Genomic DNA, 137,863 nt, shown 5'->3' with positions numbered 1-137,863 from the left:
AGTTCATGGGTGGATTTTGATTGATCAAAACTCTTCCAATATCATATTTTTCCCGCATCATAGATTTTCTCTTATATTTTATATATTATTTTTAATAATTTTTTTATATACAAAAATAACAATAATTAATTTCAGCTAGGGTTCTTTATCAAATTGATGAAACCAACCAACCGGACCAACTTGAACTGAGTTAGTTGGTTGTCTAGTGTTTCTAGTCAGCTTTGATTTAACAATTTCCCAACCCAACTAGGTTGGATCAATTTCGCTTTGGCCATTTGTAAACCAACCAAAATCAAGCGACCTTGTGTGTGTGTGTGTGTGTGTGTGGATGCAATGTGACATTTTTTTGGACTAAAATTATCCTCTGTTTCTTTGTTTGATAAAGGGTATACAAGTCATTTTATTATAGCTTTAATGGCTACTATGATGGTCTTATTTGTTTTTGTGTGTGTGTAAGGGTTGAAAATGTAAATTCAATTATTACTTTCCACCTCATTTAATCCCCTCCCATTAAGTCATATACTTAAAGTATTAAATCCCATTTTCTCTTATTAAATCCTATATTTTAAAGTTATTTTTTACTAATAAATGCTACTAATTAGATCTATGTCAATATTTTTAACAATATAAACCCATATATTTTAAAATTAATTTAAAAACAAAACCTTTCTTTATCCAAGTGGTGGATGTAGTGTGAAACTTTTTTTGGATTAAAATTATCCTCTACTTCTTTGTTTGAGGAAGGGTATAAAAGTCATTTTATTATAGTTTTAATGCCAGATTTAATGGATAGTATAATGACCATATTTGTGTATTTAATCCATCTCTAATTGTAATGGTTGAAAACGTAACTTCAATTATTACTTTCCATCTCATTTAATCCTTTCTCATTAAGTCTTATACATAAGGTATTAAATCTCATTTTCTCTTATTAAATCCTATATTTTTAAGTTATTTTTCACTAATAAATGCTACTAACTAGATCTATGTCAATATTTTTAACAATATAAAACCATATATTTTAAAACTGATTAAAAAATAAAATCATTCTTTATCCAAGTGGTGGCTAAGCAATTTAACCATCTGAATCAAATTGATCAACTTATAAAGTTATAGTTAGGTAATAAAATTTTTAAAATAAAATAAATGTAAAAAATTACAAAAAAATGTAAAAAAAAAATTAAACACATTTATGACAATTTTATTAATCAAATTAAAAAATAAGTGTAATAAAAAAGATTTATTTTTACTAGTAATGAAAATGAAATACATAATTTAGAATTGGCCAAAAATGAATATAAAAATTAGTAATAAATAGTTCAACTTTTGAGTTAAATGTGTTAAACTTTAAATTTATAAATAAATAATAAAAGTTAGGGTAATTTCCTTAAATTACACCTATTGTTTAGCTAATTGACTAACATCACCCTTACTGTTTAGCTATTGTCTTAAAGTACCCTTAAGTTTTTGACAATTATCTAAAACCTCCATTGCCGTCAATTTTCAATCACACTTTGTTCACATGTGACATCATGCGAGTGGTAATTATTTTAAAATTCCTAAAATACCCTTATTCTGTCACACATCACCCTTACTATTTAGCTATTGTCTTAAAGTACCCTTAAGTTTTTTGACAATTATCTAAAACCTCCATTGCCGTCAATTTTCAATCACACTTTGTTCACATGTGACATCATGCGAGTGGTAATTATTTTAAAATTCCTAAAATACCCTTATTCTATCACACATCACCCTTACGTTTAGCTATTGTCTTAAAGTACCCTTAAGTTTTTTGACAATTATCTAAAACCTCCATTGCTGTCAATTTTCCATCACACTTTGTTCACATGTGACATCATGTGAGTGGTAATTATTTTAAAATTCCTAAAATACTCTTATTCTGTCACACTTTGTCTAAAACCCTTATCCATTTTCCCTTTTCCCTTTCTTCCTTTCTCCCTCAATTGACCTTAAATAAAGAAAAGAAAAACCAAAAAAAAAAAGATAAGAATGAAAGGGGCATTCATAGACAAAGGGAGGGGAACGTTGTTTAGCTTGAAATCTCATCGTCTTCTATCATTGGTAAACAGAGTTGCAGCCACTGCTGCTACTAGGAGTTGGGAGAACATTGTTCAACTCAAAATCTCATTGTCTTCTAGCATTCGAGGTTGTTAGCCCATTACTATGGTTTCTAATCCAAGGTTGTTGGCCTATTGTAACCTCCTACTCTTCCCCATACTATACCTTTGGAGTTCAAATCTACGCCCCACGGCCAAGCACCCCACACCATGGAAGTCCACCACCTGTCCTTTTGCACAAATTCCCCCCTCAATGCATGCGTAGCTAACGAGGTGGTTGTTAGCTTCGAAAATTCACCCAAAACCCCAATTTTCATGTTCCCACCCTCAACTCGAAATCTGTGTAAGAATCCTTGGAATCTTCGACAGTTCTTCACTGAAACCGATCCAAAACAGTAGGGCACTAACATTGGTGTTAGCCCCACACTTCCACACCGGCTTACCCATTACTATCTTTGACATAGCACAACCAAGAACACATATGTCGGCTAGCACTTGGGATGATCATGGGCCGAGCCGGGCCGGGCTGCACTTATGATAAGGGCTATAGCTTAGGCCCGGGCCCAGGCCAGCCCAGGGTTCCAGGCCTGAAACATAAGCCCTAGTGCCTGATTTTGGGCCAATGTCTTTCATATATAAAATATTACATATCTATAATATTTTTATATTAAATGACATAACATGCATATAAACTTATTTTATACATTATATAATATAAAATATTACATATAATATAAATTATACATGTCATGTTATAATATTTATATAGAATATTAATCTAATATAAAATAACATGTATAAATATGTATACATTATACACAAAATGTGTAAGTTTAAATATACGTGGTCCAGGTTGGGCCTAGGTCAGGCCTGAAGTATTAAGCCCAATCCTAGCCCAAAAATTTGGGGGCTTGATGTGGGCCTAGGCCCGAGCCGGGCCTGAACACGAAACCCAGGCCCAAGCCTGAAATTTTCGAGCCAGGCTGAAATGATCACCCCTAGCTGGCGCCTCGTGTTCATTACAGGCAATGGATTATGGCAACATGTAAAGTAGAGTACCTCTTAATCCAAATGGCCCACCTTTTGTTCTCTTGCTCTTTTGTCCTAGTCTTGTCTTCTTTGCCGGCCCAAAATTAGCAACCTTAATCTCGTTGCTTCCATCCAGAGAAGAACATAGGAGGAAATGAAGACCTCAAAGAATTGATCTTGTGTAACGTCAAACATCAAATTCCAATTTCCCATTCTCAACAGTAAGATGGGCCAAATCTCTTTCTCCACTTTAGTGAGGAAGACTTGGAAAGCACAAGGATTTCACTACCATCAATCGAGTAACCTAAACCAACAGACTGTTATCACTTCTAGGTATTACCAAATCTAGGTTCAGCATGATGTCAATGCCAATCGTTGTTGATATGGTGTTTGAGGGCCGGAACATAGAGGTGTGTACATGGCATAACACTATTTCATGGATGATCCCTGCTAGGGGCAAAGGATGATTGTCAATCAGTTGGGCTTTATTTTGAAATTTGAGAAATAGTGGAGGGCAAATTCTACATTTTGTTTATTTCCATTATGTAAGCAATAAGGGTACAGTTAGCCAATTTCGCAAACAATAGGGGTAGTTTAAGGAAATTGCCCTAAAAGTTAATATAAAAGGGTTTGACTATGATATGGAAAAAGATACGATATCTGAAAAACAACTGACCAATAAATTGGAACCATAAACGTGGTGAGGAATCATGTGTTATTTATCAAAATTCATGGGTGGGTTTTGATTGGTCAAAACTCTTTCCATATCATATCTTTTCCACATCATAGATTTTCCCAATATAAAAATACAAAAAAAAACATAAATTTTGCCAAAAAAAAACATCCAAGCACATGTATTTGTCATATTAAACAGAACGCAAGTGTGACATATCAGAACTATTTTTACACACAAAAATACAAAAAGATTTATAGAAAAAAATTGAACACATGTATAATTCTATATTTACATTTACACTACTATTAAAAATATGAATAAGATTATTGAACTTTCTTTCTTTTGACTAAATATAAAGGTTTTAAAAAATGGTCTAGAAATGGACCTGTTTTGAATTCCAGTTTTTGACTCAACAGTTCAACCATCCAGTTTAAGCAGGTCAAACTGATAAGATGTAATATAATGTAACTTTTTATTTTGATTGTTAGATTAAGATTAGGTTAAAGTCCACCGTATATATACATTATTATGAGAGGGGAGTGTGAAACTTTGAAAAGGAGGTGATTGGTTAAAGCTGAGAAGTGAGAATAAGAAGAAGATGATGATGATGAAAATGAAGCATTGTCGGAGGTGCTTGTCACCATGTTCATCAATCATTGTTGTAGAATTGTTTGCATTGAGAATAAGAAGAAGGATGAGGAGGAGGAAATACCGCTGACAACTATCTCTATGTTCATCATCACTGCCATTACAACACCGTTTGCCCTCTTGTTACACCTCGCTCATCTTTCTAGATCTCTCTCAAATCGCAAATTTTTTGCTTCATTGGTGTGTCTCATATTTGAATATAAGATCGGTGTTTAATTCTCATCTCTTGCACCAACTTTTCGATTTCTTCATTGGAGTTGCAATTTTTTTTTTTTTTTTGTTACAACTTCAAAAGAATCACAAAAATGAGAAAACTAAAATCAAAATGGAAAACTATAAACCCTAACTAATTTTGGCCATTGGGAATAATCAAACAAGATTATGAGATGTGAAAGTTTCTTTTGTCAATTTTTCATTTTCTAAGTTTTATTTTAAAATAAATTAAAAAAATAGGATTAGTTTAAAAGCAACATGATAACCATTAACTGGGTCAAACATTATAACAATTAAATTGATTGGGTCAGCGGTTCTCTGACCATTTCAACATTTTTTTTTTGTAAAATAGCGGTTTAGGGTCAAAACGAAACTAATGACTTGATCGGTTCTTGGGCCAAACGATTCGATTGTTCGATCTAGTCCAGTCTTTAAAACAAAGACTAAAATACTCATTTTTGAATTTAGTCCATATTTAATTGTAAGGTTTTAAATTGTAAATTGAACTACTACTTTTCACCTCATTCAATTCTCTCTATTTAAATCTTACATTTTTTTTTATAAATGAACAAAAGAAAAAAGATACACCAAAAAGATAAAACACTACAAAAAAAGAGTCTAGTCAAGCAGGTAGGCCATGTGCAAAGCACGTGCACACTTACTATTAAATATTTAAATAATATATAAAATAGTTATAATTTTTTGTTATTTGAATTTTATTTCTATTAAAGTTATTACATAATATTAAATATTTTTGTTATATAATAATTTAGCTATTTTTAGTAATTTGTTATTTAAGATATTTAATTCTTGAAATATTTAAATAATATCTTATTTTTTAGTGTTAAAATTTTATTATTTGAATAACATTTAAATTGAATAATCCAAAAAACCATAATTTATATTGCCAGTATAAAATTTTGTGATGAATTTTGTAAAAATATAAAATTATTAATAATATGAATATTATTATATCAATTATAATTATTTTTTGTGTTTTTAATAAATATTTTAAAAGTTATTATATAATTTTGTTAGAATATTTAAATAAATTTTGAAATTTTAGAGTCAAACATTGTTTAGATAGTTATAGATAAAAAGTGGGGAAGAGGATAAATAAGAATTAGAAATAATTTAGGAGAAAGTGGGGGATAATGGGGGAGGTAGTTTAAGAGAAATTTTAGGAGATGATATTATTTAGGATTTTGGTAACGTATGGGGAGAGAGAGAGAGAAAAGAAATTATTGGTAATTTTTTATGGGGAATGAGAGTATCTTGTTAGTTTAAAAAATGACATGGAATAAAAAAATAAAAAAAAATCAGAAAAAGGAGAAAATTTCTAGTCTACAACCTGGTTTGGTACAGGCCCGTTTGGGCTTGTGCCAAGCTTACTTTCAAGGGGTTCCAGCCTTCCAGGCCAGGCAGGCATAGTATGAGATCTCAGGCAGCCCGCAAAAGTAGGCCCTACATTGCACCTCTAGGAATACCTCTCTAAGTGGTCATTTTTAATTGGGTAAATTGCTAAAACCTCTCTTGAAGTTTTGGACTGTTGCTAAAACCTCTCTTAAAGTTTGGTAATTGCAATTGCCTCCCCTAAATCGTATTACACAATTGCAATTGAACTCCCATTATTAGAATCCTCTAAAAAGAGGTATCAAAATGTCCAAAATACACATGCAGTTACTATCGAGGTTGGTTTATATAGAAAAAAATACAAATTTTATGAAAGCAAAAAAAAAAAAGAGAATTTAAAGTTGCAGTTTTACCTTTGAGCACTTGATATGAAAGGCAAGTTTGGAAAATAAAAATCAATTTCAGAAAAGAGATTGGAAGGGTTTGGGATAATGATTCATGTGTAGGGAACTTGGAAAATAAACATTTTGGCCAAAGTAACTGTACATGCATTTTGGATATTTTATCTCTTTTTAGAGGATTCTAACAAAGGGTCTACTTGCAACTATGTCTAAAAGCTTAGGGGGGGGGGGTAATTGCAATTACTAAAAGAGGTTTCAACAACAACCACAAACTTCATGGGAGGTTTCCATAATTTACCCTTTTTAAATTTTAATTTTTTACTTTGCATTCAACTTTCAATGGGAGTTCAGATTTACGAAGTTAACATCTCCGCCTCACAGCACATCCCCGCCATGTATTGTAAACATCTCCTGATGATACTACCAGTCTCAATGATGCCATCATCGGGAGATGTTCCCAATACATGGCAGGGATGTGTTGTAGGGCATTGTGGGGCGGCTCCTTATGAGACAGAGATGTAATCTCCAGATTTACACCCCACACGTGCCCTGCAGCAAATCCCAACAATGTATCAGGAACATCTCCCGTTGACAAATGACAAATATGTATGAGAGATGTTCCCCATGGATGAGATGTGAACATGGGGTGCGATTTTGGAATGCAAATCTGAACTTTTTCAACAGTGGTATACTACTGGGGGTTTAGGGGATGAACCCCGGAACAGAGCAGCAATTTTTGTGCTCAAATAATCAATTTTGTTGAAATCAATTCGCCATGGAATACATCTGTAGGCCATTTTTTAATGTCCTTTTTTAATTGTTTTCCACTTTCAACAGTTTCAGTCACACATCGGGAACATCTTGCATAATTGCATGTTACCATAGCACAATGTCTACAAATTTACAGATTTGACCCGGTGCGTTCACTGTGGGAGAGATGTCTTGCAAGCTTCGACCAATTACAGAGTCATTTGACACTTCGCGTTGGCTCCTCAGAAGGGCGCCCCACATCACATCCCAACCGTGTGCTTCACATTGGTTTTCCGAATGCATGGTTTGGGATGTGGAGTGGGGTGCGTTCGATGGGAGATAATCTGATTGAGCATGCCAAATACAAAGACTTCGGTGGTGGCTTTTTATGTTTAAACATTAAAACCTCCTATTACAAATGGATCGGATCAAATCAGATATAAGCAGATTCAAATTTATTTTTTTTTTATCAAATTCGAATTGAATTATATCCATTAAATATCTAATAGATTTGAATCAAATTTGGAATACAATCGGATACATGGTTTTTAAAACCGGACCGGATTGTACAGTCGAACCAGAAAAATCAGGAACCGATCAGGTAATTGGTTCCATTTTTCCCTAAATCCGGATTTCCCTCAAAACCGTTGATTTTGGTCAATGAACCGTTGAACCGGGCGGTTAAACGTTTGAACGGTTTTGATCGTTTTTTATTTTTTGATTTTTTTTTGTTTTTCTGTCAAAATGGACCGAACATTCGATTCGAATGATCAGACCGTTCGACCCAGTAACCGGACCCCTGACCAATTCTGTCATCAAGTCAGTTTTAAAAACCATGATCAAATATTAAATAGTATAAATAAATTAGACTAAAAAATATCAAATATTATACACGATTAATAAAATAGCTAAACCTGACTTTAATATTATATTGTATGAACAAAGTGAATTGAAAATTATTTGTATAAAACTTGAGCATATAGCAATTTAGGTTTCACTCATTAAATGATAAGTAGCAATGTAAATGCATTTATTCGGTCACATACTTGATAAGTGCACTATGTTTTCTACATAAACTTATACAATGATTGTTTGATCAATAAAATTGTCATTATTGAAGAGACGTCATGTCAGAATTGTTATTAACACTGAATGTGGGCCATTTTGTTTCCATCGGACTAAGATAAGATATATGATCAAATTATAAGCAGATCAAATTCGAATTCAAATTCAGATAACGGGATACCGTTTTGCAGCCCTACTTGTGATAACTGAGAAGCATGCTCAGATAGACAGATAGGAAAAGAAAAAATAAGAATTTTAGCCCTAAAAATATGTGCTCATAAATGTCAATATCTTAAACCATGCCTCAGATATCATAAATTGAAACCCTACCTCTGCCAGAAAAAAAGGAAAAGAAACTGAACCTCTACTATTCCTTTTCCTCCTCTGATTTGAATGACCCAACAATCTTCCATGGGAGAATCTACTTAAGAATCCCAATGGTCCTACGTGTTCATGTTCTTTTCCCCTCTCACTGGGTGAAGTTTTGAGACCCCCCCCTCAAAATAAAAAAAAAAATTAAGTACGTGTAAAACCAGAGGAATTGGATATACCTACCTCACCCTACCAAATTAGACATAGGTCCCACCTAGTCCATAAGGGTTGCATAGACAGGCTTTAAAGAAAAAAAAAAGGTCGTTGAGAGCAATTGGTGGCTGTGTTAGGGCTGTTTAACCAGTGGTAATAACAGTCACTAAGTATATATGCCCTACAATCACTCCAATCTCTCATTTTGCCTCTATGGGTAAATAGCCCCCAATATGATGTGATGTATGATTTTAGGCTTCTTTTGGAATCAATGTAAAATGTCATTGTAAGAATACATTGATAAAGTTTTACACCAAACCATGAAAGTGACTGTTGCTTTTTGAATATAACAACATGTGGAAGAGTGTAAAGTTTTACATCAATGTAATTTTTTCAATATAAAACTTTAAAGATGATGAGGTTTTACATTGATTATCGATGTAAAACTCCACTCCATTTAAACACATATAAAACTGAATCGAAGTAAAATTTTACGTTGATAATAATTACACCCTCTTTCCAAACGCCTATAAACCAAACCGATATAAATTTTACATCGCATCTAAATGCAGCCTTAATGATTACTTTAGGCTATATTTGTTTGCAATGTAAATAATACCGGTCTGGTTTTATAGCCATTTAGATGAAGTATAAATAGCTATAAAAAATGTAGATCGAGTTTTGTATTGATAATCGAAAGGGAAATGCACAATGATTAAAACAAGACAAAACTCTCCCCTCCTTGCCATCGATGCTTCCAAACTGATTACCGTTAAGTTTTATAATCAAACAAATTAGAATTTGAGTTTATGCAACTCTTGTCTACATCACCGTAGAGAGGGGCCCTACCCAGTCAATGGTCCAACTCTAATCAATGGGATGGTCAATTAATTCAAAGTAAATCAAACTGTATTATTGTACGAACTATGAATATATTATTATTATTATTAATTCTGGAACAAAACAACAACATCCTTCCGTATGAGGGTAACATCACTAAATGGTCCATCACATGAGAATTAAGAAACCAACGTTATTCATTCATTTTTTACTCTTTCCATCCAATAACTCTTACATTTACAAAGTTCAAAGCAACTGAATTAGAACCAGTAATTCCAATTTCTTTGTTTGTAGCAGTAAGAATTATGAGGTAGTTGATTCACCAATTCCACTTTCTCATTTTGTCATATTAGCTAATTGACAACCATGAAATCGCGTTAAGTAAGGTTGCGTTTGGAATTAATGTAAAATATCATTGTTGTAAACATAAAAGTTGTTGTTGCTTTTTAAAAAAATGTGATGGGTAAAGAGTGTAAAATTTTATATTTGATAAGTTTTACATCGATTGTCAAACTTCAATCCATCCAAACATACACAAAATTTAATCGAAATAGAGTTTCATATTAATTATAATTCCATTCTCTTTTCAAAATACAGAAAAAATCAAACCGGTGTAAACATTTACACGATTTACACCAATTCCCAACGCATCCCAAGTCTTATGATTTTTAAAATGGCAATTATGCATGTGTCCGTACTGACTTACCAAAAATTTTCCAACTGATCTAAGTCTAATACCAAATGTAGATTGATGAGGGTCGAACAACAGAATTCTGAAACGTGGCAGCACTCAAAGGACATCTTATGGAGCTGAACTCACAGTGGAGGAAACACATGTAATTGAGGAGTGATCCATGTATAACACACAAAGACCTTGGCAATGTGAATGTGATTATCCAACTTGCCAAATCTGGCGAGGAGTGGGGTTTGGGCTCTCCCCACTACACAATACATGGAAAACACTAGGGCAACATTGTTTCTGTCAAACAGGTTAGGTTGTTTGAAGAAATTGGAGGATGTTTGGGGAACCGTTTCCAGTTTCCCCTCATCATCTATTCATCCACCCACTCACCAATAAACAAACACCTCCAACAAAAAAACGAAACGGCAACACTGGCAAACGCACTCCACAAAATTGATCAAAGGAACTAAGGAAGTCCTACAGCCGCAGACCCCCTAGCCTTCAGGCTTCAGTAATAAAGTACAGAACAAAACCCTGGAAATGATGGTAAAAACTGTCCGACCATTTCGCCAGCGCCCAGCGGACCATGTGGCACAGGCCATGCTCCCTCCGCAACCAATCACCCTCCACGGTACTTGGTATCCCGTATCCCCAGTCCACCAAAAGCCCAAAAGGACAACAAGTAAAGAAGCAGAAAAGTTACCCAGAGAAGCAATAAAAATGACTTTCTATTAAATTGCTTAATTTCCTTTTAGTTTAATCTCGATCGATCATAGAAGAAACTGAAGGTTCTTCTTCTTTGGGTTTGGGCGTTTGGGCAATTCATCGAAACCGAGAAGTGTCGTCGTTATCCATGTCGACAATGACTCTCTGCAGTCGGGAAGCCTGTTGTGTTGTGGTTGCACCAACGCATCGAACCCAGGTTACGAGGTCCACCACCACCATATACCGATGACAACGGTACAAAAAAAAAAAAAAAAGCAAAAACTGCACTCCTCAAAGTAAAAAAGCCAAGATATGGCACTTGTCTTCCTTCAACTTCAATCCTTTCTAGCTTTTCTCTTTTCTTATTAGCAGCAGCAAAGGGTGAACAGTGAAAGAGTAAAAGCCTTTTCCCAGTCCATCCCACATGCATCCTCGCAATCCCAAAACGAAAAGCTCGGTTTCTACTTTCCACTTTCTACCATCACAATGCTGAATGCTCTTCCTTCCAACTACATCCAAACAAGTAAATAAATAAAAACAGAAAAGAAGAAAATCTGCGACAAACAGAGAGAGGGAGGAGGGATGGATAGAAGAAACAAAGGGAGGTTAGGCGTGGCTTGGTTTCACGAGCTCTGGGTCACGCGCAACCTTGGCTCTTGGCTTCTTCTCTTTTTCTGCTTCTCTCCATCTCTCTCATTACAATATTGATACAGGAGGAAGATTGGCTGAAATAAATAAATCAAACAAAAACGAGAAAAAAAGTATGCACAAGGAACAAAAATCCAAGTTGGCTCATCTGCTCGTCTCGTGCTTGGAGCACTACTAGTAATCACCATGAAGGAGACGTGCAAGGAGACCCCGAGGACGATGACGATGGACCATTGTTAGTGTCTGAACCGCTTCCTGAAGTTCCGAGAGACCGCACGTCCCTCAGTGAGACAGAACATGCCTCCGCCGGAAGCTTCTTCATCGGAGTCAGTGGAGGGGTCATTGGCAGTGGCGAGGGACTAGATGGGGACGGTTCGGCCTTGTCGTCCTCGCCAGACGAGCCATCGGTTTCTAGACGGGAAGGTGATGTATCGGGCGTTTCGAACGGGGTGCCGACTCCGTCGGGCCTGCAAGCATCGTTGTCGTAAATGGGATTCGAGATGTAAACAAAATGCTCACCGCCACTACCGCCGCAGAAGCCTCCACCTTCACCAACACCAACACCACCACTGCTGCCTTCGAGCTCCACTTCCGCTATTGGCCGAGGTGAACCGATTGATGTAAATGAGATAGAAGGAGATGGCGCGGAGAGAAGGCTGACGCAATGCTGGTTGCTGTCTGTTTCTTGGGCTCGTGTGTCGGAGACTTGCTTTGACGTCGCTGGGAACTGCTTGTTTACTGCTACTTCTACGTTGTCATCTCCTTTTCCGGAAATGGCAGGGAAGAGAAAGCTTCTGGGAGCACGAAGAACGCCATGAGTGTAGAAACTATTGAGGGGAGGGGCTGATGGGTCTTGTCGTTCGAGGCACAGAGAAGGAGAGGAGGCAATATCGGCGGTAGCATCCATAGCCATTCGGAGACGACGCTTGCGTAGCAGAAGAGAGCAGTAGAGCTCCGCCAGCAAAAGCAGGACCAAGGCTAACACTACGGCCAGGCTCACCACCATTACCAGTGTCGCCCCCATAACCAACTTGGATGTGGCCTCCTTCATCTCTCTCGCTCTTGCTCTCTCTCTCTCTGGTCAGTGTGCGTGCGTGTATGGAGTATGGACTGTGGCGGGGACAGTAAAACTAGTGGAGACTGGAGAGACAGACAGTAAAAAAAGGGCGAGCAGGAGGTTTTTTGGCGGGAAGGAGTCAAAGGAAAGGAGATGAGATGAAGAAGAGAATCTTTGCTGTGGCCTGTGGGAGGGTTATCGATGAAAAGGGGTTTTTGTTCTGACGTTTGGGAAGATCTCTGACCTTCTGGGTTATTGTTGTAAATTCGTCATTTTCATTAATTAATTAATTAATATATTTAATGAAAATCCGGCACCCAAACAAGTAATCAGCTTAGCTTTGAAGCAGACAAAGGCATTTAATCAGTCTCTCTCGGATTCTTTCTTAATTCTCTACGTTTATAGTATTCCAATTTCCAAATGACAAATTAACAATTGGACAAAAAGGAAGTGATTTGGTGAAAATCGTAAACGTATTTTGTCTTCTTCTCTTCTCAGAAAGAACTTAGGAAAGAATACATGTGTTTGGTCGCGCTAACCCAGTACCCGTCGTATTTGTCATTCTCTGAGCACTTCTCCATGTAGGATGTAATGTGAGCACCGTAGAATGTCCTGTGCGGGGGCGACTGTTGAAACCAGTGTTTCGATTCAACCCACCGTCACCCACACGGTCGGCCGTTCCAACCATCAGCCGGTTACAATTTCGATGCTGTTTGCTACATGGCTTCCGTTTATTTGGTAAGACTCTTTGTCAAATAAACGTTTCTTTAGGGAATCTTCACTTTAATATTTTTTCTAATACCAAGGTGTTTACAGCAGTAAAAAAAACGTTTATCAACCATTTTTCTCTTGATTTTAAAGATAAATCACTTTAATATTTCATTTTAGTTTTTATGCAAAACCAAAATATATATTTAAATCGATTAGTTTTTTTATGCAAAACTGATTTTTCTATCAATATATATTTAAATTTATACAAAACTGAATTAAATATTGTACCATTATATTATATTTGTATTGGTTTTACATTTTTATTTTTTATCATAAATAACCAAATTTTTTCAAAGTTCAAACAAAACACAAATAAAATATATCAACATTTAACATATAAGGTAGGACTAATTAATAATTACTTAAACATATAGGATCGGTTCAGTTCGGTTTGGCTTAGTTTTCATACATGAAAACCAAAATCAAATCGAATTATCGATTTATTTTCTCATACAAACCCAAACTGGCTAATAATTTTGAAAAACCAACTAACTCGAATTGGGTTGGGCCAGTTTGATTGGTTTGACATTTAATGTGAACACCCCTAGGAGCCATGGCCCCCCTATGGTCCTGAAATCTCCATTTGTAATAGTCTTTCTTAAACAATTTTTCCCTCCCCTACTCTCCACCCAATGGTTGCCCCCCTACTTGTTTACTTATCCATCTTCTCCCCATGTTTCTTGTAATCGTCCATGATGATTTTAATTTTCCATGGAGTCTTGATCTTCATTTGGAGGCATTAAATGACAATAAGATAATCTCTCTTGATGCAAATGGAATGATCATGTTTATCAAATAAATGGAAGCCATACTAAATATTACCTTAAGGTGTGACTTTCATAAAATTAATAAATTTTTCAAAATTCATCTAATTAGGGCATTTTAACTGTTGACCCATTCATGGGTTAGCCAGTAATTGAAACTTTTAGAGGTTGTACCATGCATTCATAACAAGTAAAAGACGGTAAATGAAAAAGGGAACCTTCCTCTCTCTGTCTTGCATTGATTGATAATTTATACGTGAATTTCGATTACAACAGAAATTTGAAAATACAGATTTAGATAAACAAGAGAGAGAGTTTAAATAAAGCAAAACTCCTACAGGTGGTTATCTCCACCGTAGTCGACGCATGCAAACTGTAACTAGTTCTCTCTTTGGCATACAATTCGGTTATCCATTTTTTTTTGGTAAAATACAAAAATATCTTCAAAAGTTTTTTTTGACAATTATAAAAATCTCTCCTATTGTTTTATTTTAACAAAAACGTTTCCGCTACTTTTAAAAAAATTTGACAAAAATCTCCCTTCCGTCAATGATCATGACGGAAAACGTTAAAATCGTGATCGAATCTTTTCAAATACCTATTTTACCCTTTCACATGTTAATAATTTTTATGATTCTACTGAGATTGACCTATTTTACCCTTCCTGCAGCGGAAGGCACCCTCTCCCGACACCGAAACCTTGGATGGTTCACGCCGATCCCCCGTTTGAGCCCATCGCCGGTCACCATTTCTTCGATGGTAACGGCATGGTTCACGCTGTTAGCATCCAGGAATGATTCCCTGTTCGAGCCCGTAGCAGCTAGCTACGCTTGCCGCTTCACTGAGACGCGGCTGAACTTCCTCTGCGGCGGAGAACAATGGATCCTTCTTCCACTGGTCGAAACTCGAAGCCATGTTCTATTAGTCGAATTCTGGCCGTTTTTCAGTCAAATCGACCTCATAAACCGAGGTTCCGTCCGGATTCAGCAATCCCCAGTGCCGTTCAGTTCCCGGTCCACCCTTCTGGTTCTTGTTGTACAACGCTGAAACGAATGTCGGTATTACTACACTTGGACGGGCCGGAGTTCCGATTGCTAGTTTGGACGTCATTCTCCGGATTAGATTTCAGTTATATGTAGCTGCGTTGAAGATGTTCGCTCTGATCTGGTCAACGTCTCCGGCATTGGGGCCACCCTGTTTCGGCGATTACCAGCCGAACATTCGGGAACCCAAGCTTGGTCATGGCGAAGATAACCGAATCGAGCATTTAGTCAAGGAGGTTGGTGTAGGTTAAGCCCCTTCGCGGGTCGGTGTAGGTTTGGTTCCCTTTGAAAAGCGCATAGTCGAGATTAATGTTCGTGGGATCGCCGAACCAGGGGAAGTCAGGGTAGGCGTTGAGGAAGAAATAGGATTTGGTTCGGTTCAAGAACTGTAACAGAGGCATCATCGCCAGTATGGAGATATCGGACCGAAACATTCCGTTTGACGGTGGGAAGGACGATTGAAGGACACCCATGGCAGTTGTAGTCCCAACTTTGTTTCTGATGTGTGGATTTTGAGGGAATACTTGGGTTGGCGCATTGCTTGGATGAGATCGTACCATGTTTGCCAATCTTGATCGGAGGAGAAGCTGAAGATTTTATTGCCAACAAGGAGGTAATGAATCAAGGTTTTGGGGTAGAAAGGAAGGACATTAGTTCGAACCCATTCGTTTGCGAGGGACTGGCTTGAAGAAATGTTGGAGATTAATTGATTGGGAACCATGATTGATACTTGGATGTTGGTCCCTTCGAGGGTCTTCAGAATATCTGGGTTTGCATGTTTGACGCGACCTGCTTTCAGGGATTTGATGAGCTCAATGGATCGAGACGGTGAAGGGAGGTTGTTGCCTAGCTGACCATAGTCGATGCCCGTCTTCCTCGAAATCTCTGCATCTGTTAAAAGAAAAACGAAGAGGGGTTAGAGAGGAAGCATAAAGAAACAAAACCTGTGTTCTAGTTTCATCAGAAACTTACTAGTGTCTATCGACCAAAGTTTGTAGTTCATTGGAATTCCGTCTGACGGGAGTGAGAACCATACATCGATGAAGACTTGTGACTGAGGCTGAGGTTGAGCCTGCGGGTGCAACAGATTTACCTCTGTGGAAGAAGGGCAACACCCAGCAAACAGTTGAAGATGATGAATAGTGATCAAGTCGTAAAAAGGGTAAAGTAGGTATTTTGAAAAAAACTATCATTTGTTTAACGTTTTCCGTCAAGATTATTGACGGAAGGGAGGTTTCTGTCAATTTTTTAAAAATAATGGGAGGTTTTTATGAACATCAGAAATTTCAGGGGAAGATTTTATATTTTACCCTTTTTTTTGCTTAGAAATCGGCTATCCATTTGAGATAATCTTTTATATCAATTTGAGTATAAGTATTTTGAGATCTATGAATTCTAACCCTGATGTTTTTTTGCTTTATAAAAACAACTTTTTTTGGCCTTCAAATCCAATTTTTAACATTTTTATAAATAAAAAATATTAAAATTGTAATAAAATTATAAATTAAACATAAAATAATACATATATTATATAAAAAATGTAATTTTATATACCATACGTACATATATATATATATATATATATATATATATATATATATAAAATGATTTGACCTCCGGGTTTGATTTTTAAAACACTAGTTTAATTTTTTTTTTTTTTTTTTTTGCTAACTCACTAGCTTAAAAGTTAAAATGGTGTTTGCGAATACAAAAGGCATCTTCGACTTTTCATGTCCTTGTGTCTCAATTAGTATAGCTCTGGTATCATGTGTAAATGTTGGGCATCGTTCCCGGTTCTTCGCTGAAAAGAATCATACCCTATAACTAATGATAACCAATCAACCATTAATCAATTGGTGTTAAGTAACGTAGTTTTTCTGTGTTATAGGAAATTAGGAATTACCAAAACTATGTTTAATGTAACCATAGAAAAAGGATTGACCTGTTCATCAACAAAAGAAAATGTGACATAAGGCCATAAGCAGTTGGCCTTTTCTTTTGGTAAATAATAAGAGTTGGCCTTAACCTAACTAATAAAAGTCTGCAAAATTAAGCCCTTGCCCCTTTGGTTGAACCAAAAGAGAATCAACAACCAAGTAATTATAAGTAGGGCTGTCAATGGATCAATGATTGATCCAACCCTATCCGGTCCATGATGAATCCATTACAGATGGGCCAGGTCTAATCCAATCCGATTAATACTTTGGACCATTCTGGACTGATCCAATTCAATGTCTGGACCATCCAATATGTTAAAATTGGTTTTAATTTAGATTGGGTCCGACACAAACCTGGTCCATGGGCACCCTTATCTTTTGTTAATGGACAGGATATTAGTTCAATCCGACCCAGTCCAATATAAATCAATTACAGATGGACCAGGTCCAATTCAGTCCACTAAATACTTTGGACGGTTCAAATTTATTTTGATTTGGATGGGGTTCAACCCAAACCCAGTCAATTGACATCCCTACTTATAAGTGGAATATACACTTTGATCATATGGTTAATCTCAATCTCACTTTTCCATCTATGAACATTGGAGAATCATTTACAGTTTGCTCAGTAGCCTAAAACAGTGGAAGCAACAGCGTTATATTGGAAATGAAAGAAACGTATGTTTACTATAGGATATTATTACAAAGATCAACCCAGAAGGTTAAAAAATTTGGTACAAGAACTCTGGACATAGTCGTATAGACTACAGAAAATACGAGGTTTCATTTGCTATATCCTGCTTCACCTCCCTCTACGGGCAGCAAATCGGGCTGCCAAATCATCATAGTCTGGTAGTTTAGGATGGACATGCCCAGCTTTAGCAGACTCAAAGGAAGCCGCACGAGCAGGTACTCTTTCGATTTCAGTCAGGGATGGTGGCTCTGGAGGAAGCGACACTGCTCTAGCTGGAGGATGATTCAACTCCAAGTTCAAGCAAGCCCCGTTTCCGCTTCTATGATGTGGGGGTTCACCAACATTGGCATCAAGTTGATGTGCAGGACATTTTGGCTCTCTTAGTCTGCCCAGTTCGTACTCTTCGTAGGTTGGCTGTTGTTTCTTACTGTAGTGTATCAACAGCCTATCCATCTTTTCCTCTTCATCTATCTGACCTTGATCATAACCAAATAAGGTTTGGTGCCTTAATCTTGCATCATCTCCTTTTCCACCACTTGGAATTCTACCTGTAACTTCACGGACTTCGAAATTGCCATCATTTTCTTGGACTGGTGGAGGTTTAGTGCGTCTCCTCCTGACTGACCGCGGTTTTGGCTTTGTCTCATCTCCATGGCCATTCATCCTTTCAGACTCAGCCTCAGCTTTGGTTGGTGAATTTTCTAGTTTATTGCTGCTTAAGTCTTTATTGCGGGATTGAAAATCCAGAGAGTCAGAACTAGCTATATGAACATCTGTCTTGATTCCATACTTACCATCTTTTGGTTTGACATAAGGAGGGGGGATTATATTATTGGAAAAAGGTCTAATGTTTTCTGCTTCTTCCTTGAAGGCTTTTCCTACTGACTTTGAATGGTTTTGTAGATCATTGTGGCTATTACTTGCAGTAGTATAATCTTTTTTAACCACCTTCAACTCCTCTTCCCCTATCCATTGACCAAAAGCATTGTCCCGCCTTCCTCGAGATGGTCCATCTTGGTCATCTTCTTTGGACAGACCATCTTCTCTAGCATTGTGTGATTTGTATCCATTTGGCAGTTTATATCCATCGCCACAAAGTTCCTGTCTTCCATGAGAAAGATATTCTGGCTTGTCACTTTTCAAGACAGTTTCCTCCCTTTTGTTGTGTGATTTATACCCATCATAGGTGACTTCCTGTCTTCCTCTAGATGAAACATCTTGAGTGTCTCTTTTTTGGACAGAATCCTCCCTATCATTGCACAATCTGTGCCCATCTTGTTTGCCATTGCAGAAAGATCCATGTTTCTTCAGTTGATCCTGTAAAGGTTTCACAAATGTCATAATAGATATTAGTTATGCTAAGGGATCATGAACAAACAAGGATGTCGTAAGCTAGTACGATTTCTTCTATTTGTGGTTTGCATTCAGTTCCCTTCTAAAATCTAATACAAAACTTATGGCAAAATGGTAAGATGGATGTAAGAACACTTGTTCAATATACATGAAATAAGCATTCAAAGTCTATTGTTTTTGTTAGAGAATAAAAACCTATCCAAGGACCTCACCTAACAGCTTAAGCTTTTACGTTGAATGTTTCCTTGTGATGGTATAAGAGCCTGTATCGACCAAGTGGTTTAGTGTTCAATCCTTGTTGCCCCCGTTATAATTAATTAAATTTCAGCACAAGGCATGGGTGGGCCTGTGCTTGTCCACACTTCAAGGCCAAGAGACTTTTGCATGAGGGAGCATGTTAGAGAATAAAAACCTATTCAGGTAACTCATAACAGCTTAAGCTTTTAGGTTGAAAGGAACTGTTCTTGTTTTTTTTTTTTTCAATAACAGAACGGTTCCTTGAGACTTCTGTTTTATGTTTCCTTCTCCATCGAGTATAAGTCATGTATTCACCCCCCACCCCACCCACACACACACGGCAGTCCCTCACATTGGAAGAAAAGGAAAAGAAAGGAAGGAAAAAGAGGAAGAAAATTAGAATGGCTTACTTGTGTAGAGGAAGGCACATCGGACATTTTCTGCCCAAAAGTTTTGGAGTCCCAATTTATAGAAAACTCTTTTGCAATATCTTGCATTAACTGGAGCTTCTTATCCTTTGTAAGAGTCTTTGATGCCAATTTGTCAACAAACTACCCACAATCAACAAAGCTAGTTAGTTTTATAAACAGCTGAAACAAGAATATTCTTTTCAGAGAGGATGCATGCATTATTACCTCTTGATTTATGAAAGCCTCCAAGGAATTCCCATATTTCTCTGTAAATATTCCCCTGAGGTCACGTAGCTCTGGCAAATCAGCAAATCTGGCAGCAGCAAACATTAGAGATGGTACAGCTTCCCTGCACTCCTCGGGGCAAGCACTGTGAAAGAAATGTACAAGAATATATATCAATACCATTTAAGCCAAAAAGAATAAAAGAACCAAAATGTGGAAATCTATACTTAAGCAATTAAGAGAATAAGAACTTGTATAAATTTGGGTTTCATGCAGAGAAGTATACAAAAACCATAACAGACAAACTATGAAAAGCTGAATAATGTCTATTGGTATCTCTTAAAACCCTCAAACATAGTAACCCCAGAAGCATATGCTGATGTTTTCCCAATCCTGTCCATCTTTCCATTCGTTCACCTTATATGACTACACAATTTGATAGAGGTACATCATTTCATTCTTCAAAATTCTGTACTACTTTTATCTTGATGATGAAAGCTTATATTCTATTCTTTGCCAAGAAAGTAATAAATATAAAATAATTAAAATTTGTTAGTTTTTTTGGAGTTTCAACAACTTATTTCACCTGCAATTTTGGAAATAATATTAAAACAAAAATGTTCAATAACATAAATATAAATATACTACAAATATTAATAAAATAATTAAATATTGTCATTTTTTGTTCAAAATTCTACAATTCAAAAAGGAAATTCCTCACCGACCAAGAGTCTGAAATGAATAGACTTTCTGAAATTTAAAACTTTGACCACTCTGCAAAACTAATATCTTTTAAGTCTAAGCAACAAACCCATACAATGCAGATATTTACTGAATGTACAGATGTAAGTTTGTCTGTATTGCATCTTAAATGAAAGAGACTGACAATAAGCTGAGGATATAAAATTATTCTATATCTTGACGTTTAATTTGAAGTTTAAAAATACTGGCATAGTATATAGATTCTAACAACATGGCTTATAAAAGATGAGACAAGTGGTTCATACATTAATGCTGGAGTCAAAATACAACATATAACTTGCAATGCCGAAGTGCTGTAGACAAAGCATACCTCTGCTTTTGCATGGTTGGAAGCTGCTTCAAAACACACGCACAAAATTGTTCTATGAAATCATAACAGGAAGAAAGGCACAACTCAACTAGAAGTCCTTCAGCCTGTTCCATAATCAAGCCAAACCACAAGACCTTTCAGGAACATATTAATATATGGAGAAAATATATTTCATGGAAGAGAGATTAGGTTGGAGAATCTGAGCAAACAAAACTAAAAAACAGATGCAGTATAATGAAGTGAATATCTGTTTATTGATTATCTTATTAATGTGGTTAGTAATGGCATTACTGGTGGTTGTTTAAAGCATATCACCCTGAAATTGTAGAATGCACACCCAAAATAGTGTATTAACTGTTCAACCTCCTTGACATTTGGAATTATCTTATTCTCTACCTCTAAAGGCCATACGTACTTTCTCTAGAACAGTGCTAGCCATATTGGTCTACAGTTATATGTTTATTGAATTAACTGTATGACCATAAACACATATAATTAAAAGTGCTGTTTTTTCCCATGTTCTCTTTAAAGAATCTCACCTTTTCATTGACATCAAGACATACATTCATAGACATGGATATACAAGTTGCCATCAGAGTTAAAGTTCAGTTCAGTGGTACCAATGTTCATTTATGAAATGAATTGGCGCAGTTACATATTAAAGAATCACGGAAGTTCCTAAAATATACCGTTTACATAAACAAGAATAAGTAGCACATAATTGATAATAGTAAACTAACATTAATTGCCCCATAATATAAATTGACAGATTAAGAGGATAATTTTCTCAGTACTTTCCAAACAAAGGAAACCATCCACAACATATAAGGTTGTGCTAGTAGTTTCCAACATCAAACACCCATATTTTTTGCAAAGTTCACAGCATTGAAGGGACCAAAATTATTTGATAGATCATTATTTTATCATAAAGAAGGCATGTTACACAAACAACATGTATTCATATACATAACAATCAACATATTAAGTGAACATGTGCATAGACCTTCCAGGACAAGTGCAAAATATTAAAATTTGAGCTGCTAGTTCAACATCTTCGTGGTCTAAACACATCTATAAAACAAACATAAGAGCATCATGAAAACTGAAACCACAGATAAAGACTGGCTTAGTGGGCTTATAAAACTCGGAGAAAAAAAAAAAAGAAAAAGCTTCAATAATACGAGAAATTAGATTGCAAAACGCAAAGAAGCCAACAATTGAACAGGTCTGGGATACACGAACTCTATAGCTTAAAGCATACAAAAAAAAAAAAAAAAAAAAAAAAAGATCCAGCTTATTAGAAAAGAATATAGACCCGAATCGAAAGCTCTTACAGCTTATTAAGTTGAACCACATGACACAAGGAACTCTGGAAATTCTTAAACAGAGAGAGATGGAACTAAGAAAAAAACAGGGAGGAGGGAAACACAAGGCTCTAAATTCCTTTGCTTTTAGTAGATTCAATCTACAGGCTAATCACTCATTGGAACCAAGAAAAAAAAAACAGGGGAGAGGGAAACGCAAAGTTCGATACCCTTATGCTTTGGTGGATTCAATTCGCCGGCTGCATTTACGCGAAGAAGATAAACTTTAAAAACGATAACTAACAATCAACGAAAAGCATATTTAGAGAAAGGCCAAAGGTGATAAATTTCTTGCTTGTCATGAAAAATTTCCATTCCAGCTATTTTCTTCTTCTCTCTTGTTTCTTCTTGTTTAATGCACATATCTGTACCTCCACACATCAAGAAAAGACGAGAAACACTCGAAAGAAAGTACGAGAGAATGAACTTTACCCGGCCGTACGCATTGATATCGAGGCCATTGGAGAGAAGATCAGCAATATCTTTCTTCAAGAACTTCTGCATTGCGTTCTTCCTCCTCCTTATCAATTCGATTCGAGCTTGGATGGCCTTGATCGACGATTTACTACACCAAGAACACACACAAAATCAGAGAAAACAAAGACAAATAAATATAAACCAAAAAACACAAGAAAGATCCTTTCTTCGACGTTTCTTCACATTCAACAACGAAAAAGAAAGCAAGATTAAATACTGTTGATTTGTGTTAATGTCCTAACCATTTCCCCGAGAAACTTCGGCCTAAAAGTCCGTCCAGCATCTTCGCTCCAATATTCTTTCCTCGACACAGGTATACCGGTTTTAGAAAACGTTAACGAGAACTCGACTTAGGATCTCAGATGCAAGCTAGAATGCAAATCAGAGGTAATCTCCTGATTCGTCAATAAAGAAGCTCAAAACTCAGAAGGGAAGAAACAGAGAGAACTTTCAGAGAGAGAAGAGAGAGAGAGGGAAACGAGGAATTCATCTGTCCATACAAAGTTACGAACACATAAGAAGAGCACTTGAAGACTGAAGCAAGCACGAGGTTCCTTTCGCCAGCTGGACTCACCGAGTCCGAGTCTCGCGACTCAAAAACGAGTTGTAGTCGCGTCAGACTCCTTTCAGACTCGGTAAGTCTCAATCGATCTTGGGTTATTTGAAGGATGGTCAGGGGTTTTTTAACTTGCGGAAAAGCTGGAAGGTTTGGATGAGAAGAAGATGGAAGATCCGAACCGAACACTCGGCGACCAGGCCGACTAAGTCGTCTTATGTGGTTTCATGTACATCCATCATTAGCTGGACTGTGGTTGTCCATGATCCATGTGTACGTAGATGATTGGCTGTAAAATAGCTGGCCTAAGCTTCCATGAAAGACAGTCTTCCTCTTACGATGCTTCACCCTGACCGGGTTCGTGTACTCGTAGACCTCACAAACCCGACCCATCAACCTGTTCGTGAGTAGAAGAATATTTGGACGCGCTTGATGATTGGGCAATGAATAAGCGCATTGGAATGGATTGTTCTAACTTTCGAAGCCAGCCAGTTGCTTGAATGGCAAGAAATGGGTTTCGGGTAACATGGTTCGGATTCTTGTCATTAAAAAGTGGTTTTTGATTTGGATTGGATGGGAAGTAATGTAGTCACGCTGCTTTGCTTGCTTTTGACTAAACAATGGTATCATGTTTCCCGATTTGTGATTTTGTCTTCTCCTCCTTGCTTCTTCATTCATGATTCATGGAAGATAGGCTTAAACATCGGATTCGGTTGGGTACGAAAATGTTATTCGTTAACCATATGAATGATGCTAAATTGCTAATAGAGTAGTAGACAACAACCAGTGATTCGGTGCGGGTCACGACCAACGGACCAAGTCTCTCGACTCGCGAGTTGCGACCGCTACAAGTGGTACAACACAGGACACAGCCTCCCGATTCATGGAAAGCTAACAAAAAGTAGTTTCTGTTGTTTTTCTGGTTTTCGGGTAATAATTTCTGTTGGTGGTCGTTACAACAAGGCCAACGCATTTTCATTTGTTCTGCTTCACAGCTTCAGCAGGCCAAACTAATAAAGAAAAGCCAACCCACCGCAACAAAGTTCATGTGCTGTACAAGCATGCGACCCGTGATTGGTGGACATAGCCAGGTGTCGCACGAGCTTATGATGCCACGCGGCAAATCTAAAACTGTAACCAAGAACGAAGAATCATTCAAGGCATGCGGGGGCATCGGATCATTCCACTGGAAAAAATAACGGTGGATTGGTAGTGTGAACGCTTTGAAGAGTAGATGAGCATCAACAAGGCAGGGCGGGGCCCAGTAAAGCCATCTGGATATTCTCGTCTCGCCTTGTAATTTTGTAAAGGTGACTTGGCCAGTTGGCCTTCGTTTCCATCATCAAAAGGAGACTGGGTCTCTTAAGTTGTGGTTGAGTTGGATCAGTCCTGAGCAGGAACTACGTGGGCCCCCAAACATCACAATCACAAAAAGAAAGGATTCGCTCGCAGTGGACGGGTGATGGGTGATGGGTGATGGGTCCCGCCCAATATGGAGTTGGGATAAAAAAAAGAAAAGAAAAGTAGCTTGCCTTTCACGATTTCACGATGGGTGAAAGCAAATTGAGTTCTTATCTGATATCCCGACGCTGCTGCAACTTGACGGGGCCTTACTTGTTTCAACCCAAGCATGGATTGATGTGACTCGAAACCCAATAGCGTGGATTTTGATAGACGTTTATATCCGTTTGGTTTGTAGAAAGATTTGGGTGGGAATGTGATGAAAAAGGATGGGATGAGAAAATATGAAAATTTTAATTTCTATTGTTTGGTTATTATGTAGGGGAAAATAATGTGAATATTCTTCTTCTTGTGAGAAAATAATTGAGTTGCAGATATAATAACGTTTATTGAGAAAATGGTGTATTTTTTTTTTATTTGGAAATGTTGCTGTCAGATAGGATGTTTTCTGGAGCAATAACACCTTCTGTTTGATACTTGTGCTCCATATCTGTTTTCAATACTGACACTCGTTATAAAAAGTCCACGTCACTACCACATCATCTCCTCCTTAGTAGCAACGAGCACCAATATGAGAAAACATCGAATTCGGCGTTGCTCCAAACCATGCCTTCTCAATTCCAAGGTATGGCTTGGAGCACCATTTTTTTATGGAAAATGGTTTCAAACATATTGACGTTTCCAGGATCACCGATTTTTTCAATATGGCGCTGATATATCACCGTTTTCTAGAACAACAACATCGATACCAAACACCGCCTATGAGAAAAATGCTTGGTTTACTTTTTTTGTCAACCAAACCCAAAAATAAAATATTATATTATATTCAAAAGATTTGTCCATCAACGCCCAATGAAGGGAATTCCAATTGGGTTCCCTTCTTACATATTTTATAAACTATCTCATTTTTCTGCAAATAGCTCTATTACTTCATTCCTATATATTTTATCACACCAGTTACAATCTAATTTACGATGTTTAAATACATAACTATATACATTGCATTAGAAAAAAATATTTATACGCTAGATTTTGCTTTACAACATTAAAAAAAAAAAAAATTGTCTGTCATTTAGATTTCAAAAGATTCAGATCGTGAGATGTACAACCTACCACTGCTATCACTGCAATTTTGCTTGATTAGCACACAAGCTATAGCAGTGCTATTAAGATAAGGTATGCAAGAACCATATGTATATTTTCCATAACTACAGAGTTTGATTAAAGAACTCTATATTGTTGTATCCCATCAGTGGTAGAAATGCGCGTAGTGAAGTTTCTTACAGCCATAACCAAGGTTCAAAATGCGTTATGTATCGGTTCATATTAGCCGATACATATCATATCGGGACCTTTTCATTATGCCCCTATAGGGGTGTATCGTGTCAGGCCATGGTTTAAAGGGTAATCGGGACTTAAACCGATCCCTCTGAATCAGTTTTCAAAAAAATAAATAAAACATAAAAAAAGACATTGACATTGGCCGATACACCCTACTATAGCCATGGGATCATGATTTATGTTTCCATGCAATCTTTTGATTACAACATCTTGTATGAACCAAAATACAATAGCAACATTCTCCAATGGTTGTCTCTATTCAGATTTGGGCAATGTTTTTAATGAGTTTAATTTGTTTCCATCTATGATGATTCCATGGAACATCTTAAGTCCTGTTCACTTTTTGGTAAGTTATTTATCCAGGTAAATGCAATTATTTGGGTAAGTTTTTCTTGGGAATGTATTACCCATGTCCTTTTATTTCCCAAAAAAAAAAGGAAATGACCATTTTAACCATAAAAATCCATTATTCCCATTTAAATGATGAAATCTTTTCCCTAGATGGAAAATTTATTTACCCACTTAGGAGATGGGTATCACTTACTCAATAAAATATTGAATCTAAATGGAATTTTCAGCTACCATATATATTTCCATTGTATCACTTGATGAAAATATCCGGGACAGGACTGTATAAAGAATTTATATGCAGATTTTATTGTGTAAATGTAAGAATTTGAATGTTTCCATAGCAATTTATTAAATATTAATCCCATTAACCATTTGGTGGGGAAAATTTAAACAAGAGTTTATTAATCCCATTAACCATTTGGTGGGGATGAAAATTCAGTACATCTTCATGGATTAAAAGAAAACGAAAAGAAAAAAAACTTCTTGTTTAATACTCAAAATAAACTATGACCACAAAGAAAAACAAACAAAAAACCACATTTATTAAATATTTAGTGAATGTTCATAGTTAGTTATGAATCAATGAGCAACGAAGAGTACTAAGCCTAGTTTTGAAACTAGGAATGGAGGTTTGGTGAAGGTGATAAACTAGACTAATTAAGTTGAAACAAAGCATAACACCAAAAATGAAGCAGGGCAAAACAAATGCAGAGGAATCTTGTATAATACAGACCCACCATCTTAAGGAATCCAGTACAAAATCAGCCTATGCATCAATGGAAGCGGTTGGAATTGTTTTGAGACGTTGTAAAAAATAGAAATAAGACAAAACCCTTCCATAATATTTGGAATTCCTGTCCCATATTTATGTATTCGAAAAAATAAAATCTTTAAAAAATATTTCTATTTTCTCATCCCTTTCTCACAAACCAAATACAGCCTAGGATGCTGAATTGTGAATATCATATGATTGAAGGTCTCCCGGTCTGACCGAACCGAGTAGAGCCCAACCTACTTTTCTTTCTTTCTTTTTTTTTTTTTGGTCCTGGTCAAAATCGGGTCCAACCTTGATGATTATTAGTGGGCTTTGGCATCAGCAAAAAGATAGAGCACTTTCTTTCGAGCCTTTGGAAAAAGAAAAAGTGATGCTCAAATTGAGAAAATGCTACTGCCACCATAAAGCTAGACGATTGAGCTGAGCAGAGGGAGAATCCGAATTGATACGTCAATTCATTAAATAATAGAAGAGTGGTTTATAAAACAATGAAAAGTAGATTAAGATGGTTTTGTCCTATTCAGAAAATAAATTATTGCCAATATAAAAAGACGTGCATTGACAATAGATAATGTTGAACAGGATGAATTGTTAAAACGGGATTAATTTATGTAGTTAATTAATATAGTTGGTATCAGGGTTCAAAGTATCGATATGCATTGGCTTGTATTGGCTGATATATATTATGTTGATAACTTTTTAATATATCCTTTTAGAGATTATATCGGGTCAGATATTGGTTCAGAGGGTAACCGGGCCTTAAACAAATCCCACCGAATCAGTTTCAAAAATAAATAAATAAAACTTAAAAAAAGTATCAATATCTTCTAACGTATTAATCTGTATCGATACTTTAAATCTTGATTGGCACAAGTAATGATGATGATGACAATAATCTATATACTTGCATCAATTTCTATCTAAAACAACTCTGATAGTCCATCATGATTTTTCACACATGTCATTTCTGTTTAACCATTCATCTAGGTTTAGTTTGGATTTTACATAGTTAAGTTATTTTTCTTTTTTTTTTCTTTTTATATTTGATGCCATGCACCATCAATAATTTCCTCGTTGATCCTTTTTTTCTCAAAATACTGATTGCAGGATTTTAAAATAAATCCACGAACACACCAACAAGCCAGCCCTCAATTGGTGTCAAGCTAAATTCAGGTTGGATTAGTTAGACAGTGGTTCATAAATATCGGCCAACTTTAAAATGAGGTGGGCGTTGAGACATTGGATCAAGGTTGAATATCGCTCATGTAGTTAGGAACTTAGGGTTAGAATTAGGGTCCAGTTTTTAACTTTAATAACCCGTCTAACGTAATCCAGTCCAAATTGCTCCCCCTGAGATAGAGACTGGTGTACATGGCTGAGGTGAAATCAACTTTGCTTAAAAGCTGTAATGTGGGTTGTGCCAACTCACAGGTAGCACAGCCCAACAACTGTAACAATCAGCTTGTGTCATGGCCTAGCCCATACACCTGGGGCCATGTAGTTTGGGTTCTGAGGCTCGTGGACTGGTATGCATTGTACGATAAAGTGGGCCTGTCACGAATTCACGATCCATATATATTATCAATTTTGCTAATTTATTTTAAAATTTTAATATTTTTTTCATTTTTCTTAAAAAATCATGCCACTCATGACCCGGCCCAGGTTTGCTTAGGTTCGTGCCAGACAGGCACAACCTGCCTAGGCCCATAGCCCAGCCCAGCCAACACAAGTGGCCCAACATGGCCCATATTACACCTCTAGCTAAGAATTAGCATTTTATGCAGTTTTGGGCCAGGCCACTTAATTTTGACAAAACGCCAGCCGAGCCTGCCCAAGTTGCACTCCTAACTCCATCCAATTCAAGATGGGGTCACAACAATATATTAAGGCTGCAACTTGGGTCGGGTTGGCCTGAACCCAACCTGAAAAAGTTGGGTTGGGTTGGGTCGAGTTAATGTTCGAATTAAGGTTAGGGTTAAAATTCATGAACTTGACTTTACTTTGGGTTGGGTTAGGGTTGACCCCTTAACCAACCTGACCTAACCCGAACCTCACTCTATAGTACATGTCTATATATTATATAACATACATTGATTTGTTTAGATGCATGATATTTTTATATCCCCCACCACATAGTATCATGCATTTCTTTTAAGATAATCACTTCACTTAATCCTAATCAAAAAGACCAAAACCTTAATAATATTATTTTATATATATTTTTTGAAAATTTTATTCTTTATCTCCTCTACGTTATTTGCCGCCCAAGAAAGATCTATCTTAAGCCATAACTCATAATAAACTATAGTCATTTCTCACACTTGTTTTTCTGAATTTTGTACGAAAAGAACAATAAAAGTCAACAAACAAATACTAATGAAGCATATAATTAATATATATAGTGAAAATTGAATTAAGATTTAAAATCGAGAAATTCTATAAAATTTTAAAGAATGGGAAGAAGATTGGATTGGGCCCAACCTGAGCCCAACCCAACCCTAAATTGACTTTGAATTGAATTAGGGTTGAAGAAATTTAATTAAAGTTAAAATTAGGGTTAGATTAATCGAGTTGAAAGCCGGCCTCAACCTGACCTAATCCGTCCCGACCTGCAGCCCTACACACTATATTGACCGTTATTTATGATTGTAGGCCAAGGTTATGTCGCTGATTTTTCTTCTGTGAGGCGGATGTATGATGTAAGAGAATCCTACTCGGTTTTAACTTGAGTTGCTGATGTGTTTGTTTTGGTATAAGTCAAACATCGTTTGAACCAGTCAGTCTGAGACTAACAATGACATTGACAGAATTAGGAGAAAGAATCAATGAATGGAAATTAATTAAATTCGTCAAACAGAACACCTAATTTATGAGAGAAATCAATTATTAGATATAATAGCAGCGTCTGCATAATTAGTATATTATCACTTTTTCCCATGCAATATTAATATTTATTAGGCTTTGGTGGGAAAGTTACAAAAGTCTACTTCCCTGACAGGTTTTGGCGTTATAATACTTAGAGCCCGTTCAACACGATTTCTGCTTTGATTGAGTCACTTTGGAAAGGTTACCCGAGATAACTTTCATGGAAAATCGATTTTATAATTCATCTAACTCCCTTTTTGGTTTTATGGATTTTTACCAAAAAGGCTTCATAAATTCCAGGTATAATTGGAATTTGGGAGGGCTTCAGTTCAGCGCTTCAGCATTGATTGAGCTGCATCGATTAAACCGCTTCAGAAAAGTCATCAAAAACAGATTCACCGAAACGAAAAACTTTAGCTGTTGGTCTGTTGGGGCCCAACAACATAGGCACTTGAGACAGTTCCTGGGCTGATTAAATATCAAAGCATGGGCTTGAATAGGTGAATTACCCACAACATGCCCAGCCCAGAAACTGTCTCAACAGCCTATGCTATGCTGATGGTCCCAACAGCCAAAGTTAATCCGCTTATTCAAATCTAGAGGATGGCCTCACCCCTAAATTGGCAGCTTATCCCAAGGTTGGCAGTTTATTACTTTATTACACCTCCCTAGGTTGGCAGTCTATCCCAAGGTTCAAAATATTGATACTCCCGATATGTGGGTAGAGGCTTATCAGGTGATATTGATATATATTTTTTATTATTTTTTAATTCTTTTCAAAACTGGTTCAGGGGGGCTGGTTTAAGACTCCTCCACCCCCTAAACTGGTCAGAACCCTGATACACCCTCTATAGGGGCGTATCGAAGAGCTCCCAAACAATATGTATTGGCCAATATGGGCCGATATATGTTGATACTTCGAACCTTGGTCTATCCTCCCTAATTCAATGATCAAGTCCCTTAATTACAATTTATTACTTTATTACACCCCCTAGGTTGACAGTCGTGAACATGGTTTTCAAAACCGGATCGGACCAGACTATCAGTTTGGAAAAACTGATAACCAGTCAGCCCCTCGGGTCCGGTTTTACTAAAAACCGTTGGAAAAGTTAGAAACTCACTGACTCGGGCGGTCGGACCGCTAAACTGTTCGACTCAGGCAACGGTTCGTGGGTTATTCTTTTTATTTTCAATGTTTTAAATAAAAAAAAAACAAAAAATAAAATACCTTCTCCCCAACCCAGTAACCCAGTTCGAATGTTTAGTCCCTTTAGCTTTAGGGCTTCTTGAGTTCCCTCCTCTCAACCCTCACACCCAACCGACCACCTGCGGCGGCCAGCACCTCCGGTGTTTGACGGTGAACTTGCAGGCAACGGACAACACTTGCAGGTAGTAGTAAGAGTTGCGGGCCTTGCGGCGGCTGGTGAGTTTGTAGCGGCAGGTATATGGAAGAGTTTGACAACACCATGCTCACCAATGTGCGAGGGGTGGCGTCAACAATTAAGCACGCATTGGTGGGGCTGGTGCGGTCGGCCTACAGTGAGTTGGGGGCTCAAGGCATCAGGGTCAACTGCATCTCCCCTTTCGGAGTTGCTACCCCATTGGCTTGCAATGCCTACAATCTGGACCAAGATAGCATGGAAGTTGGTGTGCCCGGAAGCGCATTGTTAAACACCTCAGATTACCAGTTTAAACATTTATAATTTTATTTTGATTCTCAAACAACTACTAACACAGTAAAGTGAAGAGAACAGGTCGTATCCATAAGGAAGCATGGAAAAAATAATTACGTACTTAGATCCAGACAATAGAACACAAAGGGGAGTTGTAGAAATATAAAATTAATTAATTAAAAAATGGAATTTATTAAAACCAAATTCGAACAATACTGAGAATAACAAGTGCATAAAAATAAATAACAGAAATAAATAAATAAAAGGAACAAAATAAAAATGTATGAGAATCCAATCAGAGGTAGCAATCTCCAGATCTCTCCTTCGACCCTCAAACTTCTCGAGCTAGGCCTTCCGTCTTACCTGGCCGAATTTCAGATATGTAAAAAAGAAATAAATTACAAATTAAATCTAATAAAAGTAAAATTTGTAGGAAGGAAAAATGAACTAGAAATTAAAGAACATAAGGTAATTCTAAAATTGAAGAAAAAATGGTTGGGATTCAAATCCAGAGGTGGCAGTAATGGTGTTGACGAACTGCAAGTAGGAACCCCTCATCTTGCCTGGGCGTCCTCCTCTTCTTCTACCCTTGAATTTCTCAAGATCAGCCTTCCTTCTTACCTGGGTGAATTGACCAACCGCTTCTATAGGGCCCCTGGGACCCTTTTTATAGATAAGGGTGGACAAAACTGGAAATAGAGAGAAAGATGGGGACAACAGCTGAGATTTAGCAAAGTTAGGGATGCCCTAGGGTTTCTAAGGATGGCTAAGATGGTTTTGGGGTGATCCTATAGCTGAAAATGGAAGGAAAGGGCACCCAATATTATGTAGGGCTGAGATTTGGGCGCCCAGAAATGGAGGGTGTAGACTAGAACATGTAGGGTTGAAGGGTCAAGATTAAAAGAATATATGGTGCCCTAGATTGAATGTTTGGGATATATGATGGAGGGAGTGGCTGAGATTTAATGGTGAGAAGCTGAATGGTGAGGATTAGTAGAATAGGTGGCACCCTAGGGTTTAGAAGCTACAAAGGAGATCCCTAAAATGGATGGTGGAGATTAGAAAGAGTGGATGATAGGGATTTCACATCTGGGGTGGCTAAGGTTAGCTAAGGAGGAAGAGATTAGGTTAAAAAGGCTCCCTAGGATTTGCTAATGAGGGGGGAGCAAGGTAATACAGTAGGATGGGCGCCAAATAGGTTTAGCAGATAGGAGGCACCTTCTTGTTCTCAATTCTTTACAAAAAACCCCATCTCTCAGCTGGACTTCACACCAGCTTCCGAAAAACTATACTTCAGCCATGAAAACTTCCCAATTTTCTACATAATTTGCACAGAGACCCTTAGATGTCACATAATTAATTTTAACTGGGAAAATGGTACACTTTAACTACTCTAAGGTCGAAAATACCCCTAAATTGATGCCCTTAAGGCATCAAAATGTAGGGTTATCAGAAGCTGTCACTTGTGTGCAACCAACTTAAAGGGCATTGTGTTAAAACCTACCCATATAGTAGAGGCTACTCTGTTTCTTGCTTCAGACGAAGTAGATGGAGGATTCACAGTGGGTAGTCATAGCTACTCCACCATCCAATGTGTGTGTGTTTGTGTGTGTGTGTGTGTGTGTGTGTGTGTGTGTGGAGAGAGAGAGAGAGAGAGAGAGAGAGAGAGAGAGAGAGAGAGAGAGAGAGAGATTTACTGATGAAGTTTTATGATTTTATTTTTGTTTTTTCTGTATTTTTTGAATTCTTTTTGTGTTTTTTCTGTATTTTTTAAAACTTTTCTATATTTTATTTTTATATTTTTATGTATTTTGTACTATATTATTTTTTACTTAGATAGTTTTATTTTTTGTATTTTATTGTATATTTTCTGTTTTTTATTTAATTTTATACTATTTTTTATTATTTATAAATATATTTTTTATTTTTAATTTACTTATGATGTCACGGGTCGAACTGTTCAACCCGAACGGTTGAATCGCTTAATCGGAAATCGGTCCCCTGATCGGTTCTATTTTCGGTTTGTTTTTAAATACCTTAGTCGTGAATGACCCATGAAAAAGTTTGTATCCAAAAGCTACTACTCTTAACAACTTACCTTTTTTTTGGCTTCAAATCATTCTCCTCTTTAGCTTCAAGCCTCTGTACCAAATCAAGGAGGCTCCAAACTCTTCAGATTTGACTCTACGTGGTGTATGGATCTAAAAATTTCAGAGGTTATTAGCAAGGCATGGGATATTAATGTCAATGGTTCCAGAACTATCCGTTTTGTTAAAAAAAAATGAATAACCTTGCTCAAGAATTGAAGGTGTGGAATAAAAGCCATTTTGGTGTCATATTCAAGAAAAAGAAAGATCTATTATATAGATTAAAACAAAATCAAAAGGATATTATCGAATATTATCCTTATTAATCTAGACAATGTTCTTCAAAAGCAGCTAGATAAAATTTTAGAATGGGAAGAGGCTTATTGGGCTCAAAGATCAGGAGTAAGCTGGATCAAATTAGGCAATAAAAACAACTAATTTTTTTTCACACTATGGTCACCATTAGGAGATATCAAACTAAAATTGTGGGAGTTAAAAATGAGACTGAAGTATGGCTGAATGAAGCCATGGACATTAAAAATCACTTCACTGAAACTTATGAACAGAGGTTCAAGTCTAAGGGCACTAGTGGAGTTGATGAGTTTATAAATGATTTAAGTGAAACTATTACTAATGACTAGAATGCCCTCCTTGTTAGAGATGTTTCTAATACTGAAATTAGAGATGCACTTGAGTCAATCAAGGATCTCAAGGCGCTAGGCCTTGATATGTTGAACACCTTATTCTTCAAAAAATTCTGGCCCATAATTGGGGACTTTGTATGCAACGTAGTTAAATCTTTCTTCCATAATGGGGAGTTTTGTGGGATTTTAAATCAAATTTTCATCACCTTGATCCCCAAGAAGAAAAATCTGGAAACTATAAATGACTATAGGCCAATCAGCCTTTGTAATGTCATATACAAAGTTATTTCAAAAATCCTTGCAAACAGGATTAAAAAATTATTAAACAATATGAATTCTCCCTTTCAAAGTGCTTTCGTGCCCAATCAACATGGAGAAATCTTATGCTTAATTGGAATGGGATTTTATAGAAAATGTCATCAAAAAATTTGGTTTTCATGAAAAATGGATATCTTGGGCCATGGAATATATCAAAACAATGTCTTATCAAATTTTAATAAATGGGAGCCCAACAAATGAGTTCAAGCCGAGTAGAGGATTAGGCAAAGACATCCCTTCTCCCCTTAAATTTTTGTTCTTTGTGATGAAGCACTATCAAAGAAGCTAGAAAAGGAAGCCATTGCAAGTACAAACCAAATTGGTTGTAAGCTTTCTAGAGGGGGGCTGAACATTCCTATATTGTAATTTACATATGATTGCATTATTTTTTGCAAATATCAGAATTCATACTTGTTTGAAAATTAAAGAAATATTGACCAATTATGCAAAAGCCTCTGGTTAGTGCCCAAAATTTTTGAAGTTTTCAATTTTATTCTCAAAAAAAAAAAAAAAAGTCCCCTTCAAATTCAAAAAGCTTCTTTCTAAAATGCTTAGGATTCCTTTGGATGTCAACCCAAAAAGTTATTTGGGCACTCCCATAATTGTAACAATAGTCACTCAGGATACATTTGCCAATGTAAAGGAGAAAATGGATTAGAGACTTGCAAATTGGAAAAAGAATACTTTATCTCTAATTGGAAGGCTAGCTTTGATTAATTCTACTTCAAATGTGATGCCTAACTATATCACGAGATCCTTTAGAATTCCAAGAAATACTATAGATGATCTTAACAAACTCTAGAGAGGCTTTTTATGGTCAAATTCAAGTGAGAAAAGACCTTTCCATCTTCCATCTCTTGAAATGGGAAAAAGGCACCCCAAAAAGATTGGAGGGGGGGTGTTCTGGGTTTAATAAATCTCCTTTGGGTTAATGAGGCAAATCTTGTCAAACTTGGATGGAAAATTTTAAATGAGGAGGAAACCTATGGGTTAAGATTATTAAAGATAAATACTTGAAGAGGGAGTTTTTGGAATGTCAAGATTAGGAATAATGTTTCTTGGGCTTGAAGAGGAATTCTCCTTGCCAAGGAGGGCCGAGACCTTATTAAAAAAGGAACACATTGGTTAGTAGGGAATGGAAGATCAAGTAAGTTTTGGCAAGATAATTGGTGTTTGGGAAACCTCTAGCTGAAGAAATAAGAAATGTTAATAATGATAATGATGATGATGATGATGATGATGAATTAATTTGGAGTTGCAACCCTAAAGGTGAATTCACCATTAAATTGACATATATTTTGAAATGCTCTTGTTTGGTTGGGCAAAATGAATCAAAGAATTGGCCATCTAATGTTTGGAAAATCAAATTCCCCCCAAAAATAAAATTATTTTTGTACCTTCTCCTACAAAACAAACTTCCTACAAAATGTTTTCTTAGGAAGAGAGGTTTTGACATAGATGAATCCCGTTGTTTTTATGGGGAATTTGAGGACACCAACCATATTTTTAATCATTGTGATTTCTCTAAATAGACTTGGGCTATAATTAACCCTTCTCTTGAGGGTCCTAAATAGAATGATCAATCAGTTATGGAGTGGTGGTTTTATATTGGAAAGAATAAGGGGGATGGGATTACTCATATAGGTTGTATTTGGATGCGATGTAAATCAACAACTGATGTAAACTTTACATTGGTTCGCTTTTGTACGCATTTGGTAAACAAGTGTAATCATTATCGACGTAAAACTACACTCCAATTCAGTTTCGCATGTGTTTGGATGGAGTGTGGTTTTACGTCGATGATAGATGTAAAACCTCATCACATTTAAAGTTTAACATCGATAATTGATGTAAAAACTACATCGGTTTTATTGATGTAAAACTTAAACAATTTTTTACATCGATTTCAAAATACAATGGTCATATATATTTAAGGTCCAGTGTAAAACGTCATCAGTGTATTTTTACACTGACACCTCTTCCAAACGCAGCCATAAGAGAAAAACTAGCTTTTATCCTATGGGCATCGATTTCAAAATACAATGGTCATATATATTTAAGGTCTAGTGTAAAACGTCATCTGTGTATTTTTACATTGACACCTCTTCCAAATGCAGCCATAAGAAAAAAACTACCTTTTATCCTATGGGCAATACCAGGGTTGTCAACGGGTTGGGTCTAGGCCAAGACAAGCTAGAACTAGAACCAACCCGATAGGAAATGTTGAGGACCCAAAATTGAACCGAACTCGATAGGATCTATAATTTTCAGAACCATAACTGAATCGATCGGTTCTCGGGATAATCGGGTTTGACTCGATGGAGTCGATTATAAGAAATAAATAAATATATTCAATATATATTAAATATTAAATATTATATGTATATTATATGTATTATATGAATATATATTAGGTCGGGTCTGAATTGGTTTAGGACTGGGTGGAACCAATTCTGAACTGATAATAATCGAGACACTATATCAAGATCTAGAAACGACCCATCAATTCTAGTTCCTAAAACCAGAACCGGTCCAATTGGTTTGGGTCCATCAGGTTCGTCAGGTCGGACCTGGCCCATTGACAACCCTAGGCAATATGGGAAAATAAGAATCAAAGAGTTTTTAATAACAAGTTTGGTCTCCCTCCTATAGTTCTTGAAAGGGTGCCAGATCTTTACTCAAAAAACTTAGAGGGCTCAAAAGAACCCACTAGCAATAGCGCGAACAAGCACTAGAAGCCTATCGTCTAGAAATCCTCAAATATCAGTTATATCAAGATCAATTTTGTTGCTTCTCGCAATAGTGATGGGAACTGCTCAATAGCAAATATTGCTTGAGACCATCTTGCACAAGTCTTAGACTTAAAAGCACTTAAGTTGGGGGATTCCACCATCAACCAAGTTGAAGCTTGAGTGGCATGAGAAGTCAACAATATTACTTTGGATTTTAGAGATTATCCGGTCATTATTGAAGGTGACTCCAAGCTTGCTATTTGGTGTCTCAATTAGAAGATTAGCCCCCTTGGAGCATAAGTCATATTATCAAGGAATACGTTCAAATGAAGAGCATGTTCAATAGAGGCATAAGAGCTCTTTCGCTTGTGGTAGTTCTCCTTTCTCCTCAGTAAAACATTGGCAAATGACGACCCTTTCTTACCATCTTGGGTGTCATCTAGGGGTTGCGTACCCTTCTCCTTACCCTTGCTTATCCAAAGTCAAGACCCTCAGCATCCCATCTCTCGCCCTACCTTACTGCATCCCATCTTGAACACCTCTTAAATCACCATCTGTCCTAAACACACACCTCCTGTGACATCCCTTAACATCTCTCCTCACCTTAGTTCTTTACCACACCACTTGCTCTAAAACCATCATTGAACCTCTCGTCCCGTGCCCTTGCACCCCATTTTATACTTACTCCTCCAATAACCTGAACCTCTATGCCCCCTATTTCATCATCAGTTAACACTCAAAACCACACGTCTTATCCGACAATCCCAACTGTTAACTCCCAACATGAATCACATCATCGAGGAAGAGGACTCACAGGAGGCTATAGAACTTCTAGACTGGAAAAAGACCTTGGTCTGCCAAATCCTCACTCAACGATCCATTAACCGTAAAGGAGTTCAAAATATGCTCACCTAGTTGAGGGAAAATAAAGTCGGAGTTCAAGTTAGTGATCCCATAGATGAAAAGTTTTTCATCACTTTCAACAAAACCTCAGCAATGAAGGAATTCATAAATCGCAGACTGTGGTCTTTTATGAACCAGATGATTTTGTTCGAAAAATATATGAGGACAAAGCATCCAAGAGGTTAAAATTAACCATGCAGAATTTTGGGTCCAACTTCATGGACTACCTCTCAACCAATTAACAAAATCAATGGCAAAGAAGTTCGACCAACTAATAGGTGAAGTTCTTAAAGTCCACAAGCCTCCATGAGAAAAATGGCAAAGTTTCCTTCGGTTGCGGATCAAAATGGACATTAGGAAACCAGTCCTACTAGGCCATGAACTCTTCCATAAAGGTAAGAAATCCCTATGGATTGATTTCAGATATAAAAAACTACCAAATGTGTGTTACAAATGTGGTGAATTCAAACATAACTTCCAATACTGCCCCTCTAAGCAAGACACAAGCAGTGAGGATCATGAAGAAGAGGACCATGAGGAAGATCTGAAGAATAGGAGTTATGCACCAGGTATCCTAGGACCATGGCTCAAAGTTGAGTATCACTCTTGATAGGAAAATAGAGAGAAAATATCTCGTGATCTGAAAGCTTATTAATTCAAGCAAGAATCTCTGGAAAACAAGAACCACCAAGCCGATGTCAGAGAAGAAAGCATCAATCTGGCAGCCGACAAAGCCAACCTTTCTAGTAGCAAAGAAAAGCAACATGTCCCCTGGAGGCCAAATGGAAACCTAGGATGAGATCAAAATATTTCCAGGCCAGAAAAGGAGATAATTATCAATCCCCACCCAACAATCTCTATACACCATGATTGCCACCTGATACCCACCCAAATTATGCATTCCGTAACCAACACAGAATATCCTTTTCGTAACCAACACACACTGCCACCCCAGATGACACCAGTCGTGGAAGCCCTCACAGCCTTATTCCACCAGTCCTTGATAACAGCTGTCACAAAAAGTTTGCCACCCATAATCAACAATCCCTCAAGGAAAATACCAGAACTCCCAAGGTGGGCCATCATAACTCCCATCAAGTAGCTCAGGGACCAAAAAACCAAGGGATGAAGAACCTTAAACAACCCAACAAACCCAAACCTAGCAAAAATGGGCCAAAACTAGTCACTCCACATCCCAACAAGCCCATCGGGGATCTCCTAAAAAATCAGAGACAGGCAGCCCCAGCTTTGCAAATACACCACACCCATCCCTGCATCAGCACAAGCTCCACTACTAGAAAGATCGGCGACCCTAGAGCTCCCCTAGGGTTGTTAGGAAAAATGATTTTCATTGTTTGGAACTGTTAGGGCATGGGGCAAGCTCGAACTGTTCACTCACTGGGGAATATCCTCAAACAACACCACCCTAAAGTAATCTTTCTCATGGAGGTGAAAATCGCTACACACAGAGTTAAGCAATACCTTAGGAGACAGTGTTACATTGACTTCCTTGTAGTCGAATCACAAGGAAATTCAAGGGGACTTCTATTAACTTGGCAATCTAACATCTCCATTACTCCAATCTATCTGTCAAATAGATTAATTGATACCAAATTACAATCAACAAACAATCAAAGCACTTGGAAATGCATGTTTGCCTACGGTGAGCCCAGAAGAAATCATAGAATAGAATTTTGTGATTCCATTAGATCTCTCAGCAACACAATTCAAGAACCTTGGCTTCTCATGGGGGCTTCAATGAAATTACAAGTATACATGAAAAAAGTGGAAGAAGACTAAAAATTATCATCAGAACTAATGAAATCTCTTATTTGTTTTACTGATTTCTAAGGACATATTACCCCGTCTTGTGTAGTATGTCCCTTATCTATTTGATATTAAATCATTAATATAATATTGCTTTGAGCCATGTGTCAAATTTTGACCCAATCCACTTAATCTATCCACCCACCCATTCATTCTCAGCGTTGTATAAGGGTTAAAACTCATTTGCGTTGAATTTAGATGGATTAGGTTTGATGATGGTTAACCACTTATTGTTATACATGTTTTCATCCACTTTAATTTGTGGGACATCTCTATCACCGGAATGGGTTGTGGAGGTAATAAATGGGGATACCATTTCTCAAGAACAAAAAAATAAGAAAGATAAGCTGTAATTTGATTCACACCATTGTCAGTGAGCTTTGCAATTGAATTGACCCGCTTGCTTCCTAGTTCCCACCATTTCCTTTTGTCTTGTTCTCGTCCCACCCTTCCTCACTTTCAATGGGTTCCGGGTGCGTCAGGTTGGGTACTTGGGTTAGAAATAGAATAACCTACCTATATTCTATTCGAATGGGTCATGAACAGGGATTTAGGTTGGGTTGCCCGATTTCAAGACTTTCAAACTGCCCCGGGCTCGGGTTAGGATTGGGGTTCATTGAAAACTCAACAAATTCTCAACCTAAACCAATCCATGTGCACCCCTACTCATGAATGTTACTAAAGCCCCGTTTGGTTTTGCAGGAATATGAGTCTGGAATTAGAATTGAAAAAGGTTATTCTGATTTCAAATGTTTGGTTGGACGGAATCATCCCCCCTTTTGGGAATGAAATTTTATTCCTATTAATTTTACTTTTCATGTCCATTTTTATCTGAATCAAATAGACTATAGAAATAGACCATTTTAATTCCGATTCCAACTACAAACCAAACGGACCCTAAATAGATGTTGGTGACTAAGCGGTTTGTTGGGTTAGCGCCCATTGGCAGAATGTAGAGTAAGGGCTGCAACTTGTGCAAGCCCAACACGAGAACTTATTGACTCAGCCCCTAATTTTATAACTTGGATTTTTGGTCCTTAGGCTGGGCCTGAATTCAAAAGTTTGGATTATTATTATTATTATTATTTTGTATATTGGGCTGAATCTGGGCCTAATCCTTAGGTAGCCCAAACCCACTTCGAGCCTGGCCCAACTACATACATACCTATATATATATATACATTTATATCAAATTTTAGTATGAATTGATTGACCTATCTGAACCTGACCTAAGGGCAAGCCCAACTAAAAGAATCAAATTTCACTGTGGGGTGGACCTGGATTGAATAGATTGAACTTGATATCGGGCTCGGTCCAGATTTAGACGTTAATCCCAATTCCTAGAATTGGACCTAGCTTGTTGCACCATTCCCTTGCAACCCTCCAATGTAACACGGATATGTCAATAATGAAAATAAAATCCAAAAGAGCACATGAACTGCTTTTAAAATTTTCAATTTAAAAAAAAAATGAATTAATGGCCCCGTAATTAATACGGGGTCATTCATAGTAAACAAAACAACTCAACCATGAACCATCTATTAGTTTGAAGGCTCCATTCAATTATTAAAATACATACAGCAATAGCCCATCAAAGAGAACGATACACTTACAAGCTCATTCTTTTAAACCCATGGGCCTATTAGAGGCCTAACTCTTTATTAGTATACATTCTAGCTGCATTACAACCCAACATTGGCCATTTGCCTCAACTCAACAGATTGGAATTTGGAACCACTCCCAAATGGTTTGCTCTAACCAAAAAATCTATTTGACTCTTATAATAGTACACTGAATCAGTTCCCTTCTATTTTCAAAAAAAAAAATCAATTCCCTTTTGAAAAGTTCATGGTAATTGATAGTCCAACAAGACTAGTCGTCCAGTTGAACCGGAGACCACTTTTTGGCTGCACCATCCACTGCCTGCCACGTACACAAACTGCCATTAAATACAGATTTTGTGCTTTCTATGTAATACACAAAAAAGAAAGTGTTTTTTTTATTTTTATTTTCTATATAGATTATGCTGATTGGAGATGTCAGCGGGTCCGGTTAAGTGGTAAAGCTGCAATTAATTGAGTTTAAGTCGGGTTTGGGTTGAGATGGACCCGTATCAAAAACAATTCATTGACGTTGTGGCATTGAAGCAATTGCATAAATAGCCTTGATTGATCATATAAGGCTGTATTTGGTATTCCTTATTTTAAGGATTTATTTATTTATTTAATTATAATACCTTTATCAACAATGAGTTTTTAACAGCAAAAAAGGGAGATAAATCTTCAAAATAGGAAATGTCAATGCAGCCTAAATTGGGTCAGATTATGGCAAAGTTGCTTTCTGGTTAATTATGATTGAATAAACCCGTAACAAACCCGACCTGTTGACATTCCTATAGATCTAGCTACTCTGACCCGCACCAAACCATGCCCATTGCCAGGGTGAAAAAAAAAAAAAAAAACCAAGTATGATAAGAATTTAGCCAGAGCCCAGAGGTAGATCAATCCTGGGTGGTTAGGCTTATTCGTCTCGAACCCCATTGGTTGAAGTTTTTAATGTAACCAAACAGTCCTTCCAAGAAGAAAAACGGGTTCAATTTGGACCACAAAGAGAAAGAGAGACCGATTCATCCTCCAACCAGGCTGATTTTGATCCATTGGATCAACTCCTTGTATGGAGAAAACCTTAAGAAACAAAGAATGGTAGGTAGCTCAGTAGAGCAATAAGCACAGATCTTGAGATAATCTGCTCGGAATTAATTATTCCTCCATTGAAATTTGCAATTGCATGTAATCCCACAAACATTGGTTAGAAGATATTCAGATCAAAGATGGAGCACTCACCAAGAAATCAACCGCTACGTTTGCATGAAAAAGAGCCGGGCCCACCCCACTCACTCTGTTAACGAAAATCAAAACCAACCATCTCAAAATTACAAGGAAACAAAGTTGCTGTAGAGAAGAAAGAGCCTAATTAGTGAGGGGAGGTTGGAAACGTGGGTGGGTGTCTACCAGAAACATCTCAAGAGGTTGATGAGAAAATGAAGGAGATAGTTCTCTCGATCAAGCATATCTGGTCGGACCAATCGCTCCAGGTTGGTGTTGCGGGGGAGGAGGTCGCTGTAGTACAGTATGGTGGTGACGGACGTCGCTGGCCGACCCACCAGCAATGAAACCAACCTCACCAGTGACCGAAACAACAGGGGCATTAGAGACTGCAACAAAGAATAGAGCAATCAAAACTCGCAAATACACCCATCAACACACTCACATTAGTTGGCACTAAATAGCAAGAATTACCCACAAAATTGAGCAGAGAGATAGAGAAATGAAACGTACCATGACTTTGTTGAGAGAGTAGGAGAGAGTTAGTATAAGGAAGAAATCATGTTGAAGTTGGAGATGGAGTGAGTCTTGGCATCATTCATGGTCTGAGAGAGAGAGAGAGAGAGAGAGAGAGAGAGAGAGAGGGTTGTTATGTTATTGGCCTTATGGGTTTCAAATTCCAATAGGTTTTCTCTAACTGTCAAAACACACCTGATGTTCAGACCTACCCGTCTTATCTGTGTACGTGAGTTTACAAATCCATCTACGACGAGAGAGGTCATAAAAGAGAAAGTGCCCTTAAGAGTAGGGAAGTAATAAAAAAAGGGAATTGAGCCTTGAAATAAGTGAGCAAGGCATTGTTGGGTTCAAAATTAGGCGGTTGGGTTGGAGTGTTGGATCCATCACAATGTAAGGGGCTACACTGCTACAACCTACCGGCAGCTGAAGGTCAATACCCACTGTTTGCCATGACTCATTTCCAGCTTTTATGAATGAGAGGGGCACACCCTTTTCCTGCTACAAATACAATATTAAATAACAGGAATACCCCTAACTACTAGCTGTTATGTCAGTCACAGCCTCACAGAGATGCAGATACCACTTGATTATCTCTATACGTCGTGCCCCATTTCATCTAAGGTGATACTGTCTCTATACATGTGATAGGATTCGATGAAGATTAATGAGCCATGGATGCTTTATGGCCCATAAGATGGTTAGTTGGTTAACTTATGAGACCAGATTTTCTATGTGTTTTTTTCCTTTATTTTTAGACTATTAGGCCTAATTTAATACAGTCGCCTGCAATTTTGATCTGACGCTGATCAGGAATAATGAATGGCTGTGGTGGGAATTCTGCAATCCAAATCCCTAAGGCTATGTTTGGTTGTACCCTAATACTTGTGGGAGAGATTGGGATTACAGTTTGCTGCATGTGCACATTGTTTTGGGAATTATAAGTGTGGGGGATGATTTGCTGTTGGGTGTGGTGTCACGTACTTAGCCCTTGGCACCTTCCTGAGCCTTGATCGAGCCAGTGGTTTTGGTTTTGGTGGCTTTCGGGCCACTGATTTCACCTTAAATCAGCTCACGGACTGAGTTCTGAGAGTCCGGTATTTACTAGCTTATTAACAGAAAAATGTCCGGCCCAACTAGATTATCAGGCCTATTCTTGAGCCTGAACCTGATCCTGATATAAAGTCTGAAGACCATACATCATGCAATATGGTTCTATCTTCTAAAAGAAATCACACAACTTCTAAAAGACAAAATATTCATACAAGTCATTACCTAATATTTATTACTAATGTATATTTTTTATTTTTATAATGTCATCAGGCCAGGTTCAGGTTCAGACAGACAGTGATAAAAAGTCCAAGCCTGGCTAAAAATATAATCGGGCTTACTACTTACAATTTAAACCTCAACCGACGAGCCTCAAAATAGGTCTGTCCAGGCAAGCCTGTTGGATTACCTGGTCCCTGAATAGGTCTAGTTTCACTCAACTTATTAGTACAATTTTTATCCTACTCCATGGCTGCCCACCCCTATTCACACCAAAGAAGGGGGAATTTTGCCTGAAGAACAGGTTTTGGGATTCTACAACCTGTACATGTACAGGTAGGGTACAGTATTAGGCTAAATTTGACCCTCTCCAACCAGCATATTGTTGGAAAGCATACAAACTTTATGTATACATAGGTGTTGAATTTAATAATATTTTGAATTTTATGTGAAGGACAATAGATAGTTTTTTGTATTATTTTACATATTTTAATCAAATAATTGGAAATTTTGTTATTTGTTTTTGTTATTTCACTCATTTATTGCTTATATATGACAAGGAATAATAAGAAATTAGATGCAAGTTCTACACCCAACCAGCTCTATCCTTGAACGCCGGGAGGGTAGGGTTAGGGAGGGTTTTGCATCTTTATGTGTAAGGAGATTTTGGATTCTCAAAATCCAACCCATTATGGGTTTTAAGGTGGATATGAGTTGAGAGGTTTAGGGAAGCGGGTAAGGTTTAGAATGTACAAAATCCTCCCCAAACCCGCCCCATTTCCATCCCTATTCAGTAGGGTAAGGTGTTGAGCTATTGTAGCTCTCTTAATGTAGATTCTCCAAGAGATTTATTGAAGCCCCATAACCTAGAGGTGAGCTTTATAAAACCTAACCTAAAATTTCAGTTTCAATTTAATTTTCCAATTTTTGGCATTTTGGTTATCGGTTTCAGTTTTTAGACTTGAAAATTCAATTAATCGAATATATCAATATATAATATTTATATAAGCACTAAACTTGTTCAAATAGAAAAATGCAAAACATGTTTGATTTTGTATTTATAAATGCATAATTAGGGTTATTAAGGCTCCGTTTGAATGAGTACAAATACAAACATGTACACTACAAATATATACAAATTAGAAGGAGTTGCACCAATATATATATATATATATATATATATATATATATATATATATATATATATATATTTGTACTTGTACTCCTTCCAAACTGAGCCTAATGGACTTAAAAAGTTTGATACCTAATTTGTCTCCAAATCTAATTATCCTGAATTTAGATGTTAGAACTTGCATTTGATTAATAGTCAAATCAAATGCGAATTTAATTCCACTCAATCCAATTAAAATCCAGGTTTGATAAAGAAAAGTATTATATATATGTACTATAATTATTAATATGTAGATTTTTATGAAATCATATAAAGTTTATATCTGATAAGTTTAATATAATTAGTTTTTATTTTTTATTTTTTATCATTTTAAACGCAATAAGATGGATGGGGATTTAGGGATTAAATCCAAATATGATAATAATATGAAACCCTATATGTTTGGTTCAAATCAAATTTGTGATCCAAACATTTGATAATTGGATTGGATGTGGATGTAGATGGATCCAATCCAATTAGGGGTGTCAATGGACCAGTTTTGGATTGGATCCCGTGCAAACGAAAATCAATTTGGACAGATTGGATGGACCAACAAAACATATTGAATTGGACTAGTTCAGACTTAATGGTCTAAGTATTTATTGGATTGGATTTGACCCGGTCCATCCATAATGAATTTATATTGGATTGGGTTAGATTGAACCAATATTTGGTCCATTGATAGAAAATAAGAATATTGGGTTAGAATTAATCTAAATTCAAACAAATTTAAACAGATTGGATGGTCTAAACATTGAATTAGACCGGTCCAAAATGATCCAAAATATTCATTAGATTGGATTGGACCTGGTTCATTTGTAATGGACTCACATTGGACTGGATTGGATTGGACCAAATCCAATCTAATTGACACCCTTAAATCCAATTATAACCCTATTTACAATTTCTTGTTAGATTGTGATGGGTGCAAACATGAATATCAAAGCTGGAAACAACCTATTTTACATTGACCAACTTTTTAAATGTACAGTTTGATTTAAACTAGTAAACATGTACGCGCATTTGCACATGACAGTATCTCAAAGACAAAACTATTTACAATTCATAGACAGTTTTTTGAACATTTATAAGGGGGCATTTTCCTAATTGTTATAAGTGGACAGTTTTTGAACAATTATAAGTGGGCAGTTTTTGGAGTGAGAGTAAAGGACACATATACCCTTTTTTATGCCCATTATATGTTGCTTAGATAAACAATAAAAATGTCTAATGAAAAATCCAGAAAATGAGACTATTTGCTCTTTTATTAATAGTATAGATTTTTTGAAGAAAACTTCCCTCTCATTTTTAGTGAAAAAACAATTAAAATAAGAAATTTACTTTCACTTTTAATACAAAATGTGTTCTTTCCAAATGCCTGAAAACTAAATTGAAGTGCAAATTTGTTTTAATTTTGCATGTCCTCTTATCAAGGCCGGCAACTAGTGAGGAGAAAAGTAGAAAAGTTGAAGAATTTGCATTCAAGTGAAACTCCTATTTTTCCTACTTGTCAAAAGAATGTGAAATAAATGGATATTTATTTAGGGGTAAATTACAGACTACCCCCCTATACTTTGGGGGTTGTAACACTTATCCCCCCTGAACTTAACGGTTAAAGTAAAATTACTAAAATTCCATTTTAAAAGTTGATGGGCTGAATCTGAGTGAAGAAAATAACTATGGCCATAGCAGTTTTTTGTCTTCTTTATTATTCCGTTGTTTTTTTTTCAATTTACCTCTTTTTCCTTTTTTTCCTGATTTTTTTTTTGTATTTTTGTTGCATTCTCTCAATATCCTTTGTACTTTTCTCTTTTTTGTAACTTTCAGTGTACTTTTCTATACATTTTTAAGATTTCATTTATTTTCTATTTTCTTGTAGTAAAAAAAAGCTCGGGGGGCTAAGTGCCACTGTTCCTGAAGTAAAGTGGCAATTCGTAATTTACATTTTATTTTGTGATTAATAGCAAAATAATGGTCCAAAATGAACAGCAGAACGAACGAGAAATGGAGAAAAACTGTCAAAACAAGTTTTTGCCAGCTCCCTACCACCAGGTATCGGCGGAAGAGTGAAGACTCGGTGGTACAATGGCCATTATTATCAATGGAAGAAGGAGAAGCAGCAGCACTGGCATCGCCAAAGCACTCCTCGTCTTCCTCGCTTTCGCTTCTTTGTATGCAGCAGCAACAGCAGCATCAGACACCCTGAGACAAGGCCAAGTCCTCAGGGACGACCTGGTTTCTCGCAGTGGGATGTTCAAATTAGGGACCTTCAACCCCGGTGCTTCCAAGAATCGTTACTTGGGGATTTGGATGGAGGATGCAGAAGATAGAAAAGTGGTGTGGGTTGCCAATCGTGATAAACCCATCGTTGATTCCTCCGATGCTCTTATGCTCGACGACCGTGGCAATCTCAACCTTACAATCGGCGGAGGGCGGTTTATTGTTTTAAATTCCAGCCAAACAACGACGGCTGCGAATACTAGTAATTTGACTGCTACGCTTCTCGATTCCGGGAATTTTGTTTTGACAGGGGATGTGAGCTTCAATGCCAATGGGAGTGCTGGTGTGAAACGGGTAGTCTTGTGGCAGAGCTTCGATTATCCAATCGACACACTTCTGGCCGGGATGAAGCTAGGCTTCAACTTTAAGACAGGACGTAACTGGTCTCTGACTTCTTGGATAAACGACCAAATCCCTGCTCCTGAGCCTTCACTCTGGGATTGAACCCCAGCGCTACAACCCAATTGTTAATATGGCGTCGAGGGGAAGTTTATTGGAACAGTGGGGACTGGAATTTCAGTGGGAGAAGGTTTGACATCGTGCCTTGGTTTTCAACCGCGGTGTCCAATTTAAGGTACGTTTCGAATGAGGATGAGAAGTACTTCATTTTCTCTCTCTATCAGGAGGAGAGTGATTCTCGTCATGTCGTTAATGGTTGGGTCATGGATTCAGGGGGGTTGATCTTGAATTATGGGTTGGCGAAACACCTAAATTCCATGGAGTTGGCAAGAACCTCTTTAGTGCTTGAATGTCTAAATCCTTCAAACGAGCCCTATTTGAGTCCAGGGTGCGTGGAACAGAAGAAGCTGCCTGAGTGCAGGAGAGGGGACGAGGAATTCCTAGACAGAAGGGGCCGAATTTTTGGCCAGCCATTGCAGATCGACTCCGACCCAAGTCTGGGCATCACGGATTGTGATGCTAAGTGTTGGAGCATTTGTGACTGTGTAGCTTATGCCACGGCCAACGACAATGAGACTGGATGCCAGCTTTGGAACCAAGACTTTGAATTTTTCAGTGATGATTATGGGAAAGAGTATGTGATCCTTTCACGCAGTGGTTAGTCTGTCTGTCTGTCCAAAACCCTTAATTCTACAATCTAGTACTCATCTGAAGTCCAATTTAATCAGTCATTATTTTTCAATTAGGTTGAATTTGCCAATTAGAGCTCAAGGCTGAAACTCTGGTCACAGACACAGAGTTCCTGGCGAGCAAATGGCAAACACTTACTCAGTTCAAATTTCAAACCCAATTACTGTTTAGGCTGGGTAGCAAGCAGCTTGGATGAGGTCCTTCCGAACATACCCTACCTTAAGAAAAACTAATGATTTGTTATTTCATCATCATTCCTGGATGCAGGAAAGAAGTGGTGGAGATGGCTCATCATCTCAACAGTATCTGGTATAATAGTGTTGCTTCTCTTGATCTTCTTATGCCACTTAGTGAGGAAAAATAGAAGAGGAAAAGGTTAGTTGATAGGAAATGCTAAATGGGGATTAGTTTCTTATGAATTGGGCGACTGAAAAGTCTCATTTGTCTATGCTTATGGCAACAGGGGAAATGGAAATAGGTGAGGAGAAGTCATTGCTTGAGTTGGGAAGAAAAGCTTTGGATGAATTTATCGGCACTCATGAGTATGAAAATGATGGAAACAAGGATCATGAATTGAAATTATACAGTTTTTCCAGCATCATGGAAGCGACAAATAACTTTTCACCAGCAAACAAACTTGGGGAGGGTGGGTTTGGACCTGTCTACAAGGTGAGATTCAAAACTTGTGAGAAAACAAAAATGGTTTAGTATAGGTAAAAAATTAAAATCATCATAGTTTCTTTTCAAGGCAGTGCTAAACGTGGCTATTGGGGATGACCATGTGATGCAGATTTCATCTTCACTCTAAAACTCAAGACCTACCTGAACAATCTTATATGGCAGCCCTATTCAGTGGAAACTTAATAGTAGTTGTGCTCTTTTTTTTTTTTATGGATAGATAGTAATTATGCTTTAAGCATGAGAAGTTACTGGAGGAAAATTGTTTCAGGGTCAGCTAATGGGAGGACAAGAAATAGCAGTGAAAAGGCTTTCAAGAAGTTCAGGACAAGGACTAATAGAGTTCAAGAATGAGATCATACTCATTGCCAAGCTACAACATGTCAATCTTGTTAGGCTTTTAGGTTGCTGCCTACAAGGGGAGGAGAAGATATTAATATATGAGTACTTGCCCAATAAAAGCTTGGATTATTTCCTCTTTGGTTTGTGATCTTTTTTTTTTCCAACTCATTCAACCTCTTTTATTTGCTTACTCTATTAAATTAACTGGAATATCTACATGTCTGAATTTCTCCTTGAAACAGATTCTACAAAAAGGGAACAATTAGATTGGAAAAGGCGTATCAACATCATTAAGGGGATTGTTCAAGGACTTGTTTATCTCTATGAATATTCAAGATTGAGAATAATACATAGAGACTTAAAAGCCAGTAACATTTTACTAGATGATGAAATGAATCCCAAGATATCAGATTTTGGCATGGCCAGAATTTTTGGGCGGAATGAATCTGAAGCTAATACAAATAGGGTTGTCGGGACATAGTAAGTAGACATTCTACAATCAAGTGCATGCAGAGGAGAAACATTTTCCACCTCGTGAACAAGCATATTTGAATGTATAAGGACGCGAGTGGTTCACTTTTAAATACTAAAATTTGATTAATGTTGGATGCAGTGGTTATATGGCTCCTGAGTATGCCATGGAGGGTGTTTTCTCAGTGAGATCTGATGTCTACAGTTTTGGAGTCTTGTTACTAGAGATCATTAGTGGGAGGAAGAATACCAGCTTTTATCACTTTGACCGCCATATCAACCTTGTTGGATATGTAAGTAAATTTCAAATCTTCAATACTTTGAGTTGAGAAAAACTTATTAAAGTTGGCTTATAAATTAAACTGCATTGGTTTCAGGCATGGGACTTGTGGAAACAGGGTGCTAGTTTGGAGCTAATGGACTCGATATTGGGTGGTTCATGTTCTAAACAAGAGTTCTTGAGATGCATTCATGTGGGTCTCCTCTGCGTACAGGAAAATGCAATAGAAAGGCTCACCATATCAGATGTTGCTTTTATGTTAGATCATGAAACTATGCCTCTGCCTGCTCCAAAACAACCTGCGTTTTCTTTTGGAAGAGGTCTGACTGAGTTAGACTTACCCAATGCCAAGCCCAAAAACTGTTCCTTAAATGGTCTCTCGGTTTCTATTATGGATGCATGATAGAGGTGTCCACCAATCTCTCTCTCTCTCTCTCTCTCCTCTCTCTCTTCTTTATCAATTTAGTTCTTCTGTTCTTGAGATATGCTTATAACAATGTTCTGTAAAAGTCGATGTACTAACATCAGGGATTTGGAATTGCTCTTTTTATACTTACAATTTTCAGGTCCTTCTTAAGAGTTGAAATCCCTCTGAGTTTGTCGTATTTGAAGAGTCGAAATCCTATCCAGTCTTAAATCGGAGAGAAATTCGTCTATTCCAACTGTTGGAGGGAAATTGGTTTCGGTAGATACAAGTGGTCATCCGCCAAACAAAAATTTAGCAGTCCACGTACCCTTTGATTGACAGATTTCTCTCCAGTCCAAATGGATCGAGAGGATTAGTTCAACTCTTCATGTTTCTTTTGCTATTGTAAATTTGTAAGATGCGAGACGACACTTGAAATACAACTTTTCATTCTACCTACGACTCAAGTTACAAATGTTTGAACAAAAAATAATTAAGGGTAAATTACAGACATCTATCATGTAATTAGGTGGCTATTTTGCAAGAATGACCACCTTAGGGATGGCAATTTTCCTCGTCAAACCAGAGTCCACCCAGCATGGGGTGGGTTTTCCCTGATCTTAAACGGGATGGGTGGGGATGAGAAAAATATTTTTGTACTGAACTGGGGATGGGATTTGCATATAATTTCCCGAACCCAATGGTAAATTAATAAAACATACCATGATTCAATATTGATTTTTAAAATATCTTTAAGGGACTTTTTTTTTGTTATTAGTTTCAAAAATAAATCATAACCATTTCGTTTGAAAATAGATTGTTTTTTAAAATGAAAACATAAAAAAAAAAACATGTTCTTGGTTGAGTGTGTGTTTTGTTTTGAAAATTGAAACCAAAAACATGCTTTTATTTGATTATTTAACACTATGTTCCACAAATCATATAATTTTTATATTGGAAATTTTGTTTTTGTTTTAAAAACCAATATTTTGTTGGTTTCAAAAACATTTATTGTTTTTTAAAACAAAACCAGCTTGATTTTTCCTTTAAAAACAAAAACATAATTCGAAATGTTTTTTTGATGATGTGGTAATTCCAGAAACAAATGGAAAAAAAAACCTCTATTGTAGAACGCTTCCCCTAAGTTTTTCTCAAATTCTTAAAAATCCTAGGATCCCATAATTCCATTTCTAAATTACCTCCAAATTGTCATAATTCAATTCCTAAAATGCCCCTAAATTTGCATAATCATATTTCTAAAATATTCACAAATTGGATTATTTTTGGGTGGTTGCTTTGGGACAAGGAAAATTCAGGGATTCCTCGTCATTTCTGACAGGGAGCGGGTGCCCAACATCAAACCCGTTGCGTTGCCATTCCTACCCAAACTTTCTGATTGCCTCTTTAGAGGGTGTTTGGTTCCGTTTACGTTTATTCAGTAAACGTTTTATACTGGTGTGACTACAAAACCGAGAAACACATTTAATGAGGGCATTTATGTCACATAGGCACAACTAGGCACCACATCAACAAAATGCCAATAAACGCCGACCCGTTTTAGGAAGGTCCAAAATGAAGCTTCTTGAAACAGGAGAGGCGCATAAAAATCGAAGTTTGCTTTTGCAAACTTTGATACACACTAATGCAATTAATGAGGCATGATGCAGGGTGATTTGACCCGACCTCATCATAAGAGGACACGTGGACGTGACTCAACATTAGCGACAACTCAGCACGACCAGTCCGCCAAGATCCAGCATGGCAACTCGCTACGAGATGACACTTCGATTACCCCGAGCTAAGGTTCTTCCAAGTCAAGAATATCCCGAGCTAGAGGCACTTCGAGTTAAGCTCGGGAGCCTCCTAAGTTAGAATATATTTACTCCTACCCAAACCTAAGTTGGCCACCTCGGGTAGAAGCACCTCGATATGGCACCTGTAGCTCGCGAAAGAGAAACTCGGCGTATCATAGGAAGATCTCATGTCTGACAACTGTACTTGCTAAACCTAGAGACCTGCACCCACGTCTCTCGTCAGGCGGCGTTGTGCTTGCCAGCCCTGAGAGGTATCCCTTGTTTGGTAGGGCCGTACTCTGCAACGGTTACCTATGCCCACCAGCTCACCCGTGGCAAGTAACGACTGCGGCAGAGAATCAGAGGCGGTTATGCCAGATCTGTCAGGACACCACTATATAAGAGCTCTGATCCCCAATGAGCAAAGGGATTGCAACTTGCGTGATCTACACTCTAGCCCTTTTCTTTTTCTCTGCAACTCTCTCTTTCAACTCTTAGCTTTCTCTCCGAGTTACTAACTTAAGCATCGGAGTATTCCCACCGGGTGAACTCCCCGGAATCCCTTTATCTTCTTCTTCACAGGTGCTTCGTTCGCTGCCAGCTAGGAGCGCAACCACTTCCAGCTAGGAGTGGTTAGGTCGCGCATCATCAAGGCATTTGCTAGCAGGGTGCCTATGTGGTACCGTCAATAAGCGTTTACTCAATAAACGTAAACAAAACCAAACATATACTTTGTTAGCATTCCATCTATTAACCTAATGGAACATTATTTTTAAAAGTCGAAACTATCCTTACAATTTTACCCTTTTACTTAGGCCTTGTTTGGCAATACTTCGTGCTCTTGTCAAACAAGTCCTTAATTATTTTTTAAAATCAAGAGACAAAGTGCTGGAATCTAGAACTTGAGGGAGGAATTTGTCTAAAAACAAAGTTCGGAGGCTGAATTTTTCAATTTATTTAGTACACGATGGCTATCTCTAATATATTCAAAATTGAACGATCACAAGGCTATATTTGGTTTGAAGGAAAAGGTAGGGAAAGGAATGGAAAGGAAGGGAAACATATACAAACCTTGTGGAGGTTTTCCTGCCTTTTCCTACCTTTTCCTTCAAACCAAACACAAGCTCTAATTGTGATTGCATGCATGGTTAATAAAGATAACGCCACCCATGCATGTCTGAAAGAAATATTGACCATCAATGGCGGGATGAATGAATTTTCAGAGGATAGAGAGGAAGAAAAGAACGTAAACGACAAAGGAGTGGAGTTAACAACCAAAAGTGCAGGCCAGCCGCCTCTATTGACATGTAGATATATATCAAGCTATCTAGTGATTATTACCAGCTGGCTCGACCTCCACAGTGCACCATCTCTAATCTTAATGGATGTCATCAAAGCTGGCCGAAGTTCTAGCAGCACTGGCTCACCTCTCCTCTTTTTAAGAGTAGTTTTCTTGTGCTTATGTGTATTGGGACCTTGTTGTTTCTGTTCTCATGCAGCAGCAGACACCCTTACACAAGGCGAGCAGCTCAGGGGCAACCTGGTTTCTCCTAACGGTGAGTTCAAATTGGGGTTCTTCAACCCTGAAGTCTCGAAGAATCGCTACTTGGGAATTTGGATGGAGGACGGAAAAAACAGAATAGTGGTGTGGGTTGCCAATCGAGATCAACCCATCGTTGATTCCTCCGGTACTCTTGTTCTCGACGGCCGTGGCAATCTTAATCTTATAATCGGCGGAGAGCGGTCTACTGTTTTAAATTACAACCAAACAACGATGACTGCGAATACTACCAACTTGACTGCTACGCTTCTCGATTCCGGGAATTTTGTTTTGACAGGGGATGCGAGCTTCAATTCCAATGGGAGTGCCGGTGTGAAGCGGGTGGTCTTGTGGCAGAGCTTCGATTATCCAACCGACACACTTCTGGGCGGGATGAAACTAGGCTCAACTTTAAGATAGGACGTAACTGGTCTTTGACTTCTTGGATAAACGACCAAATTCCTGCTCCTGGAGCCTTCACATTAGATTTTTGTAGGAGTCGCAACTTCAATCTTTTAGTTATGGAACCTGTGGAAGGAGGTTCCATGGACCCAATCTTTTGGTTTACAATTTGATTTAGTAGAAATAAAGAAAATCTTAAACATGGCTGAAAATTTTAAGTTAAAAATGAACTTGTTTCAGGCATGGAACCTGTGGAAGGAGGACAATGGTTTGGAGCTAATGGACCCAATGTAGGGTGATTCCTGTCCTAAACAAGAAATATCCAGATGCATTCGAGTTCAAGAAAGCCCAATAGTCAGTAGATAGACCCACCATGTTAGATGTTACTTCCATGTTAACAAGTGAAAATACACCTTTGCTTCCTCCAAAACAACCAGCATTTTCTTTTGGTAGAAGTGCAGTAGAAGCACACTTACCTGAAAATTATTCCCAAAATGGTTTGTCAGTTTCTTTATTTGAAGCCCGATAAAGGTATTATTTTTTTGATAATGTTGTTATAAAGATAAGTAATTTCTATGTTTGAAAATTTCCCTTCTATTCTGCAATGTTATAATTATTCAATTGTTTAAATCATGGTTTTTGAACCGCCATTGACGGACCATTCCGACCAAGACTCATCCAGGCAATCAGTTCTGTTTTACCCCAAATCTGGTCTTTGGCAAAAAACAGTTGAATCGGTTAATAATTTGTTGACTTGATCGGTCGAACTGTCAATCCGTCCAATAGTTTTGTTCACTTTTTATTTTAATTAATTTTTTTATTTTTTTTAGAATGGGTTGTCCATTCGAACCAAATGATCGAACCATCAACCCGAAAACTAGTGGCCAGAACGGTTCTGATTCTAGGTCATTTTTTTAAAACATTGGCTTTCGAACCGTTGTTGACCCAGATAGTCAAACCGTTCGACTTGGGAACTGTCCGGGCAAATCAGTTCTGTTTTACCCTAAACCTAGTCCCTGGCCAAAATCGTCGAATCGATCAATAACCCATTAACCTAGACAATTGAACCGTTGACCCATTTAACCCATTCAGCAGTTTTGGCCATTTTTTTTATTTTAATTAATTTTTAATTTTTTGTTAGAACAGATGGCCATTCGTACCATTGATCCAGAAACCAGTGACTAAAACGGTTTTGATTCTGAGTAGTTTTTTAAAACATTGGTTTAAAATATACTCCAGATTCGAGAAGATGGATTATGGGCATGAACTATTGATCGAGTCCTGCTCATACCAACTGATGGTATGGATGCACAGAACATTTTAAGTAGATAAAATGAAAGAATGACTCAGATCTGAACTCGTGCAGCTGTGTCAAGGGCTGTGAGGTAAGGTAAGCGTGAGTACCAATTCTGTGTGAGGAGAAAATCTGAATTCAGAAAAGATTGATTTTGTGAAAAAAAATAGAACACAACTAATTGTCTCTTGGATGTATATTGCACCAAAAACTGACAAATAATTTGTTATTTAGCCTTACCGGCCGGCGATAAATAATTGGCCATTTGTTGTGGTGGTGGATTTTTTTTTAATGGCTATTAGGGTTAATTTGAATACTCTTTTTATTTGGGTAGGCCAACTGCCACTTTATTTGAATACTCTAATTGCTAAATACCTGTAGCATTGTAAAAAATGTTTATGCCGAACCCACAAATAAAGAAACCTTTTTTTTTTTTTTTAGAAAATATATGGAATTTGATTCTCTCTCTCCCTCTCTCAACGATGTCAAGGAGAAGTATCATGATTTTCTCCATTAGGTCAACAAGAAGGAAAATATGAAGAAAGGGAAGCACCAAGGCACCTTCTCTCTTTCCCTTTTTTAATCTCTCTCTCCCTGTAATGAAAAATTGGTCATGTTTCATTTTATCAAGGATATTATAAAAAAATGTAAGCACAAATTTCTTTTGGTAGAAAACCACAAACTCAAAACTGTAACCCTACAACACCCACAAAAAGGAGTTTTGATATGTTTATTTTCGGTAGGTAGGAATTTTGATATGCTGTGGGCAAGATTCAAAATATTGATACATATCAGCCTGTATCATCCCATACATATTGTAATGGTAAGTGGTTCAGGGGTAAACCGGTCTTAAACCAATTATTTTGAACCAGATTCGAAAAAATAAAAAATAAAAAAAGAGTACCGATACAGGCTGACTCAGTTTGGAGTTTGCTACGTGTACCTAATAATCTTCTGCCACGTAATAAGAACTTTTAACATTTGCAACGTGGCAGAATATGGCTTCAATTACCAACAAGATGCACCGAGTCTAGATAGCTTACACATTACCTACGTAGTACGTGTATCTGCATCAATTTTTAGGTCCTGAGTCTAAGGAGTGGGGGCCACACTTAACTAGAAGGGGAAACTAAAACTGATCACAGTCTTCCGCGTGGTCTTTGGCAGTTTAGCCCCATCGAAACTAGACGCGTCTGAAACGAAGAGAGACACTCCGATCATCAATCGTAAAAAAGTCAATAATCAACCCAACTCATTCACGTTCAGATGATGATCCAACAGTATTTCTTACTTCCTACAAACAACTCGTATCGTAGCTACCCTGCCTACCCTACCCAGTTTCCATTCTCCCTTGGAAGAGACTAAATCTGGAATTTGGGTTGATCGATCGCTCTTCTGTCAACGTTGACGGGGAAAATCGACAGACTGGGTGGCATCACATCTCATCAGTCGGCTAATTGCCCACTAACACACGCCATTTATGAGAAAATCGTTCTTCGCTTCCCCGTTGTTGTTCTTTGTTAATGGCCGTTCTCAGGAAAACCACCACCAGCAGCCACACCGCCACCACCACCGACGTCGCCAATGTACCACTTTTCCTTGTCATTTTCTCCTGCTTCTGTGCTGCCGCTGCTCTAGCGTCAGATACCCTCATACAGAACCAGCTGCTCAGGGACTGGGAGCAATTGGTGTCCGCAAATGGAGTTTTCAGGTTGGGCTTCTTCACCCCCGGCAACTCCAAGAATCGTTACTTGGGTATTTCCTACGCCAAAGCAACTAATTTCACCGTCGTCTGGGTTGCTAACCGAGACACTCCCATCACCGATTCCTCCGGAGCTCTTACCATTGACAACAATGGCACCTTGAAAATCTTGTACAGTGGAGTGAGTCCCATCGTGTTAAGTTCCAACCAATCGACGACCAGGGGTAGTAATCTCACAGCTACGTTACTGGACTCCGGCAACCTTGTGCTCAGAGAAGTTGATTCTGATGGAACTGCGGAGCGTGTTTTGTGGCAGAGTTTTGATTACCCAACAGACACGCTCTTGCCCGGGATGAAGCTGGGTTTCAACTCCAAGACCGGCCATAACTGGTCTCTTACTTCTTGGTTGAGCACAGACGACCCGTCTGGAGGGGCTTACTCTCTGGGGGGGGACCCCACCGGTACGACCCAGTTGATGGGCTGGCGTCGAGGGGATATTTACTGGAAAACTGGGATCTGGAGTAACCAAAGTTTCGAGAGCGTCCCTGAGTTGACATCAGACCATGTCAGATACAATTTCAGCTACATTTCGAATGGGAACGAGACATACTTCACGTATTCTCTTGTGAACAGCTCTTCTCCTCCTTCATTGTGGGTTCTGAATTGGCTAGGAGGTTTCAATCAATTTAAGTTTTATGAATTAGAAGACAAGTATCTCAGTTTAAGCATTCAGTGTCCACCCCATTTCTCCTCCGCCTCCCCTGCGTCCTCCTCCGATGAGGATAGACTGATGGGGTGTGTGAACCAGACGGTGGTGGAGTGCAGGAGCGGCGACCAGTTCGACCGGAGGAGGGGGTTTGTGAGTGGTTCTCCCTACAGGGCCGTGGAAAATACGAGTCTGGGACTCGTTGACTGCGATCAAATGTGCTGGAGCAATTGTTCCTGTATCGCCTATAACACATTGTATGACAACGCGACGGGATGCCGGTTTTGGAACAGAGACTCCGGTTTCCGGGAAGATAACAATTACCCCGGCGATGTCTACATCCTTCGTTCCTTCTTCAATCAAATTACGGCAACAACCAATGGAAATGGTGAGTACTTTTTTTTTTTTATGATTTGTTTATCTGTTTATCCTTTATCATTTTCTGTATTTGATTGATAGTTGGTGCTATAAGTTCGGTACAGTCTGTCCAATCACAGAGAGCATCATCTATGTTTGACTTGAATATTCAAACCAAACACTAGACTTGATCATTTGCTCATAGAATAAAGTTTCTAAAGCACATGCCCAATAAAATAAAAATAAAAGGTCGAACATGGATCATTGATAGGGACCAATTGGTTCTTGGTAATGTGTTGCGTAGGGATAACAAATGAGATAAATAAATGATTCAAGATTTCTGTTGCAGGGAAGAAGAAATGGTGGATATGGATCACCATTGGAGTAGTAGCTGGCTCTGTAATTCCTTTCTTAGTCCTCTTGTGGTGTTGTTTTAAGAGGAGAATTTTCAAGTCAGACGGTAATCTCTCATAGTTAATATAAAACACTGAAAGCAATTTTCTCTCATAAGGTTTCATCATTTGAATGAATGAAATTTCTCTGTCTGTCCAGCAGAAGAAAAAGAAAAAAGCCAAGAGATGTTACTACTTGAGTTAGGAACTAATTTATCACCTTCCCAAAAATTGCGAAACTCAAGTTATCTGGAAAATGATGGGACAAAGGATCATGAGTTGAACCTGTTCAGTCTGGCTAGTATTAGAGTTGCCACAGATTATTTCTCTTTAGAAAATAAGCTTGGGCAGGGTGGATTTGGACCTGTTTACAAGGTAAACATACAATTGGGTATTTAGGTTTTCTTTTTCTTCATATTTACTACATGAAACTTCTTTCTTTATGTGCTTTAGACATGACAATTAAGGACTCTTAACTGCTTCAGGGAAAATTACCAGAGGGAGAAGAGATTGCAGTGAAGAGGCTTTCAAGAAAGTCAGGACAAGGAGCAGAGGAATTCAAAAATGAGCTCTTACTTATTGCCAAACTCCAGCATATGAACCTTGTTAGGCTTCTGGGTTGCTGCATTGAAGGGGAAGAAAAGATGTTAATCTATGAGTACATGCCCAACAAAAGCTTGGACTCCTTTGTCTTTGGTACTTTCTGCTTCATCTGTTTTTACTTGGTATCCAATGCTTCTGGGTTTTATTTATTCATTCATCAGTCTTTTCTTTGATTGTTTATATATCCAAATTTTCACTTTGAGACAGATCCTACTAAAAGGCAACTCTTAGATTGGAAGAAACGTTTCAACATCATTGAAGGGATTGCTCAGGGGCTCCTTTACCTTCACAAATATTCTAGACTCAGAGTAATACACAGAGATCTAAAAGCAAGTAACATTTTATTGGATGATGAGTTGAACCCTAAAATATCAGATTTTGGAATGGCTAGAATCTTTGGGCAAAATGAATCTGAAGCAAACACCAACAGAGTTGTTGGGACATAGTAAGTGAAGAACCCTGCAACTTAATTTGCATCTAAGCCATTCCTCTTCCCTCTGAATATTATAAACTTAACTCTAACGTTTGATTGCAGTGGATACATGTCACCAGAGTACGCCATGGAGGGAATTTTCTCAGTTAAATCTGATGTCTATAGCTTTGGGGTCTTACTATTGGAGATTGTGAGTGGTAGGAAGAACAGTGTTTGCTATGAGTTCGACCCCCCACTCACTCTTCTTGGATATGTAAGTTTTCAAGATAAAACTGATGAACTTTTAATTGTAAACCAAATCGAAGCTTTTAAAACTTTCACCCAAATTAAGCTGATGAGTCTGTCTAACATGACAAATGAAATTTTGGAATTGTTTCAGGCCTGGCAGCTGTGGAAAGAAGGTGAGGGCCAAAAGATAATAGATCCAGTGTTGGGTTGCTCATATCCCAAAGATGAAGCACTCAGATGCATTCATGCGGGTCTGTTGTGTGTACAAGAAAGTGCAATTGATAGACCCACAATGGCAGATGTTGTTAGCATGCTTAGCAATGAAATCATACAGCCACCTGATCCTAAGCAACCCGCACGTTTAAGTGGTAGATCAAGTATAATAGATAGAGATTCAGAAAGAGGCAGATCGGATTGTTGTTCTGCTAATGAACTTTCTATTTCTGTGATGGAAGGCCGATAGAGATATTTGCTCATTGAAGAAGCTTGACACCATGATCTCATTTTTTATGACTAGAATGTATTTTTACAGTTATACATATACAGAGCATGTATATTTGTACAGAAGCGAATTGATGACTCTAGCCTGTGCTTATTTTGGTATATATATATATATAGGTTCTGTTTGGTATCATTCCTGCAATGTTTTGAGTTGAAACAGCGTTAATACTTGATCCTATTTGGTGAGAAACTTCAGTTTTTCATCCATATGAGCACCACATTGATCAGGGTGTTGGTAGCAAAAGTAAATAAATAAAAATTCTTGTTTTAAAATCCCACTCTCAGATTTCCATATCCCCTGTTTCGTTACATTCTCTGTTCTCCCCTCGAGCTCCTCTCTCTCTCTCTCTCTCACTCTCTCTCTCTCTCTCTCTCACTCTCTCTCTCTCTCTTCAACAACCACCCCTGTCTCAACTCTCAATTACGAGAGTGCCGCTGCAACTATGAATTGTCGCCGGTTTTGCTACTTGCAAAGCTGTTCTTCCTCCACGTTGACCATGCGAGATTTCTCTTTGAGACTACAACTGCTGTGGAGACGTTTTTCCCATTCCTGGACATGTCCTCTCCCAACAAGAGCTAGAAAACCTTTCCTTCATCATTTCGACTTCTAGAAGCAGAATCCCACCAGTTAAAAGACCATGCTCAGAATTCATGAGGAAGAATTTTACCACAAAATGCACAAGTTAGTATACAGAATTACAAATGAATCACCACTCAAAGTAGAGAAGCCGGTGGTTTCTGTGATTGATCTATCTTATTGACCCCCCAAGGAGAGAAGGGGATGATAGCCTGGTTCATAAAGATCACCAGTGCTCCAGAAGCTGTCTATCTCAAACGTTAAAGCTTCTTTTATCCAAACCCTTAGGCTATGCTTAGTTTGAAGGAAAAGGTAGGGAAAGGAAGGGAAAGGTAGGAAAATCTATACAAGGAAAAGGTCATCGGTGATAGAAATTGAGGAGACCTTTACAAACCTTGTATAAATTTCCTTACCTTTCCCTGCCTTTTCCTTCAAACCAAACATGGTAGTAGCTTGGGAGAGAGAGGAGACCTTCCCTCTGAAAATCAATTTGGAGGGCAAAATGGATATTTGACTTTTTTCGTCCATGTTTAATGGTTCTTGGAAGATTTAGACAATTGTCTGAAACAATAGTACACTTAATCAATTAGTTAAATTATAGGAGTAATTTAAGAAATTTACCCATATATTTATAATGACAATTGTATGTCAACTTAAAAATAGTCAACTTTTTCAAATTTTAATATATATATATTCTATCAAACTAAATAGGAGATAGGATTAATGGCTGTTCAGCAGGTTGTGAAACCATTAATAAGGCTCCAAACCAGTCATAAAATACATAAAACCCACAATCATTCAACCTCTCACTGTGTATAATATGTGTTCATATTCTTATTATATAAAACAGAAAGCAAGAAATAAAAAATCCAGGCCACGCACACACACCAGAGATGATCATTTGAAGACGAAAACAGAAAGCTTGACATGATCATTTGAAGGCGAGACATGCCCTGCATTAGTCAACCAATCTGCAGAAAAATTTGTTTCACTGAAAACATGCGAGCATTGGACTTTAAGACACCTGCTGCTGCATATGTTGTAGTTTTCTTAGGTTACACTAGATTTGAATCTCCCTCAATGACAATGTTCTGTACTTAGAAACCTGAAGCTAAAGAATGAGCTTCCACCGCTGATAAATCCACACCCCTAATCAGAAGCAAATCCCACATTGTAGATTCTAAAAACAAACAAAAAATATATATCAATTGAGAGAGATCTAGAGAGAGAGAGAGTTCAAAGAAACCTATCCAGCAATATAATTAATTCCTACAGGATTTACCTATAAGTTTTCAGAAGACCATCCAAAACCAGCTTTCCAGTAGTGATTGATTTTGGAAATGTGTTGAACTTTTGTACGATCTGGGCTAGCTTCACCACGCAGCCGTTCTACAAGTTCCGTGGATACATCCTCCAAGGTTAGTTCCTTCAATTTGGTAAGGTGTTGAATACCATGAGGGATCATCTTTAACCTCTTAGAACCACTCAGCCATAGATCTTCAACATTTGGCAATCCTCCTTGCTCAATATCTACTTGATTTAGTAGTGGCAAATTCCATAGTCTCAGTATCTTCAGGTTAGGGAACCACCCTTGTGTGAACCGCAACCTTGATCCATCATATGCATTGAAGAGAGTAAGGTGCTGAAGTTTGGACAGTGCTTGAATGGATGGAATAGGATCGTCTCTCAGCCGGGACCATTTCAAAAACAAGAAGGTCAAAGATTGAAGCGAAGGAAACCATTTAGGAATCCTGCCTAGTTTGCCAACCAAAGTGACTCTGGAGAGATGAAGAGGAGGTTGCTCTAGGGTGTCCATCTTAAGTGATACATTCTCATCAGTAGCCATCACAAATAGGCGATGGAGTTGTTTCATCTTCTGAATTGAGTTACACAGCTCTATCCCTGCATTTGCTCTGATCTTAGTTACCTCAAACCTTTTGAGTTGGGTCAATTCGCCAAGTTTTCTTATCATGTCAACTTCTGCTGCTTCAATGGATGCTAAGACCTGAAGGCTCTTTAACCTGACTATGTCCGGTGGAGCCCATGTGCCACTTAAATGATCAAAAGTAGCATAGCTTTTAAGATTGTAATGATACATGATTAGCTGGCGCAAATTCTTCAAATTCACAATGTCACCTGGAAGAACCTTCACCTCTGTATCGCTAATGTCTAGAGTCAGCAGGTTTATAAGATGTCCAAAGGGGTATGGAAGCTCTGTAATAAGAGTCTTTCTTAAATTCAAGTATTGCAAATTGAATAGGCTAGTTACTTCATTTGGAACTGTCTTGATGGGAACCCCCTGAAGATCTAAAACTCTTAGCAGCCGAAATTTAGGCAAAAGGGTGTTCAGTAGAGACTGATGAGAAATGGCTCCATCATCAGCAGTAGCAGAAAATACAAGCAAGGAGCGAAGCTGAGACATCTGGGAGCCTGATTGGATATGATCATTGAATTTGTGCACTGCTAACCGTCTTGGTCTGCCATCATTGTTATTGTCTAGAACAAAAAAGTTATGCTCTTTCGAAATGGAGAGACCTACCTCACGCATAACATCGTGCATTCTACATTCTTTTGGCCTGCCATTGTTGTTCTTCCTTACAACTTGAAGCATGTTTCGATTAATTAGATCTGTAAGGTAACTATCTGCAACCTTCTCCAAAGTTCTGTTTTCCCTCTTTTCTACAAACCCTTCTGCTATCCATAGCCTAATGAGTCTCTTCCGTCGAATCACATAGTCTTCAGGAAACAAACAGCAATACAGGAAACAATGCTTGAGGTAGTAAGGCAAATCACTGAAACTTAGAGACAAGATGCTTTTCACGGGCTCTAGCAAAGGATTGTTTCCGAGCTCGCTGTTGAGGCTCTCAATGACTTCACTCCACTCCTGCTCCATCACGCCTTTAGAATGCATAAGACTGCCCATAGCTATGATAGCCAGTGGCAGTCCATTACATTTTTCAGCCAGAGCTCGAGCTGTTTGTTCCAGTTGTTCTGGGCAACCCTTATCTGCTGAGAATGCTTTTCTGCAGAAGAGGTCCCAAGCTGCTTCTTTTGGGAGGCGTTTAAGGTAGTAAATATGTTTTCTACGTTCAAAAGAAAAGTTAGCGATATTCTCTTTTCGAGTTGTAAGCAAGACCCTACTTCCATGTTTATTACGTGGTAGTGCACTGCTTATTTTCAGCCATAGATTATCATCGATATCCCACATATCATCTAAAACAATCACATACCTCTGTTTCTCCAAGTGGTTGCGAAGTGTCTTCACCAGATGAGAGTAATCCATTGATTTTGTTGTCTCAACTAGCTGACAATAATTCGTTGTGATCAAATCATCTGGACCCATTTTCTTATTCACCATGAACTCTTTTATCATGCTTCTGAGTAGATTCTCGACATTAGAAGCTGCTTGCGATACAGTGACCCAAGCGTAGCATGAGAAAGATTTCTTCTCAATTTCAGCGTTGTAGACTTTCGTAACGAGGGTAGTCTTTCCTGAACCACCCATTCCCACCACCGGAATTACAGTGCATTCTGGTTCCTTATCCAACAACCATCCCGTTAGAATCTCTTCATGCTCCTCAAATCCTAGCACACTGTCACCCTCAATAAAAGGAAATGGCCCTAGCTGGTGTTGCGACCTCCTGGAAGAACTAGTATGACTCCCTTCTGTGCTGTTGGAATCATAACGTTTTCTTCTTTCTGGAATTTCTTTGATCTTCTTGTTGATTTCTTGTAACCTTTTAGCCATTTCATGCTTCACCCAGGTATTCTTTGGGAGTTTAGCAGTTTGAACAATGGCGTTCTTGAATTTGCTGCGTTTGCGTTGGCTGTTCATTAGATACCTGAACTCATCAATGATGTCTTCCACATCGTAAACCATATCTCTCACTTGCTTCACCTGAGTCTTTACCACTTCATGAGTCAACTTCATTCTTTCTGCATCCTTCAGGAAAGATATCATGCTCTCTAACTCACGCTTAATTTCATTGAACTCGGAGCGCACTCCTATTATGGATGATCCCTCCTTCTCAACCAAGGATAGTATGTTTCCTACCAAAGCTTGCACAAGACCATCGGCCATGGCTTCTCGCTCTCACTATCTTGGATCTGCAGGTAAAACGTAACCTCTTTGCTCCTTTCATTTCAATTACCCTTTCTGATAATTTCTCATTGGTCCCACTATCAGCAGCCGCAGCCAGCTCTTAAACTAAAATCTTTGAAGATTCGTCTGCATTAATGCTTGTAGGGAATACAAATGTTAATGCACTCTCAAAGGGGCAAAGGAGGGCATTTAATTTTTGTCTTCCACAGCCGAATATGCTAAAAAGTAAAAACTCGATGCAATGGAGGTAGCAGAATTAATTTTTGGCATGTAAATTTCACATCCCTGCCGTGTATTCAGAATATCGGGAGGTCGTTATCGGGAGATGTTCCCAATACACGAAGGGGATGTGCGGTGGGACATTGTGGGGGCTGATTCGGTCTCGTTTTCATGATGGGTCCCATTTTAGAAGAGAAAAGAAGGTTGCTCAGGCTGTATTTCGTTTGGGAGAGAAGGTAGGGAATAGTGGGAAAACCTATTCAAGAACTGTGAAGATTTTCCTATCTTTCCCTTCCCTAGTCCTTACCCTATATTTTCTTTCAACCAAACACAACCTTCATTAAATTAAATGAGTCAACATAAAAAACAAAGCATCTCTTTCTAATTGCCGGCATCTCTAGAGGCGTTTAATGTGATAATACAAACTCATGAAGCTTGACATATATATTGGACCCATTTGCATTGGACATTTGGACCTTGACTTTGTTTAACATTATTGGCCTACAGTTTCTGTCAAGGGAAATAAATGAAATTAATATTCTGACCAAATTCCAACAAACGAGTGTAACGGTTGTTGTTTCTCTTAAGAATTTCGTTATCTAAGCCATATTCTGACCAAATTACAAATGATCATCACTCACTAGTCGCTATATAGATGGAAAATTCATAACAAATGAATCAAATTTTGAACCAGAGGTTGAGAAGGAATGAACAATCCAAAACAAATGAATCAAGAGGGGCTCAATTTGTTAAAAAAACACGAATGAAATAAAATTTGTGCCGGTCTTAGGGCTGGTTCATAGGTTCAGAAGGAATGAACAGAGAAAATAGGCCATTATAAAAGATTAAATGTCACTCTCCGACGAGAGGAGGTATATTGGGTTCAAATATATCCAGAATGAATTGATTGAATAGTGGAGATAAATACGATTTTTTTTTTTCAATCTACCACCAAGATATAGAAATAAAATTTTTAAAATTAGAGACCAAAATAATAATCGGGTCACAAACCCAACTAAATGGGTGATCATGGGTCAGCCCGATCTTAGCACCTATGTCATCTAATTATAAAAGTTTAGTTATTTAGAAAAGTTTAATCAAACTAATGTTAATATATGAAAACAAAAACATTACACAAGCCTATTTTAGACTGGGTTTGGTTAGGCTTTGAGCTTATAGCAGAAAAAATAGGGCATAGGCCTCATTTAACTCCTTTACTTGAATTAGCTTGGCTTGACCATCTTTGATCAGTTCGCATCACCGCCCCACCGCGTGCGACGCTAAATGGATGGACGTTAAAAGGGTTTTAGTCTGCGAGTTTTTCCTCCATTTCCACTGGACACCCACTGAGACTCTCCATCGCCTGGACATCCACTCTCCTCCCTTAAATCGTTAAAATCAAAAACCGGATTCTCAATGACAAGGCTAGCGCTGTAAAGCGTCCCTCTACAGAGAGGGTGTTAAAGAAGCAATCGGTGGGCCGGTAAGTGGCCCACCGAACTGAGCCCACCAAATATTAATCGGTGGCACACCTATCAAGACCACCGTTTGGGTTTTCTTAACAATGAAGGCTCTTTCTTCATAATATCCATTATACCGCTCAGCTCAAATATAATTAGGGGTGCTCCTCGTCTGTTATTTCTCATCCCATTTTCATTTAATTTCTTTACGGTGTGTTGAGAGGAGTGAAGTGTTGGCTGTATTGGGTATTGGATACGGTTGTGATTTTAGTGAAGTCATTTTTGTATTTTCTCTTGTTTATAATGAGAAAGAAATCTCCGAGTTGCTGCCTGTGGATATAGCAATTTGGTCAAATCACGTTAAATCCGGTGTTCTCTTCTTTCTTTCTTTATTGTTATCTGCTTTTGTTTCTTTCTGTGCACATACAAATTACGCTATTCGTTGTGCCACTCCAACAATTGGTATTAGAGCTTCACGGTTCTGTTTCGGGATTCTACCAAACTCTATATTTGCTACTTCTGTATTGCACGTGTTGAATATGGCAACTTCGAGCTCCACCTGGTTCGATATACTGGAATTCAACGGATCCAACTATGCAATCTAGAAGTTGAAGATGCATGTTGTGTTGGTGAAAGAAGATTATGCAATTGCCTTAGAAGAAAAATAAAAGAAGCATGCTAATATGAAAGATGAAGATTTTAAGAAGAAAAATCAGATAGTCACAGTTGATATTCTTCTTGCTTTCAAAGATTCAGTTCTATTCAACGTTTCTGAGAAAACCACTGCCAAAGATTTATGGGACAAGTTGCAGAATCTCTACGAGGGGAAATCGATGTCCAACAAAACCTTTCTTCGACGACAACTTTATAACCTAAGGATGAAGGGCAGTGCCTCTCTACAAGAACACTTGAATGAATTTAAACTCTAGTAAGCAAATTAGTAGTTGTTGAGGTGCGTACTGATGACAAAGAAAATGTTACTCTTTTTGCTTTTCTCTATGTCATACTCTTAGGATAATTTGATATTGAATTTAAGTAATACTAAAGATCTATCATTAGAATCTACTATTTCTATGTTGCTTACGGAAAAATCTCGTACAAAGTTGGTGAGAATTCTTCAGGTGATGCAATGATGGTACGAGGTAGATCGAATGAAAAAAATCACTCTAACAGAAATCAAATGATATCCAAGTCAAGAGGCAACAAGAAAAGACTTAAGTGTTGGAATTGCATTAAGAATGGTCACCTTCGAAAAGATTATCGGCAACCCAGAGTATATCAAAATCGGCGCAACTCTGACAAAGATTCAACTTTAAATAATTCCCAATGATACACCACAGAAGGAAGTGATTCATCAAAAGATGGTGAGGTATTGTCAATTGACTCATGTGAAAACTTAAAACATAACTGGATATTAGATTCGGGTGCTTCTTTCCATATGACACTATGCAGAAATTGGTTCTACACATATCAATTGTACGATGGTGAGACTGTTTACATGAGCGATAATAGCACATACAAAATAGTGGGAGTTGGAGACGTCAGAATTACTATGTTTGACGGTATCACTCGTACAATCTCTGGTGTACAGTATGTTCTTGGACTACAAAAAAGTCTCCTGTCACTAGGAAAGTTTGATGAGGACGGTTATAAGTTTTCTGGAGAAAAAGGCTAATTGAAGATCAATAAATGAGCTATAGTAATTGCAAAGGAAATTTACAAGGAAAGCTATACCACTAGATCAGGGATACCATGGTCGGCGATGCCATTGTTGCAAATGCTGTGACCGATTCCGTTATGATTTGGCACAGATGTTTGGGTCATATGAGCAAGCAAGAACTTAAAGTACTTTTTGATCAAAATCTACTTCCTTGGTTTAGAATCTACTGATTTGAATTTCTGTGAAGATTGTTTATTTGGGAAACACCATAGAGCTAGTTTTCCCAAGTTTAAAGCTAGAAGTAGAGAGGTATTAGATCTAATACACTCTCGTGCACAGGAAGTTACGATGAAATCTCTTGGAGGTTCGTTATACTTTGTCTCTTTTATTGATGATTTCTCTAAGAAAGTTTGGGTGTATATGCTCCGAAGGAAGAGTGATACCTTTTCATATTTTAAAAAGTTCAAAACTCGATTGAAAATCGAAAGGGGAAAATAATTAAGTGTCTGATAAACGATAATGGGAATGAATATACCTCGAAAGAATTTAAATATTTCCGTAGTGAACACGACATTTCGAGACAATATACGGTTCCTCGAACTCCACAACAAAATGAAGTTGCTAAACGGATAAACCATACACTTATGGATCAAGCTAGAAGCATTTTAAGTGCAATTGGGCAGGAACAATGCTTTTAGGTAGAAGTAATCAATACAATATGCTATCTAGTAAATCGCTTCCCCATTATTACACTTGATTACAAAATTCGAAAAGAGGTATGGTTAGGAAGCCCTATTAATTATCCTTTCCTGCGTACCTTTGGTTGTGATGCTTATGTTTGGATTCCTAAAGAGTAGAAGGCCAAGATAGATGCAAGGTCCAAAAAGTGTAATTTTCTTAGCAATGCAGAAGGTACAAAGGGGTATAAATTGTGGGATCCTACTACCCACAAGATAGTTGTTAGCTGAGATGTTGTCTTTAATGAAGATTCAATGCAAAAAGAATCAAGTTCTGAGACAATAGAGAAAGTTGAAGTAAACTATTTTCAAAAGATTCAGGAGCAACAAATTGATACAACTATTAATGTACCTGAAGAGCACGTTGAAAATTCTGAATGAGAGACACGATGATCAAGGTCGATCAAGGAGAGCTACAAGACCTCGTATCTGGTTTCAGGATTATGTAACTACTTATGCTTGCATAATAGAAGAGCATGAGCCTTGTTCATACCAAGAAATATGCAAATATCCAAATGCTCATCATTGGCAAGTGGCTATTGAGGAAGAAATGGAAGCTCTGAAGAAAAACAAACATTGGGAGTTAGTCAAACTACCTAAGAATCGAAAGGCCATCGATTGTAAATGGGTGTACAAACTCAAAAAGGACACTAGCGGGAATGTTGAAAGATACAAAGCTTGACTTGCTGCAAAAGGATATATTCAGAAATCAAGTATCGACTTCAACAAAATATTTTCTCCTGTTGTTCGTTTAAGTACTATTCATATGACTCAACCTAAAGGCTTTGTCGATGACGACAAAAATGATCTAGTTTGTCGGCTAACCAAATTGCTTTACGGTCTAAAACAGGCACCAAGGTATTGATATAAGTGATTTGATTCCTTCATTGTGAGCTTGGGCTTTAGCAAATGTGAAGCAGATCATTGTGCCTACACATTCTTTGGTAATGATCACTTCATCATTTTGATGTTATATGTTGATGAGATGCTAGTTTAAGGCACTGACAAAAAAAGTATCTCAACACCGAAAGCTTGTCTAACTAGGGAGTTTGACATGAAGGATCTGAGGGTAATTAATTAGATTCTTAGGATGACGGTATATAGGGACAAAAAGAACAGAAGATTTTGGATAATTTAGAAGAGTTATGTTCAAAGGATCTTGCACCGTTTCATCATATAAGAATCCAAACCAGTTAGTATCCCATTCCTTGTTGGTTGCAAGTTGTCTTCGGAATAATCCCCTAGCACTAAAGCTAAGAAGACAAAGATGTCCCACATACCATATTCATCAGTAGTAGGGAGCCTTATATTTGCTATGGTATGCACCAGACCAGACATTGCACAAGCAGTGGGAGCAGTCAATAAGTTCATGGCAAATCTAGGAAGAGATCATTGGATTGTGGTGAAAAGAATCCTTTGTTATTTGAATGGTACTTCTGAAATCTCCATTTGTTATAGTGGCCAAAGCTTAAAGCTAGTTAGTTATGTGGATGTAGACTATGCAGGAGATCGCGATAATAAAAAATCAACTACTGGTTACATGTTTTCTTTAGCTAATGGTGCAGTGTATTGGGCATCAAAATTGCAGTCTATGGTGGCCTTATCTACAACATAAATAGAAAATATGCCAGCTACACAAGCATGCAAAAAAAGTATTTGGCTAAAGAGGTTGCTTGAAGAATTCCACATTAAGCAAGAAGTGGTGACTATTCATTGTGATAATCAAAACGCATTACACTTAGCACGAAATCCTATCTTTCATGCTCTGACCAAACAAATTGATGTATAGTATCGCTTTGTTCGTGAAGTAGTTGAGGATGGGCAGATCTCGTTACAAAAGATTCACACTAACGACAACGTTGTTGATATGCTAACAAAGTCTGTGATGAGATAGAAGTTTATCTGTTGCAGAACTTCTTTAGGACTTGAAGCCACTTAACAAGAGATGATCGGAAGCTATTCTCGAGGGTTTTTTACTATGAAAATAATCTTCAAGTGGGAGAATGTTAAAGGAGCATTCAGTGGACCAATCAAGCAGTGGCCGACCGAACTGAGTCCACCAAATATTAATCAGTGCACAACTATTAAGTCCACCGTTTGGATTTTCTTAGCAATGAAGATTTTTTTCAAAATTCCCATTATAGCCCTCAACTCAAATATAAATAGGGGTGTTCCTCCTCTATTATTTCTCATCCCATTTCCATTTCATTGCATTGTATATACACTGTACAGGTGTGATTCTGGTGAGGTCATTTTTTGTATTTTCTCCTGTTTATAATGAGAAGGAAAGCTCCAAGCTACTGTCCAAGCTACTGCCCATGGACGTAGGCAATTTAGCCAAACCATGTTAAATCTGGTGTTCTCTTCTTTTTTCTTTATTACTATCTGCTTTTGTTTCTTTCTGTGCACATACAAATTACACTATTCGTTGTGCCACTCCAATAGAAGGCATGTTGAATTTGAGAGGAGCCATGTGTCTATTCAGTTAATATGAAAGCCATGACTACACATAGGAAGCAACCTCAATTTGTCTTGCTCTGAAAATTCACATAGGCAAACTGCATAGTCAAACAACTCTTTCAGACCCTTTATCTCTTTGTAGAGGAAAATAGGGAGAGCATCTATGAAAGCTTGATCTAGACCAGAGTCATGTAGATGGAAGAGCTGTTGCAATTTCCTTTGGAGAGCATCAGAACCAGAAATTTTTGGGTTTCTGTTAGACCGAGTTGTCGAAGAGAAAGACAGTTGCTTAATAAGGAATCTGACAAGCAAGTGGAGCAGGCCAAAGATGAAGAAAATAATGGCTAGAATAACTATATAAAAAGAACAGCAGGGCTGATTCTACTACTAGATGATGATGAAGGAGTTCATTCTTTTTGGTAATTATTGTTATTATAAGGAGATGAGAATGAAGATGAAGGGTAAGCAGGAATAAGAGAAATCATAGGAGCGAGAGGTGGGTGGGTCAAAAGACCAACTTTTTCCATCATTTGAATCCGATTCCAAGACATTTTTAGGAGATGGGTGGGCTCAAAAAACCATCTTTGTTTTCAGCTTTCCCAGGTCAAACACAAAGGCATTCGTAGTTAGGCTAAAAAAAACCATCTTTTGAGGATTTATGTGGAATTAAAAAACGGTGGCTGGAGTGATCGCTGGTGCCGGAGAGGGAGGTGGAAGAGGGTAAAAAAGTCTCTGGTTTGAAAAGAAAAATAAAACATCAAATGAGGGTTTAATGAAAAAACCAAAACCCCACACAAAAAAAAATGAGGGTTAGAGCTTACCTGATGACCAAAGTGATCGCCAGTGCCGGAGATGGGGCTAGAGATCCGAACTCGGGTAGAGAACAGCGGTCAAAGCCTCCGATTTAAAGCTCGCAGAGTCGCAGACTTAAGCCCTTTTGAATGAGTTTTGCAGCTAACGGACAGGGTTAACGTCGGTACATTGTACGTCTCACGACCACGTGTGACTGAACATGTGTCAGTCGCATGTCGTGTGTGGTGACTGTGGGGCGAGGCACGGGCAGTGATGCAGTAAGTATAAAGGTGTGGTGGTTGATATGGTCATTAATGGTGATTCTTGTTGCCTGCTTGCGGTATTTAGTGAGCATGCAGCTAGCTCGACTAAGTCTTGCTTTTCTTTCATGTGCCACATGGTGCAGATTTTGCATCATTTTTTTTTTTATCTAAAATTTATACCACCATAGTGCAAATGAGACAAAAAGTATAAATTTTGTATTATGTAAAAGCGCAAATCATAGTATAGTTACAAATAGCATTGGGTCAGTTCTACTTGATCCAACCAATTATATCGGTTCTGGATCTGTAATTTGTCCTGATCAATAATTGGGTCGATTATGGTGCTTATTACCCCCACCCAATAGTTGGGGGAATAGTGATAGGGGGAATTAATGCCTATACAAGGGGGGCAATGGTGTCAAAGTAGGAGCTTTGGAAGTTTTGAGTTGTTATATGTAAGGTTTAAAGTATTGATAAGATACACCACCAATACAGTTGATATGGGGTGTATTCTATCATATCTTTGGGTGCTTGGGTGCTGATACACCTGCTTATGAGTGTTTTTATAAATTCTTTTTTTTATTAAAAAATAAAAGGCATATTGTTTAAAGTACCGATATAACTATACTCTGTGTATCGATACTTTGAACCATGATTTTAGGTGTACAGTGGAGTTAAAAATTCTGATGCAGGTTTCAGTGAGATTTTCCCTATATTTTATGTGTAAAATATTGGTTATAAACACTTGATTTAGTAACATGTAAATAATTTACCATTTTACTACAATTTTATTTAGACTATATTATCAAAAATGATGTTTTAAGTTGTTATTAACATAGAAAATTATGGATGCTAGTATAACTGGATCTAATCAGGTCAGACCCGATTATTCAAATTAATAATCAGGATGGTTTTGCCCTGGTCTATGGTTTTGTCCCAATTAATAATCGGTTTGGACCGGTGTACCTGTCCCAACTCCCAACCCAGACCTGACAGCCCTAGTTACAAACAAATAGATGCAAAACTGAACTGGATGCAAAATTTGTATCTGGTTCAGGTCTGCACTTCTCTTCACCCTTTATTCCAATTGCTTCAAATTCAGATTGAACAAATACTTTGTGCATCATTAATTCAGGGAAAGTTACTCAGTGGACAAGAAGTAGCAGTGAAAAGGTGGAGTTCAAGAATGAAATCACTCTGATTGCCAAACTCCAACACATAAATCTTGTGAGGCTCTTTGGGTGCTGCATTCAAGGCGAAGAAAAAATGTTAATCTATGAATTCATGCCCAACAAAAGCTTGGGTTTCTACCTTTTTGGTTAGTATAATTTTAACCCGTTTGCTTGCTTGTTTTCATTAATTTTTCTACTTCCTACTATACTAACACATACATACTAATTACCTCAATTTCTATCTATATGTGATATATAGATCCTACTAAAAGAGAGCAACTAGATTGGACAAAGCGATTGAGTATCATTGAAGGGATCTCTCAAGGACTTCTTTACCTTCACAAATACTCTAGACTGAAAGTAGTTCACAGAGATTTGAAAGCCAGTAACAGATTATTAGACGATGAGATGAACCCCAAGAAATCAGATTTTGGAATGGCCAGAATTTTTTACCAGAAGCAGAATGAGGCAAATACAAATAGAGTTGTTGGGACTTAGTAAGTACATTAGACCTTGAACTTGAACTTGATGCATCAGTACTCATCCACAATTAATCTTTTATCATCTGTCCATTTACTGTTTATCTTCTAACATTTTGTTTGATGAAAACAAATGTTTTCAGTGGTTATATGTCTCCAGAATATGCTATGGATGGAATTTTCTCTGTGAAATCTGGTGTCTTTAGCTTTGGAGTATTATTGCTAGAAATTATGAGTGGCAGGAAGAATACAAGCTTTCATCATATTGATCAACCATTGAACCTTATGGGATATGTAAGTTACTAAAACCATTTCATCAAAGACCTTTTTAAATTGCATACAGAATTTGATAATGGCTAATGTGTTTTAGTTTTCTTTTTACTGATATTTCAATTAAATTTGTTTCAAGCATGGAACATGTGGAAAGAAGGTAATGGTTTAGAGATAATAGACCCAATTTTTAAGGGATTCATGTCCCAGTGGCAAATTGTTGAGATGCATCCATATTGGTCTCTTGTGTGTGCAAGAGAGTGCAAGAGATAAACCCACCATGTCTGATGTTGTCTCAATGCTTGCAAATGAAATGATTTCATTGCCTACACCTAAAGAACCTGCATTTTCTTTTGGGAGAAGTATTGCAGAACAAGCAGATAAAGGAGAGTCCAGAAGTTGCTCCCTGAATGCCGTATCTGTTTCATGCCTAGAAGCTTGATAGAGGTACAAGATTGCTCGGTGCCCTAATTATAAGGGAAAATTCCCGATCAGTACCTTGTACTTTGGCTTGAGTGACGATTTGATTGTCGAACTTTAAAATGCGATAATTCAGTATCCAAACTTTCAAAATGTGACAATCTAGTACCTGTCGTTAACCAGTCCGTTGATCAGCCATTAAGCGACATTTGAAAAGTCAAAAATGTCATAAGAATGCCATCTAATTCTCTTTATCAATCACCCAAACATTGACAATAAAATGAACAGTCCCAAATTCTATATTCTTCTAAACAGTCACCAACTTTTTTGAATAGAAGAGGCTAGGATTTGGGACTATTCAATTTTTTGTCAACATTTGGATGGTTGATAAAAAGAATTAGATGGCATTTGAAGGGCATTTTTTACTTTTCATATGTCACTTAACGGCTAATTAACCGGTTGGTTAACGGCAAATACTGAATTGTCACATCTTAAAAGTTCAGGTACTAAATTGTCACATTTTGAAAGTTCGGATAATAGATTATCGCATTTTAAAGTTGAGGGACCAAATTGTCACTCGAACTAAAGTATAAAACAAAAGATGGCCTAAGACAAAAAAAAAATATAAAGCAAAAGATGTTAATCCACTTCTTAATTTGTATTATATTTATTTATAGTTTTCATATTTTGAACCTGTGTGGAATATTATTAGGGATAGCTGCATCTTGGGCTCCTTAAGTTTGAATGGGCCTGTTAGAACCCTAATTGCACCCTGAAATATTATATTTGTGGAAAAATCTATGATACCAAAAATACATGATATTAGAAAAGATTTGACCATTGGTATACTGGTTGGTTGGTTGTAACTTTTCTAGAATCATTGGCATATGTTAAGGTAGCACTTGATAATACTTTCAGATCTGAAGTCTAAAAAACTTCATTTTCAGGCGTCAAAAACATTTTTGTAAATGGCAAAGTATTCCCCCGATTTAAACCCAATGGAAGCTCATTCTACTTGTTGCTCTCGAACGAGAAGGGGAGAGTGGGAGACTCATCGACTCAGAACTCCGGTTGCATCTTCTTCCTCTCAAATCTCATCCAAACTTTGCAAGTTATACTGTTTCTCTTAGAAACGGGAAGCTTCAGGACCACTGTGAAACGTGTCGTCAGTTCCGTCCTCATCGTCCTTGCTCGGATCGAAGAAGCGCGCCGTCGGTTCTGTCAAGGTCTCTACACCAAAGAAGCGTGTTGTCGGTTCTGTCTTCATCATCTTTGCTCATACGAGCATATCGCCGGACTAGGCGCCAACATGTCGACGCTAATCTTTCCAACCACGAAAACATCCCCCATTTCCTCAAAATAAGAAACCTTAAAGTGCTTCAGAGGTCACAAAGACCAGCAGATCACACCACAGATAATCCGATAGACTATGAACCGAATGGTTCAATCTCACAAATCCCATTCTTCCCTCTCTCTCAGTTGATCTCTCTATCTCTTCTCCACTCCCCGCCATTATCGCCAAAGCAGTTGCTCCATCTCCACTCCATTGCTAATTATTAAATATTGTTAATTGCTTCATGGAATTTATTTGTGATATTGAATATTATTTTAATTTTTAATAATTCATTTTAAAATTTTAAATTCTTTATATTTTTTATTTGTAGTAATTATTAAATATTTTAATTTTTATTAACTTTTACATATTTTATTTTTTATTAATTATAAACTATTTTATTACTTTTGAGAAAGTGGAGTTTGAAGGGAAATTCCTTTCAACATCAGATCGCGCATCATCACTTCTGCTCCGAACTCAATAAATGAACCCTGCTCTATCCCATAAAATGATTTTCTTTGGTGGAGAATTTGGTTTTGGAGTCTTGGGCTGTCAAAGATCAAGGTTGGGCTGCAAATGGGTGGAACTGAACCGGATATAGGTATATTCATATTTGATTGACGGTTGAGTATTGTATTCCGATCCAAGTCCGATCTGAAAGCAACCCCTAAAATTCGATTTTATCCAAATATGGAGCGGGTCAAAATTCTGATATCGAAATCGGGTTTGTTTAGAATGCTCAATCCTGTCAATCCCTGGTTCTGTTCTGACTTCTGAGTTCTGAGCTTGTACACGAGTCCCGCTGTTTTTACAATCTTTATCTTCCTCCCAGTCCCAGCTCCAGGTGTTGAAAGTTGACGCTCTTTTTTTTTTCACTATTGTTAAACTTGACGCCCTTTCACTAATAGCAGTTTACAGTTTTCTAATCGGAAAGCGATGAAAGTTAAATGGTCAACACAATGACATGTTTGTTATGCAGCAAAAAAGTCTAGACTCTATACTCTAAAGACATGGCCTTACCTTATCCGGCCAAACAAGCCGATTTTCAGTCCCTTTCAGCTGAAATTAACTCCCAGATTCAAATCCATTTAAAGGTGTCAATTGGTTCGTCGGAAATGTCTCTGTCTGGTTGCCGCGGAGGCTTCGGAGTTGGGATTCAATCATGCCTTCACGGGGTTCGGGGAGGAAGAAAATCAAATCGATTCGTTGCCATCTTTCGACTTTTAAAGGTACCTGCAGCACACCGTGAGAGACCGAGAAACTCCAGTCCTCAGTTCTCACGCCGTTGGCTTTAATCAGTTTACCAGCTCCATCCCCTTTGGAGCGTCGTTTTTTCTTGCGTGCTAATTCTTCAACTGATTGCCGGGAAAAAGAAAAAAAATGGCTACTAACAAGAGAAGCATCGTCCATGCACCATTCTCCCTTCTCGTTTTCTCATTCATCTGTGTACTCGTATCTTCAGCCCGGACGCTTCCAAGAACCGTTATCTGGGTATTTCATACAATAAATATCAAGGAGACGTAACCGTGGTCTGGGTTGCCAACCGAGATACCCCAATCGGCGATAGCTCCGGTGCTCTTACCATCGACGGCGATGGAATATTGAAAATCACAAGCCGTGGGGGGAATCCTATCATCCTATGTTCCAACCAAACGACTAGTAACGTGACAGCTACCTTACTCGACTCCGGCAATTTCGTTCTACGAGAAGTCAATCCTAATGGAAATGCGAAGCGTGTGGTGTGGCAGAGCTTCGATTAACCCTCCAGCTCGCTCCTGCCCAGGATGAAACTGGGATTCAACTCCAAGACCGGCCAAAGCTGGACTCTCACTTCTTGGCTGACCGGCGACGACCCATCTCCGGGAGCTTTCTCTCTGGGCTTGGACCCAACTGGTAAGAGCCAGTTATTGGCCTGGTATCGACGGGATGCTTACTGGAACAGTGGGGTGTGGGATGGCCGAGGCTTCAAGAGCGTCCCTAAGCTGACATCAGACGATGTTAGGTATAATTTCAGCTTTGTCTCGACTGAAGACGAGAGGTACTTCACTTATATCCCGAAGCGAAATTCTTCTCCCCCTTCCTTTTGGGTGCTGAATTACGACGGGTACATCTATCAATTTAAGTTCTACGACTGGGGAGTGACGTATCAGAGTTCCTCGATAATCTGTCCGATATCGCATTCTCCTTTCCCCACCTTTGAGGAAAACAAGAAAGGGTGTTTGGCGGAACAGAACGCACCGGAGTGCCGGAGAGGCGACCAGTGGTTCCATCTCGAAGTTCGATATGTGGGTGTTTCTCCTCCCTACCGGTTCGTGGAAAATGCGAGTCTCAGAATCGATGATTGCGACAAGATGTGCTGGAGCAATTGTTCTTGTATCGCTTATGCCACTTTGTATGATAACGCGACGGGATGCCAGCTTTGGAGCAGTGGCTCTACATTCCGGGAATCTTCGAATTACAATGATCAAATCTTCCTTCTTCGTTCCACCGGTAAGCTGTTTAACTATTTCTTAGTTTTCGAATCTTTCCTTTTTTTATTGAACAATTAATTGAAGACTGAAATTGGATTAGTTCGGGTCGAAATTCAGATCAAGAACTGCAAATTCTCTGGTGGAAAGGGAAATGATTTTGTTTTTCTACAAATGGGCCTGCGAATGATTCCATCATCTCCTTCAGCACTGGATCACCGTTTTTCTATAAACCTGACCAATACAACGTATAAATGATTTAGAAATTAAAATTGTACTGTTGGCATGAGATGAACAGATAAATGCTAAATGATCTCCATTGCAGGAAAAAATAAGCGATGGATATGGTGCACTGCTGCAGCAGTGGTTGCTACAGTAATAATTCTCCTAGGCATCTTCTGTTGCATGCGCAGGAGAAGAATCAAATCAAAAGGTAAGAGCTCAAACTCAATCTAAGTAAAGATTAATTGGAAATTTCTCACAGAAAAGATGATAATATCAATTTTATTGCTTCTATGTATCCAACAGAAGAAAAAGAAAGAAGCCAACAGAAGCTACTGCTTGAACTGGGAACTAATGTCACAACTTCTGAGGATGGGAAGAAGGATCAGGACTTGAAATTGTTCAGTTTAGCCAGCATCATACTGGCCATAAATAACTTTTCATCAGCAAATAAACTTGGCCAGGGTGGATTTGGGCCTGTTTACAGGGTAAGCTTCTCTTGTTCTCAATCTAAGATGTACATCTTTTTCATCAGTAAAGCCGGTTTTTCCATGGAAATGTCAAATGGCTACTAGATAAGCTGTTAAAGCTTGTCTATACCACAAACCCTGTATCAAATTAAAAGCCATCTTCACATTCTAATTCAATTTCAAAGCCTTAGTGCTGAGAGAGTTCCTATTAATTAAATTTGGTCCAGTAGAGCCGGACAAGTAGTTGCAGATACTTACTTTTGATCACATTTCCAAATCTGCTGGAACCAAAGCCAAGCTGCACTCTAAATTCTAAAACATATTCTCATTACTTCAGGGTAAGTTATTAGAAGGGCAAGAGATTGCAGTTAAAAGGCTTTCGAGAAGTTCAGGGCAAGGAGTAGAGGAATTCAAAACTGAGCTCGCACTTATTGTCAAACTCCAACATGTGAACCTGGTTAAGCTTTTGGGTTGCTGCATTGAAGGAGAAGAAAAAATGTTAATCTATGAATATATGCCCAAGAAGAGCTTGGACTCCTACATCTTTGGTACTTGATGATCTAATTGCTCTGGTTTTGCATACTTTTAAATATCATCTACTTCTTTCATTCACAAGTTAGTAAACTAAATACCCAATTTTTTATTTTCTTTTTTTACCTGAGAAGCAGGTCCTGTTAAAAAGGAGTTGTTAGATTGGAAGAAACGTCGCCACATCATTGAGGGAATTGCTCATGGGCTTCTTTATCTTCACAAATTTTCTAGACTGAGAGTAATACATCGAGATTTAAAAGCAAGCAACATTTTGTTGGACAATCAGTTAAACCCCAAAATTTCAGACTTTGGCATGGCTAGGATTTTTGGGCGAAATGAAAGTGAAGCAAACACAAACAGAGTTGTTGGGACCTAGTAAGTAAACAACAACCACTCTAAACAAGTATATTTTCATGGATTCCATTTTTGTTGTTTGTCTCTCAAAAATCAAAATTGTTTTCCTGATAATTGGATCCAGTGGTTACATGGCCCCTGAATACGCCATGGAGGGAATCTTCTCAGTTAAGTCTGATGTCTATAGCTTTGGAGTTCTGCTGCTGGAAATCATCAGCAGCAAGAAGAACACAGCTTCTTATCTTTCCGATCGCCCACTTAACCTTGTTGGTTATGTAAGTTGTATGCTTAAATAAGCCTACATTACAAATAGCTAGCCAGGAACTGAGCTTTTCTGATACTACAAGTGAATTGAATTGTTTCAGGCATGGGAGTTTCGGAAAGAAGATGCTGCCCTAAAGCTAATAGATCCCACATTGGATCCTTCATGTTGCAGAAATGAATTTCTAAGATGCATTCATGTGGGTCTCTTGTGTGTTCAAGAAAGCCCAGGTGACAGACCCACAATGTCCGTTGTTGTGTCTATGCTAACTAATCAAATGATGCCTCTGCCTGAGCCTAATCAACCCGGATTTTCAGATAGAAGTCTGGCTCCAGTGGATTCACATAGCAGGAATTTGGAAGGTGTTTCCATTAACCACGCAACTATTACTGTGATGGAAGGCCGATAGAAGTTCTTGTTGGCTCTTGGCAGCACTTCCTTATTTCAATTGTATGATGATTGTATTATTGGAAATTTGATGGCAATTGTGAATAATAGATGGTGATTCTGTTTGTTAAAGCTTTTTCGTGTTAACTAAAGCTCAATTGATAATTGCTGATGATCTTCGTATGACGTTTTCTCTCTTCAATCATCTACACTCCAACCTAATAAAGGATAGATTTTGCCTCAAATTCAAACCCAGTTTTCGCACCACATAGTGAGGGCCCTCGCCGGCCGTAACAGGTCAAAGATCATTTATTCAACCAGCTACTATGTAGGTAAGTAGATAACAGTCGTGATCAAGCTATCCATTCCACGCAAGCCGACATTGTCGATGAACAGAGTTCAGCGCTCAGTCTATCTGTCTCTCTCTCTCTCTCTCTCGTCATCGGTCCAAGTCAATCATCTGCTTGGAACCTTCATCTTTCATTTTAGTAAAGCCATGAAAGAAAAAGGCAGGATTTTCTCTCATCGTCGGTCCAAGTCAATCATGATCTGCCCATTTTCAAATTCTTTTGCAAATTGCAAGTGGACCCGAGCAATGACCAGAAGACAAACTCCCCTCACGTTAATTTATCAGTTCCTCTGCTGGTCGCTGCTGTGTGTTGATTGATAGATTATCGATGTCTCTCCTCACCAAGAGAAGCAGCAGCACCTATGGGAAATTCAAAATTTCCCTTCTCGTCTTTTCACTCGTTTTTGCTCTAAGAACATCCCATGACGCAGTTGCAGCAACAAGGGACACAATAATAACAGAGGGTGAAGGGGTTCAGGACTGGGAACACTTGGAGTCTGCAGGTGGAATTTTCAGACTGGGATTTTTCAGCCCGGGCGCTTTAAGGAACCGCTACCTGGGTATTTTCTATAACAAAGCTCGAGATGCGACCGTTGTCACGGTTGGCAATCGAAATACCCCAATTGTCGATTCCTCCGGTCTTCTTACGATCGACGGCAACGGAAAATTGAAAATCACACACAGTGGAGGCAATGCTATTATGTTATATTCCAAACAGACCGCCGGTAACGTGACAGCTACTCTATTGGACTCGGGAAATTTTGTTCTGAGGGAGGTCGATTCTAATGGAACTGCAACACGGGTATTGTGGCAGAGCTTCGATTATCCCACGAACACGCTTCTGCCCGGGATGAAACTGGGCTTCAACTCGAAGACCGGCCATAACTGGAGTCTAACTTCTTGGCTGGCCAATGAAGACCTCTCGTCGGGGGATTTCTCTCTGGGCGGGGACCCAATGGGTACTAACCAGTTGTTGGCCTGGCGTCGACGGGATGTTTACTGGAAAAGCGGAGTGTGGGATGGCCGAAGCTTAAAGAGCGTCCCTGAGTTGACATCCGACAATGTCACATACAATTTCAGCTACGTCTGGAGTGAAGACGAGAGATACTTCACTTACTCCCTAAAGCAAAATTCTTTTCCTCCGTCGTTTTGGGTGCTGGATTCTGAAGGAAACTTCAGGCAATATAAATTCTACAACTGGAACGACGACACGTATGATAGTTTCAGCATTCTGTGTCCAACCCATCTGCCCTACAACTACTCCAGAGAAAACAAGAAAGGGTGTGTGGAGCAGAAGGTACCAGGGTGCAGGAGAGGAGAGTTGTTCTATTCCAAACAGGGGTATATGGATGGACCTGGTTCTTTCTACACGTCCTTGAATGCGAGCTTAAGACTCAGAGACTGTGCAGACATGTGCTGGAGCAATTGTTCTTGTATAGCTTACAAACTTATTATGCCGAAGAGACGGGATGCCAGCTTTGGAACAGAGATTTTACTTTTCGGGAATCATCCTCCTGGGATCCTATTCCTATCTATATTCTGGGTTCGTTTCTAGATCAACAATTGACAGCCAACAGTAAGCTCCAAGTAACTCTATGAATCATCCATTATTTCAATTTTCAACAATTTGGTTGTAGGAAGTAATTGATTTCCAATGCAGAAAAAGAATCAAAAGATAGGCGATGGTGGTTGTACACCGTTGCCATAGTAGTCGGCGTACTGATGCCTCTGTTGGGTTTGGGCATCTTTTACTGCTTGAAGAGGAGAAGTCTCAGATCAAGAGGTAACCTCTTACAGTCGATCTAAAAGTTGAAAAGAAGAAGGTCCGTGTTAGTCAAAAGACAAGCAAGATCTTATTTTTCTCCGTATTCAGCAGAACAAAATGAAACAAACCAAGAGATATTATTACTTGAAGTTGAAGATGGGAAGGAAGATCATGAATTAAAGCTATTCAGTCTATCCAGCATCGTAGTCGCCACAGACAACTTTTCATCAGAAAATAAGCTTGGTCAGGGCGGATTTGGACCTGTTTACAAGGTAAGCTCCTGTAGTCCTAAAACTCAGTCCGGCCTCCTGCACTTCTAGTTACTAAGATGCTTTGAGACTCAAACTCTCATACTTGCATGCATACTCAAAAAGTGTCAGAAAAGAGTGCAAGAGATTTTAAACTCTCAAACTAGTCACTAAGATGCTTTCAGACTAAAGGGGCTTGTAGTATTCTCCAACCAAGGAGATTATCAATGTTTTAAAATCCGGCCCAAAGGCTGAACCACTTTTCTTGTATGTCAATGGTTCAACCTTTTGGATCAATGGGTCAACATTTGACATTATTATCTGTTAAACATGTCAGGCAGGCTAGCAGTTCAACTATCCATGTAGGCTTTTGTAATATCATCGGTTAGAGGTTAATCCAAACCACAATTGTACCTATATCACATCACCAGATCACCGGTTTAATCAGATGGTTCAAAGGGAAGGACACACCTATGTTCAAAAATCAAAACCCATCTTCACCTTCTAAATTAAAATAACTGGTGATTTACTCATGGTCACATATTTTAAACCAAATTATGAGGAATCATAGGCCGGGCAGGGGCTGATTCTGGGCTTGAACACAACTTAGACCCAAGCCCAGAAATTTTAATGTTGACATTTGATGAAGGAAGATTTGACCCGATCTCGCAAATCATGTTACGTGGCAAAAAACAAGTAGCTCGACACTTAAAACAGCGTACCGAGGGTACAAATGCCAAAGGGAAGAGACCAGCGGTCCGAACTCCCTAGAAAGTGCCCAAACTCCCTACTTAGAGCTTGAACTCCCTAAAAGGAACCCGAACTCCCTGCAAGGTGCCCGAACGCCCCACTTAGTGCTCGAACTCCCTACGATGAGCCCGAACTCTCCCTTTGGGCCCGAGTCGCACAAAGCAGAGACCCGAACTGGCTCGTCCTATGACAGTTCGGGCCCCCCCTTATCCGAACTCAAGACTTCACCTCACGCACCGCTCCAGGCACTTCGCTTCCAGAGAATTGAATTGGACGAACCACACCGTACCTGACACCGAAGGAGTTCGTATCCAGGGGCGGCTCACCTGACTGACTTGGGATCTGACGCTTGACGGCCGCATTTCAAACGGCCACCTGCCACCGTCACCTGTCACCGCTACCTCCAGTTACAGAGACAGCTCCGACAAAAAGAGCAGTGACGGTTCTGCCCCAGCAAAGGCGATGACGCCCGAACTGGCAGAAGCACGAAAATACTCATTCCCGACCTGACAGGAGTCTAGGAGTGAGTGCACGAGGTGGTTATAAAAGGCTCTCCACCCCCAAAGAGGAGGTATGCAAACTTTGTGCTATCTGGTTTTACCTTGCCGTTGAAGGATTCTAACTTAAGCTTCGGAGCCTTTACACTGGGTCCCCCCCGAAACTTCCTCATCTCCTCCGTTTTAGGTTCTCTGCTACCCAGTTCAAAGGAAAGGTCATTGACAGCTACTCATTCTCCTAGACTCCTGTCAGGTCAGGAATGAGTATTTTCGTGCTTCTACCAATTCGGGCATCATCGCCTCTGCTGGGGAAGAACCGTCACTGCTCTTTTTGTCGGAGCCGTCTCTATAATTGGAGGTAGAGGTGATAGGTGACGGTGGCAGGTGGCCGTTTGAAATGCGGCCATCAAGCGTCAGATCCCAAGTCAGTCAGGTGTGCCACCCCTGGATACGGACTCCTTCGGTGTCAGGTACGGCGTGGTTCGTCCAGTTCAATGCTCCGGAAGGGAAGTGCCTGGAGCGGTGCGTGAGGCGAAGTCTTGAGTTCGGATAAGGGGGGCCCCGAACTTTCATAGGACGAGCCAGTTCGGGTCTCTGCTTTGTGCGACTTGGGGCCAAAGGGAGAGTTCGGGCTCTTCGTAGGGAGTTTGAGCACTAAGTGGGGAGTTCGGGCACCTTGCAGGGAGTTCAGGTTCCTTGTAGGGAGTTCGGGCACTTTCTAGGGAGTTCGGGCACCTTGCAGGGAGTTTGGGCTCTAAGTAGGGAGTTTGGGCACTTTCTAGGGAGTTCGGACCGCTGGTCTCTTCCCTTTGGCATTTGTACCCTCGGTACGTTGTTTTAAGTGTCGAGCTACTTGTTTTTTGCCACGTGATGTGATTTGCGAGGTCGGGCCAAATCTTCCTTCATCAATTGCCCCCCACTCCTCGTGCTAAGGGTCTTGCCCTGCCGCGAGGAGTTCACAAGGTGTCAAGTAGATTTGTCATGCACTTTGAATCTTGGTTGCCCTGGCACGAGGTGCGTTGTCAGGGTTTCTTGGGCTTCTTCGAGCGTCTATTTATGCGGGAAGCGCATCGGCCTGTCTAAATGCTAGTAGATGTGGCGGCGCGTGCGTCGTTTCAAATTTTCAAAAAAGCGTGCCACTTGGGGGCGCGATAGCGGGCGTTTTTTCAAATTTGAAAAAGACGTGTCGCTATCGTTTTTTCTAAGGAGACGTGCGCTGGCGTTCCGTCAGTTTCGAAAAGATGTGCGTCGGCGTTGTCAATTTCAGAAAGACGTGCACCAATCACGTCTCAGTCTTGGGAGACGTGCGGTCAGTGCAGTCGTAGGTCGTCAGATTGGCTTTGATCTAAGCCGTTGCCTTTCGGTCACTATGAGCATAAATAGCGGGGGGGGGGGGGGGGGGACCCCAGTTGTTGTCACTTCTGTATTTCTCTCGAGCTCGCGTCTGAGTTTCAGCTCGCATCCAGTTCATGTCCAGGTTTTTTTTCAGTTCGCGCTCAAGGTCTTCCGTTCGTCCGAGCTCCTGTGGTCTACAGCTTTTGTCCGGGTGAGTACTTTCCTGGATCTCATCACTCCCAATGTCTAGCTCGGATGGCTCAAATAGTCCTTTCAGTGGGTCTAATGCAGGTTCTACGAACCAAGTTGCATCCCCCGATAGCCCTAGCGAGCCGGAGGTAGAGCTCGAGGAAGAGTTCGAGCTTGTAGGCCATGGGGCTTCGGGTAGTTTGGCGTCCACCTCTCGCCGGGGTCGGATGTTAGACAAGTTCGGCCCTTCGACCATGATGCCCGAGGGGCTCCAATCCCTCATTACTTATTATAACTTGCCCGGGGAATATGCTTATTTCATACCTACGGGTGGCTTTCCTTGGGAACACGGTCCTGATGAGATCGTGATATTCCGGGAGCAGCTCTCCGTGGGGCTGTGATTGCCTTTCCACCCCCTCTTTGTCAAAGTCTTGAACCACTTCGGCGTGACGGTCGGCCAGCTTCACCCGAATTCCATTCGAAACTTGGTGGGGACAATCTCATTTTTCTGCGACGAGAGCTTTCCATTGGACTTGAAGATTTTTTCTTCAATCTTGATGCTTAAGAAGTAAGCGGGTCCTCTCCCCGGGCGCAAGCGGGCTTACTACCTGTCTCCTCGCCCGGGCTTTAAGCTTTTACACGAGCTCCCCAACAAGGTCCCAGCATGGAAGCGGGACTATTTCGGGGTGCGAAGTGTGCTGGGGTGGCCTTTTCAAACCGGGTGGGGAATGACCGCTCCTGAGTCTGGGGTTACGCTTGACAAGGAGACGGCGAAGGGACTCCGGCAATGGGCGCGGCTTGGGCTGAAGTGTCAACAGTATCTGACGGAGGCCAAGCTCATTGCGGCCGACCTGAGCTCGGGTAGGTTCTTCACTTAGAGACTCTTATCTTGTTGTCTTTCTTGCTTTTTACTGATAGCGAACTTCTTTTCGCAGGTGTGATGGATTCACGAGGGACCCGGGGTGGGCAATTGTTTCAAGGTATGAAGAGGAGAAAGCGTGTTGCCAAGCGAACTCGCGCCGAGATGCCTTAGGATGCGAAGCCCGAGGTGCCGGGCTACCAGCCAGAAGATCCGCCCAAGGAGCCCGAGATGGTCCCTCCGATGCTGTAGCCGGCACGGGGCCCTTATGCTAAGACTACATACACAGGGGCTCCTACATACTTTGGTGCTCCTGCTTACTTCGGGTATGCTCATATGCGAGCTGGGCCCTCGGGCTTGGGGGCCCCGGGGGATTTCAGGAGTGTGTTGACGCTGACCCATGCTCTTCAAAAGAGTAAAGAGGATATCTTCCCCGAGGAGGTTGCGGCGTGGACTGATCTCCCTCTGCATCAAGTGGCCTGTCGTGTCGTTACTCATGCCATGGTGGTAAGTGTTCTCCTTTTTTAGAGCTCTTTGGCTTTTGTTTTGTTGGTTCTTTTGATCATTCGATCTCTTTTGGTAGGTGAATTCTTATATTCACGCCTTGGAGGCTCAGGTGGAGAGGAGCTCGAGGCAGGCGCGAGCTGCCGAAGAGGCTCGTTGTGCTGCCGAGGAGGCTGCTTGTGTTGCTGACTGCTCGTTTTTCCCGGATCAGGCAGGCGAGGTCTCAGAGAGATGTCGAGGCCATGGGAGTGGTGGTGAAGCACATGACGGACTTGAGGCTGGATCTGCAGCATCAGGTCGAGTATCTTCAGGAGGACATCAGGGAGAGGACGCAAATCTTTTCTCAAGGTATTGAAGATGCCAAGAAGAAGGTCGTCGATGAGTACATCGCTTCGCCGGGTTTTGATGATCTGATGGTGGATTCATATAGGAGGGGTTTTAAACAAAGCCGGTGGATGATCCGGAATACGTACCCCGAGCTCGATGTTAGCGCCATATCCACTTCGCGCATAACTCAGGAGATGGCTAATGCTACTGACGCCGAGCCAGACTCCGAGGGTGAGGCGGGGCCTTCGGGTTTTGTTGAAGTGCCTTCTGATGATGAAGAAATAGCTCCTGGCTTGTAAATCTTTTTTTTTGTACTACCCTACTTTTGGAATGGAATGACTTGTTTAAGTGCTGGTTATTCTTTCTCCCGAACGGAGCATATTTGCCAAACTAAACGTATTTGCCGAATTGACCGTACGTCCGGTCTGTTTTCTGCCCAAGTTACCGCACTCGCACGGCCTGTTTTCTTTGCTTGCTTGTGCCGAGATTCCTTCATTAGCTCGGCATCCTAGCCCATAGGCTTTGGTGGTGATTTTATCCACTTTGCTTGGCGGTCTATAGGTAGTATCGCCTTAGGTTGACAATGTTCCATGCTCGGGGTACTTGTTTTCCCTCTAGGGTTTCGAGCTCGTATGCCCCCCCGAGTGCTTTCTTTACTCGGTAGGGTCCTTCCCAATTTGGTCCGAGTTTTCCTACGCTGGGTTCGGGTACCATGACCTTACGGAGAACAGGTCGCCGATGCGGAAGTTCCTCTTTTTTACTCGCACGTTATAGTACCGAGCTACCTTTTGCTGGTAGGCTGCAGTTCGGATGGGCGTGAGGTCTCTCACCTCGTCCAGTAGGTCGAGGTTGGTGTGTAACTTGAGGTCGGCAGCAGGCTGATGGTGGATATTGGCATGCTTCTGACACTTGTTGCATTTTCTAACGAGCTCGACGGCCTCTGTCTTCATCGTTGGCCAGTAGTATCCTTGTCGAAGTGCTTTTTGAGCGAGGGCTCTGCCCCCCAAGTGTCCGCCGCACAAGCCTTCATGAGTATCGCAGAGTACGAGCTCGGCTTCGGCAGGGCGCAAGCATCGCATGTAGAGGAGTGTGTAGGATCGTCGGTACAACCGTTCGTCTATTATGGCGTATTTGACTGCCTGGCGCTGCACCCTCTTGGCTGCATTGCGGTCCGCAGGGGGGGTTCCGTCTAGCAGGAAGCTCGCGAGTGGGTTGATCCAGCTCGACTCTGCTTCAGAGACAGGAGCGACCTCTTCTGCCCCACCGAGAATGCTGGGCCGAGGTAAGTCCTCTATGTACACGGTTCTCATGGCATTGTGGCTCGTGCTGGCTAGTCGGGACAGGGCATCGGCCTCAGTGTTATCTGACCTCGGGATTTGCTTGATGAAGTGTGACTGGAAGTTGAGCAGGGCCTCCTTTACTTTTGCCAAGTATGCAATCATAGTGAGGTCGTGTGCTTCGTACTCTCCTGTAACTTGGTTGACCACGAGCTGGGAATCACTGCAGACAACTACGTGCTTCGCTCCGACCTTGTGCGCTAGGTTCAGCCCGGCTATCAATGCCTCGTACTCCGCCTCGTTGTTGGATGCCGCGAACTCAAAGCGTAGTGCATATTCCAACTTTGTTCCGTTCGGGCCGCGCAGCACTATTCCAGCCCTGCTGCCCTGCTGGTTCGAGGAGACATCTACGTGAAGGATCCAGGGCTCCTCATCCCAGTTCGCGTTTGGTCTAACCAGGAGAGATGCTATACTGGCTACTACTTCACGGGGTTCAGACTCTATTGGCTTGGGAGCTCCGAGCTCGCCCGAGCTGGGGATCTTGGGCTCGACCGGCTTAGGGGCTTCGAGGCTAAACGTGCATTCAGTGATAAAGTCTGCCAAAGCTTGGGCCTTAATAGCAGTTCTTGGCTTGTACTGGAGGTCGTACTCGCTGAGTTCGATGGCCCATTTCGTCAGTCGACCGAAAACCTCGGGTTTGAGTAAAACTTGTCTCAGAGGTTTGTCGGTTAGGACGATGACGGTGTGAGCTTGGAATTACGGGCGGAGTTTACGAGCTGCTATCACCAGTGCGTACGCTAGCTTTTCTATTTGCGGGTACCTTATCTTTGCTCCCTGCAAAATTTTACTAACATAGTATATGGGTCGCTGGACCCGGTTTGTTTCTTTTATTAGTACCAAACTGACCACCTTGTCGCTTGCCGAGAGGTACAGTTCTAAGACCTCGCCCTCCTCGGGCCGGGCTAAGGTTGGCACACTGGCGAGGTAACCTTTTAGCTCGTCAAACGCGAGCTGGCAGTCTTGGGTCCACTCGAACCCTTTGCCTTGATTACTTTGAAGAAAGGTAGGCAGCGGTCTGCTGATTTAGACATGAAGCGGCTCAGAGCGGCTATGCGGCCGTTTAGCCTCTGAACTTCTTTTACTTTCCGCGGTGGTCTCATATCTAGGATGGCTTTTATTTTGTCCGGGTTGGCCTCAATACTGCGTCGATTGACAATGTAGCCTAGGAATTTGCCCGAGGTGACGCCAAAGACACATTTGTTAGGGTTCAATTTCATGCTAAACTGACGTAGGATTTAGAAGGCCGAATCTAAGTCTTGTATTAATTCTTGTGAAAACTCTGTCTTGACGACCATGTCGTCTACATAACACTCTATCTTCGTGCCAATCAGGGGCCGAAACAGCATATTTACAAGTCTTTGGAAGGTCGCCCTGGCATTTTTTAATCCGAAGGGCATGACCTTGTAACAGTACAAGCCGAACTCGATTATGAAGCTAATTTTTTCCTCATCGGACTGGTCCATCCGGATTTGGTTGTAGCCTAAGTAGGCGTCCAGGAATCTTAGCAACTCATGTCCCAAGGTTGCATCCACTAGACGGTCAATTCTGGGGAGGGGGAAGCAATCTTTCGAGCAAGCTCGGTTCAGGTCAGTGTAGTCGACGCACATGCGCCACTTGCCGTTTGCCTTTTTTACCAGCACAGGGTTGGCCACCCAGCTCGGGTAATGGACTTCCCTTATGAAGTCTACTGCGATGAGCTTCTCGACCTCCTCGCCGACCGCCCTCCAGCATTCTGGGGCTAAGTTGTGTTTCTTCTGTCTAACGAGTCTGACTACAGGGTCAGTGTTAAGTTTGTGAGTTATAAGGTCAGGGTTAATACTGGGCATATCGGCTGCAAACCATGCAAAAAATATCTAAATTTTGAAGTAAAAAACTCACCAGTTCGGTTCGTAGGGGCTCCTCGACGGAAGCACCGATCTGGAGTGTGCGAGCTGGGTCCGTAGCCGAAGTCGAGATTGCGACTGTTTCCTCTGTGGATGAAGCTCGTTCCTCGCCTTGCTCCGCAGGCCGCTCTAGTTCGAGGTCATCGGCTGCCTTGGTTTTTCCCTTCAGGGCGGCAACATAACACTTGCGGGACTCGAGTTGGTCGCCCCGCACTACCCCCACACCGAAGTCCGTAGGGAACTTCATGGTCGAATAGTAGGTGGAGACCACCGCCCGTAGGATATGCATGATCGGCCGCCCTATTATGGCATTGTATGGGGAGGGGGTCGCGACCACCAGGAAATCATGGTTGAGTCTGACCGCACAAAGCCATGTGCCGACTTCCATAGGTACTGTTATTTTTCCGAGGGGCTTGACTTCCTCTCCGCTGAAACCCACCAGGGGAGTGTTTGCGGGCTTTAGTTCGCTCCTCTGTAACTATAGTTGGTCAAATGCTAATTTAAAGAGGATGTCCGCCGAGCTGCCCGAATCTACGAGTACGCGTCTAACCTCGAAGTCGATGATCCTTAGTTTAATGACAAGCGCATCATCGTGGGGGTAGTGGACCCCTCACGCGTCGTCCTCCGTGAAGAAGATTGGTTCTTCGGTCTTTGGTCTCTTTGCGGGGTTCTGTTCCTCGAGGGCCGCTTCGCGAACTGAAGTCCGGGCTGCTACCGAGGTACACCTTGCTGCCACCGAACCCCCCACAATTACATGGATGGTTCCCCGAACTGGCCTCTCTTCCGGAGGTTGTCGCTGCAATGGTTCGATAGGTCTACTGCTAGATTCAGGGGCATCCTTTTCGTGTTCCCCTGGCCAACCTGCCTTATTGCTATTATTGTTGTGCCGTACAAAGTTTCTCAAGTATCCGCGATGGATGAGCCCCTCTATCTCGTCTCGGAGATTATTACACTGCTCGGTGCTATGACCATGGTCTCTATGGAAACTACAATACAAATTCTTATTTCTTTCGTTCGGATTTCCCTTTAGGCGAGGTGGCCACTTCACATATGGGGCGTCCTTGATCGTCATTAAAATCTCGGTCCGCCTTGTGTTCAATGGCGTGTAATCCGTCCAAACTGCTAGGGGAGCTCGGAACAACTGGTTCGGCTTTGGCTCTCGGGCCAGGTTTTTCCTGTCGACTGGGTTGGAGGGCTCGCCTTCCCTCTTTTTTTTCTCGTTCCCGCCCTTGGTTCGTTGGTTGATTTCTTCCTCTATCCTCATGAACTTGTCCACGAGCTTGAGGAATTCGGCCACGGTTGCAGGCTGGTTAGCTACCATGTGCCATTTGAATTCTTTATGCGTTACCCCTCTTTTTGCCGCCGCGAGCTGCACCGCGGGGTCCAACCACGGTATCTGCAAGCATGCTTCATTGAATCGCTTGATGTAGCCCCGTATGGATTCTCCTTCCCTTTGGACTACTCCGAAGATGCTTTCCTCTGTTCTGGGGCACTGTTTGCTGGTGACAAAGTGTGCGGTGACGACCTGCACTACCCCCCTGAGGGTGGTGGTGAAGGCCACACACATGCACGATTCGTTGGCCCTGGCGATGTGCATTTGGGACTAGAAAAGTGTCAACGTGGTCGTTGGGGTCGAAGGACCCGTCATGCTTGTCCAGAGGTGGGAGCTTGAAATCTCTGGGCAAGGGGACCGCCAGGAGTTATGATGCGAGGGGGGAAGGAACTGAGAGAATCGGGGCAACTCCTACCTCGTCCAAGCTCGTCTCTTCTTTGCCTCTGAGCTCTGACAGGACACGGGTGGCGGTTCGGCGACTTCGCCGGCGCCTTCGCTGTTGAGTGGGCCTTGTACTAGCGCTGCTGGCCTCCGTGTTGCCAAGCTCGATGGGCCCGGAATGCTGGTAGTCTACTGCTGTCAGTGCGCCGAATCGGTTTTCTATGAGTGGGAACTCGAGCTTGGAGCGCCGAGGTGCCGATCTCGTGGGCGAGGTTCCCGACCCGCCTGCGAGCTATGAGGCAGGGATGATTTTTTTCTCTCTTCGGCCTGGGGACAAGGCCTGGCTATTAGGGAGGTTCTGGGGCCTAGAGGCCTTTCCTTGGTGGGGGCGTCCATCCTGCGGGGAGGCCTTGGCCGGCCTCGGAGCAGGGTGGCGAGGTGGAAGTAGTGGTTGGTTCAGTGGCAGTTGGGGGAACTGTTGTTGATAGTGATACTGAGAGATGTTGTGCAGCACTTGGTGCTGGTGAAGCTGGTGTTGCTGGAACTGTTGCATTTGGGCTTGCATCGCCCGCATGCACTGCATCAGGTCGTCCAACCGGTTTTGGCTGGCTGCCAAGGGGACGGCAGTCGATTCAGTAAAGGTTGTCTCAATAGGGGGAGGAAAGGGGATGCTTGTGGCATGAAGGTTTACGGGCGCCACTGCTTGTGGCGCATTCAAACTGGGGATTCCATCCACCGAAAGGGGGATGGTGAACTGTCCAACGCACACCACGGGAACTTGAAGTTGTTCCCCGGTGGTGTTTGTCTCTGTGCCACGTCCGGCATTGCTGGAAGAGGCCATGAGTGTTGGGTTTTTTGAAGAAGAAAAGGGGGTATGAGAGTTTGGAGGGAGGCTTTTTTGAAGCGTTCCCACAGACGGCGCCAATTGATGATGCGCAACCCGGCCGGTCTTAGCTGTCAACGACCTTGCCTCTGAACTAGGTAGCAGAGAACCTGAAACGGAGGAGATGAGGAAGCTCCGGGGGGAATCCGGTGTAAAGGCTCCGAAGCTTAAGTTAGAATCCTTCAAAGGCAAGGTAAAACCAGATAGCACAAATTTTGCATACCTCCTCTTTGGGGGTGGAGAGCCTTTTATAACCACCTCGTGCACTCACTCCTAGACTCCTGTCAGGTCGGGAATGAGTATTTCCGTGCTTCTGCCAGTTCGGGCGTCATCGCCTCTACTGGGGCAGAACCGTCACTGCTCTTTTTGTAGGAGCTGTCTCTGTAACTGGAGGTAGCGGTGACAGGTGACGGTGGCAGGTGGCCGTTTGAAATGCGGCCGTCAAGCGTCAGATCCCAAGTCAGTCAGGCGCGCCGCCCTGGATACGGACTCCTTCGGTGTCAGGTACGGCGTGGTTCGTCCAGTTCAATGCTTTGGAAGCGAAGTGCCTGGAGTGGTGCGTGAGGCGAAGTCTTGAGTTCGAATAAGGGGGACCCCGAACTGTCATAGGTCGAGCCAGTTCGGGTCTCTGCTTTGTGCGACTCGGGGCCAAAGGGAGAGTTCAGGCTCCTCGTAGGGAGTTCGAGCACTAAGTGGGGAGTTCGGGCACCTTGTAGGGAGTTCGGGTTCCTTGTAGGGAGTTCGAGCTCTAAGTAGGGAGTTCGGGCACTTTCTAGGGAGTTCGGGCACCTTGTAGGGAGTTCGGGCTCCTTGCAGGGAGTTCAGGCACTTTCTAGGGAGTTCGGACCGCTGGTCTCTTCCCTTTGGCGTTTGTACCCTCAATACGCTGTTTTAAGTGCCGAACTACTTGTTTTTTGCCACGTGACGTGATTTGCGAGGTCGGGCCAAATCTTCCTTCATCAACATTACTCATGATAATTACCCTCACTACTTTAGGGCAAATTAGCAAAGGGGCAAAAAATTGCAGTGAAGAGATTTTCAAGAAGTTCAAGACAGGGAATGAAGAAATTCAAAAATGAGCTCCTACTCATTGCCAAACTCCAACATGTGAATCTTGTTAGGCTTTTGGGTTGCTGCATTGAAGGAGAAGAAAAGATTTTGATCTATGAATACATGCCCAAGAAAAGCTTGGACTCCTTCTCTTTGGTACTCTCTACTTCCTCTGTTTATTTATTTAGTTTGGTTTGCACAGTTTCAAATTTATTCTAGGCTCAGAATAATACACAGACTTAAAAGCAAGTAACGTTCTATTGGATAATGAGTTGAACCCCAAGATATCAGATTTCGGCATGGCTAAAATTTTTGGGCGGAATGAAGATGAAGCAAACACAAACAGAATTGTTGGTGTTAAGAATTAATTGAAAATGTTTGCTTTGTGCATGATTGAATGCAGTGGTTACATGTCCCCTGAGTACGCCATGGATGGAATCTTCTCTGTTAAGTCTGATGTCTATAGCTTTGGAGTTTTGCTGCTAGAAATCGTGAGCGGGAGGAAGAACACCGGCACTTATCATTCAGATCGCCCTCTTAACCTTGTTGGATGCGTAAGTTTCATCTAAGCCTTGTCTCAACTATATGGGATTGGCTACATAAATCCTGTTTCACTATTCCATTCTGTTCAGTCTCAAAACCAAAATTTGTAGAGTAGAAGTAATACTTGTCAAACAATTGTAATGTAATTGAATTGGTATTGTTTCAGGCATGGGAGCTGTGGAAGGAAGAAGCAAGCCTGAAACTGGTGGATCCCACTCTGGTTTCTTCATGTTGCAGACATGAACAGTTGATCAGATGCATTCATGTTGGTCTGTTGTGTGTACAAGAGAGTCCAAGTGATAGACCCACAATGTCGGATGTTGCCTCCATGCTGAGTAATGAAATGATACCTCTGCCTGATCCTAAACGACCCGGTTTTTTTAAGACAAATAACTCGGTTCAGGTGGATTATTCTCAGTCTCAGAGCGACCGGAAGTTGGAAGATTGTTCCATTAACCATGCAACCATTACTGTCATACAAGGCCAATAGAAGTAATTGTTCATTCAACTTGCAATGAATGACTATTTTTGTGTGATCTTATATCAAGCAATCATCTATGTATGTATATGATATATGTATGTATGTATTTTCCTTTTTTTTTAACCTTTTGATGCAATTTTATCAATTCTGAAATCCATATTGATCATTGATCTCAAATCAAATATCCAATTTGATTGGAAATTCAGTACATATTCAGCATAAACATAGAAAATAAGTCATTTATATAAATAGATAAAAATAGGTTCATCGGAACCCTAAATCCTATCTGAATTTATTAAAATTCAAACAGTAAAGAGGATTGGAAATAAATGGAACTGGAACGGAGCACACCTCACACCAACCTAACAGCAAAGCATAAATATCTCCCGTAATCTGATGTTATCAATCATGGGATGATGTTCTCATGGCTGTGATGCACTGTGAGGTTGGTGTAAGGCACACTCTGTGAGAGCAAATTTAAGTGCTTTTAAAATGTTTAATTTCATTTCAACATGCCTTTATGAGATCTCATAATAGATTTATGCTTTGTAACTAATTTCGAGTGTTGAGAATAGACCTGTTCTCGGGCTGGGTCAGGTTTTGCAAGCCCAAATCCAGTTTAGAATATATAATATTATATAAGAGGTCTAGTAAATCTATACTATATAAAGCAAATACTTGTCTCGGGTCCCATGCAGTTCATAAGAATTAAATCTAAATACCATATATCATTTATGATTAATATTTATTTGCATATATGCACATCCCGTCTATATTATATAAAACTAATACATGTCTCGAGCTCGAGTATAAACCCACATGTCTAAAATTTTGTCCAATTCCGATAAAGAACAGCCTGGACAGCCCATTGAGCTATCGGCCCACGAATAATTCTGGTTGAGAAGTATCAAATTACAAAAACAAATAATCTTTTTTCACAATTATGAGAAGGGTAAATTATAAAGACCCCCTCTCGTACTATGGGGTTAGTGACAATTATCCCCCCTAAACTTTCATTTGTGACAAAGATCTCACCCTACTAGGGGCCAGTGACAATTACCCCTCTAAACATTTACGACAAAGATCACCCTCTACTAGGGGTCAATGAAACAATGACAATTGCCCCATAAACCTTCATTTGCATCAAAGACCCCCTGGATTTTCATTTTACAAAAATACCCCCTGACCATATTTTGATGACAGAATGCGTTGAATTGTTAAACTTTCTTTATTTTGTTTTTCTCAACATTTTCTCTTAAACCCTAATTAACCAAAAAAATACCTTCATTTTCGCTCCTAATTGAACCAACTAAAATAACAAGAATTATTTCTTTGATGTAGAAAAAAAAGCTTCTTTAAATTCCTATTTCCTTTTACTAACATGTTTCTCTTTAATTTAAAATATAAAAATTATCTACTCTTTACTCTAGTAAATTAAGGAAACCGAATAAAACCTTAAATTTATATATATTAGGAAAAACCTTTACTATTTTATTTGAATATTGTATCAATCCAACAATCTATAATGATCTATTGGAGCAATCAAGAGGACTTCATTATTATATTTAGAATACTAATCAAATCATAAATCATTCAAAAAATAATAATAAAGGGTGATTTGGGGATTTAAAAGCTTTTAAACATAGTGAAAATCTTTTTCAAAGTTAATTAATGAAACTCTAACACAAGAGGTATCTATGGTAAAGTGAAATTTAAGGGGATATTTATCCCAAAATGAAAATTCATAATTATCACTAATCTATAGTAGAAGTGGTCTTTGTGGCAAATAAAAGATCAAGTGATAATTATCATTGACCCCATAATGGGTGGGTTTTGCATTTACCTTATGAAATCAGTCAAATTTTCAAAAATCTGAATAAAAAGGGATATTATCTAAAACTCACCACGACTATTTTACATTTCTCTTAAATTCTCAATGACTTTTCAAAACAATCACAGAACCCCCAGTCATTGAGTTTTATTGTTTAAAACTCACATTCTGTTAAGATTTCTGTTAGATGACCATCAGTGATCATTAATAAAATATATCCATGTAAGCATTTAAGTATTTTATATGACTAAACTACCCCTAAAATGGTCAAGCACCCTTGTTAATTATTTTTATAACAAAATTAACCTTAAATGGTCAGTCAACCTTATTAAATACGCTAGGCCTAGGACAAGCTTGAAGTATTAGGCCCAAGCCCAACTCTAAAATTTGCATGCCTAGTGTGGACCCAGTACCAAGTTTGGGGTAATTTTGTCATAAACATATTTAATAAGCTTGATTAGCCATTTAGGGTAGTTTGGTTATATAAATAACTTAAATGCTTACATGGACAACTTTTGTTAATGGTCACAAATAGTCATCTAATGGAAATCTTAACGGAAGGTGAGTTTTAGACTAAAACGTTAAATAGACTAACGGATGTTGGTAGATTATTGTTTTACCCTTTATTCAGTTGTAAATGGAAAATAAAGCAAAACTTTGATAAAAAAACAACAAAAATATATCTCAAATATTTTGGCCAAAAAAAATCTAACCATTTTATATATTTAAATAAGAAGGGAGCTTCAAATAAAAAAAAAAAAAACACTTTTTGATTCAAAACCAAACTCATTTGATGCTCCATATCTAATTGCATAGCACAAATGTCACTTTATCCCTTTTAATTTCAAATGCAACAAGAACCAAGATCAAGAAAATATCTATCATTAAGAACAACACACATGGTTCTATAGAACCCAACATCCATTTCTATCATATGTCACTCATGTCAATTAGAACAAAGGTGTATTGAATAAAGATTAGGGCAGCATAAAAATATGTTTAATAAGACTAACATAGGGGCAATTTGGTCATAAAAGTTATATTTATGCTGATATGGCAACTTTTGTCAATAAACAACAATTGTGAGTTTTTAGAAAACAAGAAATCATTGGCATAGGATTCTCCATACTCTCAAAAGTTACGGTGAATTTAACTAGGTCTTTGGCATTAATGTCGTTGCTTCAGAGACGGTTCTATATGCATGAAAATCTATTACACCATTTTCTAAGAAAATGACTTTTTTTTTGTTTGGCATCGGAATTGCCACATAGGCTCTTTTATGGAAAAACGGCACTGATTTTATTTGGTACCAATGCTGTATAACTGTTTTCAGCATTGATTTACATTATCCAATGCCCTATATGATGCAACATCATTGTACGAATGGTAGCAATATGCTGTTTTCTGAGAAAATTTGATATTTCTTCATATCACACTTTTTCAAATTTCAAGACGTAATCCGGAGCAATTATTTTTCTGAAAAATTATACCAAATAAGAGGTATTTTTTTGAAACACTTTTTCTGATGTGGCGCTATTTTCTCAAAAAACCACATAGATGTTAAACACGGCTTAAGAGAAATGCCGAGTTTTAGACAATTTCGCAAAAAAAAAAAAAAAAAAACTTTTACCTCGTAAGTGAAATGGGAAACACGTGGATCCAGCGTGGAATATTCATATCATTCCTAATCCTCTTTGTCGTTACTTTCCGGGGGCGGGGGGGTAACCCTTTTCTAGACAACTCGTCTAAGGAAATAGGCGAACCCGATCCCTCTGGGCCTAACACATCTCTCTTTTCCCACGCCCACGAGTTAGCGAGTCGTGAGTCGCGACTCACTGTCTATATATAGTCCTAAGGGCACAATAATTGACCGCCCATATCATCATACCAGACTTCAGAGAGGAAGGGAGGGAGAGAGTAGTGGTTGTCTGCGGTCGGGCTTCGGCCATTGGCGATCGACTCTTGCACGACCAAGCCAAACAAACCAAGCAACCATGTCGTCCAAGCAAGGTAACCCTCTCCTGCTCTTCCTACCAAGTAGAGAGATAGTGAGATTCCTCGTTGGATTGGTTTCGTGAAACTAAAATTAGATGTCTGTTTCATCTTGTAGGTGGAAAAGCGAAGCCTTTGAAGCAACCAAAGGCTGATAAGAAAGAATATGACGAGGTATCTCCGCTCTGCTTCTTTCGCCTTTCGGGGGCTCTCGATCTGTTCGTCCTATGCATCATATCATATATTCATCATCTTAGGCTTTGAAGTTTTGTTCTCCTTTTACCTTTTCAATGAATCAAATGTTTATGACCTCTGCGTAGTATTGTTTTTATTTCTTTATTGGTAAGTTGGCATAGAGATAGGGCTTTTATTAGACATCTGGTTACAACTGCTGTTGGGATTTATGAGCATATCGTGTCGATCGGTTTGATTTCGAGTCTTTCAAGGTTCAACCTTTATTCCTCATGTTTGGGGTTTCTCTCGGACCAGTTTGTAGATTACTTAACACGGTGTATAGTTGTCCTTATCAACACTTAAACAGAAATCGGATACTTTTAGAAGATATCTCATTACCATCTTTTGGCATAGAGATATAGCTTTTATTACATATCTGCTTACAAGTGCTGTTGGGATTATAATATATCGTGTTCATCGGTTTAATTTCGAGCCTTTCAAGGTTCACCCTTTATTCCTCATGTTTGGGGTTTCTTTCGAACCCGTTTGTAGATTACTGAACACGCTGTACAGCTTCCCTTATCAACACTTCAGAACAGAAATTGGATACTTATGGAAGATATATTTTGTTAATATCTTTTCGGGGTTCTGAGACTGAAACTAATGAAGTTTTAGAGTTCTATAAATAGTGGTATATGTAGGATGTAGTAATGATCCTGTCCTGACACGATATTCTGTTATTCAAAAAGCTAGAACCTGGGATATCTACCAGTTGTTGTCTGTACTTTTGTTGGTATCCTCTAACCCAGACTGCAGTGGAAGTGCTTTGACAGTCCGTTGAGGGCTGGTTGGTTAAGGTGTTCTTTGAAACAAAACCGTGGGTTCTTTTCTTTTCCAGTTCATCTATGACTTGTCCCTTGGGTATTGGTTGTCACTATTCCTGATAAGCTGCTACAATAAGGGGAAAACCAAGGTTTTGAGGAACGTTTTAGCTTATCAGTTCATTAACTCTCCCCAAAAATAAGGACCCTCCTAGCTACTAGATTCAGACATCATAAAGGGATTTCATGCCTTTGGGATTTCAGAATGCAGCATATGAATGAAGATATCTTGAGAAGATGTAATTAATGAAATTCCATGTTACATGTATGAATTTCAAAAGCGCAGGACATAAAGTGGTTTAATTCCTGACTATCCTTAAGATCTGGAATAGTCCATTTTGAATGATCCATTTCTTAAGGCCTATGATAGGATTCGCCACCTTGGATATTTGTCACTCCCAGTTGCATGAAAGTTCAATCCCTCCTAACCTTTTAGTCCTTGGAAATTTTCATTTTGTAACTTTCTGTTCAGTAACAAAGCTCAAACCCCATATCAATTATTAGCAAAGTTGTCAAGGTGACACCCAAAAAACAAGGTACCCATGGAGGGTCGCCTCACTTAATCACCAAGGTATTTTGTACATGGTGCTATTATATACTTTTATGCTCTTTTTTGTGTTAAAAATACTTTTTATTATTTTCTTATTTGTTAGGGTTCAATCAATTTGTTTGTTGTCTTGAACCCTCCAAGGCTTCAAAACCTGAACTAATAAGCATGGGAGAACTCAAAACCTTCATCCTTTCTTTTCTTCTTTTCCTAGGACAAAAATAGAGGCTCAGCCCCTCTATTTTCTGAAATTTCTTTTCTTTATTCCATTTTTTCCATGAATATGTTGATTTTCTATGTTTTAAATGTACTGTATACATTTTTTATGAAGGTTATAGACAATTATTACTGAAAGTGGTTGCCGCTTGATATGAAATCTAGGGAATTGCCCTAGAATTCATGGTATTTGTTCAAAAGGAAATTCATCGCCTAGGCAACCTAGCCTCCCCTTGGCGCTTTGAAAACTAATGATTAGTAGTAACTTCATTACTTCATCTTCCACTCTGTTAGCTGTTGCCATTGATGAAGATTTTTGATTTTTCACAAATCACCAAGATTGAATACAAGTTTTTCCCTATTTGTTTGAGTTTGAAATTTCCAATAAACATGATTTATGGCATTTAAAATCAATTCATTGTTTTCGTTTTTTTTTTCAGAACCTTTTATGGCCATCTTGCATTTTGCACGCTTCCTTTATTTCTAGTTGAAAACTAGTATAGATGGAGTTATGCCTCTTATCTGAATGGGGTTAGTTTCGAGAATTTAATATTCCATTTTGTTGCCATTAATAAAGATTACCAATTTCCCAATCCTTCACAAGTTTTCAAGTTTAAATACTAGTTTTTTTCCCGTTTGTTTGAGTATGAACTTTGAGCACTCCTAAAAGCCATGGTTTATGGCATTTTAAATCAGTGCTTGATTTTCCTTTTGTAGAACCCTTCATGGCCATGCTGCATGCATCCTTTAGCCTGTTTTTGGTTTGAAAGAAAAGGTAGGGATATATGTACATAATGAATGTAAGTTTTCCTATGAAGCATTATTTAAGCAACAAAAAATTTAAAACCATATTCTCTAGGTATATATGTAATGTTAAAATTCAAAAAAGAATCTTTTAATAGTTTCATGCTATTCTATAGACCTGTCCTTGAATCCTTATGTCACAGAGTCGGATGCCCAGATTATTGTCAGATTCTAATTTCCTACTGTGTCCATGCAACACTGGTTATTATATTATGTTCAGGTTTTTAACTAGTCAGAAGCAACAAATCAACGTGCCCTTTAGATGGACAAAAGTTAGCTCTTATGCTTTCATTGCATGATCTTCTATCTAGTAATGCAAAGTGCAATGAGTTTTGCAGGAAAAGAAAAATGAAATCCAGCCTACAGCGGTTGATTATTATGTTTTTACTATTATAAATCTTTACCGCACCACCCTTAAAAGATGGAAGATCGGTCTCGATCTTACTTTTTGTGTTGGCTAGAACTCTAGATACTTTTATCAGTAGCCTATGAGACCAGCTCTTCTAATATATTGAACTAGAAAAACTTTTTCCCTGCAGGTTGATATGGCAAATATTCAGAAGAAGAAAGACGAGGAAAAGGTGAGACTGAGTAATAAATGTTATTCATATGTTATAAAAATGTGAATAGAAGACATAAAAGTTAATTTTGGTCTGGATGGTGGGCAGGCACTGAGGGAGCTGAGGGCGAAGGCATCCCAGAAGGGTACGTTCGGAGGTACAGGCCTCAAGAAAAGTGGGAAGAAATGAGTATTGACAATAGTCAATAGAATCGTTGGGAACTAGAGTGAGTAGAGACGATGTCATATGGGTCATTTGATAAAACTCGTCCTTTGGAGCATGGGATTAAGTCAACTTATCTGAGATGTTTTTCTGATTTCCGTGTGGATGCATTTCCATACTCGTTTCAATGTTGTCTGTCATGCATGCATGCATGTGGTTGTTTCTTTGAAAAAAAGATGATGAATTTATGAAATACATATTGGTGGTTGTTAGTATTCCGTGTGATTTCCTTTTAGGTTTTCATTCTCCTCTTTGGCTTTTATTGTAATTGTTTGGTTTACCGCATGATTTTTAAAACCGGACCGGACGGTTGGATCGGAAAAACTGGTAACCGCTCAGCTCAAAACCTGTTGAAAAAGTCAGAAAACCGCTGACTTGGGCGGTCGAACCGTTAAACCGTTTAATTCGGGCAGCGGTTTGCGGGTTATTATTTTTATTTTCACTGATTTAAATAAAATAAAAAAAAAAAAACAAAAAACAAAATGACTCCATATCCTCTATCCCATCTCTTACGTTTAGGGTTAGAACGATCCCATTTTCGTTCTAACCCCTTACCTCTTCTCATCCATCACATCCAATCAAACACCTATGGCGTCCGACGGTGACACAGTTGTGGTGAGCTTTGTCTACGGCGGACAGCATTGATTTTACAACAGATCTAATAGCAACAGTTGTGGGTTGCGGCAGTAATAGGTCCAGCGGCCGATGATTTTGCAACTGGCGGTGATGTTATATTTTCTGCCCACTATTCTCCCATGCATGTTCTATCTGCAGTTTGTAAGAACCATTCGACCTTCAGTCCTTCGAGAGTGAAGGTATAAAATTCAAAAACAATGCAAAGCTTTTGGGTTCCCAATAGAGTGTCAGGCTCGAAATTGGTGATTCCCAGAAGTTTTCCTTGGGAACCACCAATTTGGGAACTCAAAAGTTTTGTAATTTTTTGTGAATCTTATACTTTCAGGTTCAAAGGACTGAAAGGTCAGGTGGTTCCCAAAATTGAACATATGTTTTATATTTTTTAATTTATTTATGATGTCACAGACCGAACTGTTCAACCCGGACGGTTGAACTGCTTAACTGGAAACCGGTTCGTTTTTAAAAACCTCGGTTTACCGTCTAAGTAATTAGTAGATAGTATCACAGCACTGCTGCTTGCCCTTCAACAACGGCCGTTTAGGAGCAATGCCTCCTTTCCATTGGGTATGGCACTCAAAAGAAGCGTTTACTCGGTCTCGGTGTGACGTGATCAACAGAAAGAGTTGATATTTTATCGCCAAGTACTGCTAATGGGGGTTCTGGTTCTCTCAAGGCTGCTGAACAACCAAGGCTTGTTAATTGTTATGTGATGATTCCTTGTCGACGATGAAGGTTGCATACAAGATACAACTCTTCAATATTCTTTTTCTTTAATTTTTGGGTTGGATTACCAAAGAAAATGATAGTATTAACTTTCGTTGCTCAGTTTGAAATGGAGATAGGCTAGAAGGAAGATCGGAACTTTTAGGCTGTGTTTGGTTTGAAGGAAAAGGTAGGGAAAGGAAAGGAAATGTAGGGAAACTTTTACAAATCGTGAATAGGTTTTTCTACTTTTTTTCCTTCCTTTCCCTACTTTTTCCTTCAAATCAAACATAACCTTAAGGAAAATTCCCAACTGAATAATGATTTTCTGATTTGCTACTTCTGTAACTAAATGGTTAGTTTGGAGTTTACAGTAGAGTAAGATAGTTTGGTCATGCACGAAAGACTATCAATTGCGCCAGTTAAAGAAGTGATTTGTTATACATTGTAAGGGCTAAAAAACCTTAAGATCAGTGTTTCTGAAGCCTGAACCATCGTTTGACCTGGAAGATCGGACTGTTTGGCTTGAGAATCATTCAGGCAATCGGTTCTGTTTCATTCTTAACCTGGTCTTGGGCCAAAAATTGTTGACTTGGTCAGAGAACCGCTGACTTGGACAGTTGAACCGTTGACCTTGTTTGACCTGGGCTGTAGATCGCAATTTAATAAGGAAGCAGACGATATTGGGGGATGGGAGGGACTGAGACAAAATGATCTCAAATCTGAGATCACTGAGATCCCAGAGAGAGATGACAGAAAAGTAAAGATTGGAGAGACCGGATAGGAATAAGATCTGAGATCTCACTTCTTAGTTCTCAGATCTCAGTAGAGAGATCTGAATGGTTGCCGTTGCGTTTCTGTTGCTGCTGCCATCGCTATTGTCATTGCCGGTGAATGTCAGATCCTCTTCTTCTTTCTTTCCTTCCTTTTTTTCTTTTCTTTCTTCCTTCTTTGCCTTCCTTCTTTCCTTCTTTTCTTCATTTCTTTCTTTCTTTCTTTCTTTTCCTCAACTGGCAACTACAGGTCTACATATGCCTCTCTTTCCTCATAAAAGACTAAGTGTCTGTTTGGCATTGATGCCGTTGCTCCAGAAAACAGTGACACATCAGTGCCATATCGGAAAAAATGGTGCTCCAGGAAACGTCTATATGTTTGGAACCGTTTTTCCATAAAAAACAGTGCTCCAGGCCACACCTTGAAAGTCGAGAAAGTGTGGTTTGGAGCAACACTGAATTTGACGTTTTCTCAAATTGGTGCCCATTGCTGCCAACGAGAATATGGTGTGGCAGTGATGGGCTTCCTATAATGGGTATCAGTGCTGAAAATAGATACAGAGCACTGTTACCAAACAGAAAGTGTTGTTGTTCCTCCATGAAATGTCCTTTTGGTAGCAACATTTCCAAACAAAAAAAGATACCATTTTCTAAGAAAACGGTGCTTCCAACCCATACATCAACAGCACCATTTTCTGAAAAAACTATATTGTATCTGTAACATCGATGCCAAACATATACTAAAAGAGTTTGTCCTAATATTCCAATCTAATCAAACCATCTAAATCCTTTGACCCAATCGATCAAACTGTTAACTTGAAAACCGGTGTCTACAGTAGTTCCATTTTCAAGTCAGTTTTTAAAACCTTACTCAAGATAAACAAAAAAGAATATGGACAGAAGGAAATGTTCTTCAACTCCCACCTTCAAATTTGCTTTCTCTAGCTTTGCACCCTTGTGCAGGTGACAGACAACCTAGAACATTTAGGTTCTTTTTGCTCATCTTTACTATCTAACAGAATCAATTTTTTAATGAGAGGTGAAGTTTCTTTCTCCTGTCAGGATGGAGTTCAACACAGATCATAGCTTGTTTCATGTTATCAAGCATTCGAATTGAATATTTTAGCAAGAACATTCGACTAATTCGACACAACTTCTTGGGGACCATGTTGTTTTTGATTGGTTATCACTTGTATGTTACCAGTAGATTGGTTATAAGTTGTTGCAGTATCATAGTTGAACCTCCATTACTTTAAATATCGGATTCCAATAAATCATCCAATCACTAAAAAACTAGTACAACTGGTTGTAACTGAATATGTTGAAAAGGTTTAATGAAATTGACAACCATGAAAATGATTGAAGATAGAATAGGATTGGGAAAAAAAATTGAATCAAAACTTACGGGTGTCAATGTTGGACAAGGAAGAGAAATTAACCAAGGTCGCCAGAGAACAGCAGGAAGGTGATACAGAGCAGTAAACTGATGTCAAGTTTTACTCCTCCTACATTTGCAGGTTGAGCCATTTCCAATGTAGCAGTATTAGTATTTGGAAAAATACTATTCCCACAGCTACTAGCAATGTTATTAAACAGAAAAATTAAATAAAGAATCCACTCAAATTGGCTGCATTCATTTCTTTCTCTTGTCCTCTCTTCATTTCTTCATCAAGGAATACAGCCATGCATCGAGTGATTAGGGTCCAAATTTTAGCTGGATTTTGATGGATAGATTAGGGGTTGTTTAACCAATAATAATGTCCCACGTCAGTCATCTAATGAAATATGCCCCCGGCTCCGGCAACTATTGAATTCGGATTTGCTCCTCATAGAGCACTTCTCACACCATCCTCACAGCACATCACGGCCGTGCAATGAGAACATTTCCCCAGTACAGGAGATATTCCCAATGCATGACTGAATGTGTTGTGAGGTTGCTGTGAGGGTCTCTGTAAGGAGCAAATCAATCTCACAATTATTTCAATCTCTCATTTCATGTGCATGGCTGATGTGGGGTATCATTATTACTTAAACCGCACATAAGATTGCCATCAAGTAAATTCACATATGTGTCCTACAAACGCCACACAGCATATCTCAACCATGCAAATGGAACATCTCCACAACTTTAGGAGATGTTCCCAGTGCACTCTTAGATGTGCATGTGAGGCATTTCATGGGGTGTCCTCTGTGGGGTGCAGATGTGATCTCCCAACAAGTGCAACTAATCCAGACTCAAGTGCCCTTATAAAAAATTGCAATGGAGGGTTAAGTTCTATCCAAACTACTTTTGCTACCAAGGATTTTAGACTTTTAGTGCTGCACTAAAACCACAAAATCAAAACCCTCAATATAATGTTTTGTGGCCCCACCTTGAATTAGATGAAGTGACATCTCCATGGGTGATCACATTTCTGCCCCAAGGGGCCGCCCCATACAAGACATCCCCGCCGTTTATTGAGAACATATCCCGTGATAATACCAGTCCTGATGATATCATTATCGGGAGATGTTTCCAATACACAGTGGGGATGTATTGTGGGGCATTGCGGGCGGCCCCTTATGGGGCGGAGATGTGAACTCTCTCCATGGCTATTGGCTAATGCTTTGAAGGCCATGATTTACGGTTTTAACCCTGTACAAAAATCATGTGATAGAAAAAGTGGTTTGAATATGAGCTTGTGAGTTGTGACTACAAGACAGTTGTCTGGATTTGATTGCATCTACAATTTTTTGGTAAAGCCTGTTTGGACTCATCAAAAAGGGAGAACCTCTGGTTGTTTGGAAAAAATAGTGTGGGCTGTTTGGGAGCTTCTTGTGCCTAACACGTTACCGTGGGGGTAAAAGAGTATTTGCAACTAATATTGTTTTTATCCAAATAGGCAAACAAGTAACTAAATGGCGTAACATGTCATAGAGCTCTTAAACAGCCAAAATTTTTCCCATCAAGATGGCATCTGGGCTGGACATGGGCCAAGGCCAGATTTTCCCGATTATATATTATAATATATAAATAATAAAAGCCACTAACCATCCTTGTATGTTGATCAATTATATAACCACCACAAGCATATTACATTAGTCTCTAGAGCTGAAGAAAATGGCTAGATACTTAAACCCACCGACTCCTCTAGGAAAGAAGCCTTTGTCATTCAAAAGTTTGAGTGGAAGTGGCATAATCTTCTGGTCTTATTAATTGCCAAGTCAGTCACACAAGAAATGTGGATTATCGCCTTATTGGATAAGCAAGCCCACTCACCGCCCACCCATCTGTTAGAGACCATATCTGCTCTTCATATATAGCGCCTCACATCGACTTCACAGGCACATCCCATTACAATATTTCCCGTGGAGATATTCCCAATGCACGGTGGGAGGTACCTGTGAGGTCGATGTAAGGCGCCAGATTCCATCTCCATCTATTAGACTTGTCGTTACTTGTTACTAATAAATAGCCGAATAGGTATCGTCAAATCTTAACCTGCGTCATTAGTCGGTCGGACCACCATGCATACTAGAACTTTGAACTTTCCCTCAATTCTGGGCCTCCATGGGGCCCATCTTTTCTGCTCCCCTCCACCCGTCTCTGCTTCAGTAGCATCTTGTTTCTCCAATCGGACAATTCACCCAACATAGAAGACACTGTTAAGTGATGTCTGGAGTTAATGTGCAGCAGAGCTGCAGAGATGTGGACTGGGGACGGATCCCGGCTCATTGGCCGCAGGCCTGCAGCTTATATCTCAAGGCCCATTCAATGTGCATACCCCCTGAATCTCTCTCTCTCTCTCCCCTTTCATCAATGTTCAATCATTCATCTTTTTGCGAAAGATTCCCTTGCTTTTCTGCCGCATTTCGTCCATGACTCACGTCATTCCGCTTACGGACGGCCCAAAAAAGTAAAAATATCATATGCAGCATCATCATGGGCCCCACCCATTACTGTATTTCGGTGAGGCCCACCTACGATGTGTGGTGTAAGATGATTTATAAGGCATACAAGCAAAATAAGAAATAAAAAATAAAAAAATTGTATATTTATCATTGCTTAAAAAGCAAAGGCGAGACTGATTTCTGATTCCGACAGCATTTGGTGACGTAACACAAGTTGTCAATCGTCGGATCTGGAACACCACAGTTGTCAATCCTCAATGATCTAGGCATTGGAGATTCGGATCCAACGGTTGTCAGTTGACTTTGTATAGCCTTTCAATTAGTGGAGACGCATTATTGTCTGAAATTGGGATCAGAGTTGGTTGGCACTTCAGTAGGTACATGAGCACCTGGCCGCGGGAGTTTCAGGATCCACGTGTTGTGCTTTATATCGGGAAGCCGTTTCCTCACGGACCGGTCCCCAGTCAGTCTCGCACCGGCGGCTTTGGTTTCGGATGATGAAAGAAAGAGGAAACAATCAACAATATAAACATCTTTTCTCTGGTTATTCTCAAACGCAAACGTTTGATCATTGGTTTCTCTTTTACCCAAATAGCTCTCCCTCTCCTCTCTTCTACATGCCAGAGTAGATCACAAATTTATCGTCTCTCTACTTTAATTAAGAATATTCAAAGAGTTGATACTCGATACATCTTTCTAAAAGCAGAGAGAATCCGACTTACAGAAGATACCTTTTTGGGTTTGCTCGATACTGTATTTAAGGTCATCGGTCAAAGCAATACAAAGAGAGTAGGGGAAGAAGAGGAGAGACTAGTGGCGCTGGTTCAGTGAGGATAAAAGGAAAACCAGGTGGTTTTGTTTGTGGAATGGGAGTAGAAGACAATGGACTTCTGGCCAGAGTTTCTCGCAAGCAGCTGGGGCAAGGAATTCGTGGCGGGGGGTTTCGGGGGCATGGCGGGTGTTGTGTCTGGTTACCCGCTGGACACGCTGAGGATACGTCTCCAACAGCCTTCCAACACTAGATCCGCCTTCGGCCTCCTCCGCCATATCGTCGCTTCTGAAGGACCTTTCGCCCTGTACAGAGGCATGGGTGCACCTGTAGCCTCCGTTGCCTTCCAGGTTTGTCGTCGTCATCCTCTCCTAGTTAAGCTTCTTATTACTGGTTTAGTCATTTTCTTATTATATTGTTTTCTTTTAGAGTGGGCTGGGAACTGAGAACTTGGGATTTATTAACAAGGAAACTGGATGAGATCTTAACATCCATGGATGTAATCCTTGTTGTCTTATTCTTATAGCTCATTTGATCAATTTCCTAGTGCAAATTTGAATTAGTTTGTAAAAAATGCTAATCACAAATTCGGCCTCAGATCCTACCTTCCCCTTTCTCCTTCCCAGGAATCTGGGACCATCAAGGCATCAACTCTGGCTTCAGCCTCAGAAGCCAGGATCTTGCTTTGGTACCCTACCCAACATTAACAGAGCCTCCGCAGTGGCTAGTTTGTTGGGCAAGGCTGCTCTGATTGTGATTCACAAATCACAACCTAACAAAAAATAATAACAGTAATCATAAATGTTTGACTATCCCCACACGCAAAGAAAAGATAAAACAGCAACAGAAATACTCGGACAACTCCCACATATGCTGATTGATGTCATTAGGAGAAGGGCTCCAGGAGAAGTCGTAACAGAGGCAGACACCCTTTTGTTTGAAAAAATGAAGGCATGGTGCAATAATTATATTTAATGAGAAGAAACTCGATAAGCTGTTTTGCATATGCAGGATTTGTACACATGGGATATTCCTAACAGGCGCTGTTTCTCAGTGATCCTTCTTGAGCTTTTTAGATGGACCTGGTTGCTTGGAAAAAGTAAAGATCCATACTCTTTCTCTCTCTCCCTCTCTCTCATAAATCATAATTCTTGTAGGAGTGTTTGGTTGGTTTCTGGATGCCAATTCTTGACACCATCAGATGAGAGTTGTACAGGTGAAATTACTGCATCTCCACGTATCAGTGCTGAAGAAGGCAAAACTTTACATCGATTGAAGTAGGTAGAAAACCCACAGATTTTGGCTTTAATCATTATCTTAAAATGATCTGTAACTGGGTTTCCAGTGATCTGTTCTGTTTGGAATTGCTAACAGTTGCAGCTGATGATAAGTCATAAGTTACAGAGTTAAGTCACAGAATGCTCATGATAAGTCACAGGTATACTGATACTTCAAAATTGTTGCAGAATGCCATTGTCTTTCAAGTCTATGCAGTCTTATCACGAGCATTTGATTCATCAACCGACGGCACTGAACCCCCTTCATACAAAAGCGTTGCACTGGCAGGATTTGGCACAGGCGCTTTGCAGACTTTGCTGCTCAGCCCCGTTGAGCTTGTTAAAATACGACTCCAATTGAGTACAAATGCGCGATCGCACCAGCTTCCAAATCATCAGCCGAGTCCACTAAGTGTAGCTAAAGGCATCTTGAGACGAGAAGGGGTGAGGGGGATATACCGAGGCCTGACCATCACTGCGCTACGAGATGCACCCGCTCATGGCTTCTACTTCTGGACGTATGAGTACGCAAGGGAGCATCTTCACCCAGGCTGCCGAAAGAGCGGCCAGGAGAGCCTCAGAACCATGCTGGTTGCAGGAGGGCTGGCGGGTGTTGCCAGTTGGGTTTGTTGCTATCCCTTTGATGTGGTGAAGACCAGACTCCAGGCTCAAACCCAATCCCAGTGGGATCGTTCTCCACCTAAATACCGTGGCATCATTGATTGTTTCCAGAAAAGTGTCCAAGAAGAGGGATATCGTGTGCTGTGGCGAGGACTGGGGACTGCTGTCACACGGGCCTTCGTGGTGAATGGAGCAATCTTTTCTGCCTATGAACTATCTCTGCGTTGCATCTATAGCAACAACAACCATGCAAGCGTTCAGACAGAAGAGAACAGTCTGTGAAGCTGTGAAAGAAACCCGAGTCTGTTCTATTAAATATTGGAAGTAATAGATTATAAGGAATATACAAACATTCCTATTGTTTTTAATTTTTAAACAAGGATGTATGTAAAATATTGAGATCATTGATTAGAAGAAACTCTTGGATTACTCAAGCTTGCGGCTTAGAGATAACCCATAATTTTATCTCTTTGCCAGATATTGTAATATTTGATCGGTATTGAACAATATATAAGATGTCTGTACTCTGCTGTACGATATACGAATATTGGGCTTCTTTCAATTCATTAGCAATATAAGCAAATTACAGAGAATACTACAACAGTTCAGAGAAGGATTAGACTCTTAACCTTTAAACCAAATGACATAACAAAACTAGCACAGAGCAGGAATGGCTCTAACTCCAAACTCCAAAATTCCAAATAGTATAGCCTAATAGACCCACCAATTTTCCGGAAGAACAAAATGCACCAGAGTACCTCCAGGTTCCATTTTCCAGCTACAAGCTTCAGTAAATGCCTCGAGCTCCAAAGCGTTCGATCCTGTCCTCACAGAGACTGAGACCCGCCATGGCGTCAGCCAAACCACAGCTTATCTCCGCCAACACGTGAGGATCGTTGTAGTGTGACACAGCCCGAATAATGGCCCTAGCACGCTTGTAAGGATCAGGGGTGTTCAAAACCTCAGAGCCCACAAACACTCCATCGCATCCCAATTGCATCATGAGGGCAGCGTCCGCAGGGGTAATAATGCCGCCGGCTGCAAAGTGCACCACCGGGAGCCTGCCAAGTTGTTTGGTCTGGGCGACAAGGTCGTAAGGAGCGGAGATCTTCTTAGCAAACGAGAATACCTCATCATCGTCCATGTTATTAAGGATTCTAATTTCCCCCATTACCGACCTCACATTCCGAACAGCCTCCACAATGTTCCCCGATTCAGATGCATCTCCTTCCGTCCTTACCATTGCCGCCCCTTCTCTAACCCTCTGCAAAGCTACTCCAAGGCTGCGGCTCCCGCAGACAAACGGCACTCGGAAATTATGCTTATTAATGTGGTTCTCATCATCGGCGGGGGTAAGGACCTCGCTCTCGTCAATGTAGTTGACACCAATCGTTTCAAGAATCTGGGCCTCGACGAAATGCCCAACTCGGGCTTTCGCCATTACAGGAATTGAAATCACTCGTTTGATCTCCTTAATAAGAGACGGATCGGCCATGCGTCGAACACCTCTCTGCAGCTGCTCAATCACGACAATGGCGCACGCCCCTGCTTCTTCGGCAATCTTAGCTTGTTCTACATTGGTGACTTCAAGGATGACGCCTCCTCTGAGCATTTGGGCGAGTCCAACTTTGATGGAGAATGGATTTTTTTTCTTGGCATCGGTGATGGCGCTGTTGTTGTACACCGCAACGACACCGTCGTCGGCCATTTTGCTACCCTGCAATTGTCTGTACAATTGATCGAACGCCCGTGGAACAGCTATCAACTTCCAGTTCAGCCAATCCGTTTGCACCCCGGGATGCGACGCTGGCATTACCGCATTAGTAAGGGGAAAGATTCAATGGGAGTTCCAGAAGCTTCTGCAGTGATTTAACCAAAGAAAGTGAAAGGAAGTAAAATCGGCCCGAAACTTCGCGTAAAGTACAGAAACAGTGTAGAAAGTAGAAACTTCGGGATTCTTTTCGTTTCATCTTATGGGCCGGGACGGCCCGTGCTTTGTTTGGGGTAAAAATTGAAATATAAAGTAATTCTACTCTTACTGTATATATTGTCTTAAATATCCCTACTGTTTTTTATAATTATCTAAAAATTCTCCTATCGTTAATTTTTCATCGCTAAGACTGATATTTTTTCGAAAATTTCTAAAATACCCTTTTACCTCTATTCAGAATTCGAATGATTGTCCTTCATCTATATTAATCAGTCAAATGACTTCTTGGGTCGTATTTGGTTGATTTTTCGATTTAAGCAAGGTGATGAAACAGGTTCCACCGAGAGGGTTCCGAATAAGAAGAGTGACGAATTAACTTATCCTCTCGTATAAAAAGAGGCAGAAAAAGAAGGTCTGAGAGTTCCGATTCAGAGAGAATAAGACTTTCAAATAAGAGTCATTCCTCCATCAGCTATTCCCCTTTTAGGTGTTCACGGACATGGAGTTCAAGCTACCATTGGAGAGGCACAAGGAGCACAACATGGTGGTCCACGGGTGGACAGATTTGATCTACGACAAACGAAGTTGGACGAGCTTGAACACGGGCGTGTTCCTCATCGAACAAGCTCTTCCCGGAAAACAACCACTTTGATGGATTTGATGGACTCTCTTCCTCAGGCTGAAAATCAGAACGACTCCCTTTTTGCTTTTAGATCCGTCTCCGACTTTCCCCTCCTGTTTCCAGCATCCTTCAGAAACAATCAAACAACTTCCCCACTAGTGCACAGTGCTCCATCACCTTCACAGCATGTCACCTTCTCAACCATCGTATCTCTTTCTCCATTTCTCCCTTCCTACGTAGTTGTCGGTTATGTTGTTCAGATTCCCAACGATCTCCAACCAGTATCCTTCGAAGTAGTATTTCCCCTTCAAGCAAATCTTGTCCACCCATTTCTCCTCCTCCATCAGCAAGTACTCAAGAGAGAGATATCAGAGTTGAACGCCATGGTACTAGTGTGTTCAATTGAACGAGGGAGAGGATGAGGGAGGGAGCAGAGGAGAGAAAGACGAGCTGGGGCTTTCGGCAGAATTCATGCAAATATCTAACACCTAAATTAATCAATCCCACCACTCAAATTTCATCAATTAATTAGACAAGGCATCTGATGACACATATACAAACAACAAATGGATTGGCAAAGGGAATGCTAAATATTGGTTTTAGGCAACGCTTTTAAACAGAACCGTTATGGACACCGATTTTGGGTCAATAGTCTGACCGTCCAGATCGAATGAATGGCCCATTCTGATAATAAAATTAAAAATAATTAAAAAGTAAAAAAATGATCAAAATCGTTGAACGGATCGATGGTTCGATTGCCCAAGTTAATAGTTTGTTGACATTTTCAACGGTTTTTGACCAAATTCTAGGTTTGGAGTAAAACGAAAGCGGTTGTTTAAACGGTTCTCGGGCTGAATGGTTTGATCGTCCGAGTCAATGACAGTTCAAAAGCGTTGGTTTTAGATACACGTGATGCATACCTTTGGCTGCATTTGGAAACGATACAAATGAAGTATAAATTCCAGTTCAAGGTAAATTTGCATTCTCGTTCACTTTTGCCTATATTTGACAATATTAAATTTATGCATTGACAAATGACAAACCAATGTATATTAACATTGATAATAAGATGTAAAAATACATCAATAAAAATGTATATTTGCATTCAAGTGAGCTTTTGATTTAAATAAATATATATTGAAATTCATACTTGCATCCATTAGAACTAAAAGTATGATGGAGAGTAATAACGTGGACGATCTCTTGAATCTCCTTGGATGGAGTGTGGTTGATGTGGAGAGCTTTGACTTTAGAGATCTGTGGCAACAAGATGTGATGCAAACGCTCCAACGCAGGTTCCATTGACAAACGATAAGTGAAAACCGAATATTGAGGTTGGCCAGGAGAGATCTTTGTTCAAAAACCCTATGATGTATACCGATATGATCGGCATACAGAAGGAAGTGAGGGGAAATGTGGAAGAAAAAAGAATTGGTATCACGGTCCCTTAAATCGATTGGATTCTTCATCTTTTTCAAATTTTGTAACAACTCGATTTTATTTTTAAACTTTGAAGAAAAGTGGAGTATAAATTCAACATTTTGTTTTATTCTATTAATACTTGACAGTGATGCCAATTGTCAAAAATAGTAAAAGTACTTTAATACTATATAAATAATAATAATAGAGTTAGTCAATTAACTAAACCATAAGGGTATTTTAAGAAATTTATCCTATAATAATTTACATTGTATTATTAGTGGAGATTCGTACAATGCACGGGTTTTATTAATTAAATAAAAGGTAAAATACAAAATCTTCTTCTTAAATTTCTGACAATCATAAAAACTTATCCTTTAATTTTATTTTAACATAAACTTTCCCTAAATTTTTAAAGAATTCAATAAAAACCTCCTTCTCCCTTCTGCCGTTAACCCAAACGGTAAACATATAAAGTTACAAAATTACATCTAATTAATCGTTAGGACATCATTTAAAATATTTTAAAACGCCTCGATTACCCTTATTCGATTAATCTCTCTTTTACGCTTTAGAGTTAAATTGTTTTAAAGTAAAGCAACTGTAAAGGAAAAGTCAAAACCTCAGCTAAAACATAATTAGCTCCCTGTCCTCTCCTCTCTTTTAAGTCTCAACATTTTTCCAAAACCCAAACTCCAAAAACTATTCTCTCCACTCTCTGGTTAGTGCGTGGTTCTCTCTCTCTCTCTTCTTTTCCTTTTATTTGTATTTTTTCCCTCTCTTTTGAGAGTCCGTATTGTGAATTGGGAACATCTACCCTTGCATAATATTATACGGAGGATGAGATGTTCTACATGTGTGGCTACAATAAAACATGGGCAGAGTTTGTGTGGACAAGAAACCCAGACTCCTCTTTTGAAGGGGGGCTGCAAAATCCAACAAATCCAATTGGGTTATTATTAAATCTTCATGACGCAACAACCACCATCATTTAGGGAAATTCTTGATTAATAACCTGTACTTTGGTTCGAGTGATAATTTGGTCCCCAAGCTTTAAAATGCGACAATCTAATACCCGAACTTTCAAAATGTGACAATCCAGTACCTACCGTTAACCAATTTGTTAATTAACCGTTAAGTGACATTTGAAAAGTCAAAAATGCCCTTCAGATGCCATCTAATTCTCTTTATCAACCAGCCAAAACGTTGACAAAAAACTGAGCAGTCCCAAATCTTAGCATCTTCTATTCAAAAAAGTTTGTGACTATTTAGAAGAATCTAGAAATTGGGACTGTTCATTTTATTGTCAATGTTTGGATGGTTGATAAAGAGAATTAGATGGCATTCTTAGGGCATTTTTTACTTTTCAAATGTCACTCAACGCCTGATTAACGGTAGGTACTAGATTGTCACATTTTGAAAGTTCAAATACTGGATTATCTTCTTTTAAAGTTTGGGAATCAAATTGTCACTTGAACAAGTATGGTACTGATCAGGAATTTTCCCTAAAAAATATGATACAGATTTGGCCAGAAAGTATTAATGTTTATCAATTACTACTACTACTATTGTTATTGATTTCTGTCTGGTTTAACACTAAAAATGGCGCCTTTACATTCTCTCCGTTTCTTTAATTTGCATTATCTTTATTATTGGTTTCGGACAAGAATTTTCTTCAGCACTTTTTCAACGGTGAGTGTCCCTTCTTAATCAACTTACCAGAGATTTTTTTTCTTTTCTGGCAAGGATCATCAGTGACATGACAAAAATATTTTTCCAATAGAAGCAATGAAGGTATTTTTTGGGTCAGTTTTTTTAAGGTCAGTTAGGTTTTCAGAAAAAAAAATGACAAGAAAAAGAAAATAAAAAAAGTGTAATGGAGCATTTTAGTAATTTACTAGTTCTGTCATTTGACTTAATGGCCGAGGGGTATTTATGGCAACGTAAAAGTCTAGGAGGGTCTTTAAAAGAGATGAACACCCATGCATGGCTATAAACGGATTGGATTCTCATAAGCATTCGATCTGAAATCTGATATGCTGGATTCAAGTTGGATTCGGATTCATTCTGCATCCAAGTTATTGTGTTTAAAATAACAAAAAATGATTTAAAATGTCTCAATACATTAAATTTATTAGTTATAAATGCTATATGATTGAATAAGATATACCAAATAGATAGATGTACATAATTATGCTACAAATATATAAAATAATAAATTTTTATGGGATTAGATAAGATTAAATCCATATCCAATCTAATTATTAATGGAACGAAACTTCAAACATCTAAATCTAAGATAAATACTTAGGCTCGGTTTGGAAAGAGTACAAATGTATAGATTACAAAACCTTGTATTCTGTAATATTTTATATGTATTTGCATTCGATATATTTGTATTTGCACTCCTTCCAAACTGAGCCCTAGGTGCAAGGGATCCATGATCACGATTTGTACTGTCGAGCTTGAAAAATTGGATTCCAATGCCATTCCAAAAGAGCTCATGAATAATATTTCCAAACCGGAACATGTGGTAGGGGATCATTATAAATCAATGACTGAAATTAGAAACATTAAAAGATCACAGTTTGAGGCCAATATTAGAAAAGAGACTAGATCCAATGCATTCATAGTGGACCACAAGATATCCTTGTGAATGCCCTGATTTTTTTGCCTATGGCTATGTTTGGTCGGCAAATAAATTTGCACTAATACAAAACTATGACATTGTGAATACTTTGAGTGTAAATCTTGACCTTTTTTATTTTAAATTTTAACTTATTTTGTTTGATTGTAATAAAAATGAAGTAAATTAAGACATGGATTAGAATAAAGTAAAATCCAAAACAAAATTAAACGAGATTTTGTATTTTCTTCATTTGCACTCCTAAAATTGCATTGCAACCAAATAAAATCCTACTTTTTTTTTTTGTTTATAATAAAAAAAATGAAATCCTACTTTTTTTTTGTTTTGTTTTGTTTTGTTTTCAAAAAATAAAATCATAAAACATGAATGTTTTTGAGCTGTTTAGCTTGTTTGCCGTTTTGTACATATGCACGTAGAGAAGCTGTTGGAAAACGTAAAATACATTTATATAGCACTGAATTGGCGCCATTTTTCAGATAGCGACAATGAAAACAAAACACCATTTTGTTTTCGATATTTTGTTTGTTTTTTATATCGCCATATTGACAAAAAACCTAAAAGAATTCAACTATGATCCTAGAGAAACATCATAATGATATATATCCAATTACAAAATCTAAACCATAAATCAACATAACATGTTATGGTTTCAGTTGTAGGAACAACAAACGAGAAGATGCTTTGTGTTTTTGTTTTAATATCAAATTTATTGATTTATCATATAAGTCGCAACAATAAATGTAATTCACATTAAAGAAAATCCTTTTATTCAGTTCTCAAGACCAGGCCCTTTTTCGTCCATTCCATAAGTATTAAATTATGAATTTGTAAAAAAAGCTATAATAAAAGGTAATATGTGCATTGTACAGGCCCACCAACGTTTGGTATAGTGTTTTTCAATTCGTCGATCATCTGTTCAGTTGAATTGTTATAACCATCACCCATCCCTGATGTTGATTATGATTTTAGTAAATTCCTGGTCAAAAACCATTTCACCTAGCAGTGGACTTTGACTTGTTTAATCTAGTGGTCAGGTTATGGGTTGCATGCTATGTGTGTGCAAAATTTTGGAGGCCATATAACATTGTGTTTCAATTTTTGGTTGAGATTTTTTTTTTTGGGTAAATTTTTTAGATTTATGCATCCAAATGAGTGATAGGCAAATTGCCCGGCTATTTTTTCGAAAAAACTTTTAAACATTTTATTTGCATCAAATTACATTTTTTTAATATTTTTATAAATAAAAAAATACAAATTGAATTATATATATAGATAGATATATAAGAGAGAGAGAGAGAGAGAGAGAGAGAGTCATGTACCCCATTTGACCTGAATGGTCGAACTGGTGGCTCGCAACTAAGAGGCAAAAATGATTCAGCCTTCAGTCAGATTTTAAAACATTGATTTGGTGCATGAGTTTAGCCTGCTCCAACCGTCATGAGTTCAAGCTTAGGACCACTATCTTTGGTTGAATTGGGGGTTCTTACCCGGTCAAATCTGTGTTATGGGTTTGGGCTAGGATAGGCAACAATCTCATTTAGTGGTTAGGCTGGGTTTATGGTTAACCCAGCCCCAACTCTAAAATTTGGGCTGAAGGCCCAAGCTTGGATCGAGTCCGAGGTCAAGCCTGATATTTTCAACCTGAGCTCAGTCCATGTTGTAGTTTGATGCACTTGGGTTGGTAAATGAACCCACTCTAAAATTATACATGTATATACACATTTATGCAAATATGTGTACACATGAATGTATACATAAATATGTATGCAAATGTATATGTATACAAATGTATATACTTAACATCTGTATGCAAAAATTTACACATATACATAAGTATGCATGGATGTGTATAGTTGGGCTGGACTCAAATTGGGTTTGGGCAGCTTAAAGGCTAGGTCGGGCCTTGCCCAAAACATAAAAAAAGCCTGGCATGAGGACCAAAAATCTAACCCCAGCTAGGGGTGCAAGGCCCAGCCCGAAATTTGACATAGTCTGGGCTTGGATTTTCAATCCTCAAGTTAGACTTGGGCCCAAGAAATCGGGCTTTTTTATTTTTTGAGCCGGCCCAAGCCCAGCCCAACTAAACACAATGTATATACCTACCTGAGCTTAGCCTGATCTCAAATTCAAGCCAAATGCGTCAAATTACAGTGCGGGCTGAGGTCATATTAGATAGATCAAGCTTGACCTTGGTCTTGGTCTAAACTCAGTCCTTAAAGTTAAATTTTAAGTTCAGACCCAGATTGACCATAAACCCGGTCCACTTGCACACTAAACCCAGCCCCCGTGTAAAATTTCGGACTGGCTCGGTTCAGGTTCGGGCCGGGCCATCCCAACATTTCACCCCTATCTCATTCGTTTCTAGCCTATCAACATCGTGCCCTGTCAAGATTGTTATGTCAAACAGGCTACCGGTTGGCCGATCCATTTATCATTCCACGTGCTAGCCGATCCATTTATCATTCCACGTGCTATCCACGTGCACTAAAAAATGTCTCTTTTACAATAATTCCCCGGATTTTCTAAACCAAACAAACAAACAAACAAAAAAGTTTAGTTCAATATATTGGCGTCGCCATGGCCTGGTCCCCACTCCCAGCCCCAATTTTATCCTTTTTCTTTTGTAACAAAATAATTTAGGAACGTTTGATCGATCCAATTCATCTGCTGTTACTCCATCTCAATTCTGATAGCATCAAGAAGCAACCATACAACTGTTAAAATTTAATTGTGTTAATCAGGATTCTATGTAAATTATAACATATATTTATACATATACTATATGTTATTTAATACAAATTATTGCGTATACTAAATATAGTTATCAAGTGTCATTGTTCCAAAGCCTGGCTCAACCTAGCCCGGCCTTACCTGGGACGGTGTTTGTATTCCAGGCCTGGTTCTCATGTTCCGCTAAGCCTGGGCCCGGCCCAGCCCAGCCCAGCCCATGGTCACAGATTACGCCCTATTTTCAAACTCGCCCAGCTGATCAGACCAATAACCCCGATTACGACTCTGGTTTGGTTTACCTATGACCCAATAGAGTTGAAGAAAAAAGGCCCATCGATAAAATGGTATAACTGTTAACATATTTGGATTCCTCTTCTTCCTCTTCCTCTTGACTCACTTATGGAGTCATTGAGTTTTACACCATTTTATTGGGTGAACTGCAAATTCCATATCTGGGGTTTCCAGAAATAATATATGCGAAGAGTATATAATTTACACATGTACTAATGCCCAATTTATACATTCCTTTCAGTCTCAATTTTAGGGATAATTTTTTTGCTTTTTTTTTTTTCAAGAACTATCTAAAGTTCCCCTAAAAAGATGAAATGACTTTTTATTATTTCAATTGAAGTAATGTCTTTCTCAATATTGTTTTTGTTATTTGATCCAATAATGTTTTATTAGATAGAAAGATATTTGATAAGTACTGATAACTTTGGAATAGAATATTAAAATGGAAAGATCCATTAAATAATGAATCAACAATTTGAAGTGTTTTTCTTGTATTTATGTAAGAGGACTTGTTTGGGAAGTAAGAAGCCCTTTTATTACCAATAGCATCCTAGTAAGTTTCCCTACCTTTTTACTTCAATCTAAGCACAGCTTTAATAGATAAAAACAAAAGAACTCTCATTTTCAATCTATGTCATTTGCTTTTGCTAAATGTCATATACAAGTAATGTGCGAACAAGGTTAAAATTGTAATGATGAAACTTGAATGCACCATGTGATAGCATGTATCAAATAACTTGCGGTATAAATGTATAATAATTTTGAAAACATAGGTGGGAATTTGTTATTATTAGAAACCCACATGGGGCATTTGTTATTTGTCATTTTTTTTTAATTCTTTTATTATTATGAAGGGATGTTTGGTTCCTTTTGATGTTTATTGAAAAGCACCACCACATAAGTGTCACATAGATAGGCATTGGTGTTTATTGTAGATGAAGCATAACCAAACAATTGTTTGGTTTCACCGTTTATCAAATAAATGGTAGAAAATTGAGACTCTTTGATTTTTGTGCATGGGGCATTTGGGGAAACGTCAAATTCTTGTTTCTCCCCAATGCCCCAATATTTCTTGAAACCAAATGATGATGTGTCATACTTTAATGGGTATTAATCTGAGGTGAAGAATAAAAAACGTTTAAAATGAAATTCAAAAAAACAACAAAAACAGAAAAAATTTAAAATAAAAAGTATAAATAAACGTTTAAAATGTAAAATATAAATAAATGACCTATTCATAAATGCTCACGAAACCAAATAGATACAAAATCATGATTCAACTTGTTTGACCCAAACAACTGGAACCGGTGACCCATCCACCCAGAAGGAAAACTGGTTCAGTTTCTAGTTTTTTTTTTTTTTTCTTTTACATTGACTTAAGAGTTACATATTTATTTATTTCCAGTACATTGTATCAATAAATCTATGTCGGCGTTATAGCAAACAATCGAATAGATTACAGTTCACCTTTATTTATGCATAAGTGAAGCAAGATATGACAAAGCTGTAATTCTGATCTAACAATTCAGTTAAAGGTGAAGGATAAGAAAAGAAAAAAGAAAGGTGATACAATAAGGAAATGACTAAATGCTCCTATATATAGAATGCCCCCACAGATCTTTTGAAATAATATATACCGGAATTATTTTCCATTGACTTCTGTGTCACATTCAGCACTTATTAACAATAATATCTCCCGCCTGTGTCACCATTTGTACCTCAAAGGCAAATGGTGGATGGAGGATAAAGAACCTCCCATGGGCCATGGGTTAATGCAGTCAGATCAATTCAAATCAGTCCCTCACAAGACTGCGCCATTATATTCCCGCTATGATATCATCATTTTTGACATTATCATAGGAAAATGTTCTCAATATACGGCCGAGATGTGCTATGGATGTTGTGGGGCACAGTCAATTGAGGGCTAATTCTATTCTTAGTCAGATTAGCAAAATTGAGTTGGAAATTACTAATTCAACCAAATAACTTTATGGGTTCAAATAGTTAAGAGTAAATACTTAAACATGGGAACCTCCCGCAAGCAACCCCAAAGAAAAATATATGGTGCGTTGCGTTGGAGAGGAATCCTAAGTATTGGATGGAAATTCATCAAATATGATGAGTAATACATGGATAGTCAGTGACTTCATTAAGGCTGCGTTTGTAAATGATGCGTAAATTCCAGTTCAAGGTAAATTTGCATTATGATTCATTTTTGCCTATGTTTGACAATATTATATTTATGCATTGACAAATGACAGACCAATGCATATTTACATTGATAATAAGATGTAAAAATATATCAATAAAAAATAAGTAAATTTACATTCAAGTGGACTTTTGATAAAAATAAGCATATGCTTTATTGGAATTTGTATTTGCATCTATTACAGCTAAAAGTCTATTTTGTAAACAAGTAAATTTATCATTGCAAAACTAACACAATTTTGTAATTTATATGAACCATTTTACACTCTACATATTTACTTTGTTTCCAAATGCAGCCTAAAAAACCAAAAATATGGAATAAGGAGAAAATTTTTCAAATAACAACCCCATCAATATGGGATAAAATTCGAGCAATTCCCATTCCAATCGATGAGGAGGAATATAGGAGTTTTCACTATCAAATCGGCATACAACCAACCTTTTGAGAATGATATAATTCTGGATAATATGACTATGAGACTGAGAAGTATTTGGAAGCTTAGATGTCCCCTGAAGATCTTGAAGGGTAAGATTCTAATCAATGATAGACTAAATCAATGGGGTTTAAGGAAGGATGCAAGTTGCCCTTAATGTGGGGAAATAGAAAACATTAACCACCTATTTTTGGGGATTCTGGTCCCAATGGGGAACATTCCTCGCCAGGGATCAAGGATGGGGTAATGTTTATTTCCAATAAGGGTTAGGGTTGGGGACGGGTACTTGTTTCGTAGTTAGGGTTGGGATGGAGAGTATATTCCCTGCCCTGAATCCACCCTATTGCGGAATGTATTTTTATTTGATAATAAATTTACATTTTTTTTGTCTCTTTTGCACACATTAGTAGTGCAAATTTTACACCACCTTCCTTTTACTTCAATTCTTTATTGTAAAGTGGGGATCAAATTGTCTTATATCTTACCATATCCTAAATTGATAACCCTCTTCCTACAAATTCTATTTGATGAAGGAAGATTTGGCCCGACCTCGTAATTACGCAACACGTGGCAAAGGCAACAGCTCTGCACAACAGCGCGCCTAAGGCGCGGAGGAACCAGCGGTCTGAACTTCCTACCAGCAGGTCGAACTCCCTACTAGGAGCCCGAACTTTCCCTTAGGCCCCAAGCCAAACCCAAAGGGCAGTAACCCGAACTGGCCTGCCCTATGGCAATTCGGGACACACCTCTCCGAACTGGCCTGCCCTATGGTAGTTCGGGACATACCTCCGAACTAACCTGCACTATGGCAGTTCGGGACATACCTCTGAACTCAAGACTTTACATCGCTCACCACTTTAGCACTTCGCCTCCAGGACGCCAAACTGAACAACCGTACCATGCCTGACACCGAGGAAGTTCGTATCCAAGGGCAATGCACCTGACTGACTTGGGATCTGACGTTTGACAGCCGCACTTCAAACGACCACCTGCCACCTGCCACCGCCATCTCCAGTTATAGAGACGGCTCCGACAATAAGCAGTGGTGGTTTTTTCCCTGTAGAAGGGATGACACCCGAACTGGAAGAAGCATAGAAGTAATCATACCCGACCTAACAAAAGCCTCGGAGTGAGTGCGCGAAGTGGTTATAAAAGGCCCCCTACCCCCAACAACAAGGTATGTGAACTTTGCGCTATCGGGTTATAAAAGGCCCCCTACCGACCGAATTGCGCACCATCAATTGGCGTCGTCTGTGGGAAAGCTTCTAAAATCCTCCCTCTAAAACTCTCATAACCTTCTCTTCTTCAAAAAAACTCCAACACCCATGGCCTCTTCCAGCAATGTCGGACGTGGCACAAAAACGAACACCACCGGGGAACAACTCCAAGTCCCGATGGTGTGCATCGGGCAGTTCACCATCCCCCTCCCGGTGGATGGGATCCCCAGCTTGAGTCTGCCACAAGCAGTGGCGCCCCTAAACCTTCCTGCCCTGAACATCCCTCGTCCACTCCCTATCGAAACAACTTTTGCTGAACCAACTACTATCCCACTGGCGACCCGCCAGAACCAGCTGGATGACCTAATGCAATGCATGCGGGCAATGCAAGCCCAAATGCAACAATTCCAGCAGCACCAAGTACTACACCACCTCTCTCAACACCATTATCAGCAGTAGTTCCCTCAGCTACCCTTGAACCAGTCACTGCTTCCACCTCGGCACCCTGTTTCGACGCCGGTTAAGGCCTCCCCTCAGGGTGGACGCCTTCACAGAGGAGAAGCCTCTCAACTCCAGAACCCCCCTAATAGTCAGGCCTCATCCCCAGGCCGAAAGGAAAGGAAAATCACCCCTGCCTTACAACTCACAGGCGGGTCAGGAACCTCGCCCGCAAAGTCAGCACCTCGACGCTCGAAGCCTGAGCTCCCGCTCACGGAGAACCAATTCAGTGCCCTGGCAGCAGACTACCAACATTCCGGGCCAATCGAGCTCGGCAACATAGAGGCCAGTAGCACGAGTACCAGGCCCACTCAACAAAGGCGCCAATGAAGTCGCCGAACTGCCACCTATGTCCTACCCGAGCTCCGAGGTAAGGAAGAGACGAGCTCGGACAAGGTAAAAGCTGCCCCAATTCTCTCAGTTCCTTCCCTCCTCGCATCAGAACTCCTAGCAGTCCCCATGCCCAGAGACTTCAAACTCCCCCCTTTAGACAAGTATGATGGGTTCTTTGACCCCAACGACCACGTCGATGCTTTCCAGTCCCAAATGCACCTCGCTAGGGCCAGTGAATCATGCATGTGTGTGGCCTTCACCACCACCTTCAGGGGGTGGCCCGCACCTCGTACAGGAATCTAGCCCTCGGGTCAATAAGAAACTGGACCTAGTTCATGCAAGTCTTCACCGCACACTTCGTTACCAGCTAGCGGTGCCCCATGACCGAGGAAAGCATCTTCGGAGTAGTCCAGAGGGAAGGAGAATCCATCCGGGGCTACATCAAGCGATTCAATGAAGCATGCTTGCAGATACCGTGATTGGACCCCGTAGTACAGCTCGTGGCGGCCAAGAGAGGAGTAATGCACAAGGAGTTCAAATGGCACATGGTGGCCAGCCAGCCTGGGACCGTGGCCGATTTCCTCAAGCTCGCGGACAAGTTCATGAGAACGGAGGAAGAAATCAACCAAAGAACCGAAGGCGGGGTCGAGAAAAGAAAAAGAGAAGGTGAGCCCTCCAACCCAGGCAACAGAAGAAACCAGGCCCGGGAGGCGAAGCCAAGCCAGCTATCCCGAGCTCCCTTAGCAGTTCGGACGGATTACACGTCGTTAAACACAAGGCGGACCGAGATCTTGATGACGATCAAGGATGCCCCATACGTAAAGTGGCCACCTCGCCTGAAGAGTAATCCAAACAAGATAAATAAAAATCTGTACCGTAATTTTCATAGAGATCGCGGTCATAGTACCGAACAGTATAATAATCTCTAGGAAGAGATAGAGAGACTCATCCGTCGTGGATACTTGAGAAATTTTGTACAGCATAATGATAATAATAATAAGGTAGGTCGGCAAGGAGAGCACGGAAATGATGCCCCTGAACCCAGCAGCAGACCAACCGAAGCTTTGCAGCGATAGCCTCCAGAAGAGAGGCCAGTTTGGGGAACCATCCATGTGATAGTGGGAGGTCCGGTGGTAGCAGGGTGCACTTTGGCAGTAGCACGGACGTCAGTTCGCGAGGCAGCCCGAGAAGAACAAAACCCTCCAAAGAGGCCAAAGACAGAAGAACCGATCTTTTTCACGGAAGACGACGCGCGAGGTGTCCACTACCCCCACGATGACGTGCCCGTCATAAAACTAAGAATCAGCGACTTCGAAGTCCGGCGCGTACTTGTGGATTCAGGAAGTTAGGCGGACATCCTCTTCAAGTCGGCATTTGACCAGCTACAGTTGTAGAGAAGCGAGCTGAAGCCCACAAACACTCCTCTAGTGAGCTTCAGTGGAGAGGAAGTCAGGCCCCTCGGGAAGATAACAATACCTGTGGAAGTCGGCACATGGCCTTGCGCGGTCAGACTCAACCACGATTTCTTGGTGGTCGTGACCCCCTCCCCATACAATGCCATAATCGGGCGGCCAATTACGCATATCCTACGGGCAGTGGTCTCCAACTACCATCTGGCAATGAAGTTCCCCACAGACTTCGATGTGGGGGTAGTGCAGGGCAACCAGCTTGAGTCCCGCAAGTGTTATGTTGCTGCCCTGAAGGGGAAAACCAAGGCAGCCGACGACCTCGAACTGGAGCGGCCTACAGAGCAGGGCGAGGAACGAGCTTCACCCACAGAGGAAACGATCGCGATCCTGACTTGGCTACAGAACCGGCTCGAACGCTACAGATCGGTGCTTCCATCAAAGAGCCTCTACGAACCGAACTGGTGAGTTTCTTACTTCAAAATTTAGATATTTTTGCATGGTCCGCGGCCGATATGCCCGGTATTGACCCTGGCCTTATAACTCACAAACTTAACACTGACCCTGTAGTCAGACCCATTAGACAGAAGAAACGCAACTTAGCCCTGGAGCGCTGGAGGGCAGTCGACGAGGAGGTCAAAAAGCTCCTCGCAGTGGACTTCATAAGGGAAGTTCATTACCCGAGCTGGGTAGCCAACCCAGTACTGGTGAAAAAGGCAAACGGCAAGTGGCACATGTGCGTTGACTACACCGACCTGAACCGAGCTTGCCCAAAAGACTTCTTCCCCCTCCCCCAAATTGACCGCCTAGTGGACGCGACCTCGAGACACGAGTTGCTAAGCTTCTTGGACGCCTACTTAGGCTACAACCAAATCAAGATGGACTAGTCCGATGAGGAAAAAATTAGCTTCATAACCGAGTACGGCCTGTACTGTTACAAGGTCATGCCCTTCAGACTGAAAAATGTTGGGGCGACCTTCCAAAGACTTGTAAATAATCTATTTTGGCCCTTAATTGGCACGAAAATAGAATGTTAGGTAGACGACATGGTCGTCAAAACGCAGTTCTCACAGGATTTAATACAAGACTTAGATTCTGTCTTCCAAATTCTGCTTCAATTTAGCATGAAACTGAACCCCAACAAATGTTTCTTCGGTATCACCCCGGGTAAGTTTCTAGGGTACATTATCAACCGGAGCGGTATTGAGGCCAACCCGGACAAGATAAAGGCCATCCTAGATATGAGGCCACCCCGAAAAGTAAAAGAGGTTCAGAGGCTAAACGGCCGCATAGCAGCTCTGAGCCGCTCAATGTCCAAATCAGCAGACCGCTGTCTGCCTTTCTTTAAGGCAATCAAAGGCAAAGGGTTTGAATAAACCCGAGACTGCCAGCTCGCATTCGACGAGCTAAAGAGCTACCTCGCCACTGTGCCAACCTTAGCCAGACCTGAGGAGGGCGAGGTCTTAGTACTGTACCTATCGGTGAGCGACAATGTGGTTAGTTCGGTACTAATAAAAGAAGTAGATCGGGTCCAGCAGCCCGTCTATTACGATAGTAAAATTATGTAGGGAGTAGAGACGAGATACCCGCAGATAGAAAAGCTAGCATACGCACTGGTAATTGCAGCTTGGAAACTCCGCCCAAACTTCTAGGCTCACACCGTCATCGTCTTGACTAACAAACCCCTGAGGCAAGTCTTACTCAAGCCCGAGGTTTCCGGTCGGCTGACGAAGTGGGCCATCGAGCTCAGTGAGTACGACCTCCAGTACAAGCCATAACCTCCATTAAGGCCCAAGCCTTAGCAGATTTTATTGTCCGGTGCACATTCAGCCTTGAAGCCCCTGGGCCGGTTGAGCCCGAGATCCCCAGTTCGGGTGAACCTGGAGCTCCCAAACCAATAGAGTCTGAACCCCGTGAAGTAGCAGCCAGTGTGGCATCTCTCCTGGTCAGGCCAAGCGCAAACTGGGATGAGGAGCCCTGGATCCTTCACGTAGATGGCTCCTAGAACCAGCAGGGCAGCGGGGCTGGAATAGTCCTATGCGACCCGGGTGGCACGAAACTGGAATACGCACTATGCTTTGAGTTCGTAGCATCCAACAATGAGGCAGAGTACGAGGCACTGATAGCCAGGATGAACCTAGTGCAAAAGGTAAGAGCAAAGCACATAGTTATCTGTAATGATTCTCAGCTTGTGGTCAACCAGGTTACGGACGAATACGAAGCACGCGAGCTCTCTATGATCGCATACTTAGCGAAAGTAAAGGAGACTCTGCTCAACTTCCAATCACACTTCATCAGGCAAATCCTGAAGTCAGAGAATATTGAGGCCGATGCCTTGTCCCGGTTAGCTAGCACGAGTCACAACACCATGAGAACCGTGTACATAGAGGATTTACCTCGGCCTAGCATTCTCGGTGGGGCAGAGGAGGTCGCTCCCGTCCGTGAAGCAGAGTCGAGCTGGATCGATCCACTCGCGAGCTTCTTGCTAGATGGAACCCTTCCTACAAATCACAATGCAGCCAAGAGGGTGCAGCGCCAAGCAGCCAAATATGTCATAATAGACGAACGGTTGTGCCGACGGTCCTACAGACTCCCCTACCTACGTTGCTTGCGACCTACCGAAGCCGAGTTCGTACTCCGCGACACTCATGAAGGACTGTGCGGTGGACACCTGAGGCAAAGCCCTCGCTCAAAATACACTTCAACAAAGATACTACTGGCCAACGATGAAGGCAGAAGCCGTCAAACTCATCAGAAAATGCAACAAGTGTCAAAAGCATGCCAATATCCACCATCATCCTGCTTCCGACCTCAAATACCTCACTAGCCCATGTCCCTTTGCGCAATGGGGCATCGACCTCCTGGGGCCATTCCCGCCAGCAACAGGTGGGAGAAAGTTCCTAGTGGTGGCAGTAGATTAGTTCACAAAATGGATAGAAGTTGAACATTTGGAAGAACATAGTATGTCGCTTCGGGCTACCTCGGGTACTGATCTCTGACAATGGCAAACAGTTTGAGGATATCAAGTTCCAAGAATGGTGCCAAAATATGAGAATTCATCAGAACTTCACATCGGTCGCACACCCGCAGGCAAACGGTCAAACAGAAGTAATGAACAGAGCCACCCTCCACGGACTGAAAGCACAACTAGACCGAGCTAAAGGGTTGTAGGCAGACGAGCTACCAAGTGTTCTATGGGCTCACTGAACTACAGAAAAAACCGTCAGGGGAGAGACCCCCTTTAACCTCACCTACGACACTGAAGTGGTAATTCCAGCGAAAATCAAAATACCTACATTGTGATTAGAAGCATATGACGATCAAACAAACGGAGACAAGTTACGTACCAACCTCGACCTACTGGATGAGGTAAGAGACCTCGCACACATCCGGACAATGACCTACCAGCAGAAAGTAGCTCGGTACTACAATGCCAGAGTAAAAAATCGGAACTTCCGAGTCAGCGACCTGGTTCTCCGTAAGATTATGGTGCCTGAACCCGGTGTGGGCAAAATTGGACCAAATTGGGAAGGGCCCTACAAAGTAAAGAGAGCGCTCGAAGGGGCATACGAGCTCGAAACCTTAGAAGGTAAACAAGTATCCCGAGCGTGGAACATCGTCAACTTAAGGCGATACTATCTATACATTGCCAAGTGATGCGGATGAAATCGCTACCAGAGCCTAAGGGCCAGAATGCCGAACTAACGAAGGAACCTCGGCATAGGCAAAAAAAGAATAGTCAACCAAAGACTCAGGCGAAGCGGAGTATTAAACATCGAAATAGGTCACGCAAGTGCAGTGACCCAGGCAAGAAAACAGATTGGGCATATGGTCAGTTCGGCAAATACGGTCAGTTCGGGAGAAATAACAACCAACACTTAACCAAAGGAAAAGTCATTCCATTACAAGACAAGAAGCGTACATTTAAAAAAAATGCATTTTCACAAGCCCGGAGTTACTTATTCATCATCATAAGGCACTTTGACGACACTCGAAGGTCCTGCCTCGCCCTCGGAATTCGGCTCACCATCGGCAGGGTTGGCTATCTCCTAAGTTATGCGCAAAGTGGATATGGCATTGATATAGAGCTCGGGGTACGTGTTCCGGATCATCCACCGGCTCAGTTTAAATCCCCTTCTATACGAGTCCACCATCAGGTCATCAAAGCACGGCGAGGCGATGTACTCATCAACGGCCTTCTTCTTGGCATATTCGATGCCTTGGGAAAAGATCTTCATTTTCTCCCTTATGTCCTCCTGAAGGTATTTGACCTGATGCTACAAATCCAGCCTCAGGTCCACCATGTGCTTCACAACCACCCCATGGCCTCAGCATCCCTCTGAGACCTCGCCTGCCTGGCCATAGCAGCGCGAGCAGCCTCCTCAGCAGCACGAGCAGCCGCCTCAGCAGCTTGGGTAGTCGCCTCGGCCGCTCGTGCCTGCCTCGAGCTCCTCTCCACCCGGGCCGCCAAGGCATGAATAGAAGAGTTCACCTACCAAAAGGAACAAGTGGTTAAGAGAACGACAGTAAGAGGGATAAAAACAAAGAAGCCCAACAAGAAATCTGACTCACCACCATAGCATGAGTAGCGGCACGACAGGTGATCTGGTTCAAAGGAAGATCGGTCCACGTTGCGATCTCCTCGGGGATGGTGGCCTCCCTACTCTTCTGAAGAGCGTAGTTTGGTGACAGCACGCTCCTGAATTCCCCTTGAGCTCCCGAGCCTAAGGGCCCAGCTCGCATATGAGCGGACCCAAAGTAAGCGGGAGCACTAGAGTAGGCGGGGGCACCCGTATGAGTAGTCTCGGCATAAGGGGCCCCTGCCACTTTTTGCATTGAAGGAGCCACCTCGGGCTCCTTGGAAGGATCATCTGATGTGTAGTCTGGTACATGAGGCTCCGCATCCTAGGGCAGCTCGGCACGAGTTTGCTTGGCAACCTGCTTCCTCCTCTTTATGCCTTGGAACAGGTGCCCACCGCAAGTCCTCTCTGAGTCCATCACACCTGCAAAAAAGAGTTCGGCATCAAAAAAATGAAAGAACAAAGAGAAACAAGAAACCTCTGAGCAAGCAACCTACCCGAACCCATTGTCGGAGGCCCTTCACCATCTCTTTATCAAGCGTGACACCGGAGTCAGGGGCAACCTCCCCCACTCGGTCTGAAAAGGCCACCTAGTACACTTCGCACTGCGAAGTAGTCCTGTTTCCACGTCGGGACCTTGTTGGGAATTTCATGCAAGAGCTTAAAACCCGGGCGATGAGACAGGTAATACGTCTGCCTACTCCCGGGAAGAGGACCCACTTGTTTCTTAAGCATTAAAATAGAGGATAATATCTACAAGTCTAAGGTAAAGCCCTGTTCGCAAAAAAGGGAGATTGCCCCTACCAAGTTACAAATGGAGTTCGGGTGAAGCTGGCCGACGGTAACGCCGAAGTGGTTTATGACCTCGACAAGAAGGGGGTGGGAAGGCAGTCGCAGCCCCGCAGCGAGCTACTCCCGGAATATCATGATATTTCATGACTGTGTTCCCAAGGAAAGCTACCTGAAGGAATGAAATAGGCGTACTCCCCAAGCAAGTTGTAATAGGTAATAAGGGATTGGAGCCCCTCAGGCGTCATGGTCGAAGGACCAAACCTGTCTAACATTCGACCTCGACGAGAGGTAGATGCCAAACTGCTCGAAGCGGCTCGGCCTACGGGCTCAAACTCTTCATCAAGTTCTACCTCAGGTTCGCTAAGGCCATCAGGGGATGCAACTCGGTTCGTAGAACCTGCATCTGACCACTTGAAGAACCGTCTGAGCTATCCAAACTAGACATAGAAGAGAAAAGGTGGATTCCAGGAAAGTAGTCACCCGAAAAAAGGTTTGAACAGATTTTGGAAACCAGAACAAGGAAAAAACTTTGAAGGCGAACTGAAAGTCTGGATGCGAGCTCAAGAAGCAAAACGCAGAAGTTACAAAGCGACTGGGGTCCCCTACTATTTATACCCATAGTAATCGAGAACCAATAGTGCAGATCAGAGCCAATCCAATGGCCCGCATTCGCACTGACTGCACGTCCCCTGAGACTGAGACGTGATTGGCGCACGTCTTTCTGAAACTGATGAAACACCGGCGCACGTCTTTCTGAAACTGACAGAACGACCCACGCATGTCTCCTCGCCTTTCAAACGGTAGCGGCGCGTTTTTTTGAAATTTGAAATAAGCACGCACCGCCACATATGTCAGCATTTGTGAACAGGTAGAAGCGTCGCCCGCCTTTTGGGTGCTCGAGAAACCCAAAGGACCCTGACAACGCACCTCGTGCTATCAAGATTCGTAGTACGGGACAAATCCACCTGCCATCTTGCGAACTCCCCGCGCTAGGGCAAGACCCTTAGCACGAGGAGTGGGGGGCAATTGATGAAGGAAGATTTGGCCTGACCTCGTAATTACGCAACACGTGGCAAAGGCGACAACTCGGCACAACAACGCACCTAAGGTGTGAGCACCAAAGTGAGGAACCAGCGGTTCGAACTCCCTACCAGCAGCCCGAACTCCCTACTAGGAGCCCAAATTCTCCCTTAGGCCCTGAGCCAAACCCAGAGGGCAGTAACCCGAACTGTCCCTCTGGCAGTTTGGGACATACCTTTGAACTCAAGACTTCTCCTCGCTCACTACTCCAGCACTTCGCCTCCAGGATGCCAAACTGAACAACCGTACCATGCCTGACAACGAGGAAATTCGTATCTAGGGGCGGCACACCTGACTGACTTGGGATTTGACGTTTGACAGCCGCACTTCAAACGACCACCTGCCACCGCCATCTCCAGTTACAGAGACGGCTCCGTCAAGGAGCAGTGGCAGTTCTGTCCCAGCAAAAGGGATGACACCCGAACTGGTAGAAGCATAGAAGTAATCATACTCGACCTGACAGAAGCCTCGGAGTGAGTGTGCGAAGTGGTTATAAAAGGCCCCCTACCCCCAACAACAAGGTATGTGAAGTTTGCGCTATCTGGTTTTATCTTGCCTTTGAGAGAATTCTAACTTGAGCTTCGGAGCAATCTCATCGGGTTCCCCCCGGAGTTTCCTCATCTTCTCCATTTCAAGTTCTCTGTAGCTCCATTTAGAGGTAAGGTCGTTGATAGCTAGGACCGGCCGAATTGCGCACCATCACTTTTTTTTTTTGGTATAAAGTTTAGGTCAATTAGGACTGTTAACAGGTTTGCTCTAGTTCTAGACAAAGTGCACCACTCCTTAATTGATTGTTAATTGGGACAAAACCATACGTCCAGAGCCATCCCTGACATTAATCGGGATAATTAGATTTGACTGAAATAAACTTGATTATAATGACGTATATAATTAGCTACGTTAGTAGTAAACTTAAAACTTCATGTTAATAATATAACCTTAATAAAAATGACACTAGTACATTAAAGTGTTTAGATGTTAATAAATCATGTTTTCGACTAATACAGTAAAGTGTTTAACTGTTTTTAACTAAAGGTGTGTTTGGTTGGCAGACTGGACCAGAATCGGAATCCCTAGGAATCAAAATTAGAATCACCTATTTCCAGCACCTGTTTGGTTCAATCAGGAATCGGAATCGGAATCAGCCAAAATTACCAGTTCTGCCCCTATTAAAAGAACCTCAAAATCATCCACTCATTATATATTTTTAACATATATAACATTGGCAACTTGCTAACAAGTGCATATATGGAGAAAATATGAAAAAATGAAAAGAAAAACACATAAACAAACAAAAATCACAAAAGATCATTCTCTATAAAAATGAAAAGAAAATTTCATAAATAAACAAAAATTTCATAATGGTGGAAATATTACTGGTACAACATGAATGTTTAAAAACAAAAATCTCACATCTATAATACGATGTCACTCCTACATTTCATCTTCTACAATTGAACTTCAGCTCAAAAGGCTAAAACTTGGTCATAATTTGGTGATTGATGAATAAATCCTAGCCTCCTGGCATTTGAACCCATATTTTTTATAGTGAGTTCCATTTGACCTCATGAACCAATTATGGGCTGAGATAAGTAAGAAAGTGCATAAACTGAGCACTTACCAGCTGAAATGAAACTTTTCATCATGTCCATCCACGGGAAAAGAACACCCAGAACTACCATGCGAGACAGAAATATGAGAAGGCAGTTCGGTTGAAAGGAGAATTGGATCTTTGGTAACTGCTCGTAGAACATGGTGAAATTGGGTAGTGATCCGCCAGAAGCTGCTGCTACTGTTGTCTTTCATGAAGAGACGACAACATTGTGCCTTCTGAGGTGACTACTGCTTCTGGGCCAATGTGCACCGGTTCTGAACTAGGCGTTTGTCATTTGTCAAAAAAAAACCTAAATAGCGGAATGGGAATGGCATTCTGGGGGAGGGGGTCGAGAATGGCCATTCGCCCATTCCCCCACACGGGGGAATCATATTCTGCCTACTCATTCCCATTTCGGTCGACCAAACATCCGGAAAGGAATTGCCCATTCCGATTTTTATTCCAGGGTCCTATTCCTTTCAACCAAGCGAACCTTAAAATTATTTTATATATTGCTGCTCAGGTTTATCCTTTAAACATGAAATATAATAAAAATAAGAAAATTTTATATATTATTAATTCAACAATTACCTAAGTGGTTGAGAACAAGCAAGGACTAGAAACCAGTCTAATTATTAATTAGGACAAAAATCACATAACCATAATTAATATAAGAGAAAACCTATGATGCTGAAAATGCATAGTTCCAATAAGGCTTTGACCAATCACAATCCATGTGAATTTTGATGAAAATTCACTTGATTGATTAATACTTTTATGATGTTGGTTGATTGATTGTAAGTTTTTCCACCGTCATATCTTCCCAACACCATAGTCGAAATCGAAGTGTCGAATAAAACAAATTACCAAAGTCAAGTTTGGTAATTTTATTTCTTATTTTACTTCTCACCATCCATGAGGTAAATTCATTTTATTTCTTATTTTACTTCTCACAATCAAATAAAACAAATTACCAAAGTCAAGTTTGAGTCAGAAGTAAATCAGA

At 40.0% G+C, this 137,863-nt stretch overlaps 8 protein-coding genes, 2 long non-coding RNA genes and 4 pseudogenes across 14 annotated transcripts; 7 read left to right on the top strand and 7 right to left on the bottom strand.

The window, feature by feature from the left end:
• Positions 1-10,714: 10,714 nt before the first annotated feature.
• LOC148842705 (uncharacterized) lies at positions 10,715-12,961 on the bottom strand. Its single transcript, XM_088957103.1, has one exon. It carries the CDS (start codon positions 12,662-12,664, stop codon positions 11,795-11,797), a length of 870 nt encoding a protein of 289 aa, XP_088813229.1. The 5' UTR covers positions 12,665-12,961; the 3' UTR covers positions 10,715-11,794.
• Positions 12,962-14,410: 1,449 nt separating this feature from the next.
• LOC148842704 (putative glucan endo-1,3-beta-glucosidase A6 pseudogene) lies at positions 14,411-16,251 on the bottom strand (annotated as a pseudogene).
• Positions 16,252-17,846: 1,595 nt separating this feature from the next.
• Positions 17,847-23,672, bottom strand: LOC148842703 (Regulator of Vps4 activity in the MVB pathway protein). The gene is made up of 7 exons (XM_088959821.1): positions 23,518-23,672; positions 23,260-23,412; positions 22,973-23,105; positions 21,177-21,280; positions 20,105-20,249; positions 19,880-20,020; positions 17,847-19,196 (listed from the first exon to the last, which is right to left on the bottom strand). The coding sequence occupies exons 2-7, from the start codon at positions 23,298-23,300 to the stop codon at positions 17,988-17,990; spliced, it is 1,773 nt and encodes a 590-aa protein (XP_088815947.1). The 5' UTR covers positions 23,301-23,412; positions 23,518-23,672; the 3' UTR covers positions 17,847-17,987.
• An 18,419-nt stretch (positions 23,673-42,091) lies between these two features.
• LOC148842702 (uncharacterized) lies at positions 42,092-44,049 on the bottom strand. The gene is made up of 4 exons (XR_016102842.1): positions 43,889-44,049; positions 43,562-43,764; positions 43,394-43,448; positions 42,092-42,473 (listed from the first exon to the last, which is right to left on the bottom strand). It is a non-coding gene; the product is annotated as an uncharacterized LOC148842702 (long non-coding RNA).
• A 4,286-nt stretch (positions 44,050-48,335) lies between these two features.
• On the top strand, positions 48,336-61,961 carry LOC148842701 (uncharacterized). The gene is given in 16 exon segments (XM_088957898.1): positions 48,336-49,032; positions 49,035-49,667; positions 49,968-50,075; positions 50,164-50,369; positions 50,650-50,860; positions 50,963-51,200; positions 51,334-51,484; positions 51,569-51,872; positions 55,170-55,541; positions 58,392-59,702; positions 60,021-60,131; positions 60,224-60,438; positions 60,549-60,759; positions 60,874-61,111; positions 61,202-61,352; positions 61,479-61,961. Coding segments are annotated over 16 exon segments (5,388 nt in total). The 5' UTR covers positions 48,336-48,416; the 3' UTR covers positions 61,791-61,961.
• Positions 61,962-63,101: 1,140 nt separating this feature from the next.
• On the bottom strand, positions 63,102-66,586 carry LOC148842700 (disease resistance protein RPM1 pseudogene; annotated as a pseudogene). Its single transcript, XR_016103761.1, has 2 exons — positions 63,688-66,586; positions 63,102-63,585 (listed from the first exon to the last, which is right to left on the bottom strand). The product of XR_016103761.1 is annotated as a disease resistance protein RPM1 pseudogene (transcript).
• A 5,880-nt stretch (positions 66,587-72,466) lies between these two features.
• On the bottom strand, positions 72,467-74,111 carry LOC148842699 (RING-H2 finger protein ATL46-like; annotated as a pseudogene). Its single transcript, XR_016103678.1, has 2 exons — positions 73,865-74,111; positions 72,467-73,775 (listed from the first exon to the last, which is right to left on the bottom strand). The product of XR_016103678.1 is annotated as an RING-H2 finger protein ATL46-like (transcript).
• LOC148842698 (receptor-like serine/threonine-protein kinase SD1-7) lies at positions 74,069-76,461 on the top strand (annotated as a pseudogene).
• Positions 76,462-78,760: 2,299 nt separating this feature from the next.
• Positions 78,761-82,598, top strand: LOC148842697 (G-type lectin S-receptor-like serine/threonine-protein kinase At1g11330). Of its 2 annotated transcripts, none has more exons than XM_088959688.1 (7): positions 78,761-80,262; positions 80,566-80,673; positions 80,769-80,950; positions 81,270-81,480; positions 81,601-81,838; positions 81,942-82,092; positions 82,183-82,598. In XM_088959688.1, exons 1-7 carry the CDS (start codon positions 79,557-79,559, stop codon positions 82,486-82,488), a joined length of 1,902 nt encoding a protein of 633 aa, XP_088815814.1. In that variant the 5' UTR covers positions 78,761-79,556; the 3' UTR covers positions 82,489-82,598. The 2 variants fall into 2 exon arrangements, with proteins under 2 accessions (XP_088815814.1, XP_088815813.1); XM_088959687.1 differs by having other exon boundaries at positions 81,598-81,838.
• Positions 82,599-82,746: 148 nt separating this feature from the next.
• Positions 82,747-84,391, top strand: LOC148842696 (G-type lectin S-receptor-like serine/threonine-protein kinase CES101). The gene has a single exon (XM_088959690.1). It carries the CDS (start codon positions 83,144-83,146, stop codon positions 84,368-84,370), a length of 1,227 nt encoding a protein of 408 aa, XP_088815816.1. The 5' UTR covers positions 82,747-83,143; the 3' UTR covers positions 84,371-84,391.
• An 8-nt stretch (positions 84,392-84,399) lies between these two features.
• Positions 84,400-97,330, top strand: LOC148842695 (receptor-like serine/threonine-protein kinase SD1-6). Of its 2 annotated transcripts, none has more exons than XM_088959692.1 (3): positions 84,400-84,852; positions 96,560-96,710; positions 96,866-97,330. In XM_088959692.1, exons 2-3 carry the CDS (start codon positions 96,567-96,569, stop codon positions 97,187-97,189), a joined length of 468 nt encoding a protein of 155 aa, XP_088815818.1. In that variant the 5' UTR covers positions 84,400-84,852; positions 96,560-96,566; the 3' UTR covers positions 97,190-97,330. The 2 variants fall into 2 exon arrangements, with proteins under 2 accessions (XP_088815818.1, XP_088815817.1); XM_088959691.1 differs by lacking the exon at positions 84,400-84,852 and adding an exon at positions 95,895-96,312.
• Positions 97,331-100,883: 3,553 nt separating this feature from the next.
• On the top strand, positions 100,884-104,622 carry LOC148842694 (uncharacterized). The gene is made up of 4 exons (XR_016103760.1): positions 100,884-101,021; positions 101,122-101,177; positions 104,165-104,206; positions 104,294-104,622. It is a non-coding gene; the product is annotated as an uncharacterized LOC148842694 (long non-coding RNA).
• Positions 104,623-110,747: 6,125 nt separating this feature from the next.
• Positions 110,748-113,621, top strand: BAC2 (Mitochondrial substrate carrier family protein). Its single transcript, XM_088958554.1, has 2 exons — positions 110,748-111,528; positions 112,645-113,621. The coding sequence occupies exons 1-2, from the start codon at positions 111,292-111,294 to the stop codon at positions 113,356-113,358; spliced, it is 951 nt and encodes a 316-aa protein (XP_088814680.1). The 5' UTR covers positions 110,748-111,291; the 3' UTR covers positions 113,359-113,621.
• LOC148842692 (putative pyridoxal 5'-phosphate synthase subunit PDX1) lies at positions 113,614-114,984 on the bottom strand. The gene has a single exon (XM_088958553.1). It carries the CDS (start codon positions 114,887-114,889, stop codon positions 113,864-113,866), a length of 1,026 nt encoding a protein of 341 aa, XP_088814679.1. The 5' UTR covers positions 114,890-114,984; the 3' UTR covers positions 113,614-113,863.
• Positions 114,985-137,863: the final 22,879 nt, after the last annotated feature.

Source organism: Nelumbo lutea, chromosome 8, assembly GCF_056320005.1.
Source record: "Nelumbo lutea isolate HS-2025 chromosome 8, American lotus-T2T, whole genome shotgun sequence".
Taxonomy (NCBI): Eukaryota; Viridiplantae; Streptophyta; class Magnoliopsida; order Proteales; family Nelumbonaceae; genus Nelumbo; species Nelumbo lutea.
Note: the sequence above shows the minus strand (reverse complement) of the source record. Positions and strands in the feature narration are given on the sequence as shown.

Coding starts and splice junctions, on each gene's coding strand:
- LOC148842705 (XM_088957103.1), bottom strand. CDS start 12,664: ATGAAGGAGGCCACATCCAAGTTGGTTATGGGGGCGACACTGGTAATG.
- LOC148842703 (XM_088959821.1), bottom strand. CDS start 23,300: ATGCTGGACGGACTTTTAGGCCGAAGTTTCTCGGGGAAATG. Junction 23,106..23,259: donor CGAAGTTTCTCGGGGAAATG/GTTAGGACATTA, acceptor TTCTTGGTGTAG/TAAATCGTCGATCAAGGCCA. Junction 20,021..20,104: donor AGGCTTTCATAAATCAAGAG/GTAATAATGCAT, acceptor GATTGTGGGTAG/TTTGTTGACAAATTGGCATC.
- LOC148842697 (XM_088959687.1), top strand. CDS start 79,557: ATGAAACTGGGATTCAACTCCAAGACCGGCCAAAGCTGGACTCTCACT. Junction 80,263..80,565: donor CTTCCTTCTTCGTTCCACCG/GTAAGCTGTTTA, acceptor TCTCCATTGCAG/GAAAAAATAAGCGATGGATA. Junction 81,481..81,597: donor CTTGGACTCCTACATCTTTG/GTACTTGATGAT, acceptor TTACCTGAGAAG/CAGGTCCTGTTAAAAAGGAG.
- LOC148842696 (XM_088959690.1), top strand. CDS start 83,144: ATGTCTCTCCTCACCAAGAGAAGCAGCAGCACCTATGGGAAATTCAAA.
- LOC148842695 (XM_088959691.1), top strand. CDS start 96,272: ATGAATACATGCCCAAGAAAAGCTTGGACTCCTTCTCTTTG. Junction 96,313..96,559: donor GCTTGGACTCCTTCTCTTTG/GTACTCTCTACT, acceptor GATTGAATGCAG/TGGTTACATGTCCCCTGAGT. Junction 96,711..96,865: donor CTCTTAACCTTGTTGGATGC/GTAAGTTTCATC, acceptor GTATTGTTTCAG/GCATGGGAGCTGTGGAAGGA.
- BAC2 (XM_088958554.1), top strand. CDS start 111,292: ATGGACTTCTGGCCAGAGTTTCTCGCAAGCAGCTGGGGCAAGGAATTC. Junction 111,529..112,644: donor TAGCCTCCGTTGCCTTCCAG/GTTTGTCGTCGT, acceptor AAATTGTTGCAG/AATGCCATTGTCTTTCAAGT.
- LOC148842692 (XM_088958553.1), bottom strand. CDS start 114,889: ATGCCAGCGTCGCATCCCGGGGTGCAAACGGATTGGCTGAACTGGAAG.